At 38.0% G+C, this 144179-nt stretch overlaps 5 protein-coding genes across 6 annotated transcripts in view; all 5 read right to left on the bottom strand.

Moving 5' to 3' along the window:
* The window catches only part of WWOX (WW domain containing oxidoreductase), a 509571-nt gene extending 491013 nt beyond the window's left edge, over positions 1-18558 (bottom strand). The window contains exons 1-4 of the mRNA XM_032195351.1: positions 18373-18558; positions 16249-16313; positions 14500-14557; positions 13206-13384 (exon numbers count right to left, since the gene is read on the bottom strand). Of these exons, the coding sequence (XP_032051242.1) occupies positions 13206-13384; positions 14500-14557; positions 16249-16313; positions 18373-18479 (409 nt within the window). The 5' untranslated portion in view covers positions 18480-18558. The remainder of the gene's footprint in view (positions 1-13205; positions 13385-14499; positions 14558-16248; positions 16314-18372) is intronic.
* A 13949-nt stretch (positions 18559-32507) lies between these two features.
* On the bottom strand, positions 32508-38650 carry CLEC3A (C-type lectin domain family 3 member A). The gene is made up of 3 exons (XM_032195651.1): positions 38481-38650; positions 36261-36341; positions 32508-33963 (listed from the first exon to the last, which is right to left on the bottom strand). Exons 1-3 carry the CDS (start codon positions 38593-38595, stop codon positions 33578-33580), a joined length of 582 nt encoding a protein of 193 aa, XP_032051542.1. The 5' UTR covers positions 38596-38650; the 3' UTR covers positions 32508-33577.
* Positions 38651-51274: 12624 nt separating this feature from the next.
* Positions 51275-105424, bottom strand: VAT1L (vesicle amine transport 1 like). Its single transcript, XM_032195905.1, has 9 exons — positions 105133-105424; positions 100169-100298; positions 96007-96222; positions 84178-84320; positions 83149-83252; positions 81844-81899; positions 80021-80215; positions 56364-56447; positions 51275-54328 (listed from the first exon to the last, which is right to left on the bottom strand). The coding sequence occupies exons 1-9, from the start codon at positions 105360-105362 to the stop codon at positions 54230-54232; spliced, it is 1257 nt and encodes a 418-aa protein (XP_032051796.1). The 5' UTR covers positions 105363-105424; the 3' UTR covers positions 51275-54229.
* A 17446-nt stretch (positions 105425-122870) lies between these two features.
* NUDT7 (nudix hydrolase 7) lies at positions 122871-128241 on the bottom strand. Of its 2 annotated transcripts, XM_032195746.1 has the most exons (5): positions 128185-128241; positions 127845-127998; positions 127470-127628; positions 126373-126444; positions 122871-124213 (listed from the first exon to the last, which is right to left on the bottom strand). In XM_032195746.1, the coding sequence occupies exons 1-5, from the start codon at positions 128220-128222 to the stop codon at positions 124076-124078; spliced, it is 561 nt and encodes a 186-aa protein (XP_032051637.1). In that variant the 5' UTR covers positions 128223-128241; the 3' UTR covers positions 122871-124075. The 2 variants fall into 2 exon arrangements, with proteins under 2 accessions (XP_032051637.1, XP_032051636.1); XM_032195745.1 differs by lacking the exon at positions 122871-124213 and having other exon boundaries at positions 125708-126444.
* A 1251-nt stretch (positions 128242-129492) lies between these two features.
* LOC116494089 (hypoxanthine-guanine phosphoribosyltransferase-like) lies at positions 129493-136058 on the bottom strand. Its single transcript, XM_032195791.1, has 9 exons — positions 136041-136058; positions 134655-134782; positions 134008-134191; positions 133037-133096; positions 132491-132508; positions 132176-132258; positions 131216-131262; positions 130482-130558; positions 129493-129558 (listed from the first exon to the last, which is right to left on the bottom strand). The coding sequence occupies exons 1-9, from the start codon at positions 136056-136058 to the stop codon at positions 129493-129495; spliced, it is 681 nt and encodes a 226-aa protein (XP_032051682.1).
* Between the last annotated feature and the right edge of the window lie 8121 nt (positions 136059-144179).

Genomic DNA, 144179 nt, shown 5'->3' with positions numbered 1-144179 from the left:
TCTGTACTGCTGAGCTGAGCCCTAATTAAACGTAACAAAAAAAAATTAGTTGCATGTTTTGAATCTCCTTTTGGCAAGTACAACAGTGCAATGTTAATGTAAGAAGTAAATTTAATAAAGAGAAATATTTCATCCAAGGCAGAATAATTAAAAGTCATACTGTGCTGTCAGCTAAAGTGCTAGATCCTCCAAGCTTTCTTTAATCTGTAAGCTATTTCATGACAAATACTCAGTTTTGTGTAAAGATACTGAAAAAGTACTGCAGCATAAATCAGACCAAACTTTTTCTTAAAACAAACTTGATATTTATTTAGATCAGTTGCACAAACAGTTTAAAATGTATACCAGACATTTTACAAATAAATAATAAGACAAGGTGCTGTCCTGAACAGCTCACAATTTAGGTTAAAAAAAAAGATGTCTTAGAAATTAAATATACATAGCTACATTCAGGCCTAAGGAGCTCACAGTCACGTTGTGGGAGAAGAAAAGGAAAAGATGAGTGGACTGACCATTAAAATACTGCTTGATTTCTGGCAGTCACTACCCACCTCTGTCCTCAGGGCACGTGAGGTAATACAATTTGCTCGGTTAAGCAACAGAGGAAGATTTTAATACAAGAGCCTTTCCAGGATCCCATGAAAAGAACAGAATATAGGAAGGATGCAGTTCATTGCTCTTTCTGGTACAAGCAAAGAAATAGCTAGCAAAGGGCAAAATAACAGACTTGTAGGTTTGGGAACACACAGTCCTGAGTTACCTCTGTAAAATCCTACTTTTTCTGGATTAGATGGTATTCAGAATGGGTACCAACCTCCCAAGGTTCAAAATTGGCAAACCTTTTGGGTGTGCTTTAAACTACGAAGGAAAGAGGGAGATGGGAAGCTGTTATGTAATTCAAATGATCCATCATGTGGTTCCGACATACAAAGTAAGGCAGGAGATGGAGTTCTGAAACAAAAGATGAAGAACAAGAAGAGTATTAACAAAAAGTGTCTATACACAAAAGCAAGAAGAATGGAAAACAAGCAAGAATTAGATGTCAATAAAATATAATGTAAGGCCATGGGCAAAAAAAAGTCCAAATCCTCTTTGCCCCAGTTTCAAGTAGGGCACAAAAGCATATCATGCATCTTCTCCCACCAAAGCTAGGGTGTATTTGTGTAGATGAACACATTTGAGGGACTGTTTGCTAACAGCTGGAACACTGGCAACCCACCCAAAATCTGAAGGATTTGTGACTCAATCTTCTCTAGTAAATGGCCTATTAAAGCCACATGTCTTACACCAAGATGGTTTTTCATCTTCCAAAAAAATTGACCTTGCCAGTTTGAGAAGGGGGATGTTAAATACCAAAATACATAACCCTACAAATCTACATCTGTAAAATACAAAGAATTACTGGGGGAAAAGCATAGAAAACATTTCAAACAACCTACTTACTGGTTTTGTGACAGTGATACTGTACCCTAAAATCGTTGAGACACTATTGAGACATTATTGTGAAGCAGATTAAAAAGCATTACTTCCATTGCTTTCCAGGATCAAGCTGAATAATTCACTCAAGATTACACAGAAACCAGGAATTGGGAAGCCAGGAAATTGTCCAATTCCTGATCTCATATTCAGTCTGCTTTGTCCTTGACAAGTTCCTCAGGTAAATGACTCAGTTTCTGTACATCAGAATCTATTAAGTGATATTTGTTCATCAAATTACATCGTACACCATTATGAAGTGTATTTCTGCCTTACATTCTTAATACATAAACACTGCTGAAAAACAAGTTAACAAATACAAAATCAATCATGAAGTCTAGGTCTCCTTGTCCTCCTTGGACTACATTAGACTGAGAAACACATACAGTTAAGATGCCTTCTCACAGATCCTAGTCTTCATTCACCTAGGATGCCAGAAGGATGCTGCCAAGTAGGTCATGAACAGTTTTTACATGCTCTTTACCACGTTTCAGTAAACCAAAAAATATTTCAAGTTTACCTTCAGAGTTAAAAATCCTTCAACAAGAATAAGATTTATACCTCTCAGCAACTGCTTGCAGCTGGATACAGACCCAAACAAATACTTTTCCAAAGAGCTTTCTTTACTCGTTTCTAGTTGCCATATTTTCTACTCAATATATCTTAATTACTCATTCTGCTAAAGAATTAGACTGGTTCTCAATGAAGTATACTTTCTATCCCATAACAAAACAATCTGATTTCCATTTCAAATTGGAATATGGACATTGACATAATCTGTAAACTTTGGTCAATTACTCTAGCCATAAATTGCTATATATGTAGAAACAAGATTAATCACATATATCCCAAACTCCTAAGTAGCACTCAATGTCTGTAGCAGAAACAAGAAACACTGCTCATGCTTGCCAGTGGCAGAGGTTTATAATCAAAACCTCTCAAGGTTCCTGGATCTCTGAACACACAATATAGTATTGTTCTCTAATTTGGCTGTGTTGGAAGGGAATTGCAGATACTCCTTGCAAGATTTTAAACAAAAAGTGAATTTTTGCCCAAAGGCAGCTTTCTAAATAACCATCACAAAAACAAAGTGTCCCACAAACTTTATGAACTCAAGTTTAGATATCAAAAATAAAGGAAATCCAATTAAAGAATATCTGTTAAAGCTACTTAAAGAATAAATAATGAGGAGGCAAAAGATATCAGCTACAACGATATTGTAACGTACACATTTTTTTCATTTTTTCCAAGCAACACTAATTTCTCTGAACCTCAAGTTACAGTGTATGCAAAAGAAGTAAAGATATCCAAAAGTGAACTGTGACGGTTGGTTGTTTGCACAGCTACTATTACTGCAAAGAAAGTAGGAAAAAAAATAAGAAAAAATCCAATCTTACTTTTTATTTTAGTATAAAGAAGACTTTAAGTATAGTAACTTACAGAGAGCATCCATAGTAGCTATGCTTAAATGGAGAATAAACGTACAGTGTATTACTATAAAACCATTCAGATTTCAAGAGTCAGTTTGTAGGGAGTTCTATAAAGCAACAGATAAAGTAGCAAAAGTCACTGTGCAGATAGAATATAGGAAGAAACCAAAGCCAGCTAGATGTTACAAACACAAGAAACGAGGCTACAGAGCTGAAAAGAAGGCTACAAAGATCTCACGTATTAAAGATAAAAGCCTATAGAAAACACGGGGGGGGGGGGGGGGGGGGGGGAGAAAAAAGGAAAAAAAGATCTTTCACTGAAGAGGGAAAAAAAAAGGAAAACAACAGGCAGGCATACGACTGTGCATGGCCAATAACAGAACCAAGAACTGCAATTATCATTAAACTAAAAAAAAAAGAAGATTAAACTGCTTTTGGCTTTGCCTTCTCTAAGAATCATTAAATACAGCCAATATCACATTCTTTAATTTTCTTAAGTCACATCTTGTCTTTTAGAAATGTTTTCATATTGCAGATATTAGGATGAATATAAGAACAGTTTCTCATAATACTGTTCTCTTCATATTCAATGATTTTGGCAAAATTCTGGCCTCATTAATTGTAATAGGAGCTTTCTACTGACTTCAGTGAGGTCAGGGTTTCATTCTTCATCTTCCCAAATTCTTACCTGCGTCTTTCACTTTCTTCTTGGTGGGGATTACTGTTTCAGACTTGAATTTCAAAACCTTTTAAGTCCTTGACACAATCAATCATGAGGAGCTTAAAAGGGATGCAAGATACTGCAAGCCTTACTTTTTGTGACCTTACTGCTTGGCGTAGGTACAGATACTAAGAATTTGTCACCTGATAAGCCAAGAACAACACATCAGTTAATGTACGTGTTAATACTGTAACTAGAGTTGACAATATCTAGAAAAGTTACTAGATGTTTGGGAATAGGCTGCCATTAGAAAACAGTACACATTTATAAATTTATTCTGTCCCCACCACCTACAAGCATTCCAGAAAGATAAAAATGTACATTTGAGATTACTTGAAAAAAAAAAACAACTCTTGCCATGCAATCAGCTTCAAAACATGATGACACAAGATGATGCAGAGATTAAGTTCTGTGTCAAAGACAGACAGACCAAACTATGCAAAAAGATCTTTTCATTTTTGGACTATGAAATATGCAGCATTATAACAAGAAAAACCTTTGTGAAACTAAATATTTCAAAAGACAGGAAAACGATCAAGTTATATTGCAGCACACTGAAAAGTCTTTAACTCTTAGACACGAAAATGAGCACCACATACAAAGGTTCCTGTTCTACAGATATGTTATTCCCCTGTAAAATGAATTCCAGAAAATATAAGCAAAGGCGTACAGTCCAATCCCATCCTTTGTGAAAAAGATTCTATTACAAGTAGTAATCATTATTGAACCTTTCCGCTCAGATGTAATTTCTTACATGTTACAACAAGTTTCACATGCATTGTGAATTTCAGCCAAGGTTGATGAAGTTCAATAACTTGGCTAACCAACCATGTGTACTACTCATTACAGAAGTAATAAATAGATTCATCAAAATGTTCATATTGCTTTTTCATGTCCATCTGACACCATTTTCAGCTTATTCAGTAAGAAAAATAAATTACGTAAGTCCAAGAGGACCTTTTAATATTTACAGTATGTAACGAGTAGACAGTAGCAGCCTTATGTAAAACAGAGCAATGCTAGTATTCCACAATATTAAGCCAGAGTAAAAACAGAGAGGTAGTACTCAAGAGAGACTCGATCACTATGACCTACCATAACTTTCAGAACACACACCGTAAATTAAAGTCACAAAACAAGAACCCTCTTCTGTTGAGATTACTCAAAGCCTAAAAAAATAGCTTTCAGTAGTTTAATTATTCAAAATACATCAGGACTAACCCCTGACTGACAGCTACTAACAACCATGAGGACTTAGAATGAGTTAGAATGTCCACAGGCACTTTCCCCTCCATAAACTGTGCTTTTCTATACCAATTACCCACATAATGTACTCTGGTTTAAAAATAACAATAATAATAATACACTGCCTACAGGATTCAGCCTCTCCTGGAGAAGATCTGTACTCCCATTCCCCCAAAAGCTTTTGTACAGCAAAATTCACACCTACTAAGTAAGTTTTGAACTTCCATGAAGAAAATACTTTAAAAAAAATAGTAAATTAAGCTTGGATTTTTAAGACATGTTTAAAAGAAGAAGAAAAAAAAATTCTCTACAGACATCTATAGTTTAGATAAAAGGTATTTATGTGGTTTAAGATAATCCATGCTTAGCTTGGTCCACACATGTGGATCACAGTACTTTAAAAGTAAGCCTCTGATTATTCTGAATTATTTTTCCCTGAATTCTTCAGTAAGCAAGCAGTTTTTCCTCATGAGAATGAGTAATCTGTAGATGCTACAGTAAGAACATGAAATCAAAAAGAACATATATATATATATTTGATACTGAACTGTATTAGGCTAAAGGATGACTTTTTCCTCGCCCTCCCCCCACCCCCTTGCCACATTTTAAAAGGGCTTAAAACCAAACTTTCAGTGATACTGGCAAAGGATGGTATGAATACAGTCCTAAAAAACACAACTGTGCTGGCAGAAGGTCCTGCTGTAAAAGTTACATCTGCAAAACTATGTTTTTTTCATGAGAAAAATTGGTTACCCAATAGAGGTTATTCTATTCTGCCAGTGCAAAGCACACATGCAACTGGCTGTACCCTGGCCAACAGTGCTTCTCTGTTAACATACTGTGCTGCTTGTGAAGCACGTGATATATGCAGCATAAGATTCACACACACACACACACACAAAAAAAGAACTACAATATACATCAAAGAACAACTCTATCATGCTTTCAAAAGCGCCAAACTATTTCATGAAAATAATCTCAGGGATAGCTAGGACTTGCCCAAGAAAAATAATCCAAGTTGATATATATTGGTCTGTCTGCCTCACAATAAGCTTTGAAACCAAACATTCATAAATAATACCCACTCCAGTTCGCCACATGTGAAACACTTCCAGCATGAAAACATACAACCATGCAAGGCTGTAATAGTTCATTCACCACAACAAGTCATGCCGGATAAGTGAGAACACAAGATACATCGCAGCAAAGCTCCAGTGCTTCTCTTCTCTCTGTACATCATGCTACAATAGAAATACATACACAAAGTCTTAATAAAAACAGGCAGAGGTTTCAACTTCTACAATCTACAGGAATTAATAAATTTGTCTTTGATTCAGACTCTTTTCATTAAATGGGGGGAAAGTTAGGAAAAGACCATTCATAGTACTGTCACAAGTCTGTTCCCCCATTCTGTACCCCGTTTTTCTGCTCCCAAGAGAAATAGGAATGCAAATAATAGTCAATTACTGGGGAAAAAAAAAATTATATATATATATATATATATATATATATATATATATATATATATTATTTATTCTACATTATGAAACATATCAAAAAGAGGTTTACGCCTAAAGAGATCTTTGAGCATAGTAAATAGAACTGAGAAAGATAACAATGCAGACCAACACCAGACAGATGTATTTTCTCTTAAAGATGACTTTGTCCATAACAAACTATCCACCAAATACGTGCTGATTTTTTTTTTTCCTGACTGGTAAAATTCAGGTACTACATCATAAGACAAATTCTAAAATGACACATGAAATCAATGTGTCACTGTCTAGCTGTTTCTCTGTAGAAGTTCTGCCAGTTGTATCATTTTAAAAACCATCTCATCTGAAAACAGAGGAGAGAAATTATAAAATAAACTGTGTGCTTTCAGAGAAAAACAAACATTTTTCAAGGAAAATTTGTGATCTAGTTCAAAAACCAGAGCTGAATAATTCCTCCCTGACAGATTCAGACAAAACATCTGCAAGCTTAGACCACCAAACTCCATGCAATATAGTTAAAGACAATGAACACACTTAACACAGTCAGACTAATACTATTAAAATGAGAGTCCTCACTGGTATTCGTAAGGGTCTGTTTTATTCCTCCCCTATGATCTGAATTTGACTCATTTGAGACCATTCACTGGTTTAATTAGGATTCAGCAAATGCTACCTTCTTTGAAAAGACTGATAAAGCAAGCCTCAGTAAAATGCTACATTGTCCACAAGTAATCTCTGCATGTTGTGCAACTAGAACAATTCCCCATATTCACAGAAATCTCTTCACTGTAGGTACTGGGCAATTTTTTACATCTTAAGAAATTCGTGTGTTCTTTTGCATAAGTACTTCTCATCTCTCTCCATTCTTGATAGATTTGGAGCATTTTGGCAAAAGCTAGCTCAGCATGCATTGTAGACTTAAAACGATCTTAACAAGAAGTTTAAGCTACTACACAAAAGGGGAGCAAAATTAAAGAGACATTACTTAATTGGCATAAGAAATGCAACAAAGACTGACCACACCTAAAACACCCTATACAAGGGAAGATTTCTGAATTAGGTGCAGGTGATGCATTGAAAGGCATGTGATAAAATTATATAGCTATGCAATTTGCATTTATCACACTATTCACCACCGTGGTTGAATAAAATCTAATAATTTACATGTTACCACAATGATTAATACTAAGTTAATTATCAATTTTCCTATTGTAAAAACATTACCTTCTACAGTTTCAGTGTTTGGCTATGCTTGTGTGCATATACAAACTCCCACTGCAATCAGCTATGACACTTGATACTTGGAATACAGCTCAATAAATAAATCTACAATGCATTTCAATTCTGTTCTGATATTTGAGCTCAAAAAGAGAGTTTTACGTGTAATTCTCTTAACACAGTAACACATACCCTATCTTCAAGTATCGCTTACATTTGTTTAAGGGGATGCAAGGGATGCAGCCTCAATCGGTTTTAAAGGACAATGAAAGAATGTAGCTGCTAACTGTATTTTAGACCTTAACAAAAAGGAGAGGTTGCTTTGCATTTCCTTTCTTTGTAAAAATACACTTTATTACAACATGGCATCTTCTGCTAAAAATTTACTAATAATTTTAGCTGTAATTTAAATGTCTAGGGTTGGAAAAACTAAATGGTATGCTACAAGCTAACTTGCACATATTTTTAATTATTAACTCTGTTAACCTACCTTTCCACATGAAATATAATACACTAGTCACCAATAGAAAAAAGCTATGGGAGATGAATAGAACAGGAAAATGTTTGTTTATCATTTATAAATTAGAGGGCTGGTTAGCTGAAACAGTTTGATAAGTCATAAAGCAGATGTTTAATTTTGATAAATTATAAGCACATCTCCCAACCTTTGGCATCAGTAAAAAAAAAAAATAATAATAATAATAAAAAAAATTAAGCTAACTTCTCACACCAGAAGTATATGGAGACTGAAAACTCACTGGAGCAGAGACTCACCTTTTAAGTACTGATTAATAGTACCCATTACACAACTTTTCTCCTGGCTAAGGGAGAGCATTTCACAGCAATAAAAGTGCCAGATAAGAGACAATTCCATTTAACCAAACATTAACTGACAATTATTTTGAAGAAATAATCTAACAGATTTCAATTATTATAAAATTACAGGGTCTCTAGTAAAGCATGATCAAGAAAAACAATGTAGTAAATAACATAAGTGAAGCTTCTGGATTTTCTTCAGCATTTTAAAAATTCAAGCTGCTCAAAGCCAAAAATATTTTTCGTTTTCTTCAGACAATCTGTGCTTGACCTGGGCATCACTTAGAAAAAAAATGATTAACAAATTTCTTTTGACCTTCACTTAACAAAAGAACAAAATTAGACTTGAAGTTTGCTTGTAGTAACACAGTTCTGTGACAGAAGTCTTGGAAAAGTATTAAAAAGAGTAACTTGTGGAATGTGTCCAACTGCACAGAACATACATATTTTGCCCTTTCATAATATACCACAATATTACTTACATTTTGCCACTGTTGCCACATTTTGCCGTACTCTAACAGTCACAAGACCTTAAATACAACTGCACCCGGTACAGAAAATAAAACAATTTCAGGGTCACGTTGCCATATGAATCTTAAAAACAAACAGCAATATAGAAGACACAGAAAAATACATTAGTTACACTACTGTCTGAGATTAAAATCAAATATTCTTTAAAAAATTTAGTTAGCAACATTGCTAACACATAGTTGAAAATACCAAATCTTTCTACAAAATAAAATCTACAGGAGTAGCTGACATGCTGTTTAAAATTTTGAATTCTAGCCCCATAGTTAAGAATATATAAACAACGAAATTTCAGGAGCATTTACTAAAATGAAGAAAAAGCACCAGTTCGCTTTTGTTTAACATTTTCAAAGAGCAACAGAGCCCTCTAGTGGAAAACGTAGAAAGTACGGAAGTGACGGGCTAGAGAAGTATTCTCTATAACCTGATGCTGAGACCTTTAAAACAAAACAAAAACACACATTAAAAGCACGTGCTGTCTTTAATTGTTCACACTGAAGTATGTCTTACTGACTTTAAGAGAACAAACTGCTAGCTTACAGTACTCAAGTTTAAAGGTACATGCAACAAGAAACTTTTAAATCCAGAAGGACTGTAACACTGGACTATTTGGTGAAAGTCTTATTTTGTTTTACTACACCAGGTTTCTTGTGAATAATGTTATCTTAATTTTCAATGTGATACTCAGGCTAAATTGGATTTAGCTTAAAGAGAAAGATGGAAGCACATTTATACTGCGCTGTCAGAAGAAAAAAATTAAAAAAAAAAAAAAAACTTTTCACTAATAACTCTCAATCTCCTTGTATTGTTAGAAAAAAAATAAATTAATTAACATTTCCCAAGTTGCTAATGAAAACTAATGAATCGGTAATTATTTATTATTCTAATTTTTTTTTAGTATACTGCTTTTCTACCACTTTTTTCAGCAATTTGAAGAACTAGGTTAAGAAAGTGGGTATGTGATCTAAGATTCTTACAGACTATATACCTATTCAGTAACGAAAGGAAGTTGCCAGCACATCAGAAGCGGAAAATTAAAAACGACTTAAGTGGGAAGAAAATAACAGATGAAGAAGTATAGAAAGCACCACTTTGTTTCTGTATACAGAACACTGTATACAGTTACTCTAGAACAGCCTGCCTGAATAATTTTGTATTAGCATGAAGTAACAGAACTTTGTAAAGAACTACAAACATTTTCTGATGTGACCTGAAGAAGCACAGACCAGAGGGAGTCCTCCAGTTTTCCAGGCACACTAGGAAATGTAAATGCAATGTCTTTGGAGTATGGGGCAATTTTTCAACTCCTCAGAGGGGAAAAAAGTCTTGGCAAGCTACATTAGATTCCTAGTATCAGACTGACAAAATCAATTACAATATCATTCTATAGTTTGCTATATTTTTAAAGTTTCCTATCTTAAAGCAGTGTATATGGATGAAAGAAAAAAATAATTTGTTTATCCATCTTGCATCAGATCCTCAGCATTTTCCAAATGATCTTGAGCATCCAGCAGCGCAATAATTCAAAATGCATTTTTCTCCATTTTCTACCCCCTTACACCTTGATCTTTGTTCTACCCATTTTGAAATTTAAAATTTCTTAACAGTTACAGCTCCCATAAAGTTATTTTCAAATATATCAATTAAACTAATTTTGACAATAATAAAAATGATGAGGGTTTTTGGATATTAAGTACAAATGTACAGGTGAGGTATTTTCTTTCAGTCACTTTCTACATCATAGACAGTAATATTTCCTTGGAAATATTCATGCTTCTCTCCTTCCCTCTTAAAAAAAAAAAAAAAAAAAGAAAAGCATGCTAGTGTTGTAAAAACACAGTAATTGCCTATTCCTTCAAATACTGGGGGAAATAATAAGTCCAAAATAAACAAAGAGTTTAAACAGAATATCTACAACACAAAAGGGAGCACAGAACTGAAATCCTCAGCTAACTGGGAGTAAGCTCTAAAATCAGTTAAGGCTCTGTTCAAGCTAGCAATTAGTATTTCCTTAAAAAACAGTGCAGACACACTAAAGCTCGCAGGAACTGCTGCATCAGAATCCATTACACAATACAGACATGTTCAAAGTGGTTTGCTAAGAGTCCCATAGTTACATAAGAAACTTAAACCCCAGAACTGCTTTCTTCTTAATCCTTGCCCCATAGCAAATGGTAAATAATGTCTAATAGAAAGCCCAAAACTACAGCAATATTAAATGTATCATGATATGCAAGTTATATAGGCCATAATATCATCTTAATCACTTGCATTCCCTATGTCAGCTTCATAGTTTTGGATTCCTTATGTCCTAGCCTCATACAGAAGTACATGCTCAAGGCTTATTTCACTAATGCTTCGGCTGTCCTTGGTACGTCACTGTCAAGGGACACAAAACAATAAAACAAAGAAATGTGTATAGTTTATAGTAAGTATGTGTAATACAGGTCAACTGCATGTGCGTGTAAATACACCAACAGAGCTGAACCATAGTAAACATATTTCTGTGTAAATGTGCTTACACACATTAACATTAATTAGAAAAAAGAACAGGACAAAACCATAGCATGCATACTACCCAGGCAGCTAATGAGTTTACTCAAAAGATACCAATAAACAGCAATTCTTTATTATTTCAGATGCTCTTCACATGTTACTACTTGTTCTTATAGTCAATAGCCACAGGCAAAAAAGATGCAAGAATATACTTGTTTACTTGTGATCACTCCAGGTTATGAACTAAGGGAGAAAGAGTGGAAAAAAGATCTTGACAAAAGCATCATACACCTTGGATTAATCTTTTGACATATATGAAACACTTCCAGCTCACTCAGCAAGTCTGAGCAGTAGCGCTTCTCGTGCTGAAGCCCAGGTAATTCTTAAGTGTTCTGAGACTGCACAGTTGCATACAAAGCAAATTCTGCTGCTGGACACAATCTAAAGACATGCTGTACTAAAAATGTGGAATGTAAAACTTACTGAAAAACACAAATTTCTCACTAAGCACAGCACTTGCTGCACTAACTGCAGTGCCAAGGTATAGTATCATATCTTACAATGACTGCAGGATGTATGCTGGTTGGTAATGCATAAATTGTAAGCTACAGTAAAGCTTTACGTTCTTCATCTGCTTCTTGTGGGATAACACTCTGCTATTCCAGTGTCCTCCCAAATGCACTGAGTCAAGATCACGCTCTAAAAAGATATCAAATGTTTGCATAAGAGTTTTCAATATTCATGTAGTACCACCATGAAGAAAAATGCAAACCACAAGAGAGGAACAAAAAGATGACCAGTTATCTAGGATTTAGGTGGATCCCATCATTTACCACTGAGATGCAGGATGTGACACTAACCCACAATAGCATTTTAAGATTTGTGGCTCCTCCACAAATTTAAGCCATGAACATAACATATCCTGTGCAGGTAGCTGAGTAAAACTTCAAACAGCCTAGCAAATTAAGTTGGAGAAGAAATCTTGTCTTCTCAGAAGAAAGAGAAAGGCCCCAAGCACCACAACTTTATTTTAAATATTAAACAAAAGCAGCTAATAAAAATCTCTCAAATACTCACCAGCTATAGAAATAATATTATATAACCAATACCTAGGCTAAATGAACCTCTAATAGTATTTATAAACCAGCTTGAACAAGCTAGAAAATGGAACTAAGAGGGATTTTGGAAGGACAAACATCATTTTTTACCCCAACAGAGCACCCACTATGGCATTCCAATACAAGTTCATGATTGAATTGAAAATACCTTCAGATGTAAGCAGCCTCCTTAGAAAAATCTTTACCTGAGCTTACTTGTTGCCATTACAAAGTTGTTCTGAATATTTTATCTTAACTCCCTTGCAGCAATACAAACTTTATACTCCTTGTTCTCGCCACTGAGACTACAGAAACTATTTAATTCCCCTTAACAGCCACCCTTACTAATAAGATGTGAAATGCTTCCATCAGTACTTTCTAGACCAGAATCAGTTGTCATTCCTGTGGCTCTTCTCTAAGCTTTAGACTCCCTACACTTTTTTAAAAAAAAAAAACAGTATACAAACCTGGACAAAATTTGCTGTGTTAGAGGGTTTATATGAATATAATGCAAAGTAAGTTCAAATACCACATAGTATACTATGTATATCATAGTATACATAGTATATGCACTATGTCCTTGTATATATAGTGTATAGATACAAGGATACAACTGATTACTTCAAAGTAGCCCGTAAGATAAAGCTTCTTATATTTTACTGTATGTATAATGTCAACCTACCTATTCCTGAGTTTGCTCCTGTGATTATAACCACTTTTTCACTCAAATCACGTCCCTGAAGTATTTCCATTGCAGTACTGTTTCCATCATACTTTTGTCTAGTAGGTGGCTTTACCGGATTATCTTCAACGGTAAAGGCCAATCTTGGGTCAAGATAGGTAGTTCTTTTGTTTATGTGGCTGTAAAAGAACACACAAAATAAACTGCTTTGACCCTTCTGTACTATGGATTTGGATTTTAAATGTATTTCAACAATTTCAACTTATTATTTAATGGCCCAAAATAGTTTTTCCCAGTTTTGTTAAAAAAAAATAATTAGGATAAATTTAATCAACCATTTTCCTGATCATGACAGTGTCTGTTAAGAACGGTATACAGATACATTGCAATCCCATTCTGGACTTGATGCGAACCACTAATATATAAAGGAACATTTTGTTATGGGGAAAAATACATTATATTAGGGAAGATATCTTCTCTAAAGAGCTTTAAGAAAGGGGCCTGTACCACCAAGCAATATACCAACAAGAAATGTAGCTAAGTACTATTTTTTTTTCCTCCCTCAAATAACTGAAAAGTTCAAATCAGCTATGTAAATTGCATGATCTGGTCAGGTTCACCTCTCTATTACAAAGTTTTAGTTTTCATCAAACAAAGAGGCTACACTATATATATATACATATATATATAGTGTATATCCTTACTATATATATATATAGTAATATATATGCTATATATATTATAGTAATTATATATACTATATATATATATATAGTAAGGATATACACTATAAGAGGCCTGTGAATATTCTTCATTCTGTCAAAAGTCAGTTTAAGATAAATATTCCAGAAAGAAGACGTTCCAAGAAATCTCCTTCTGCTTCCATGAACTTCTCTCAGTCTTATAAAATTCTCAACTAGTTCGATTCTCTTCCTCTTTTTTTCCCATGCTTTACATTACAAGTGAGTCAGAGGCAGAGCAATTTTGTTTTCATCTTTTATCTTTAAAGCAATATTGCAATGTTATCAGCCATGAAGTTCTGGTTATGTTTTTTAAGTTATGTAGAATTTATTCATAAAGTTATGTAAACAAAACAAACTACATAAACATTGCCTGAAGATCAACTGACAATTTGAGTTGCAAGTCACTTCAATCTGCAACCCAAGCTAGTATTTCTATGTACATGAAAGAATTCAGCAAACCACAAATGGGTGTTTAGGCATAGCTAAATCTGTAATATTTACATACTGATTCTGAAGTTTTATTTACAAATGTCTTACTCTTACATACTTACTCTACAAAATAAACCTGTCCACTTTCATCAGTCTCTTGCTCCCATCCATATGGCAGACCTAGGAAAAACATAGGACATTACATTTTTATAGGCATTAGAGTACAATGAGATTTGAAGTTTATATGATTTCTCAAACAGATGCTGGTAAAGTTTGCATTAATTCTGTACGTAATGCAGCCACCTGCCGCACTTGAATATTGGAACTTGAAACAAGGACTGCTTCATTAACCACACACATATGATGCTCTCTAACACAAGTACAGCCTACGGGAGATCTGGTACAACTCTCATGGCCAGCACTTTAAGTATAATCTGGAAATTCAGTATACAGATTACTTCATGTTATAGCACAAACCTGCAAAATGTTACCATGCTTCCTAGTGTGTACATATACAAATGCACACATTTTTTATTATCCATCCCTGATTAAGTAAATCACCAAAATACTCAACTAATGTAGGAAAATTGTATATAGCACATACCAAAAATTGGAGGGTAAGAATCCTGAAATGGGTATAGGATATATTAAATCAAATTTGGAAGGACAGATAAAAGAACAAAACTGATAGATCTTTAGAAAGTAAGTCCTTCTGAAAAATACTGTACAGAAGTACTGAATGGACAGTATCCGCAGGATTTCTAATCCTGGCTGAAAGTATTCAATTATAATTCAATAAGCCTAAAATCTGTTGAGAACATTTGAGTTATAGTCACATTACCAAGAGAAATATGGCTTGTCAACAGAATAGTCTTTCCTCAGGGGCTTTAATTCTTCACCAGAATAAAGCAAACAAAGCATAAATCAAAAAACCTCAACTGAGTAATAATAGAGTATCACCTGGCATATCCTTTTACAATGGCCACTTTCCCTTTTCATTACCCAAACTAAGCATAACAGGGACATTTATACTGTTAACTACATAGTATCGCCGCATAGTATCACCATACTCAAAGTGTTGCAGCCCTGCACCATTTATCCATCTACACAAAACACTTTAAATGGAAAAGCTTTGTCTGCATCAGTATTTTTTAACATTTAGTTAAGCTTTTCCACAAATATCCAGTCATTCAACCTATCTAAAAATCATATCAACCAAGACAAAGCCTTATTTTCTCCAAAACCACACTCCAACTCAAATTAGGTAGGGCAGCCTAAGTTTTTCAGGCTTTAATTTCCAACCTTTCAGAAGCATCCCTAAGTACACAATACAGAAACTTCTGGGAAGATCTGATTTAAGGCACTGATCCAATGTCCTTAAGAAGTCATATGCTTTTGGAGGAGTCCTGCAAGAGAGGCTAACTTTTTTTCTGACACAAAAGTTCAACAGGGTCACGGAAAATGAGTAAAAGTGGAAACTAATGGGACTTCCCTCTGTGTCAGAGATATTCTTTGATAGGCAGTTACAAATATAATCTAACCATAAACGATATCTAATAGACACTGGGCCATCAGAATCCAACCTCAATATCCCAGCCTGTAATGCATCACAGTAAAAGAATCTCTTTATCCTGGAATTAGTACTTGGGCTTTATTGAGCAATACAAGAAAGCCATATATCTGCAAAGCAATCAGTCTACACAGACACAATCACAGAAGTTAAACTCCATTGAAATCAGATGTATTTTTCAAGCTCAGCTTGCCTAGGTGATTAGTATCAACTAGAAGATCAATATGAAACCTAGTTCCTGCATAAACTCCAACTAATGTTTGTGATGTAATTCACTTCATTACAAAAGCTTAACACAAACCTCCTGCAACACGTTTCCTCTTCCCAGACTTAGGATGTTCCCACTGTGTTTTTTCTTCCAGGTGACTGTAGGAGAAAAAAAAAAAGTTTAAGATTAAAAAATTGCCTAATAATGCTTTTTCTGGTAAAATCCAATTTTTAATAAGCAGAGCTTTTTTAATACCCATTTTTTTTTCTAAAAGAATTTATCAGAAACTAGTGGAAGTACTAGGAACTTTTTAAATAACAAAAGCACCTTTCTCAAATGTTTGTCTAATAATAAGCATTTGCAAGTTGTAATGTAAGTAAGCCCTGATTTCTACACAAGCAATCATAGCTTCAGACAAGAAAGTTTATTCATATGCTCTGAGTAACAGACTATTTACTTAAAAAAGACAATAATGCCATCATGTCATAATTCAGAGATCTTTTGTTCAATTAAATAACTGCAAGAACCAATATAAAGTAACTATGCCGTAAGACTTTCTGCACCATACACTAACAAGCAAAGTAATGTGCACTGGAACATGACTCACAGTGCTGAAGTCATCCTGCCTATTAAAATCCTCTTTTAATTTTTTTTTTATTTTTTTACATTGAGTATCAGGGACTATTTGTAAGAGTGTCCCAAAACTGACAGCTGCCCACATCTGAAATGCAAACTAACAGTGTTATTGATGAATAAGCAATAATAGGCAATATAAGCAATGAATAGGCAATATAAGTGTTATATGAATAAGCAATAGACTACAGATCAAGTACAAACAGCAGTTTATACACAACATATGAAACTTTTCCTTCAGATAACAATCATGCTGTTCACCCCCACAGTAAGCTGTGTACAGCATATTCTACTATGGGAAGCACTGGTGGGGGTCTGAGATTCCCTAAGCGTATCTCTGTGACCTGCAGCAGCACCTGAACTTCAGGACACTTGTATACTACAGATACGATCCCAAGTTCCTCCTGTCTGATGTGCAATATATAACCAAATTATCACAGCTTATCAAACAAATGTATGCCCACTGAGCTTTGTTAACTGGCCATGCACACAGCTGACTCATCACAAAGAGCTTTAAAGGTCTTAAATCAAAGTAATCCTAGCTAGGTTTAAAGTTCATATTGTCGATGAGGCTTAAAAACACATTTTCGTACTATGCTGAGTTAACACAAAGCTTATACGGAAGGCAACAGCAGTACAACACTTTTTCATTTCACCTATTTTAGACACACTGGGAAAGGTTCTCAGCTACGAAAGACCCAGTGCCATTAAGCTGAATAGAGTTAGTTCATCTTCACAACAGATGACAACTGGACCTACAGAATTAACCGTGTAAAAACTACACATTGCAAGAAGCAGTGTCTTATTACTTTGTAGGTTTGTCACTTTCACGGTGACTTGTTTATGAAAGAGCTTTTTCAGTCAAAAGAAACTTACAGGAACTTGACCTCAGACAAACAAACATCTAGATGCAATTTGCAGTGTTTAAACACCAGAAACTGAAAAGTGCGTTGCCCACTGTGAATCAGAACATGGAAGGAAGACATGAACCCGCCACGGGTGAGACGGCAATGTACTTCTCCATCTTTGTACAGGAGTAAACCTTACAGCTTTAAACAGACTGCAAGATCAGCATGGATATAGAAACCACAAGAGAGAAAATACTTTTATATATTACCCACTACGCTAGCTAACCCTGAAACACATCCCCTTCTGTAACTGGTGAGGATGCAATAAGTTCCAGTGGCATTGCTGACAGTGTCAAAGCTGCAGCCCATTGAAGAGCCAAGGGAGAGCACTTGTCACGTTTCGCTTCCATTGCGCGCCTTCCTTCTGTACTCCTGCAAGAGTAGAGACTAACTAAGAAAACAATTCTTTCTAAGGCCCCGCTGCCCGTGTGGATAAGTACTGATGCCAGAAGTGCGCTGCAGCAGCCACGACTGCCTCACGGCACTCCGTGCCTTTGCCCAGGCCGGGGCTCTCCTGAGGCGGGCGGCGGCCACCAAACGGCGGCCCCAGCCCCGGTCCCGAGCTGAGGGGATGCGGGGAGCGGGGTGGGCGTGATGTTGCTCCGCTCCCCTCCTCACGGAGCCTGCCCCCGGGCACAGGGCTCCAGGCGTGCTCGGCCTCCGCCCCGGCCCTTACTTGGCGTAGTAAACCCAGCCGTCCCTGGTGGTGCGCTCCTCCCAGCCCGGCGGCAGCTCCTCCTCGCTGTCCGTGTCCTCCAGCCCCGCGTACTTCAGTGCCGCCATTGGGCAGGGGGCAGCCCCGCAGCCCCGCACGGCTCTGCCCGCCCGCCCTCCTGGCAGCGGGCGCCCGGCGAACGCCCCATTCCGGCCGGCCCCGCCAATGGCGCGGCGCAGCGGCCCGCGAGTACCATGGGAGATGTAGTCCGGGGGCGCCGGGCTGTGACTGGGGTGGCGGGAGCCCCCCCTCAGCCCCGCGCCGCCATCTCCATGTCGCGACTGCGGAGGGGACCGCGGCTGAGCAGCGGCTTCACCCTCGGTCCTGAGGGTGTTTTGTGGGTCACGGCTCGTCCGTGCCCTCGGGGACCCGGGTCTGAGTTGAAATCTCCACACGAAGCTGAGGTGTTGGGGCTGTGAAGCATTTCTAGCCATCTGTTCAGAGAGGCCACAGAACTGTGCCACAACGAAGCCTCAGAAAGCAATGAAAAGTGAACCATTCCTGAAACTTTTTGCTTTTAGTGGTGCTTAGGTGAAGTTGTAAGCCACGGGGCAAGCTGCTGCCTGGCACCTGCTGCTCCTGAGCGCTTGTCCCCACACCCGGGCTGGCTGCCATGGCTGTGGGGTACCACAGAGCCTTGTCACCCCTGCTTTTGGGGTCAACGTCCTCAGTCCTCACTGTGATAATCAGGGCACCTCCATGCTGCCCCACTTGGCAAGGAAGGCCTGGCTTGTCCATGCTTCTGAAGAACTACCTCACCTTGATTAACAGCCAGGCTAGCTCATCCGCCTTGCTGTGCAGGCCCCTCCATCGAACCAGAGTCATTTGGGGGCACCGATGTGGCAAGCTGCAAAGGCTGCAGCACCGCAGGTTAGTGTGTTGGCAGACACTTATGGGATCTTCTGGCAGTCAAAGACAGGCCCCCTGTGTGGCTGTGACAGGTGAGGCAGTACCTCATCCACTGCCATTACCAGCTGAGGTGGAGTGCGCCCACTGACCTACCTCCGTGCTTTAGATCCCGCACTCATATGCTGACAGGTTTGCATAGATTTGTAAAACCAAACCCAGCTGTGAGCATCTGTAACGGCATCTTCCCAGTGTAGTCCTTTGGCAGGTGTTCTAAGAAAATAAAATATATACATGTATATCTGGTATTGGACAGAGACTGTAATCACATGAGGCTGCAGCAGGTGGCAGTGCAACCACACCAACGCACTGCAGCGCTTGGACGCCTTTGGGTAATATTCTGATGCACTCCTTCAGATACTGACCTGTGTGGCTCACTCCCTCCCCACTAACAGCCTGCATGTCCAGCTAGAAAAAGCAGCTTGAACATTCTTCTGTCCTGCTGCTCCCATCACTCTGCCTGTTCCTCTGAGAAATTACGCCTTCTAAATCATCTCTTGCTAGGGATAAAATGTCATGCATCATCAAGAGCCAATTTTCATGCAGGTATTACTGGGAGTATTAAAATTCTCTTAAGCAAATATATTATCATAGGTAAATATATTTGGAGGGAAACTTCAGTGACGTGATCACTTCTGGTCCAGGAAGCTGCTGAAATACTCCATAGGTGACTGATGGGAGGGATCTGCCATGCTCAAGAAAATAGTAAATATTTGAAATACAAAAATAGTATTCATCTAGAAGCAGTATGGTAGGAAAAGCTAGTTGTTCGTTTTCTTGCTGTGGCAGTCTCTTAGTATTTAGTGTAAGCATTCCATGAATCATGCTCAGTGGGAATGTGGAAATCATTTGTCAGACAGTCATCCTATCCTAACCATCTGTATTGCATAAAGTATGCATTATGTCCTAAAGATAAACAACAGCACTGCAGTACTTCAGTTCTAAGAGTGTATAATGTACTCTAGATTAGAAAGAAAAATGGAATCTTAAAAGTAGGCGTGTATTTGTATATGTGTATATATGCATTAAATTAAGCCACTGCCTTTCATGTAAAAATATTTATGCTGCGAATGAAAAAGCAAAGGCTTTGTTTGACAGAGCAACATGGATATTAACAAAATGTCTTGAAGTCCCTACTACATGAGTAATATCATACCACATAATCCTATGGGTTTATATTGTTCTCAGTGCAATTTCGCTTTCTATGAAAACATTTGAGAAACTACTACACACTTCCCTTTAGGATACAGATTGAGGCCTGTAACATTTTTACTACAAGTGAAGGTTCTTCTTCTGATCTTAAATTATAGAGGTAACACAGCCTTCTTTCTTGTCACTTCCCATCAACTCTGTAGGAAAGCATGAAATTGCATATAAATTGGGCAAGTGGGCAATCTTTCCTTTGAGTTATACTGTGTGTGCGTTGTTATGGTTTTTGTTTCTTGTAATAGCAGTTCTATGAAGTTACTATCCATTTTTTGCACTGCAGAAAAAGAATGGATCTGCATATTATTACAGTGATCTCAGTCATCATGTTCATTCAGGCAGAGTAGTAAGTAATCCATTTTGCTTAAAATCTTCTGTCATATGCTTTAAGAGTCATATTTTAGCAAACAGTACTTCAAAGATGCCATTCAGATCCATTGCTGCAGCAATCCTGTAAATTAATTCTTCTGATGATTCTAAGCCTCACAGACCAAAATTAATTCCACAGCCTGCCAGAAAGTGGATAAATTAAAACAAGAAGACATTTAGAAATGGTTGTTGATTTCACAATAACATAACCATCAATTAGAATCTTAATCTCATTTTCTGTTAGCTGTACTTTAAACCATCAAAATCAAATGTGTTTGTCTTGTTTCTCCATGAGAAACATGGACATAAATTTGGTCACACTGGCAGCAAAAAATTAACATTTCTTTAATGTTAATCACAGTTAATGTTATATGCTTTGTGGAATCCTGACTGTTGTCTGTCAGAGGTCGGAGTACTGATCAATCTGACAAGGATTTAAGCACTGAGAGTCATCCGGAGATGAGAACAATAATAATGACATTGCAAAAGCATCCAGGTGACACAGCATCTTTAATAGCTGATGTGTCTATTTGTTAGAAATCATAGTTTAGGAATATGACAATTCTGAACAGCTTTCAGACCATGTTTTTTCAGCAGCTGCTAAAACATGTTTGCATGGGCTGAAGCTGTTTCTTTTCAGATGAAAATTCAGCCTCCATGACTCACACCTTTCTTACCTCAGCATTAGGTTAAAGCAGTATGGTCTGCATAAGGCCATGGATTTAATCCACTGGGACACGATAAATGAATTTTTGCATTGCTGCCTAGTGTGCATGTGCCATATCCTTCAAGTGAACAAATTAATATTTATCTTCTTGGTGCAGGTAAACTCAGCTCTCCATTGAATAAATAAGTAAATAAATAATGTTTAAAGGGTCACTTTACTGTCCAAATTATGAAAACTGTTTAAACTTTTGAAATAGCTAAGTTTTTATTCAAGATAATTTTTAGAAATTTGAAGAATATTATCCTTCTTAGTTACAAATCATATAATTTTCAATATAATTTCAAAGTTTGTAGGGTTCACATAAACTTTCTTCTTGACGGTCTTCTAATTTCCTCTGAAAACAACTTAAAGGGCATTTTACTTATGGAGTCTCTCTATGACACGTATGCGGAAACTGCAGAGTTGGAATCCCAGTCATACAACCTTCTGTGTCCATAAAGTTCTTATACCCCAGTGCCACACTGTTATTCACTCTTGGTTTTGCAATCTCTCTCCCTGAGTTCAGGAGTACTAGTCACACATCTAAAGTTAACCTTGGAAATTTTTGCTGCATCAAACCTGGAGAGTATAGGAGAACATCTGGTTCGTTTTCATTATTGGTCCAGCTCCCACCTGAAGCAACAGTGACAAAGCAAGAATATGCAAGCGAAACATTACTGTAAATTGGAGAACAAGGGGAATTGCTGGTGTATTTCAAATGGAAGATGAACATTGATATTTGACCACAGACATTAAGAGATTGAGTGTTCATTGTGAGAGATTTAAAAGTATTCAAATGTTTTGTGTGCAACTATTCAGAAGAAATCAAAGAGATGGAGCAGAAGCTTTACTAAAATAAAATAGAATGATAACTGTAACTGTTTATAAATATTAATCACCAGTACCCTTTCTGAATCAATTAATCCTGATTAATTTCATCTTTAATGAACTTCCTCACACTTTTAACAATGGATGCAGTCTATGGACAATGAATGCATTTCAAACAGTTGTTTAGATTAAACTCTAGCATTTTACATTTTAGTTTGAAAAACTCTTCTCTCCTGAAAACTGTTCTCTTCTAAGACTCCTTCAACACAACAGCTCATTATAACTAAATAACTGCATGCTTATTGCCTTGTTCTAGCAGGTTAACAACTAGGATTAGCTTATTTATAAAAGCAACACATTAGATTGAGTACTGAGCACTGATGATATGCAATCAGTTTACAGCACCACAAAGGATATTATTTAGACACAGGATCAAGATGATCAAATGGAAAAGTTTTTTTCTCTGCTAAACAAAACATTCTATTCCATGTCACACTGCTAGGAGAAAATAAAACTGTTTCACAGAAAACCATTTCTGATAAATATTACAAAAATATTTTAGTGAATGTGGTTGTTTTTTTTTTTTTTTTTTTTTTTCATAGGCTGACTGTTAGATTATGTCAAGGAAAAAAACAGGATTGAAAATCAGGATGTCAGAGATGTCAATGCAGTATGGACTACAGGCAACTTATTTTGGAAATACTCAGAAAAATCTCAAGCTGATTCTAATTTTGCTTGAACTGTTGATAACAGACATCATAACATGTTACCTGTGAGACATTTGTGTCCAGCTTTTATTTTAAAAGAACTTCAGGGTACAATGCATATGAATAAAGAAGTACCACCTCCCTCTCAGTTACCCTCAGCTAACTGTATGCTGTTTATTTGTTTAAAAGACTTGCTTTTGTTTCCTTCTTTCTCTGAATATCTTAGTGGTCATCCCAGTGAAAGCATGTCACATTTGGTTTGCAGTAGTAATGTCATTTCCATAACAAGACTGTGGGAATGCTTCCTCAATGCATATTACATACAACTGTGTAAGAGCACTTCAAGCCAACAGAACCTTTTTCTACAAACATTTCATCACATATTACAGGATATCCATATGCTTGGCATGACTGATACACGCCAAGCCTATGGATACACGCCTCTTAGAAAAACATCCACAAATGCAGAAGAAAGGGACCAACTATCTAAATTCAGCTGGCTCTTATTTGTATTACACATAACCTTCTGGAAAGAAAAATATCATGCACATCCTGATGGAAGGCCACCTGTAGCAACAAAATCATGGCAAAACAGTTCTTAGGAAACATGTGGATTATGATGGACTAGCCAGTAGGCTTAAACACAATAAAAAAGAGCTCCCATAGAAGGCTTACTGAAGCTGAGAGGGATTGAGAGAAACATGACAGCACAGACTAATGACAAACACCTTTTCTCCTTTCCTTTTCTTTTTTTTTTTTTTTTTTTTTGTAAAACATCTGGTCAGTCATTAGTTATGTTTCTTTGTTTGAAGTTAAATGGTCTACAGTCTTGCACAGCTGAAAATGTGTCCTATAGAGTCAGCCTTGTCATCTAAATAAAATAAATTAGTTTGAGACTTAATTCACATCCCTGAGGCATTTCACTGGGTACTTCTCCTCAGTGGACTATTATCTTCTGTTTATGGTCCTTCAGCCAATTTTCATTCTGCCTGAAAATCAATTTGAATTCAGAAGAATGCTAGCAGTACATTCATTTGCATTCCTGACATCTACTGATTCTGTAATTCAGTAACAAAAAAAGTAGTCACAGTTACTTAATCTACTAACTTACTGTTAAGATGATCTAATGAGAACAAAAGCATTTGTGGAAGTGCAAATTAACAGATACATTGAATTTAATTTCAAATGTTGCATAATGACCTGGAAAATGCAGTGCGTTTCACTGAATGGCATGTCTGTATCGGTCGAAAAATTTCAAATGGCTAAATTCTCATGTTGGCACCAAGTAGCTGGGTTTTCAAAAGGGCTTAAGCTATTGAGTGCTGAATGCTGTTGAACTTTGAGTCTTGAGTCTGAATGTACTCTTAAAAACCTGGTCATGAGTTCCCTTGAAATTCTAGCTTTTATTGTACAAGATGTTTGAATTAAGGTATTCACCTTTCCTTACTGAATGAGAATATATGTTCTGTGGTTTTGAAGAGGGACCAAGGGGAAAGTTACTTCCAAAAATAGTCTGTGCTTGTGCAGCCTTTAAAAATGAAAAATAGATCTTTAAAGAGTAATGGTTAACAATGTGCCCTCATTACTCATGTTTAAATTGCTTTTCTTGGCACAAAACATTTCTATGCTGGAACCTCTATTCCATAGTTGGAGAGAATCCAGCATTTTAAATCTCTGATCAAACTCACAAAACTCTTCACATTTACTCTATCATTGGTGGTAAAATGAAACCCTCAAAATGTGTTAATAAAAATCTTCAAACACACTCTTTTGTATCCCTAAGCCAGACACAAGACTCTAATGGGGGATTTTCTGCAACAAACAGCAAATGTTCTGAATAGTCAAACGTAACACATGACAGTGTTAAAAGGCAGATCTCTGGGCTAAAGATTATGTTCCTGCATGTTTTTCACATTATTCATTAGCTTCTAATAACAAGTGTGATTTCTTTGGGAGCAGAACTTGATAGTATATTATTTTTCTTTCTCCTCAATAAAAGTCAATTTTTGTTGTTTCAGAAGAATGTGAGGAACATTCCCAGCTCCTGACAAAAGAACAGAGATGCCCATGGAGTACACCATTGCTGAACAAGAAGGTATGTAAAAGCAAAGATAAGAGAATCAGAGGTTCATACCTTACCAAGATGTTTCAAGAAAAAGCTTACTGTCCCTGCGGAAAGCTATATTATGAAAGAAAGATAGCATAAAATCACCTGTTAATACTGACATGGCATCTAAGGAAGATATATGAATGAGTCACAGATCATGGCAGTTGGTGTGCTCTCACTTTCTCAGGATTAAGTCCAAAGACAAAAGGTGCATCTTTAGCATGAGGCAGGAAGTTGTCCTCAGCAGTTTGTTAGCTCAGGCGTAGCGCCACGCTGAGTGACTACATAGATTCCAAAAAGCAAAATCAGGTCTATCTGCCTCAGGGCATGCAACATAGAACATTTGATACCACAGACATGTTATATTCATTTTGGCCTGATGAATATCTGTTCTCATCAGCTGTTATGGTAAGGACAGCTTGTACAGTGCCTACCAGGCAGAAATTTTTTGGCTCTTTTCTCCCTCTCTTCATTGCACCCAATCTCTCTTTCTTCTTTTCTCCAAGGAGGAAAAAAAAAAAAAAAAGAAAAAAAAAAAAGTTTTCTGCTTAGTTTGATCATTTTTCCCCTCCTGCTTTTTTAGTTTGACCACAAAACCAGGCAACCCATTATTCACCCAGCTCTACTAATGAGCTCCTTTCTCAGAGTCTTTGTACACTGCATAATGAAGAACATCTGCATCTTGCATAAAGCTTGACATTTCCCTGCCTATTCACCAATAGCCTTTTTCTCTTTTCTTTCAATGACTGAATGGATTAACACTGCAATACTACTAATGCAATGCATGGGAAAGGAAACTGGCAGAGTCTCCAGAACATTCTATTCTTATCACCTTCCCTTAATATTTCAGTAGAATTACCAAATTCATATGGTAATCATTTCCTTCTAATCAACGTTTCATATGTAACCTAGCTTATTTACTCCTACTTATTCCTACTTGCCAAGAAAGCTGAATGAGACTATTGGGGGTATCTGTCTTTCATGATATTTCATGATTAATAATGCTTACAGCATGCTAACAAAAAGATGTTTTTCATTAATTAACACTTATAAATAATTTGTTAAAGGTTACAGAGTGATTAATGTATGACTTAATAAACGGCTATTACATGGACCAGCCAACCAATAAATTGCTTATGACTACAAAAGCTCTTTTGATGTGCATAGAGTACTTCTAACCTTTCTAAAAACAAAGGGCCACCTACTATCCTGGAAAAAAAATAAAATAAAATAAAATAAAAATAAATAAATAAATAAATGAATAAGGGTTTGACTGCCTAGCCCTTTAGAAATGGATTATTTTGTGTATCACTGCCAAAATGTTTCATATTAATGTAATATATTTTATGATTCACATATTCACGTTAACATATTCCATTTTCTTTTTTTAATGGTTTGGTCATGTGCATAGGATTGCTTATGAGATTGTTTTTTGGAAGGCAGAGAGAATGTTTTGCAAGTTACCTTGTGATGTCTGGCAAGGCATCAGTGCTCCAGGTCTCCACCTGTGATACTGTGGATATATTGTACTGCTCATGTAAGGTGCTATTAACGGTTTCTTTATTAACACTTGCTAGAAGCATGCTTTTGGACTTAGATTCCAGTCTTTGACAGCAATGAACATTTCTGTACACACACACATGCAGATACAGTTTATATTCCCTAAGAAATTATCTGGTTTTAACTTAATACTAGTAGAATATAGAGTTTCAGTAGGGCATCTAATGAAGATTGAAAAAATATGTATTTAAAAAATCTGAAAAAAGGCAGAAAGGCTTTCCTTCTGGTGGGTAAGGACTTCATTAAGTCTCCTAGTGTCTCTGCTATGCCAGCAAGATACAGTGGATGTTACTTAATTGCCACATATTGGCAAAAATATTGTAAAAAACAATACAATGATGTGCAAACCAAAGTTTAGAAAGATTCAAATGCTTATAAAATCCATAAAATCCCATCCACTTCCGTTTATCATGGTGTCTCTAGGGCAGAGGATAGTATATAAGAGAAAGCCAAAGCTGTTTTCTTTATTATCTCTGATCTCAAAAGCTGCCTTTGCTCCTTGTGCATTACAGGATTTCACAATGTAATCTGGGATGAATCCAAGAACTGAACTGGATTCTCCACAAGATCTATATACTGCCACATGGGTGTTTTGTTTTGTTTTTGTTGTTTTTGCTGTTTTTTCCAGCCACAAGATAAGTGCTTCCTTACAAAATCATCTAAAACCTAATTTTAAAAGGATATTCATATGGTCTTTTTTACATGTGCTAGGGAAAATGCATAAAATAATTCAATTTTTTTATAATGTATATACCAGCAAAACAACCTGTGAAAATGTAGTCCTATCTCTGTAAAAGTCATTAGGAATAAGTTACAAGAAAACATGAGCAAAAATGTTACACTTTGTTTAAAAGATTCCATGTCCAGACTAAACACTCAAGCCAATTCTTTAGAAAGATCTTGAAGTGTTGCAGCAGTGATTTTTAGTAAGTAATATTCTCAGCAAATGCTGTGTTTTAATCAGCAAAAGAGCATATAAGATGGTTGCAGATAATATGTATGATGATACCACGTGTATTAGTTTTCAGTGTTTATTGTTCTAGTGCACCTGAAATCGATACACGTATGTTGTTGGACTATTAAAAACAGCTTTAATAGAAGAGTTATATAAGAAAGCAGATGTGGAGACTTCTGATAAAATACTAGAAATGTCTATGCTGGTAAGCAGTGTTTGTTTTTTTTATGTAAAACTGAAAGGATTCAAAATAATCTTAACAGTTCAGCATTTTACAATGTTATGAAATAAAATAATAGTTACGCAATTTTGAAAGCCGTATGTACACACTAGTGTGAAAGAAATGGCAGTGAAAACATGGTAATTTCCCCCAGTCTTCAGGCTCACTCCTTAGCTGGTATAAATCAGTACAGTTCCAGTGGGGTCAGTCAGATCATAACCTTATAAAGCACAAACTTCAGACAGCTTTACAGATTCAACACATAAAAATGAAATTAAGAAGATAATGTGTCAAGGTCTGTCCTTAGTATATATTGAGAATCTCTCACACTACAGCAGGAAAAGATATACTGACAGATATATTCAGAGGGTATATTCAATTCCTTTCTTATTTCTGTTTTCAATCAATTGTAATTTCATAGATATACTTTTGCACCACATCTTTTTTTCACTGGAACCTGCTAATTCCTTTCATAATTCTTACTTCTTTTAGTGCAGAACAGCCTTATAGAGATGACCAGATTTTACAAATTTGCAATTTGCAAGGTTACATGATTGGTATGGAATATACCAAGGACAGGTTGCTTCCAAGAATTCCCAGACTTTATTGCAGCAACAGACTAGGGGGTTAGCAGGATGAACGGGCTGAAACTTTCCTAGAAACATCTCATCTGTATCATAAACATCCTACAGCAGCACTCTTAACTCATAGAGGGTAAATGATGGGTTTGACGGCCTTTCCTCTGTTCTTGGATTACTTACCAGCAAGTGGTCTATGTATTGCTCTTGAGGCCAGTGGGGCAACTTGTGCTCATACCCTTCAAAAAGGTTTATCTGCTCAGAGACTTCTAGGAAAAAAACGGAAAAACTCTCTGATATTTTTCCAAACAAGTAATACCAGCATCACCAAAACATTTTATAGTTGTTTTTTTTTTTTGTTTGTTTGTTTGTTTGAAAAAAAAAGATATGAAGGCTCAAAAAAATTACTGGCAATACCAGTTTGTCTTCAACGGTTTACTCTATTGCTCTGGCATATATTTAATCAGCTAGGTCTGATGTGACTTTAACTTGGTTCTAACTTCTAATCAGGTGGGATAAAAGTAGCAGAGAAATCTATTTACTTAACTCCTGTCATTTACTAACTGAAAATTAATGATACCTACCACTGCTAAAGCTCAAAATTGATCTATTTGCATTTTTAACTATAATAACAAAAGTGGGCTGATAATGTCAATAACCCCAAAGCCAAGATAAATTTAGGTAAGAGTAAACATCTCTGAAGATAATATTTGAACCTCTGACCTTGGTGCTCAGAATAGAGGGAGCTGTTTCTCATCTACTCTATCCACATAATTATGCCTATCAGTCTGAAAACTTTGCAGTAGCTATGTTCTTATATGAAATAGTTTAACTTTGTGTAGCATGTATGAAATATATATTTGCAGTAGGAACAGAAGTTGTTTTCTTTCCATTTTTCTAATCAATTAAAATTATAACATAAATATACACTGTACAATGCATTTGAACTAAGACAAATATCTCAGTCTTCAACAGACTACAAGGAAATTAACTGAAATAGTGCCTTGTCAAATTTGGATGGCTTTTCTAGAATAAACTCACATGCACTATCCATGCTTCTACTTCATTATATTACTCCACTACTTCATTATATTATTCCTTGCTTAATTAGATACTAGCCACAGTTTGTTTTGTGCTTTTAATCTTGGTATATTTTACATTGCTTTAGCTAGCTCAGACTGAGTGCTCAGCTAAGTATGGAAGATGATAATTTGTTTAACAGTGTGTTAGATTCATAGAGCAGTTCAACAGAAACCCATTCACTGCACTAATCTCATAGCTCACACTCATATAATTACTCTAGATGTACTGGAATAAATATGCAATATAGTGCTTGTCAGTTGGATGCTGGGTATAGCATTCTCTGACCCAAGAGTCCCAAATGAAGTTGACTTGATGTGGGCTTTTTCATAGGAGGGAAATTCAGGGTCTCTGTCAGAAGACAGGGGAGCTCTGGAAGGAGCCGTCTTTGCCCTCCTCACTCTCAGCTGCTGTCTTTGTAGTCTGGCACCTGGATCCTTCAGCCCAGCCCCCTCCACCACTCCCACACATGCACACTCAACCGCTGCACTCAGGACAGGGGTACACATGTGTCATAATTCTTTTCCTCCACTGGATCTGGTTCTTGGGGAAGGAAGATAGCCTAATGGCCAAGATACTGGCTGCAGAAGGTTTCATTTTCTGTTCCTTGCTCAGCAATGCTTTATTTCAATCCTTTACTTTTTAATGCTTCATCTTTCCCTATGAAAAATGGGGATTATAATCTTCCTTCTGACTATCTAGACTGTAAATCTAGGTGGTAACCCCAAATCCACTGTATTTCAAACATGAGAAACCAGCACTGCACAGGACTCGCAATCCTCCCTGAGGGGCTGGAGAGCAGAGACTCCAGAGGGAGTCCAGCTTCCCTGCTCCCAGAGGAGCTCGGGACAGATCTCCGCGGATCCTCTGTCTTGAGAATCCCTCTTTAGGGAGAGCCCTGGGACAGCCAGCGGCGAGAGGCGCTGCCTAGTGCCCGCTGCCCGGCCCCGCTACTGCTTCAGCACCGGCTGCGGGCGGACAGCGGCCGGGAGGGCCCGGGGGGGGGGCTTAGAGCAGTGTCCCAGCTTTGGCTGCATTTGGGGCACGAAGGTTGGAGTGAAACTTCCCTTGGGGTGAGATAGAGGAGCAGGGAAATCCACAGGCAGATAAGGTGAAGTCTATGAGGGCAAATGTATGCGCAAAATAAGTGGGGAGAAAAATCACATAATATTTAGCTTGTCATGATGATGCAGTTCTAGGGATGGTTTTAGGATTTTATTTTTTTTAATTTTTGTATAGTCAGGGCCCAATTCCTGAGGGTTTTTTGTTTGTTTGTGTGTTTTTGTATCACAATGACTGCTTGAAGAGAGAATCCATGAAATACTTTGAGTTAAATATATATATATATATATATATTTTTTTTTTCTGCCTAAAATGAATGTTTGCTAATACTTGTCATCAAACACAGAAATAATGTTATGTTTTGCTGCTGAATATTAAGCACTTCAGAAAATTAGCATGAAGGCTTTCAAAAATGTATAGTTTTCTTGCTAACATACTAGTATGTGCTTGGACAAGTTACACTGCACTTTACCTTTAGGAAATAGTAGGAACTAGAAGCAACATTTTCTACGGTAACAGCACTTAAATAACACTTCAAACTTTGTAGGGTCTTCATTCTGCTCTTGTACCACTAGGTGGGAGTGTTGGAGTTTTTTCCGTGGTTGGTTTGCCTAAAAAGTTGCTGTCGTGTCCTGCTGAATTCCCGACCACCCAAGTAATCCCCAACTGAATGGTGATGACAGCCCAGTACGGAAATGGGGAATCACTACGTGACCGCCCCCGCCCTCATGCTGTCCCCATCCGCAGGGCAGAGTAACAATACTGCACGAAGTAAAGACCGTCAGCTAATGAAGGCTGTCAGGAATCGGGAGCAGGACTTGTGGCTCTTAATTCCCTTTGGCCAGCTGTGCATGCCTGTAATGGGGACCAGGGTGCAGCCTTTGCAGGGGTGAGGAACCCAGGGCTGGAATTTGCAGTGAAAACATCACCAAGAGACCTGAGAGGATTTCAGAAACTAATTGCAGGAGACCAGGTAGATAATCTAATAATTTAATGATCTGCTTGGAATGGAAAAGGCAGGCAATGCCCTACATTATCACGAGAGAGGAAAATAATTGATAAATGTTCACCAATAACATCTATAACTGTTTTCATCTCCTGCCTGCAATTTTAGAAACTTGGCTCTACTTTGAATTAGATTGAAGAAAATAGGACATAAATTTTATAGACTCATTGCAGTTTGATAGTGGTTTATTGTAAATCGGTTCTTGAATTTGCAGTGAATTGTTAATTTGACTGTAGCTGTAGGGATATGCTCAGATACTGACCTATTTCAGACAACCCAAACTCTTAATTGTGTTAAAATGTAGGTAAAGAGGGTATTGCTTCCCAAACTCAGTAAAGATTGGTAGATTTTGAGAGAAAAATTGGAATATCCGGGGACTTCTTGCTCCTTTGACTCAGAAGCCAAGTAAAAGAAGTCAGAATTAGACCTATTTTACAAATTAATAAAGTGCTGGAAAAGTGAATTAATTACAACACATATTACAGGGGTGCATAGAGTGTTTGCATCTCATACAGCACTTATGCATATAGGGACCTAAATTTTGTTGGTACATGAGTAAAGAAAAGCTGCAGTATAATTTGCCAAAAGATCTTTTGAATCCTCAAGAAAGTACTAGGAAGAATGGCCTTTGAGTGGATGCTTAAGCTTTCAAAAATACTACTACATTTAAATACCAGTAACTGCACATTTATTGCACAAATTAAGAAAATCTGCACAATTAAAAGAGAAAAAGTAGAAAATAGCCTTCAAGCAACAATATATTTAAATCATTAACTGAAATTCCCTTACACAACAGAGAAACTGCAGTTTGTAACATGAAGGCAAATCTATATTGTGATGTTAAGAACAGCAAAAGAACAACCAGCACATTTTACTTCATTTTCAAATGTTGGGTGTTAAACTGAAGAATTTACGTGTGGCCAAATGAGTGATGGTTTGGCCCCATTCCTTTGTGCCAGTCAGGCATGCTACCTGCAATGTGGAGAGAGGGGGACTCTCCCCTCTGTTCATGCATTCACACAGTGTTACTGTCTGAATTATAAAGCCTCCTTCTGATCCTGCAGGAGAGGCTTTTGCACATCTAACTAAGGACATCTAACATCTAACATTTTGCACATCTAACCATCCTAGAGGTATGATCTAGTCCCAGATTGCTTTCTTCTACGGGAATCTTCTAAATAACATCTAATATTTAGCCATAATTGAGACATTTAAAAGCAAACATATTTAGAGTAACTGATGTTTAGAACAGCTATTTCCCCGTTTAATAGCAGTGTATCACTTTTTACTCCATGTAGTTTAAAAACTAACATCAGGTTTTCATTACGTTTAGCTTTCTTAGCCCAAGGTAAAACTTGGTCACAGATCTTTCCTGTTAAACTCCATAAGGATGAAGGCCATTTTTCACAGGAGCTTACATTACACCAGAGTCCTCCTTACACTCTTGGGCTAAGATGACCCCTACATCTTCCATTAGCACATGGCCCCATGAGGCAAGCTTCTGTAAATTTCCAATAAATTCATTAGAGATCTGAGACAAAGCAAATACCTTCCTACATGGAGATACAGAGTTCAGAAACAGCTGAGTTCCAGCAACCCGAACATCAGGCTGAAATAATATGGCAAAAGATGATGCAGTATAGATCAAAACATACTATATATTCCTGTACATGATGAGAGCACTCACTAAATATAACATTTTAAGCATCTGAATAGAAAATAAATTAATAAAGGAAGACTCTGTTTCAGGAAAGAGTGACTACAAGGCAGGAGACAGATACTTTTAATTCACCACTGTCTAAGTGGGAGGGGCTACTAACAAGCAAAACTGCTTGTTAATAACCCAAAACATGGTCATGGTCATTTGTGTATGGAATTATGGGATCAAAAACTCACAGATATATCTTTTGGCAGTACGGCAGACTTCATCCACCCACTTGCCTTGTGATGAAAAAAAGACACAATTTTCACGCTTCCCCCCATTTGGTTGGGCACGATCCCAGTTGAAGTACTGTAGAGCCATGCCATTGACATCAACAAACTTCCCTTCATTTACCATGTCATTGACACCCAGCCAAAACTCAGACACTCTAGGCATGCTTTTCTTGCCGTAGTCTTGAAGAGTATTTGTTTCATCACTATTCCTTGGGATAGCCAGAGTCCCTCCCTTGGCTATGCAGTCTTCATTGGCTTCATGAAAATGCTTGGTGCCTTCTGATATGAGGTAGCACTTCTTATGGGCCTTTGTCCCACGAAGACAGACTGTGAACAGATATTGGTTTGCAACTTCAGTAAAAAGTAAAAGCTTTGAATGATGTTTTCTAAAATGATCATTTTCTAAAGATCTATCCCTTCAAAATCTAAATTGAAATGAGGTAAAGTGGCTTAAATCTATAAAACCTTTTTGAAAAGCTAGAGCACCCTCACCACTGAGCTTGCGTGACAATCTGAACAAAGTAATATAAACATTTGCATTTATAAATCTGTTTGGCTTTAGTTCTACTGGAACATACAAGGGAAGTCTTGCTGTAAACTACAAGTATACTAGAACATGACTTTGGCATCTGCTCTGTGACTGAAATTGCCTTGCAGAACCATTGTCAGAGTTCTTCCAGCCTGAGATGTGTCTGGGCAGGCTTGCAGGAGTCAATCCTTAACCTTCACTCTCCAGCTCTCCTAATGCAGGTATGTGACAAATATGACTCTCGCAAGAAAAATTACAAGAGAACTGTCCTCAGAGGAGTGTTGCTTCTGAGTTGAGGAAAGTAGCAAAGGGCTTGAATAAAATAGTGCAATAGTTATTTTTAGAATCTGCATCTGACTACTTCCATCCCATTTCATTTATTGCTTAAACTCATCTTGTACTTATGATAGAAATGTCATGAAACAAGATGAACATCTTCTGCCCTGATGTTTTCTATAGTCTGTTTCTAATTCCTGTCATCTGTTCTAGTTAAAACATAATAATAATAAAATAAATTAAAAGGTAATTATGTATCTGATCAATGGAATATTGAAATCCACTTTGGACCATATCCTATATCTCATTTTTTTTTAGTAATTTTAGTTGCAGTTGTCATTGCATTCCTTAGCTGCATTTTCTAGATAACCTCTTTATATTAGTGCTTACCCTTCAGACTTTGTCCTTTCCAAGTGCTAAGCTAGACAATGAGCAAAGAAAAGTAATGAAGATATTTGCTAAATTTTTAATTCTTTAACAAATTTATATTCATAGGAAAGATCAGAGAGACCTTATCTACTTCAACAAGGATGCAGTAATGATGGAGACCAGCCCTCTTTAGGGAGGAAGTATGTGCTGCTAAATGGCAAGTGGCAACATTTCACCATATGCAGACAGGAGAACTAGGAAATTCAAGCAAAAGAAGGAATCAGATTGTATTATTCCTTCAAAGTGCTTGCAAACTAAAAAATCTACTTTCTGAAATATCTTAAAGGCATTAATGAATGCAGTCAGAGTTACAGGGGCCATAGGTCTCTTTTTGCCAAATTTGGAATCCAGTTGAACAGTGTGGGTTCTGAATTTAGAATACAGCCCAAAATAAGTTTTGAGGATAGCAAATCTCCTGGCTCTGGTTTCGTTTCTAAGCCACTGCATGCTTACTCTCAAGCTCCTTCTGGAAGCAATACAAGAACTACTTTTAAACAAGAACTACTTGTCTAGCATGGGTTTCCTCTTTGAAGAAATTTCTAAAGTCCTCTTATAAGAAATTTAAAAGAAAAATATTTAATAAAGCTCAAAAAACTCTGTGTAACCCAAAATGCAAAACAGGACATCCCAGATATTACCATCCCTAAGCAAAATATGTTCTATTTCATGTGAATGATGTCATTTCCTCTGTAGTGTCCTCCTGAACGTGTTTAAATGCCAAGTTTTGTGTCAACAGCTGTGAAAAAAGCAGAACTGTCTAGTAGGTGTGCAAGTATTTACCCTTCTTATTTTGTTTGGAAATTTCCATCTGACTATGAAATATTTAAAGGACTCTGCACATTGATACAGGATACTTCTGAACTCACAGTGAACGCTACTTAGAAATTGTAAGGCAACATTCACATTTGAATGTCGCAATCTACACACCTTAAGAAGACTCAGTCCTTTTTTCTTTTTTTTTTTTTTTTTTGAGATTCTCATCCTTTTCCATGGCCATTTTTGTCTTGGTCATTAGCCCATGTTTATTTCTGAGCTGGGGACCCAACTCGTTGACCATCTAAACTTTCAAACCCAGCAACCCTCATGCCCTTTTCTGGTTATGTCTAAAGTGCCCAAGAATCACAGCTAGGGCAAAGGCAGTCCTTGCTCCAGAATGATTATTGCTCTTAGTGAAGAGCCACCACTTGTACACCATTAATTCATACTTGATTTTCCCCAAATACTTCCTTCAACACTTGTTTCACCATTATAGCAGTGTCATGCTATGGCTCTAAGGAGATGTATTTCTCAGTCACAAATCCCCTTAAAGAGACAGATGAGAGTAAAGAGTGTGAGAGAATGAAGGCAATGATAACTTCTGGAAACCACTGACCAGTGTAAGCTGCTTTACCTGTTTGAAGTGCCTGCATTTCTTTGAGAGCATTTACTTCTCGCCACAATTTGTCAATCTGAGTCTTTAGGTCATCTTTTTCTTAAATAAAAAAAATATAGAGAAATAAGCAGATATACAAGGAAAAGAAAAAAAAATCACATTATTTTTTAAATGAACAGCTGTTGGGTTTCTGCATTGCTAAGGTATATTTTGTCTTTTTTAAGAGTTTTCCTTAATGAAAGGTTTTCTGTAGGGTTAGTATATATATGTATATATTAAAAAAAAAAAAAAGTACCATCATATTTTAATCTTATTTTCAGTTGGACCATATCCTGGTAACTAGTTCAAAACCATCAACTGTTGCTGCTAATCACCATTTAGTTTGCTGGTATCTAATTTATAGCAAAATTTGCCTATTTACTTTTGCACCTGTACAGTGTGGTGTGTGGATATACATGTATGTATACATAGATATATACATATATGTATCTGCTATAAAAATAACAGCAGAACATAAGTTGTGATTATTCAAAGAAATGTTATTTCTGTGAGCATAAAATTTATACACAAATCTTGTTTTAATACAGTAAAGGATGTTGACATAATCTAAGCTCATTGCCTGAATGCATGCAGACAGGCTTGCTGAGCTGCAGTCTCACGTACCCTCATGGAAGGAGGAGCCTTCCATCAGTACAGAGAAGGCCTGGTAACTTAAGTCACTCACATTCAGCCTAAATCACCATTTTGTGACACTTAGAAAAGTACCAACAAGATGGTGAGACAAAAAAAAAAAAGACATGAATTTGCACACAATAACTCCATTTCCATGTCTTTTCCGTTTTTCCCCTTAATCGTTACACTAGCCCACCACAATCAAACAACTAGCAGACACGTTTCCATTGCACAAGATTACAATTTGATTGCAGCAGTAACCAGACCTTCCAGAAGCCACAGTAAAGAGCGTGAGGAATAAATAAGCTCTTTCACAAGCAGCAGAACTAACAAACCCACAGTTCCTACAGATTCATGTTACATCACCTAATCCTCCAGCTGCACCCCAGAAAGCTTGTCCCTTCTGCACATTCCCTCCAGTCAGAGGGAGAGACCTTGGCTGTCCTTCGTGACTCCCTGGCTCCCCAGGGCAGAACTCCCAGTCCATGCTTGCTCCTCCCTACAATTCCCATTTCCAGTTCATAGCGACATCTCCATGTTCCCTGTCTGAGGCAAAAAGCAGAACAGCTGAGTTCCTGGTACAACCTTTTCATAGTGGCACACAATGCAGATTTTTTTTGCACCCACATTCTGAATTTCACAATATCAGGCAACTTATCTTTAGTACCTCCATTATTCTGCCAAATTAGTTCAAATGCAAAAGTTATTAGGAGAAAGCTGACAGACAAATGTGCTGGCAGCACTAATCTATAAGCAGCATTTCCTTAGGACATCAAGCAAAAAACTAAAGAGATTCAAAGGGAGAAATAAATATATATGACTTTATAGCTCCAAAGCAGCATAATCATGTTGTAAAATGGCTTTGTCAAAGCTGTATTTTTTTCCCACTGACTAGGAGTTTAAATATTTGCCATTAGTGTAACCTCCATCATACACTTTTATTAGAAATAAGCCTTTAAATTAAATACACAGACTTTTCCAAACACTGGTCAATGGTTTTTTATTTGCTTTGTAAGCTTTGCTCTGGGAATTTATTCTTTTTCTGCTAATTCCTTTTTATTAGTTTGACTTGCCATTTCGTCATACTTCTCACACAAGTAAAGTAATATCCCACAAATATTACACAGGCGTTCTGTTAAAATTAGGAAATGGACAAAAATTTGAACAATACCCTTGAAGCTTTAATATTTTATTCTGTTCTTTTCCATCATGTGTACACGAATTTCTGATCTTAGCCAATATAACTGTGTAACTAGGAATGATTGGCCAGAGTCCTCCCTCAGCTGTACCTGTGAGCCCTAAATAATGTCAACAGAGATGAACAGGCATAACCGAGCAAGGTATTTATACCTGCTATACAGCTCTATTTCTATAAATCATTCCCGCACATTATTCTTGGCTTTACTGACACAAAAGTATTTTAAAGGCAAACATAAGATACGATCAACTATCATTTGTTAATAAACATTTGCATAATGCTACTTTCTGATTCATGCAATGTTAAGTACAAAGTAAACTTGGATAGTCTATAAGCCTCTATCCCTCCTCCCAGTTAAAACCCAGTACCTTTCACTCTACGTTTGTTGTGCTTCCTGGCTTTGAATTTGGAAGCCTGGCTGATGGTCTGATCCAGCAGTAAAATACTTATGAGTAGAAAAATCCTAAGCCCGGTTTGTGCCATCTCTTTTCTTAAGAACTTAAAAAGAAGCTTCAAGAAATTCTCTTCAGCGGCTGCAAGAGCAAGTCACATAGACACATCTCACCAGGGACTGACTGAGGTCAGTTTTATAAAAGCGTAGTGATAGGGTTGGCTGCACTCCTTGCTTACGAAATGTGTTTAATACTTAAGCTGGCTGTAGCATAAGGTACCCCCTTGTTCTCACATCTTGTCTGAAATTCCTGTTTCCTTTTTGGGTTCAGCTGGGACAGGTTGCTTTTAAGGGCACTGAACAGTGCATGGATTGCCACAAATGAATGCCATTTCTTCAGAGATTAACTTTTATTTTTGAAGCTAAAGGTATGTATAAGCAGATGGATGCTCAAAAACGCCTAGTGCAATGTCAGCCTCAGGAAGGAGGGGGTAGCCAAAAGGTTTCTACAAACCTAACAGGCTCACCCAAGGTGGCTCTGACCCAAGCTGGTTAAGTTTAGACAAAAGCCATGATCTTATTTACATTCAAACAACAACAAAAAGTCACCCATGAGTGCGTATTGCAGATATACATGAAAACACAGACATATATACATATATAATATATATACACTATGATCACATTGTTAGGAGTGCAGTCCTTATTTAATGAAGAGCTCATAAGCACCTACTAGATATTGCTGCATTTCTGATAATGAACAGGATTTGCTACCAGCAGAGTATAGCTCAGAGAGCAAAATATTGTGACACTCTTCCAAAGGTTCCCAAGTCCCAACTACATGGCTGGAGGAAGAGATATGGCTCTCAGTAAAACACAAAATACTGGAAGCAGGACAGTGGCTGTCTAGACTCTAGCTGTCTAGTCTTTATTAAATGAATATAGTTATGACAGGGTCCTATCCACCCAGGACTGTCTAACAAACCGCTCACTGAATGCAAGCTGCCCATTTCAGTGCACAGGTAAAAGTGGAAAAGGCTGTCATTCCTGCTAGCACACCAGAAACCAAAACGTGAGCTGTCAGAGAGAAAAATAGAAATCTTTGCAAGGGTCTAGTTCAAGATTTAGCCTGTCATTTAGAACTAACCCTAAGTTCAGGGTTGATCCATATTTTATCCGGAGATATTAGGGCATTAATGGAAGTTAATTAAAGGCAAACAGCTGAATCAATAACCTCCAGTTAGATTTTCACTTGGTCCCTTCTCAGAGGCTGTGGAATCGCAAATGACATGGATCCTGAACCTTTGCAGCTTGTTGCCTGACACACTGAACTCGTGCTGATTTTGTGTTACCTCAGTGAGGGAGCTGGAATCCCAGGAGGTGTTTCAGGTGGAGCTCAGCTGTCCCAGCTGCAGGGCCAGCAGGTCCAGAGAGACGCAGGAGCAGCACCTGGGGTCAGTAGGCACTTTAGTGTGTCTTTAAAGACATAGCACTATAATGAACTTGTTTCTTCTCCTTGACTTTGCTAACACAATTTTCATCTGTGAAATGAGTCTGAAAGAAAGAGTTGTACTCTAGTGAGGTAAGCTCAGAACTCACTAGAAATGAAGGAATAAAGAAAACCCAGATTTGGTATTCTGAGAGTCCTTGGCAAAGAGCCCAAGTGAAAGCCTGTGCTTTTTGGAGTATGCCATGTTATGTCCTTTTAAGAACAGACTGAAACTCTGTTTTGAAAGCTTTATCCACCTTGTTTCAGTAGTCTCTTTGAGCATTTTACAAGCTTAGTTGGGCTTTACTCCTAAAACCCGAATTGTAATGCTGTCTTTGAAGCTGCTGTGAGAAGCCACAGGGTTATAGGGGATTGTTGGTCTAGAATCTGTCTAGAGCATCTGAAAAATAGGTTTCACACTTGTGACTAATCTATAGCAACAGAGAAAGTGAGTTTAACTTCTTGTATACAGTGTGTGGGTAGGAGAGTCAGAGAAAAGTCAAAATATGTTGCTGAGAACATGCAAACTCCCAGTGCTACTGTGAGGAAGCAGAAAATGCCTCCACATAGGAGGCCTAGAGCCTTGCCAAAGTAAATACCAGCCTGTGTATGGTCTAGAAACCAGCATTACAATGTCATTTAGAGTTGTAATTTTTCTTTTACAAGCAGTTATAGTGATACAACATAGCCCAGAGAGCAAACAAAGTTATGCATATATAGAAGTAATTTTTCTTGGGACAAATTATTCCACTTTCCCTATCAGAATGTGCTATATAAATATAATAGCTTCATACCTTTAGAGCTGCATCCAGACTAGGATGGGATTATACTTTTTTATTCACACCAGTATAATAGAGCTTCTTCATATAGACAAAACTGTATTTTCTCTTGAAGTGTTCAGCTGGAAAAGAAACATCTTGCAGAAGCCATGGCTGCTGTATGGCGCAGGCACCTGGGTGGTTTTATGGCTCACGCCTCCCCACCTCATTCCATTTGCTTTCAAACAACTGAGCCATTCAGAGCATAAGCATCCTTTGGTGAAAAGTTCATTTCAGTTTCTTCACTGAAGCTCTTCAAGGTAAAAAGTCTATTCCCCTCAGAGACAGTTCCACCTTTATATGCTTCTGTCAACTGGCTCAGAAAAACTCTTTATGCAGCTGTTTTTTCCTCTCCATTCTCAGCCATCTCTGGGTTTGTGGAAAGAACATGCAATTGGGCAAAGAGAATGAGAAGTCAGTGTAAGATGAGGACTGGATGCTGGACTGAGATCCTGAAACAGGTCTGGCTGCAGAAGTCATTTCCTGTTATGTGGAATAAGATCTATGTAGGGGGATCACGTCCTTTGTTATCCCCTGAGGTAGTAGAGCTACGAATAAAACACTACTTGTAAAATATTTTAAAGAAAGTTACTGCTTCAGTCTCAGAAAAGCAAACTACTCCCATATTGCTATTAGGATGTATGTGTTTTCCTGAGGTCTGCAGTCCCCTCCAGGTTTCAGAGCTAATTGCGTTGTGACATGTCTAACCAAAGGAGAAACTGGGGATTTCTATCTGCTGCTGGAATCAGAGCAAGTTTTTCAGCAGCTTTTCAGTTACAGAAAACTCAGATCATCATAGGATTTGGGGGAAAGAGCTTGTATGTGTGTAATTATTTGCCTGTTTACTCAGAGTGTAAAGAAGAAAAAAAAACTGATCAGAGCTGTTACCAGGCTAAGGAATTTCAAGTGGGGCAAACCCAAGAGCCAACATAGCCAACTGAATTAGGTAACACAAAGGTTAGTAAAGGGTTTAGCACCCCCCAGCATTAGTTTTTACAACTGACTTGGGTGGTAGATGGGATCCACTGGCTGATTTTTCATTTGTTTCATTTAAATGTAACCAATGTTGCAGATTCTGCCAATCATGGAGTATGTCATGCTTGGAAAATTACTGTGTGCTTGGTTTCTTTGGCCTTAAAAAGACTTACAAAGTCTTTCTTAAGGATTTGATCCCAGTCCAACCAGGTATGAAGCAGGATTATGGCTGACATCCCAACACCAAAGTTATTTTGGGGAAATTTGTACAAACAAGCTGTGTGTTTGGAAGAGGGAAGGGCAAACCTTATGGTATGTGAGGTTCTGTGAAAATTCTAGATTATATTTTGGGGTTGTGCAATCAGTTCAGGTTTTTTCCTGTCATACTAATTTGCTCTTTTGAAAGGCAATTTTCAAGCTTTGAGGGTTCTGCTGTGTCTCTTAGAATAAAAGGAGATTACAGATTTATTGCGAGCCCAGGCTGCCCACCAGTGACTTGTGCAGAAGGTCACTGAGTGTTGAAATGAGGGCATTCAGGATACATAGGTGTGTAAAGCTTCTGTTCCAAATGCATCCTCATCAGGCACCGTGTAACTGATAATAGGGTCAATCAATAAATAGGCTTCTCTAGTTTTATTTCTAGTTTCAGGACAGCATTTTGAGCTTCCTGAGTGAGTGTTTTTTGTGTCTTCTGTTTGGTGTCTTTGCCACAACAGCATCTCACAGCTGGGCCTGAGCAAGCAAAGAGGATGGTAAAGAATATGCAAGAAGCCACACAAGGACTTATGTCTATCACACATGTATTTAGGGCAAATTTCTTTTTCTGGGCTCTGTGACCAAACTGTCTTGTCTGTGCTCTTTTCATTCTCTTGCAAAGGCAGTGAATAGAGGTTAAGGGTTGTAAAGCTGTAAAAGTAATGCTGATAAATTCAGAAAAGATTCAGAATTCAGAAGGGATTCACCAGATCTGCTCTCTTTGGTTACCCATCCAATGCCACTGTGCACTGATAAGGTCGCCTTCTTACAGGGTTCAGACATCTGAAAGAAGTAGCACAATTGCCAAATATTTTCTGTTACTTCAGGGCTTTAGCAGCAAAAAGAAGTGGTGCTGAGCATTTTGTTCACTGCCATTGCCTATTTCTTTGGGCAGGAAGGACCCCAAGGAAATGGTTCCTTGTCTGGAGTTAAATGCTTTGAGGTTATGTGTAATGTGCAAAGAGAGCAAAACGAAATCACCCCCAAACCAGAGACTGTTTTTACAGATCAGGTGACTCCGTGTCATCTCTGAAGATAAGGGAATTCAGGGGAAAATCTAAAGCTTTGGTTTCTTTGCAATCCAGGTGCAAATAAAAGAGTTGAATGGGGTCTTTTGAAATGCTATTCCTGCGGACTTGGCAAGGTTTCCATGTTGGGAATTACTGGCGGCAGCTCAGCTTGTTTAGCCCTCGGGGTGCGTGTGAGAACGTGTCTCTTTCTCTTTTGTAAACATAAAATACGTGTTGTGCTTATTTTTCTCCTGCAATGTGTGCTGCCTTTTTTCCTTCCAGGAAATGATCTAAAAACATCCTGAGCATTTAATTTCTCCCCTTAAATATTTTATTTTTGATCACCATGTCTCTCTAACCTGAGGTTTTCCAGCTTTACGTTAACATGGTCTTAACAGGTTCTGCTCATCCATACATGTGCCAGACAAAGCAATTTGGACAAAGCTTGGATTTAGCCACTGTGGCGCTCACAAGACACTCTGAATTGCACACTCACAGGTTCATAGCAGGTTACTAACAGTGCAGCTTTGCTTGAAGCCAGTAGGACTCGCCAGAGTAAGGATTACATTTTGGCTTGTGTAGACATTTGTAGGATTTTCCTATACCAGATGGAAAACCAGACATTCTCAGGAGTGTGATCACATCTCCCTTCAGTGGCTGCACTTCACAGAGGACTCAGATTCTCTGCTTGAGGGCTGAGGAGGGGGCTTTGGCCACCCACAAACTTGAGTTCCCACCTCATGTATGTCCATATGGCCGCTGAGGCCCCTGTCTCTGGCACTAGAGCTCCCGCAGTGCTGCTGCTGCACAGCCTGGTGTGGCTGCCTGCTGACAGGACACTGACTGGGGGCTGCCAGCCCGGCCGCAGCAAGGAGCCAAGCCGCAGGGCTGTCACACGATGTGCAAACAGCTGACCCTGCTTTACTGTGCCTTAGAAGCAGCACTGCTCCCATGCACAAGCATAATCAGCTCACGCACCAGTCCCTGGGGCTGGAAAACATGTGATGTGGTCCAAGTAAAAGACTTTTATTTTAAAATATAAAGGAGTTTTTTAGCTGCCTGGTTAGGAAAGAAAAATAGCGCCTAAATATAAATGTTGGGGTGATGTCTGCTTGTCTACAGACAACTCAGCCTCCTTGCTGGAGGCTGGGAAAGGGGCAGTGACAAATAGTAAAGCAGGCCCCAGCACCATGCACCACACTCACATCTCCGTGCTCCCATCATGGGACAAAAATGCAAATCACACATCACTTGCTGGGAGATGCTCACACAGGGAGGCTGAGTGAGGGTGGAAAAGAGAAATAACCTGTATCTGTGCTTTTTTTTTTTTTTTCCTAACAACCCAGTATGTCTATTGAGAAATAACTTCAATTTTGGGGAATGCTGGAAAATATGAAACTGCTCTGCAGAGGTGGGGATGCCCTAAGACCCCATGAGCCAGGTACCACCAGGAAACCTGAGCTGTGGGGTTCCAGTGTCAGATCAAGCAGCTAGAGGTGTGCAAGGGTAAGGTCATATACCCAGACAAAGTATACAATATTCTGGGAAACTCTTTAAAAAGGACTTGCTGTCGCACCGTGATTTGTAAGCAAGACAGTGAGGGGGAGAAGGGAGATTTGTATTATCCCTTGTATCCAACTGCAAAGGCAGCTGATGCTTACATCCATCCAGAGCCTGAAACCTGGCCTCTTTCTAATTGTGCTTTAGTGTTATAGTGTCTTCCTAGCCCATGGTGCTACATCTTGTGCATGTGAGCCTGCTGCACAGCCTTACACATCAGGGAAGTGCAAGTTCAAAACTGCGTTCAGACTTGAAGATTTTCAACGCTGAAAATTGCTTCCTCAGTGGCAACTAGAATAGCAGGAATAAACAGGCTATTTATTAAAATATTTTCACGTAACAGTTTCAAATTGAAATGGTTCTGGCATTTGCTGAGTAATTTAGATGTTATGTAAATGTGAACAGCACAGGGTTTTTCATTGTTACGTTATTCATTGTCATGTGCCTCCTCCCTGCAGTTTATTCCTATTTCCAGCAGATGTCTTAAGCGCCCTAGGAATGATTAGAATAGGTCCGATTTTGTGTTGCTTATCCATCACAGCAAAAGAGAAAAGACCAGGTTTTCCTCTCTCTGCTAAATACTCAGGGTAAATCCATTGTGTTGCAAGGCTTTACACCAGTGTCACCCAGCAGAGGCTCAGACTCAGACTTGTGAGGTTGCAGCTGTGTGCCATCGTTCCTTCCCTCTCACACATGTGGGGAAATCAAGAAGCGGTGAGAGCTGCTGTTTTATGGCTTTACCAAAGCCCATGCTCTCCCTTGCTCAACAGACTTGCATGTTCCTGTGGGGTGACCCCTTTCTGGTAACAGGGAAGTTCTAATGAGCTAAATCCACACTTAAGGCAACAGTTTTGCTGGATTAAGGCCAACAGCCCTTGTTCTTTCTCTGATAATTAATGGCAAAATAGTCAGGGATCATCTCTCCACACAGTGGCAAAGTGATGCCAGGTCACCAAACCTGGAAATGTGTAAGTGAGTCTGGGAACAGAAAAAAAGGCAGCAATATTTGTGAAGCTCTAGATCTGAGCTAGTCTGACCACAGCTGTAAGTGCAGAGGAGTGGCTGTATTCTCTGGGCAGGGATTTTTCATTTTGTACTTCATGCTTGTTCCAGAAGCTCCATAAAACCAGTATGAACCAGTACTGTGTCCTCAAGATCATTGGGTTGGCAATGCATATAGTGTATTTTAATATGGAGAATCGAGTAAGGATGAAAAAAAGATTTTTTCCCCCCACACCAAATAAGTTACTACATGGAAATAAATATTACTCCCTGAATTTTTAATACTGCAGCTACAACTAGGTTCATTTAGAGGACCAATCAGCTTGATGATGTCCCTATCAAAGCCAGTTGTAAAACTCCTATGAGATTCCAGTTTGAGCTGAATTTACCATCTTAATGGGAATAAGGAAGGAAGCTTGCAATAATTATCCTTTTATTACCCTGTTTTGCTTGATGATTAGCAAACAGAACACTGTGTAATAACTTTATACATTGCTGTCATGCTGAACAAAATGCAGATCAAAAATCTCATATGAATTGTATTATGTGTGCTTTATTAAATTAACCTACAATGCCAGGGAATGTGCTGCAAGCGAGACAATATTGAAATGAAGCTAACATTTAATATGTGAACTGTAAGAATTGTTTAGAGCAGTATCATTCAGCACAGCCAGCAGCATCTAGTATGTGTAGGTGAGCAGTTGCAGATTAATCATCCAGGCGAGACCTTAAAGATGGTTCCTTCTGTACTTCTGTTGCATGCCTGTGGGACAGACCAATCTGACAGTCTCAGAGTACAGCTTCTCTCTAGTGACACACCACATAAACACACCGTTGATGTAAGGGTCCAACATCACTTGGCAGTCAGACTTTATTATGGCATTAACTTTTACAGCCCCATATGCAACATCATTTCCCATCTGATCCTCAGATGGAGTAATAGCAGTTTCATCCAGGAGGTAAGGATGAGACAGAAGGGCTGGATCTGCAGTCTTGTATGAAACAGGGCACTGCTTGTCAGAAAAACCTGGGTTCAGGGATTCGGGTTGCTCCTTTTCCCTGTAATGTCCTACCAGAGGTGGTTATTCGGATATATGTAGAGAGAATAATCAGGAAAACAGTAGAAAATGTTTATAATGGTCAATGTTTATAGCTGATTCATGTTCTGAACTATCCTATTTGTTGAGAAAGAGCAAGGAAAATTTAGATTATTGTCTCTCAACTGCTTATATTTCTATGGGGCTTTGCTGGCAGGGTCTCAGCTGAGGGTATGCAGTGTAATTCTGTGCATCTCCTTTGCCTTGGTATGATTTGAGACAGAGCTTTTAACCATGGAGGCAAAACTTCCATCTCAGCTGCTACGTTTAACCAAGATTCCTTCAGTAAATGGAGAAATAAATCCTGGAGAATGATAAGTCTTTAAACCAAATAGCAGTAATATAGCATTGGACAAGTCATTTAATTTCATTTTTCCTGTCTACAATAGAAATGGCCCAGGAACTCAAATGTACTGCTGACAGGATGCTTTTATAAGACCAGTGAGGTACTTGATGAGTCACCAGACACTTGGTTTGATTTCTCTGTTTTTTTCTCCTTTTTTTTTTTTTTTTTTACAGAAGGAAAAAAAACGTCCTAATATAAAATGCAGCCAATAGAAAGAAAAAACAGCAGCAGAGAAACACAGAAATAATTTGCCAAAGCAAACTGACATAGAAAGGAAAAACACTTCACTTATCTCTGTTCTGTGCTAGCAACAAAAGGAATGTTTTCTCCTAGTGGCCTCTGGAAAACAACACAGATCCAATACGTCCTTCAGGCCACACACTGCCTGTATCATCAGTAGACACCCCAGTCACCATTCAGCTAGCTTCAGCCACCAGCCTTTATAAATATTTTTTGATTATTAGATCATCTCCTGGACAGCCTAAAGGTCAGCCAGTTCAGGGAAAGTACAAAAAGCCTTACTATAAATAATGCACCTGGCATTATCTGCAGTCTCACTCTGTTCTTCCCGGGCAGCTAAGATGCTGCACCATTTACCGCCACACGATACAGCGAAACACATCTCGCCATGTGGGAGATGTATTTACAAAGATTACCCAGCAGAAGAGCACAAAATGATTTGTACTGGAACCTGCAGCTTATCATGAAAATGATGTTTGGCAGGGACTCAGCTAGTGTCTGGCAGAACATAGCCCATCTCCAGTTCTGGCCCCTACAGAGGCAGAGCTGCCTCCAGCAGGGCCGTAGGAGTGGGAGCTGCTTGATTGCAGCCGTCCTTGGGCCCAGGAGCAGCACAGAGCCCTGGACCAATAGGCATGGGAGCGTAGGGGAGATGAGGGCATGGGGGGTGTGCTTCACAGGTGCAGCTCTAAAAGCAAATCCGCACACACCCCCCACCATCACCTCCTGTTTCCCAACCCCTCAGCCTTCACAGGAGAACAGTTTTTCCTCTGCTCTCTCTCCTAGCTCTGTTATTCTTTCAGGCTAATTGTAGCATCTCAGCGTGGACACTAAGCAAGAAGAAAAAGCTCCTCCAGACAGGTTAAAGCCCTCCTAATCTCTGAAGGAAGGCAAGCAGGCCCCCACCCCTGCAGGCTCCCACTCAGCCACACCACAACACTCTCCCCCTTCTTACAGCTTCCTAAACTAACAAGTGCCGGTGGCATCTCTTAGCCTACACGTTTAATCCCAGGGTGCTCAGGCAGCAATTTTGTGGGGCTGCAGGGAGATGAGTGATGTCTGCACTTGGTGTTAAAACATCACGGGTGCTCACAAACTGCAGGATTAAAGACTCTTCCTTTGCCTTTTCACGTTCTGTTTTCTTTCAATCAGTTTTCAGGATTTTACCAACAACTGTGAAGACTGTACCTTTCTATATGAAAGCTGATTTCCCATGTTGGCAGGTGTTTGAGTTTTTAAGAGAAATGCCAATCACTATGAAAGCTGGGGAGGCTTGTTTCTGGCCTTCTTTCCTCATCTTGCCCAGAGTGCCTGGGGGAAGAGAAGAAAGGTTCCTGTAGGTAAAGGGTTAATTACCCCTGTTAAGTCCACTAGGATTTTGTCTGTCACTCCGTGGGGGTGACACAGTGTTCTTCAGGAAGTAAAAAATTACTTTTCCTGAGGCACTACCTCAAGAACAACTGTCGAGTGGTGCAGGGCCTCCAGAAGCTTCACAGAGAAGGCTGGGACCTCCCATGAAAACACAGGTACAAGGCAGGGGCTGTTAGAGCAGCTTCAAGGAGGACAGGGACTTAAGTAACAGCAGCGTTGTTGGCAGGCAGCTCTTTACATGGTAAAAACCAGCAGCTTTTGTGCCTTCCCCTTTTCAGCTTTGTGCAGGCGGTAGTGCAACAGCCCAGCTTACCTCCCTTCCCTTGCCTGTGCTGATGGCAAACCTGTGTGTCTTTATACAATGGCAGGAGCTAAACTGAGCTCTGACCACTTTAAGGTGGTACCAATTCTTTCTCAGCCCTCTCTCCTTAACCAGGGATGCAAAGTAGCTACTGGAATATAAAGTTACTCTTACCAGAGGGAAGTCTGAACTGCTTAGCAGGCTGTTAGGTTTCCTGAAAAATGTTTTTGATGAATGAAAGAGGGCAGGAATCAGACTGGATGAAGAAAGTGTTCATTTTTATAACCCTGGGAACTAGTGGAGAAAGTGGAGAAACAGCTTCTTCTTCATCATCCTTAGATAATATGGATGTGGTCTTTAAACACTGCTGAAGGAGTTTAAGCATCCTTAGAAGAGAAATATAATCACCACAAATATATATTAATCACATCAGGCATATGGTTAATAGATGTAAAACATACAAATAAATCAACAGATAGTATTCTGCAAATTCTACTCATTTGTTACTCCTGAGCAGAGCTGTACATGATTAATTCTCTTCCTACATTTATCCTCTAATTGTGTATTATCTGCACTGTGTTCACACCTTCCAGTTACTGAACAGTATCCTGGTGGTGAGGTGACCAATCACAGCATTGTTAGAAATGGCAGTGACTGAGCCAGAGTTCAGAAAACCGTGCCATTTGCTGCATAAGTGTTTGACAGAGAGAGCCCAGGTAGACACAAAAGGAATGGTTTAGTTAGGATCAGCTGAAGGCAATCAATCAGCGCGACAGCTCCGTCTGAGGAGATAAAGCTACATTTGCATTTATTTTCTAACCTGTTCTCTCAAAGGAAAACATTAAGATGTCTGCCTAGGTGTTAAAAATTGCTTGGAAAAGAGATGCCTTGATGCAGATATCAGTTACAGGGTGTTGATTGTTTCAGCTCTTCTTGTAGTGAAACAAAACACTTGCTCACACCAAGGGACTCAGGGGTGGCAGAGGGACACTCCCACATGGTTCTGTAGGAGCCCAAGCTGTTGTGCTGTGTGTGCTGGAAGTCACATCCATACTAGGGGAATATGTTTTGGCAAAACCCACCAGGATTAATGACTAAGCTCACAGAAAATGAGCGAAGCACGAAAAGAGGGAATGAGGTGAGGACCTGGGATACTCAGCATACTAAGATGATTTTTTGTATTTTCTCTGGCCAGATGCCATGCAAAGTCTGCATCCCTGCTGGCCTGGTAGCAGCCTCTGTGTGTATGACAATCTTGTATAGACAGCCCAGAGGAAAAGCTGGTAAAAGGCAGAGCTTTGTTAGTAATCACAGAGAGTTTGCAAAAGGCTGTTTGCTTTCAGCTTTATTCTGATGCTATGATTAGGGATGCACTGATCATTATTTGCTTATTAAGGCTGGAAAACAGAGGGCAGAAATTTATTCTGCTCCTCTTCTCAATCAGCATCTTTTCATGCATGCTTTTAGATTTAGAAATGCCTTTTTTATAGGGCAGATCCAGTAACAACTGAAGTGAGATTTTCCAGGGATATAGGCTTTAGAACAAGTCTGGCATGACAGGAATTAGCCAAAGCTAACATTTTCTCTTTGTTCAGATATTAAACTGAAGTTCATTGAACCATTTCTTCCTTTCATGCAGGGAGATCTCTAAAGACGTACTCAAGTATAAGCTTCAGATTACCTGTAAGGTATGGTAACCATAACCAGTTCTCTGAAAGAAACAGTGTAAGAACTGTCTTCAGGAGAGGTAATATTAGATCCCATGTGAATTGAACCACCTCCTTGCAGCCCTGAGTTAAGTAAGTTCAATACCCAGGGATAGCAGGATTTTAGATTCATGTCCTTGTGCTTTCTATCAGCTCATTTGGTGGAGGCTGTCTGGATCTGGTGTTTAAGATTATTTCCTTAGGGAACCTTGACTTCTACAAGGAACTTTCACTCTGAGAATAACTTGTGTATTCCAGCCTTATCCCAGTGCAATCTGAGTGTAAAAATTCTGGATATTAGTTTTTACCCTTATCAAAATAATACTCTTCACTGAACACTTCATGAATGGTGCCTATATAATGTTTTGAAGTTTTTAGATTGTAACATTTAACATTTTGTACTAAATTGTTAATGTTCTGTAAAGTAGCACACTCAGCCATTTTAATAACCTTGATGTACACTGTAATAAAGAAAAATAAATCTCTGTTTATCCCTCAGTGACCAAAACAGAAAATGAGACCTCAGATTTTCCTCTTAACCAATTCCAAGTCAGTTCCCTAATGTGAACACTGTATTATAATAAAACATGTAAGCCATGGATAATGCTATGCTCAATATTTTATTTATATTTTTATGTAAACATAATTTGCTTTGTAGGCACAATATAACAAAAGCTCTAAAGCAACAAATACAGTTAAACAGTGTTTCAGTTCACTTCAATCAGGCTTAAGTTAAAGAGAAGCTTTCACAGTTCCTTTAAGGCAAATTGAGAAATACTTTGTTTCACTTGAAGAAACTATCCAATTGTCTTAGAATTTTTTAACAGTGTTAGTAGTAAACACGAACCTTCATTTCTCTTGCAATAAGACTCGTTCAGTAACAACAGTCTCACCATCATTTTGTATAGCATGCCCTCTACCACTTCAAACCTGTTTGTGGTATTCTAGTATTTAGGGCTCATGGGCCAAATTCTGCTAGCTTCCAGAACAAGTACCTGAAAACTTTCCATTCATTTCAGTAGTAACATTCATATACACCCTATTAACACCAGGAAAACACAGAGTAGAGTTTAGCTTAGTGATTGCAATACTAATCTGTGTAGTGCTTAGGTAGATCTCAAAGTACTCCTTTGTACTCACTGCAATTACCTGACATTCTGCTGATCAGAAAATGGCCCTAAAATTGGTATGAATTAGCATGAAGAGTATTTTTGCCTTGCTAACAAAACCAGAAAGAAATAGCCAAAATGATTCCATTTGATTGTTGTCCCTATGATGTCTGTGGCCATGACCACCCATCTCTATATATCTTGAAGGGAAATTTAACTGTAGAGCCAACCATACTGTGGTTTATAACAGAAGAATGGATTTGCTATTCTGCTTGCCCTACTAATTTAAGGCCTTGAGAATGCCACTTTACTGCCAGCTCAAAGGTCACCAGCAATATTGCTCACTTTGGCGTCAAATCAAAGCTCCTAGTTATGTTAAGGTTTGTTGCAGGACAACATCATTACACTAACTACAAAACAAAATTGGGCATGTTTCCTACTGTTGTCAGCTTATGAATTGTGAAAACTTAATGGCCTTTCTTAAAAGCTCAATTGGCAATCCCAAAACATGGAAAACTCTCACTGAATATATATATTTTCTGTGTGTAGAGTTCCTGTTTGGGTCTGATATGGCACTGGAAGTGTAGATAAGTCTAACATGAAAAGAAAATCAACTATAATGAAGTTTTGCATCAACATCTATAGAAATCCCTTTGTTGTTGTTTTTAACTAATATCTCAACAAAAGCTTTTTTGACATTTTTCTCCACAGTTATTTCTTCTTGTTATTTTTGAATTTGTTTAACTCAAGGGAAACTTATTCAGAATGACCGTTCTGCACAATTATCTAGTATTAGAACAGCAACTTCATGAGCACAGTGTAAGGAGATGGACATTAATACTCAGGCAGCAAATATTAAACAAACAAAAAACAAAACAGAACCAGAGAGAGTCCCCTAAAACCACATATAAAAGTCATCCAGACTCACAATTCCTGTCACATTGAGAAACGTCTGAGAAGCTCTCCAACTTCTCTTTTCTATATTATTTTTAAACTTCTATCACTATTAGATACTTGTAGATTTAGGTGAACAACTAGCCATGCCTGGAGAAATACTTAGTTTTGCTAAAAATACATTAATTCAAAGATACATGGAATTATACAAGGTCTCTGGTATTCGTTTAGCATTTCTACTAAAGGTGGTTGCAGTCATTTTAAAATAATTATTTTAACAAGACCATTGAGGACCTGAGTAGCTGCTGCTTAGATAGGTGAAAGACAAAGAAAAATATTTACTTTTGTCATGTATAGACATAGTTTCCACTAGTGGGAGGTAGATAGACTAGCTGGTCTTTGAACACTTGATCCTTCAAATAATCACAAACATAACTGTACATATGGAGCAGAGCTTTTAATGGAATTATTCACCTAGATAAAGTTACCCTGTGTGTAATTTCTGATGGAATTAAGGTGTACAAGTAATTTTTTAAAGGGTTAATTGCTGTAAGAGTTCAGCTCTAGCTCGACAGTTGATCAATACATACTGATTTCAGAGTAATAAACTCTGCCAATAAATTTCTTCCCACATACTGAAGAGTGATCCTTACTGATAGGATTTAGAAATGTAATTTAAAAATATTCTGGATTTTAAACACAGATGAGTCAATGTGTCCTAAGCAGAAGATGTTGTTGAACTGTCAGTAACAATGCTAATTGTTCAGGGTCTAAAAAGAGCGGTTCCCTGACCTTTCTTTGCCTAGAACATATGGGGCGATAACTCAGGAGATCAACAGAAAAGCAAGGTAGCTGGCACTTTGAATGAAGTGTTTACTGCTGCTGACGATTAGCATAATTATACAATACTAATTAAAGTCTCTCAATTAATGATTTCTTGCACGATTTCAGATTCCACAATTCTAAATGAGGTATTTTTGAAAATGAAGATCAGATTGCTTATAAGATGAGGAAGCATGACAAAGGAAAATAACCTCATCTTTTTTTTTTTTTTTTTGCAACTTTTATCTGTGGTTCATAAAAGGAAAACTATTTTAACACTGAAAATCCACAAACTTAAAATCCTCTCTCCATTTAGAAGAATTTTCCAGACAGCAAATGGGGGATTTCTGTTGTTACTGTGGTTGTTAACTGGCAAAAAAAAAAAACACCCGCCCCCTTCAAATAACTTTATGCAAAGTGTTGGAATCTGCATGAGAAAGATGCCCATCTAAAATTACACAGTAAATTAATGAGGCTTTTAAACTGAAACAAAATTTCATGGGACTCCTACAGGGAAAGTGGGTATTACACAGGAATGTTATAATACTGCACTGGATGAGAATGGCACTTGAGTTCAAAACAACAATGATCAACAGCTCATAGCTCAGCTGACTGCAGACAAATACAACACACACTGTACTACAGCATTTGTTCACTGATGCACAGAATAGATTTCCCAGTCTTGTTCCCTTCCACTTAAACAATCTTTCTGCTTCCATCACCTCTGGCTGCTACTGGATGAATGGCATGCGCTCTTTATTCTCATTGTCCCCTTCATGGTCTTCTTCCTCTTCTCCAGCCTCACTCGTCTCTGTGCTGTCATTGGCCATCTGAAGGATGAAAGATGAAGAAAATCAGAGCATCTATCACATTACTTTATCTAGTCTTATTTCAGTTTGATTCACCTGAAAAGGTGACTTTAAAAATGAAAGCAGACAGGGATGCAACAATAAAACAAACTTTCTGTTTGGGAAAACTTTTTTTTGCACTATATTGCTTTCAGCTAAAATGTTAAACTGTTACCTCATGGATTACAGCTATATTATGTAACCAAAGCTGGTTTTTAGGACAATTGCAGAAGTGAACTTTGATCTGCATACTTGTAGCAAAATAGTATTAAGGCTTTCAGAAAGAATATTCTACTGTGTAGGAAGTCCACAAAATGCATGGAACCCCTGTTTTGCAAATTCTTCTGCATTTGCTCTTCCAGAAGTAGGTAATATGGTTCTTTAATGAAGCTCATGGATAGGATCCAGTCCCACATGAGGCATGGTGTCATGAAAACTAAGAGAGAGACTGCTTAATACAAAAAATAATGACAAACTTTAAGGCAAAGGATATGCCTTAAAATGGGAGAATATACCAATCTACTGACAGAGCGCATAGCTTGGATACATGAGTGAGGAGAAACTGCATTTCCTTATTTGATTGAAGATGCCTGTACAAATGGTAGACAACTGCAGAAATTAGTAGTTCATGACAGCACTTACGGAGAACATCATATTTTTTATATGAGAGTATCTATTAAAAGCTGTAAAGGTGCAAGACTCTCTTGTACTTCACCTCATCAGTTTGACTTTTATCTGGTGGTACAAGAAGAGTCTGGTTTACTGGAGAGGTGATGGTTATACACTGACATTATCTCTTAGGACACAAGAAGATTCTTGTATTACCCTACAACTATTTCACAACCATTAAATTTATTTTTTAATGAGAAATGCAGTCAAATTGTACCTTCCCTGTTTCAGTACTACTAGCCTTTGCTGGAAATAAAAATAGAAATCTCAAAGACAACCTGATTTTAATAGAAAAAAAAAAGCAATGCTCTGAACTTACCCATATCTTTAATTAACACCCTTTCATGGGAGTGTAACAGATTTGTTCTCACCTTCTAGCCAATGGCTATTGTGAATGTACAATAATAAGAGAACAGATGGAATGAATGTATTAATGTTGTGTTAGGGATTATCTTTACAGTTTTAAGATGCAACTCAGCCACAAAATAATGCCTAACTTCCATATGTGAGGTCCCCAAAGCCTCCCTTTTCCTTGCAGGGATCTTGTAGGGGATTTGGGGCCAATTTCAGAGTAAAAGTGAGCAAGAGCTTAACTGTAACTCCAGGTTCTTTTCTGTTCTTTCAAAACAGGAGATATTTCAGGTCTGAAAGCAAACTTCATACTTCAGTGTCCATTTGAAGACAATTTTTCATTACCTTTTTTACTGTTTTTTTTCCACATCATGAGCCAAGACTTAGGCGTGGGCATGTCTTTCCTTCACAATAGCTCTCTGTAATATTTCACTAACATGTCAAACGCTCCAAAAGCAGTGGAACAGAGCTCCATCACAACTATCCCACTTCAGAACACTTCCAAAAGAAAGTGTTTAGATATTATACTTCATAGATTGTCAGAGAAGTAAAAGAAATTCCTACCAAAGGTATTGCCTGACTTTTGTATGGTAATCAGAAAGCACTTCTATGTTTATACACCAAAGTAATATTGATCGTGTCTTTTTCTGTTCCATCCACTTTTTAAGACAGGAATTTTGTATTTCATGAAATGTGTATTTGTTTTCTGTCACAGGGACAAAAATAGATGTGGCAGTTTTATCCTGATTTAAGACTTGCAGACACTTTTTCAGTGAGGCAGACAGCCATACTGCATAGAAAATTAACAGCTGGGACTGGAAGAATTACGACTGTGTTTTATCTTGAGTTAAAAATATAAATTATTATTATTGGTTCTATTTAGAACTTAGAAGAAAACATTACACAAAAAAAAATCGTGAAGGGTATTTCTCCAAAGGTCATTACCACACTTCACCTGGTGTGACTGTATGCCATGTAAGTAGTGCTTTGCACTCACCAGGGGAGTGGGTGCTTTCTCCACGTCCAGAATTAGTTTTCCTATATTACCTCGGTCATGGATTCTCTGCATAGCCTCCTTCACCTGAAAGAAAGATAAGCTATTGATAATTTACAGGCACACATTGATCGAAAAGACTGAATTCTGTTCTTCCAAAAAGAGAATGTTTAAGGCACGTAATGAGCAATGCCACTCAATCAGCTGCTTTAACAAAATTAATATACAGTTTTTAATGAATTTTTAAAGCTTGATTTCTGTATTGTGTTTGCCAATATGGGATGCAGGTCTTAATGGTAGTTCCTGAATAATGTAGTGTGAGCACAATGGTATTGTAATACAAAAGCTGAGGTACACAGAAATAGAAGCTCAGGGAGTTAATCTTTACAGGGTTTGGTTAGATTCATTTGTTTTTTCTTTGCATAATATTTGTGAAGAAATTTTACTTTCACTGAAAATATAAAATGTTTTTTCTAATTGACCTGGGATGGCCAATTAGTATCTTCTGTCTTCCTATAGAGAGAATGGCATGTCCAGGCAGCGGCTGTGATTAATGAAATACTTTGGTTATAATTGCATTAAGTCTGTATTTCTTACCTTTTTTTTCTGCCCACTATTTTTTTTTTTAAAAAAAAAGTAGTGTCTTACCAATACCACTAGACATTTAACAGCTGGCAGCAATTAGCACATGCAAGAAAGGAACAAAAACTTCTTTTTACTAATGCTCTGGAGAGGAACCTATTTTTACATGGGAAGTTTTAGAACTCATGGGGGCTCAGTGTTGATGAACTGAAATTGTGTGTGTGTTTCTCACTATCATGGTGGGAAACCTCAGGAATTGAAAATGTACACATAAAGGCTTGTTTCATATCCTCATCACATAATTTTTTGCTGGCATAACAGGGTATGTTGAGACAAGAAAGAGTTTTATGTTAATAGGATCTGCCATCTGTGACATAGTTTTATTGAATATTTTAAGAATAATGGCATAAAAGTTTGAAAAACATGCTGACTTGGGAACATGTGGGTCTCACAATATATTTAAAAGCTTGAACTGGGGTCCAGGCACCCAAAATCATTATCAAATGTCCAATACAGAAAGTGGTATGAGATGTTTAAAGATACTAAGCAAATATGGCTTTCAAGTTTCAATTAAATTTAATGGATGCTGGGCACAAAATGTCTTTACCATCTGTCAGCCTTATTTTAAAAGCTGGCTGCAGTGAACTCAATATTATAACCTTAATTTTGCCAAGTGGTTCACTCAATTAGTAAATAGCAGACTTAAAAAGATCTGCTAGAACAAAAGAAAAATTGCGCTAAAAAAAAAAAAAAGACTTTCTGACTTAGGCAATAATTGCAAATTAACCTGAGAGAACCCCGTCCTATGAATCCTACTGGATAGAAGGTTGACCTCTGAATGTATACCACAACAATAACTTTTATTAAGTTATGTTACCACATAAACAATTCCTAATTATCCTACTATCCTATAAGAATTGTTCTGCAATATGGACAATATTCTTTCAAGAATATCCAAAAGAAACTCTGAAGCTATATATATATATATATATATATATATATAAAACAAATCTTATTAGCCAAATCAAGCTTTTAGGAGTGTACAGCATGGCACAAATAACCCTCACAGATGAGACAAAACTGGAGAAATCGGCAAATACATTTGCCCATCTTTGAAATTTATTACCATGACATCATGTAGAAAGCAAAGCATGCAACGTTATTTTAATCTCTACCATATCACAGTTAGCAAGGCAAATCTCAGAAAATGTGCTTTCCCTGCATTTTTCACATGCACAGTATCAAGTTTAAGACTCTGGAGAAAGGTTCAGTTGTTTCCAGAACACTCGTAAGTAGCTTGCAAATGCAAACAGAAGGCAGAGGAAAAGGGAACAATAAGATTTTTAACCATAATAGTGACTATAAGATCCAGATGAAACTATTAAAATATTTAAAAGGTTGAAGAGCTGATACAACATCTGTATACTTTAGCATCATTTGCAACTCTCTTACCCTGTTAGTCAAATTTTGTACTAGTGCAACACCATGAGCTATTTCATAAATGAGTCATTTTTCTGTTTTAAAGATTATGGCTGCTAACAGTCCACTTATTCAACCAAGATTTTAAGTACTTGTTTCCCCAATGTGCCTGAATATTAAAACCATTCCCTCTTCCACTATAGAGAAGAGAGAACATAAAAAAACCTTCTTTACTAAGCAAGTATGGTTAAGGTTTAAGTTGTTCTACTTAGACTATAAAATCATTTGCTTTTCCATGTGAACATTTAAGAGCTCAGTATAGTCTGCCTTTCCTGGAGTGTGGTACGAAGCTTGGGCTAAGTCTGTGTCTGAGTGTTTGTCCGTTACCCATGAGGAAGGTGGATCACCCCTGCACTTAGGAAAATACTCCGGGTTTAATCAGTAGCACAGTGAGGCATGTGGTAGCCCTGAAATTTAATGGAAATTCACTAAAGTGACTGAGGTTTACTTCAAAAAAGGTATCCCTTCCAGTAGCAAGGATCAAAAAGGCTTCCTTCTTCTTAAAAAAGTGTGTCAGTGTGTCCCTACATTACTTTTCACCAATTGTTCTATATTGGTTGATATTTACATTTGTCTGTTCAAATCAAAGTAAATGAATCAGACTTTTTCTAAATCACAGAATCACAGAATGGTTGAGGTTTGAAGGGACTGGATGAGTTAATTCAATTTCTTCTTATGCAGTATCATCAGCAGAGGACTCAGATTGGAAATAGTGCAAGGGAATGCTTACAAATTTAAAGAGTATCCATTGGAATAAAGGACAAAAATTCTATTGTCCAATGAGTGTAACTCAGTCCTTATAGCGTTTGTGTCTAAACTAATGCTGAACTACAGATTTAAGACTTGAGAGGCACCAACTACACACAATATATATCATAGAGCTCTGCACTGAAATCAGAACTGTTTTTACACATTAGTGGACAATTGGAAAATGCCTCCAACTTTGTGTTATTTATGTATGTAAAGAAAGTTGGCAAACCTATCACTGAAAAACAAAAAAAAAAACATAATGCTGCACAGCCATATACTGTTCCATGAATCAAACATGAACCCTCCTAGGCAGTAGTAGAGGAAAATGATTAATAGCAAAGGAGAAGTAAAAGGAATCCCAAGTTTGCCTTTTCCCTCAAATGCACTTTTGCATCAATACTACTTTAGGTTGACATATTGTTTTTTTAAACATTCTCTAGAGCAGAATTAGCTTTCACTATCTGTTCAGTCTAATGGAAAATAATAATAAACACAGGAATAGGAATTTTCTAACCCAGTTGGAAATAATTTGCATTTGCTTTAGGGAATATCCTTTTATAATTGAAGAAACAATTTTGAAAAAGTGTGTTTCTCCCATCCCTTTCAGCTAAACAAATGGCATGGCCATGGATATGTTATTATATAACCTCATTCGGGTATTTTTCAGCAATGACGATAAATCTGGAAATTAAGACCTACGCAATAGTGAGGTCATCTGTAATACAAAAAAAAAACAGCCTAGACAGACTAAACTAATGTACCTCGAGGTCCTTTGCAAGACATGCTTACCATGTCCTGTAAGAAAATTCAAAATTCCCATTTGCCATTAAACTCCTCATGTGCTGCATGCTTTCTGAGTTCTATGAACCATCCTTCTGCTCCTTACTCATACGATTCTGCTGGACCCAGTATATACAGAATATACAGTATATAGAGCTTAACTGGGAATGTACAGAACCATTGCATTGTGTTAGCATTATAGGCAATTGAGCAGCTTTCCCATTTCTTAGAAAATTTTAATCTATTAACACATACCTGCACGTTTAAAGAGATGTTATGCTACCAATGCCCAAACCGAATTCTTCAGAGAAGTCTTGATACAAACACAGGATAAAAATGACAAAGCTGGCAAAGATAGCCTGCTGTGACAAAGCCAATTCATGTATATTTTCCTGAGGGGATATTATGGCTGGGATCTCAGAGCTTCTCTTGGATTAGAGCCATTTCTGTCCAACTGTATTGTGTACCACACTGAGAAGAGCAACAATTACTGCCAACAGACCTTGGTAGAAGAGGAAGGGCAGAAATGCCTTCATGTGACTGCTCAGAGAATGTTCTACATACAATCCATTTGCAAATTTGGCTCTATCCAGCTCTGTAGTATAAATTCTATCAACATTTTTAGTGAAGTTATACATTTATTTTAGGAAAACAAAATTGAGAATTGAAAGACACTGAAGTAGAAGAATGGATATTCTTTTAACTCCTTGAGGTTTAGCCCAGTTTATTGCTCAAACTGCCATCTACAGGATCACAGTTTCATCTTTGCAGGCTTCTTCCTTAACCTTTCACTCCAGCATGTTAGAAGGATCGTGGCAGAGGATTGTGTACCTTATTTTCTTGGGCCTCTCTACTGACAGAAGGTTTCCCTGAAATATATGACATGATTTCTACTTACAATAAATAAATCCTTCTTTCCTCCTTTTGGTAGATTAGGCCATAGTATGGATGGGTAAAGAATCTTATGCCAAAGGTACAAATTTCATCCATGCCACAACAGTAGTTCAATCATCTCAATGTAATCTACCCTGCTCACCAATCGTTCTACCCTCTATATCACCATATGTTGTAAACAAGGTGACCAGTACCCAAACAAAGGGGTACCCAAACAAACATCCCTCACTTCCAGATGGGCACAGCATCGATTTAGTCTATGATCTACAACTGTAATTTTTCCTTCTCATTAGTTCCACACCTCTAGGTTCAATATCACTATTTATTTCCACACACCACCTCAAAGAACCACCTTTTGTCCTCCGTTTATGTATTGAAAACGTCCAAGCCTTCCAGCATGTCATGACTGTTCCACTCTAGCCCTGAAATAGTGCCCTCATCCATTGAAATCCATTACTTTAACTGCCCACATATTTTTTTTCCTGTACTGTGTTTTGTGTAAATGCAGGAGATTGTCCAAAAAAGACATCTCCAAAGCGGCTGCTTTAGTGATTCTGAATAGTAATCCCCAAATTGGCAGTGTCACTACACCCCTCAAACTCTTCCTAAGTCTCTTTTGGTGGGCATATAAGAGGCTGAAACCAGCTGATGATTTGAAAAGCAGGTCACAGATGCCACAGTCATTTGTTACCGCAAGATCCCACACTCCCTGGCTCTTGGACAGCTTCTGAAGGAGGGACTGTGTCTTCTTAGGGGTGTGCACCTCATGTCCACGGAGCCCTCACCTGCCCATAGCCCAGCCTGCCAATCACAGCTGTACTACACAGCAATAGGGACAGCACTGTATAACCATTTGGCATTGTACAGCCAATTTCACAGATAAAGAAAAGAGGTGGCACAAACTATTTTGCAAAAGCAAAATATCCTTATTCAGGGGCTCTCTTAATTCTGGTCTCCAAAGAACATCGCAAGAAAGGAGGGATCACAGATATTGCCTACTTAATCATCGGAAACAGAATCACATCTTTTCTCTGAAGTTTGTCTGGTTTTGGTTTTGTTTGTCTATTTAAAAAAACAAACAACCTCTATTGTCAACTTTCAAGTTCAGAACAGAAATAAAGAGCAATAACGTAGGGCCCAAATAAAAGAAATGCAGGAAATAACGAAGAGATTTAGATAATTGTCTGAACATACAGACATATACTAGAATTTAAAATGAGAAGCCTTGGTTCAGAAGTAAGTTGGCTGTACATCCAGGAAAAGATAACAGATATTAGATTATCTCAAGGAAACTTTCTAACATTCATCAGTCCTTAATTTGGTGATGTTCTGCAGAATAGGTCCAAAATATACTTTGGAGTGCTACTGTGAGGTCTGGTAAATGCTGGAAAGGAAAGCAGACAATGGCAGCTAGTTTTTGAGGAAAATTTGGAATATTCTGTCTATGGGAACAAATTTCATTCCTTGTCCCATTGGTGTATTTTCCCTGACATCTCTAGGTTGCACGTGCACGAGGAGGGCAGGTATTGGGAGAGGCTGAAAGTCTCAGCTGATATAAGAATATTACCAATGTTCAACAGGCTTCAATTCCCTGAACACACATTCTGTAAATGAGTATTATCCTTTAAACACGTTTTTTGCATGGATCAGTACTTTGTGACCACTCCTCTGATCTCAGCAGAGCATGAACTTGCTGTTAAGAGAATTCAGAATTCCCTTTGTGAAAGCCAAGAGAGCTTCCTCTTAGTGCTCTCACCCTACTCTCTTATATGCAGCTAAAACAATAGGAAATTTAGCTTCTGCGGTACATCTGTGCAGGCTTGCTCTCTGACAGGGAGAAGAGCTGCCTGCAAAAGCATTCCTTACCCCTAATTAATTCCTCTCTATATCACTGTCGCGTGTCTGAGGAGCCTGCAACTGCATCATGTCTGCAAAATCACATGGACGGGATCTCCATGGTGATAGTGTCACGCGGTGTGCAAACATCAGCTGGCTAGTCAAGGTTACTTTGGCAACCCAAGTGTCACAGGTAATGATCCAAATCTTGTTCAGATTTATGAAAGAATAATCTGAATTAAAAATGTGCCCATTTTTCATTTTAAGACTGGTTCTGTTCTGTTGCTGTTCATAAGAGCCACTATTTCAGTGAGCCCAGAGCTATCTCCATTAGAATTACAAACACCAATATCAATAATATTTAAGCATCATTTGTATGCAGTAATGAAGAAAAAGATGCATGCTGCAGTCTGTTCTAGCTGAGCTACCCCATAAGCAAAGCTTTAATACTACATCTTTCATTAGAGCCATAAGGCAAGATCATTTTTATTAGACTTACTGCTGTGGTCTATTATAAAGCTATGCTCTCTTTAATATGAACTGTGAGCTGCATTATAATTGCAGAAACTCTTCTCAGACCAGAAGAGTTTGCTTTCATGTCATTGGCATATAGGGCATTTTTTCCTGAACACAGCAGTCCATCCAAAGAAAAACTGTATGTAGTTTGTGTCTTCTGGATTATGTTTGTTTAGCTTTAGTCTGTGGAAGGGAGGAAACCTAAGCAGCTAAGGACAATAGTTTTTTAGCTTGCTAGCTGCTCTTAGGGAAGTGAACTGGTTGGTATACTACTCCATGCAGATTTTACCAGTGCGTTAGGGCACAGAGTGCACAGAGGAAAAAAGTAAACCTCCCTTTTAGGCTGCACTTGCCACAGCCCTGGTAACTGGCTCGGGCTAAACCAAGGGCAGAACAGGCTCCCTGGATGCCCCCCAGGGATGCACACATGGTGAGCAGTCACTGGGCTCCTCTGCAGTAATCACTGTGTCTGCCTACTCCTCAAAGTGACATCTGTCAAAATTTAGTCCTATTGTTTTGCTGGTGTATTTCCTCCTCCTCACTAATCTCAAAATGTCTCTCTCATGTTTATGCAACATGATAAAATAGTATTTCACTGGGAAAAATGCTGACCTTTTTAAGCTTCATTTTTTTCTGTATTGGTTTGCAATACTTTCTCAGGCTAAGTCTTCTCTACAAGCTTTTGAAGAAAAACTGTTTGGGTGCAATTACTGACAATTGCTCTGAGTTATTCAGACAAAAACATCCATTTGCAGGGAGAAATTATTTTATTTGGGGGTGAGTGGAATAACCTGTACAGACCACAACACATTTTCACAGGAACAATCTGTATTCATGATAGGAATATTCTGCTTGCACCATAAGTCACAGAATCATAGAATCATTCAGGTTTGAAAAGACCTCTCAGATCATCTATCCCAACCTTTAACCTAGTACTAAAGCCCACCACCACACCATGCTGCTAAGCTCTACATCTAGATGGGCAGCAGAACAGCCAGGAGAAAAGTGCTTCTAGTGCTCAGCTAACCTAACTGCTGTGACAAAATCCTCTTGGAAACTTTGTGCTAATTATCCATTTGCATGGGAGTTAGGTACATGGAGGGCTGGAAAACCCACATCTGCAATTGGCCTGGACTGTCTTCTTTCCTGGGCAGATTCTCCTCTGTTACTAATTCTAATACTAGCACTAATTCTAAAGAGACCTCTCAAATCCTTTTTGTTCTGCCTGGTGCTTGAGGGTATGCAGCATCTTGCAAGACTGTTACAAAAAAAAAAAAAAAAAAAAAAAAAGTAATATTTACAGGATTTTGAATAGGCACCATTCCTGCCCATAGTGAACACAGACAGTTTTTAACATGGAAATTGAGGACTGACCACACTCAGAAAGACACATTGACCTTAAGGTATTTGGGGCCCAATTCACATTGAAAAAACATGGGGAAAACAGAGATATAACCAAACGTGTAAGAAGTTAGTATAGTTAGCAATGCTGCTGACCTGGTAAGACAATAGACACAGGAGGAAGATAACCCGGGCTGTTTCCTTGCAACAAAGCTAACAAGTCACAATCATCCTGCTAGCATCCATCTGAAACCAAAATCATTTTCATGACTCACCTGATTTTTGCTGTTACACTGAACTTTTGCACCAATGGTTTTGCCTGTATACATGCAAATAGAAAGCCATTTTTTAATCCCTTTCATTCCTCCATTGCTATTCACAGCTGTACAGAGCAGCTCTGGCCTCTTCTCCCTTCTGCTGCCTGTCAGCATGGAGAGACCTTTTCTCTGGAATACCTTTTAGCCTCACTGTATGTTGCCATGGCAGCAAGACTAAAACCAGACCCAAGATGAGAAAAATGTCAGAGGAATAAAAACTGATGCTACAGGCAAATTCTGACTCTTCAAGTCCTCCCTCGGCTACTGAAGATTTCTATAACATTATACATTTTTTAGATGGAGAGCTACAGCTGCAGAACCGTACTGTTTTCAGTCTTTCCTTATTCCTATAAGCTCCTGCTGACGTCAATGAGTATTTGTTTTTGCCTCAGTGAAATTCAAAGAAAAAGAAATTTCAAGTCTTGTAATTACAAAATAACTGAGCCAAATCTTTCCAGCTTTTACTTATGAAGTCAACAGGAATCAAGCAGAAAATAGACAGAACCAACATCAAATTAAATATTTAGAACTACTAAACAGGGTCTAGATTATCAGCTTGGTGGGAGTTTTCTTACACAGTAAACAAGGAGTAAAGACCTTGAAATTTGATCCCCAAACACAGAGAATTCCTGCTATTTAGGACACCTCAGGGGGTATTCAGGACTTGAAGAGTTAAACACTACCCTTTTGGTTAAAAGCGTAGTACTATAGAAAGGACATCTCTATAAGACTATGTGAAAAAGTAGTTTTATAAAAGACTATAGAAAAGCCCGCGGAATGAGAAGGCAAGCAAACATTGGTTTGAACTAACCCAGTGCAGCTTCTTTCATTATCACTTGTTATTAAGATCTGCTTGAAGAAGGAAATCTTTTTGCAATGGCAATTAATAGAGTAAAAAATTACCTTATTACTTTCAAATTCAAGGGTGCCTTCTGAAGGGTAGTGATTTGGTGAAAAAATCTCCAGAACACACTCTAGAAGAAAAGCCACATCTTGTGAATCAAGATGAAGCTTTTGGGATCCAACAGTAGAATTTCTTTTGGAGCAGCAATAAAGCCAGAACTCCTGAACCCAAATCTTCTGCAAGAGTCCATCTAGTCGATAGCAAAATACAGTCACATCAGCTCCAGGGTGAGACAAGCCACTCTGAAGATGAGCACAGTGTTGTGTGGAAGGGACACAGAACTATTGTGATAAAGTTTTAAAGCTCCCCATACCCACGCACTACATTACACTTTTGGTTGCTGCTATATACATGTGAGACTCCCAGCTGCTGCCTGAATATTAGGGATTGCTGGCAGAAATTCAGGCAGGATGGTCCCAAATTTTACTAGGGAGATGGCTTTAAGCACATCAAAGCCCCACATATAGGATTTTAGAACTGGTCAGCTTTATGGTCCCTTTCTCCATTCTGAGCACACTTTATACTAAGCTACAAACAACTGTGCATACAGGGATGCCCAAGCCACTCCTGAACTCTGGGATATTCAAAAGTGAAGCGGTTCATATTCTACTCCAGCAAGAGTCTGGTTTGGTTTGCAGCAGCAGCAGCTCTTACACTAGAAAAGTCCTTTTGCTTCAAAGGAGCTTTGGCAGCTGCAGGCAAAAGAAACAAACCCTTTGTATTTGGTTAAGATACAGCAGTCCTATGCCTAAACAGAATTCATGGATCTAGTTCAGTTTGGTGTATTCCTGTATTCCATCACAACATTTTCACAATTTATGACAGGAAATAATTTATGACATTAATTGCTAAGCAATTAAAGGTAGATATGTTATTATTGATTATCAAGCTCTATCACATCAGTTTTTAAACCCTTGCCTAAACCACGTAGCCTTGTGATCTCTGAAAAAATATTTGGAGGAAAACTGCACCAACCCACAAATATGCCTCATTTTTTCGCTTTCACATAAGCATGTTCTAAGAGTTAGAGAGTCATTAAACTCTCTCCCTCCACCACTCTCAGAAAATGCACCCTTAATTATAAGCATACTGCTTTGTGTATTGTCGTCTTTCTAATTATAATGCCTAGACTGCAGAAGGTGAATGTTGTTGATTTCCTCTGCACAGCCTTGCAGCAGCAATCCCGTCTGCTTACTTCTCTGTGGGAATCTGGCAAACAGAGATCTCTCTTCACACACAAGTGAAAGATCAGAGACGGGCTTTCTGGAATTATATTGTTTCATAGCCATATGAGAACTCCAAGTCTGAAATATTTCCAGAACCACAGCATTTCACATAGCCTGTCTAGACATCTGCAGAACACTCTCCAGAGACCAAAGAATCTTTTTCACCATATTATGCATTGCCTCTGACAACGAACTAGCTGTAAGGTGTTCCAAGTCAATGCATGTCTTACTCTGCCTCTGGACAAATGGACACAAACATTGCCACTTTGGGAAAAAAAAAAAAAAAATCAGCTTGCAAAACATTATGTGATTCTTGAACATGTGCTGATCAAGAAACAATGCTAATTCTATCACTTTTGTGCATGTACAGTTACACCAAAATATAACTGAAATAAGAAGGACTAAGTTCTTTGCTGCAGAGACTTTCTGAGCAACACTTAGGACTGTCTCTTTTTGTCCTGCAGTAATTAAGGATTGTTGACTACACATTGCTTTCTTCTACTTCTTGAACCTTGTACTAAGATACTGTCTCATGAAAACATATGCTGCTTCTCCTACTCTTCCCGAATGGCGGACAATTCTCACTGGGAGTCAAACGCAAAACCAGTTACCTGCATCACTTTTCATCATATTTTATAAATATTTCAAGGGATTTCTGTATGTTTACTCCTGAAGACCTTAATCCTCAGACCTTTCCTTTCTAATGCTGAGCTTATTTCACAACATGGGATGGTTAAAAAAAAAAAATTAAAAAAATATATATTGAAATTTCTGTAGTACCTCTGTCTGCTTATCCAGAGAAAGTTTGATTATTTGTTTATTACTGCTATAGAGAAGAAATCGTGGTCTATTCCAGAACTATGGTATCAAATATTCCAACACTTGAGAACTAAACTTACTGGTTATAAAATACAGCAGACATTCAGTCTTCTAGACAATAAAGATGTAATCACAAAATGCCTTGACACTATCATTTCCAAAGTCTGGGAAGCTTCATACACAAATCCACCAAGTAGGATCAGATTACAAGAGCACGTTAATTCTGTGTCAAAAAACAACTCTGCTCTTTCACAACAATGGATTCTCTCCAATAAAATCCATCCCCAGTCAGTAAGCCAATTATGTAGGTTCTTGAATCTCATCAAGGTAAATACCAAAGGTCTCTGAAGATCCAAATGAGAAAATATTTCTCCTTTGTTTTCTTGTTTAAATTTTTTTGGTTTCAGAAAGTAGTACCATGAGAATTGCAAATCTAATTACTCATAAGTCATTGTCATATTTTTCCATTATTCAAGGAGCTCTCTAAGCCAGATCTGACCACTGTGTGCTGCTCCATATCTTCATTAAAATTCTACTTAAGTAAAACCAAAAACCACAGATACATTAAATTGTAATACAGTTGTAATGTTAGACAGTATGACTCATGCTTATTCTCAGTTTGAGCTATATCAGTTTACAGTAAGATTGAAGTCATTCATCTAGGTAAGATGAAAGGTATTTATTTTGTTTACCAGTTGAGTTTTACAATGTATTTTTCAGTCTTATTTGCTTTATTAGTTAATATTTCTTTTGGCACAGTTAAAAATGTCTCATTTGGAGTCTATATTAAAGGTAACTCTGCGTAAGTATTGTACATGTTTGATATAAAAATTGATTTAGCTTACAAGTTTAATGCCAATGTGTGAATGCTCATTCAGCTTGGCATTACATTGACTGAAATCAAAATGCTATGTAATTCATAGCAAGGAAGCCAAAGCAGAAGTGTTCATGTGATGCCACTGGTTCAGCTGAGACAGTTCCTAATCTAATTTAATTAAACTTGCACGTGTAGATGCACCCCCCCCCAAAATAAATAAATAAATAAATAAATAAATAAATAAATAAATAAATAAATCTATATATCTATATATATATTTATATATAAAAGGCATGTGTTTTAGCTACAGTTCAGGAAAATAGGCAAGAACTTCAATAACACACATTTTGCTAGCTGTAGTATAGTATAGCCTTAACTGTGGGAACTCTTATAGTTATCCTGGATGCTACCCGAATTGAAAAAAAATATTTTTTATTAATATTATTATTTTTTACTTCCACTAAAGAACTGAAAGGTTATGCCCATTCTCCTCAGGAAAGTTTAAGATCTTTAGGATATTTTACCCAGGTTATAACCATAACATATAGTAAAATTCATATTCTTTAGTGGGTTTTTGGTGTTGGTAGGGAATAAACTTTATCATACTAAGCTGTACTTTATTATAATAAACCAAATGGACATAAACAAAGATTTGGAGTTGCCTGTGATGAGCTGAGGCCTAATTTCTTACACATATGGTCTACATTTTCAAATGCATGCACTTTAATGCCACTTTCAGAAACTGAACATTGATTTTCAATCCAGCATATTCAGTAAAATCAGAACAGCTGAAAGTCAGTTGCTCAGTTGATGATCTTATACTATGCTGCTTCCTTTTAGCATGATTTTCTTTAAGCCAGTGAGCATAACGTATGGGTTTGCCCTACAAAATATCTTTGCGTTCAATCACTCACAGCAAGCTATTTATATGGAAACCTTTTAGTATCAACAATACATGTGCTTTGCTCCCTTGGTGTTAATTTATATCATTATCTGTCGTGAGCAAGAATATCATTATGAAACTGCAATACCAAATAAAACTCTCAATTATAACATCAGCATTGGATTATATTATTCTAAGAGATGTCTTTAAGCCCAAGAGTAATGTTGCTTTTAAAATTTGTCCTTGTTTAAAATGACTGAAAAGCATTTATGAGCCATTTTCATTAGGTGAGAATGTTCATCTTGATTAATGATTGTTGTTCACTAACAAAGTTATTTAAAAATTTTGTTTTGCTGATGGAAATAATTTTTCTTTAGCTACTACTACACAGAGACACTAATAAACTGATCCTAGAAGAAAAGCTAGAATGTTCTCTTTAGAAAGACATTTCTAAAACCAAAAATGCCTATTTCTATTACCAACATTTTTTATGTCTACTGACAGCTAAACATCCTCTACTACAGCTAAAAGCTTATGTTTACCTTATCTTTTCATAGGCCAAGCATCCAAATAATAAGAATAATAAAAAAGAACAAAATCAGAAAAATGTGAGCTAAAATGTACTGAAATGCAGAAAGCATATTATCTACTGATGTTTCTTACCATAGTAATTTTGCAGGCTCACAAATCGTTTCAATCTCTTCTGCTCTATTTATCTTTCTGGTCACTATCAGCCATGGAAAATGGCCACAGGGACCACTGCTGGCAACATAGTATCTTTCAGACAAAGTGGACTAGTACATTTAAATAAAAAGAGGTACTTTTATTCTCATCTCCCACTCCCTATTGAGTCTTTTTTATCTGTCCTTGGATAGCTTTCTAGGCATTCTTTAATCAATGAAGCATTAGACTCATAGATTATAGGGAAAAAAAAAAAAAAACTAGTCAGATCTATTGCAAATCAGAGGCCCAAACCTCACAAGAAATCATCAGGGATTCTCTTCCTAGTCTGAAAACGGGAAGCTTTGAAAGGCAAGGAGAGACTGAATTATTTGTACTTTACGTTGTGCCACGCTAACAAAGGCGACATCTCTCAGCTCTCTCAACATCACCAACTGGACGACTTCAGTATTTCTAACTCATTTTTTGCTTTGTTTTTAAAAAAATCCTCATCACCTGGGAAAACAGACTTTTCAAAAATTTGAACAGAGACCTAAAAGTTTCCAAGAGAATGAAAACAATCACTAATAAACCTTCACACAAACATCAGATTGCTCCTTCATGATACTCTGGGAGAAAAGCTGAATTTCTCACAGTAGCAGTCCATGCCAGTTCAGCTTCAACAACTGAGAACTTGCTTTCTGAACTAATTAACAAAGAAGTGTGAGTGGAATTTTGTGACACAGAAAAATCCTAGATTCCATTCATAGGCTTTGCGGCTTAAACTAAGCACACTAACAGTGTACAACACAAGAATGACATAGCATCTGAATGTGCCTTTGAAAAGTGTCTAATATTTTTCCCTCTGGTACCTGCTTTTTACTTAGTTTTTCATCCATGGCATCCAACAGTCAGTTCTCTGAGTGACAGAAAACACTCACTGAGTTGGTGTTACCAACTCTACAGAGCAGAAGATAAAGGAAACTTTCTATGAGATTCCATTTAAAATTATTTCTACTGGTGGATGTAATGTATTGGCATATATTTAATCAACCTTTTTGTAAGAGAAGGCAGGCAGATGTTTCATTGCCACTATTCAGTAGAAATAAAAGGAAATAGATTGCAGCACATGTTTAGATCAGGGTATAAAACATGCAGCTTTTGTTCTCTAATACTTCATAAATTAAAAATTCCAGAAATTGTTTTCAAATAGGAAAAAGCCTCCATGAAACCCTGTTTTCTTGACTCTTGAGAATGGCTTAAATTGTATGACACAGACAGTAAAAGTGAATTGTAAAGCAAACATGTTTGAGTCAAACACTCAAGATAAATACAGAAGAAATAATACTCTTATCTCTCATAGTTCTGTCCTTGATGTCTAAATATATCCACTCTGCTTTGGTAAAGCTCTCCTCAGCTAGGACTCATTATTTCCTTGCAAGGGTACAGTATGTCAGTTTAACACACAGGGAATGTGTGCCAATTTATTACTTTAAAGCCAGCTAATGTATTTCAGTAAGCAGACTACTCTTGTAAAATATTGCTTCTTCACAATAATTAATCAGCAGCTTGCTCCATTTAACAGGTTCATTCTTATTTTCTCAAAGAAGTGACAAACTAGTTTAACCCATATACAATCTCCTGTTACTAATTTAATTAACTGGAAGCATGTGACTAGTTTATCTTTAATAGTGCACATTTTCTTCAGCGGAATCTATCAATGCTTCCTATGTTATTTTCCTCTGAGTGCTTTTTTTTCCCTCCCTCACATTATCCATCAGGAACTGAGTCTACATGTTGTTTTCCTTCGGCCTGCAGTTACAGCAAGCTATTATCTCTGTGGCACACAAGGGCAAATAAAAATGACAATCTGTCCTGACCCAAAAACACGTATCATGACTCACCACTGTACTTTCAATTTCCAGTGTCTCATGGCTTCTAGAAAAGTATTTTCGGCCTCTGTATCTCCATAAGTAATTAATTCTTAGCACAGCACTTACAAAGTAGATTAGAAAAGTGCTGTAGCTGTGGGCTGTGTTTATGTTAATTGAATGTGTTTTAGTCTCACACTAGTCTCATTCGGTGTTCAAATATTGCTGTTACAAAGGTTAGAACCTACGTTCATCAGAAATATTACCAAAATACTTTTCCATGTCTGTTACTTCATTCCAAAACATTAAGATCTGGTTTCCCTGCAATGAAACAGCTGACTGAGATTTGGTAGAATTCTGAGACTGGAGCCCCAACAAATGCTTTGAATCACAAAGGCTCTAAGGGATGCCAGGACACAGCCCAGGGGCTTGGTTGTTAAAGGACAGAACTGGAAATTAGAGAATTCAAGGTGATCCATGATCTTTCCACTACCATGCTACATGACATCAGAGAAATGAAGATATGCACCATATGTCTTTTGTTATCTATCTATTTAAAGGATAGTCTAGTATGAATATTCTCTGCATGCATAAAGCAACATTTTGAAGACTCTAAAAGGCAAAATTGCTTGTTTAGACACACAGGTATTCAACTAGCAGGCTAGACAATGCAAACAATTTCAGAAGCTGTGAAGAAAAGAAAAAAAAAAAGAAAGCAATGAACTGAAATAAATTACTTGTTTAATTAGATTCCATTCATGTAGCTTGAATTTCATGCAGTTTATGAATAATATATAGCAATTGAAAATAATTGACTTCTGCTTACATATTTAACTGACTTGACAAGTGAAGTATGGGTTTGCTAAAACAGCTCATTTACCCAACCTGATTTTGTGCTAATCACAGCTAATGTCACGTATCTGAAGCATTATTATGGACCCATATCTAAGTCTTGTCTTGCTTCTTCCTATCTCACTCTTCTAATAAAATCATAGTCATGTTACATTGCTATCAACAGCATATAAAGCCAAAGAGAATACTGAGTTATGTCGTCACTTAGTGATAAAAGCTAGGAAGGGCAGAATAAATTATGAATTGATATGAAGTTCTATTAAACAGCACTAAGTGGGGAAAAAATATAAATGAAAGGTTATAGGCATTTGGTAAGAACTTAATAATTCACATAAAAGCAGCAAGAATTCCATGATCATGGAATGATCATGTATACACAACGTTTTAGAGGAAAAGGAAAAATAAAAAAAAACAGTACCTTATTAATCCCCAGTACTTTCAAGGTGTATATTTTCCTCCAAGGTATATTTTACTCCTCTATGCATATTGCACTGAAATTACTTGGAGTTTTAATTAATATTTACTTTAGATAGACATCTTGGAAAAAAAATTATTTGCAGAGTCTTTATTAAAAATCACCTTTTTCATGGTTTCCTTTTCACTCATTTAGAACTTGTGCTCATTACACTTAATGCTACCGAAGTAAACTTCAAATGCAATAGCTTTCCCTTAACTTTTAAAATTTGGTCATTAATTCAGTTATGAACACAGAAGCAAGCTGCCCTTGGTAATTCACATTTTTCTTCTCAGTATGCTTTTCTCTCATTTATATTTTGAAACCTACTGCAACAGTATAACATAGCTGCTTGCAAGATCTGGTATGTGCATAAAGCCTGTATTAAACTTGTTGTGTTGGATTTGTTTGTACACAGAGAAGCAATGGTGATGTACAGATAAATCACCTACCTTTACTTTGATTTATGGATGTTTACTTTATATAGTCAAAGGGAACAGAATCTCACACACAGGAAGAACAACGATCTGTGGCAGTATCACAGGACACTATACATGCACAGCTGATACCTGTACACCAGGAAAGCAGTTCATGAAAAACTGCAGTTGAAGTACTGTCAAAGAAATATCTGTGGTATCAGAACAAGCAGAATTTGTGCTTTCTAATGTTAGAGTAGCAATCACAGAAAAGGGGACATTGATATGTTTGCAGGAGTTTTCACAGAATTATTTTTTCTCTTTCTCTGATATAATACTGCAAAATAAGTTGTTTTATGCTTATGGAAGAATGATCCTTTTGTTTATTTTGTGGTGTGTTAATGCTTTGGTTATTAATGAACTTTCACTTTTATCATATTACTCTAGATTACTTTGCATAACTTGAAGAAAAAATGCAGGATGTAAATGCTATATTTGTAAATGCTGTTGGCAGAACAGAAGGTGTAGTTTCTTCAGGTGAAGAATTTGTTTTCATCTAGCATATAAAAAGGAAGAAAAAAAAAAAAAGCCTGCACAAGCCACTATTATACTGTCACTACAAAAAAAGACAAGCATGAGATTCCATTTAGTATCTATAACAAGGTGCCAGCCTGATCTGATATTATCAGATTATCCTCTTAATATGTTAAAAGTAACTAATGGGTCAGTTTTCTCTCTGTCTTACTACACTGATGCATGAAAGGCATGACTAGCTTTTGATTAAATTACAGACTCTGGTTTTGAGAAGGTGAAGGGTATCACTCTTTCTGCTAGCATGAACAGATTTCTTTTTTTGTCCTAGATGTTGCTACCTAAAAGCATGCATTGTAATTTATGCCAGAGGATGTGTTCAGTAGTAAAAGAGATTTACAATACCTGAATCCTTTGAAGCCAGAGGGCAGTGCTAAAAACAGACATATTGTGGTAGCTCTGTGCCCCCCCCTTTAAACATAGTATGAATTCTGCATGAAAGTGTTCTTTTGTCCTCTTTCTCACCTCACAACTTGGTAAAACTGTGATATTTGATGTAAGGTTTCTACTGTTTTCCTTTGCATGCTAGTAACATTGAAAGCTAATGTGAGAATGGAAAGTATGTGAAAACAGAAACATATGAGAAAAATTATTCTTTTAAAGGAAAATGTGGTATCAGCAGGTATTCTGTAATGATACTACAATGTGATCAGCTGCGTTGCATTCCCTTCAGGTTTAGGTTCTTAAACACAGCTTGATCTTGTCTTAGTAATTTACTACAGAGAAAAGCTCTGGCTTCAAGGCAAAGGAACCTCACTTATATATAAATATACATATATTTACAGCTAGCTAGACCTTATAACGATTCAGGATAAAAAAAAGTGAGACTGATGGTGCAGTGATCCTTACAAACTAAATTAACGTACCCCCTTCCACTCAAAAACGTTCTGTGCAGTGACCATGAGGTACAGAAATTAGAGTCTGTGGATGCTGATCCATAAATGCATGCAGTACCTTGATTCCAATGATTTCAATCACAGCTGAGTGCCAAAGCATACCCCTAGACCTGAGCTACGGTTGTTGCATTACTATTTTCTACATAAGGAGTTACTGAAGACATTAGTACATTACCACTACAAACCAATGACACGGAGTAACATTCAGTGCCTTCTGCCAGGTACCAGCCTGATCTAGTAATATAATCAGAGTATTCTTTTTTTTTTTATTTTATAAAGACTAAGTAATCACCCCAATCCATAGGTTTCAGGCTTATCATCATTCTTACTGACCCTAAAGCCATGCAAGTCTTTGATAGCTTTATTACTGTATAAACAGCACACTCCTTTAAATCATTTCAGACAGGAGAATGCATTGAATCCTTTGGTACACAAAACCAGTCTGTAACAAAGATGTGTTTCCATAAGCTCGCTGTTCACCCATATGCACCAAAATAGCTCAGATATGAAGACTTTCTGATACACTGAAAGAGTTGTTTTTCAAGCAGGTAGCCCAGTGTGAGGGAAAGGGGCCTATAGTAGGGAAGTAGGATAGTAGGAAAACATGGTGCCTATTTTGCACTGTCAATTTCATGACTTGCGGTTCATGTGCAAGAATTCGTGGCAGTTTTGTTTTACATATTATCAGTGCTACTTTTAAATGCTCTAAGTCACCTAGATGAAGTGCTTATACCTTCTATCTTTACAACCTGTTTTACCTTGAGTATGTATTTTCTTTTACAACCACAAAAACCAAACAAACAAAAAAACAACAACTGAGAAAACAGAATTTTAACAGAAAAGTGCAACACGTACATAGTTACTCAATATAACAGTTTTTATAAGAACCTTCTGTTTCCATTCTGCTTAATAATCTGGAATAATCTACTGCATAGAGCTGAAGACTCACAGACCCTCAGGAGAATGCTAATTCACAAATACACACTACAGTTTGATCAGAACAAAGAGGACTGACTAACTGCAAATTAAAGGCTAGATATGTAGTTACTGATAAAGAAACAACCGCAGATCTCAACAAGTATGCACTGAATACTAACTGTTTTAAACTCTGCTATTTCTAATGAAATGCAATCTTACCAGACAATCAACGTTTTACTACACAACAGTATTTTAAGTATGCACCATCTATAAATTATCAAGTCTTTAAACACTTGACCTTATAAAGAAATAGCTGCAAAACAGTAAGACTTCTCCACAGCAGCAGGTTTATTGTATGACTTTGTTCATCTCATGATGAGTAATTCCTGTTAGACTTCCATTAGAAAACATCAGTGGATTTTGTCACTGATTTTCTTAGATCTTTCTTGCATTAACATCATAAAATGGACCTAGTGGCCTAATTAACACTTTTCTTCATAGGGTTTCTGGATGTAAGTTTGAGATAAAAAAAAAATTAACCTTTCTAGTCCAACACCAATAGTACAAATAGTGCAAATAGTTTTACTCCACAGGAGTAATCAGTACTCTAGAACCTGATCTCCCCTGCATCAGCAATAATCTGAAGCACAGAAGAATATTAACTCATCTCCCATTCCATCCAGAATGAGTTCTGTCCCACACTCCCTTCAGTCAATTGCTAAATTTATTTAAGCAGACTACACTGAAAAGGCATGGTAATCCTCATCCTGAAAAAAAAGGCCAGTGAAAGTAGGAGTCCTTTGATTGACCTGCATAGCTTTTGGATAGGGCCCTAAAACAGAAACACTGGAAGGGATCATATCCTAATTAGAATGATCCCACTGAACAACAATTTGCCTTCGTCAATGGCAGCAGTATCAAGCTAAATCTCAAACACCAACTTGAATATTAATTGGCAATCACCTAGTCATCACTTCGTGTACTCTACAACTTGATAGAGAAATGGGAATCTAATAACTTTCTCTGTATATTTGTCTCTCTATATATTTATCTATATATAGTAACTTTCTCTATATATTACTGCCACTTGAAACACATTAAAATGCAAAATCTCAATGCAATTACAATATTCTATAATCAGCACAATCTTATAAACTTAAATTGTGTAATCCTGCAGAAAGTATGTAGAAATAGATGCTGTTCAAGAAATTATACCAGGCCTTTACAGCAGTGAAATCTTTTTTCACCATTCATGGGGACCTATTAAAACAGTTGCAAACCTTCCTCTGACCGTTTTCATAAGGCCTAGAACATAAGGCTCTGAATTTTGGGCTTATCATACAGCAAGTTGTCCTGTGGCAACCAGCCTTAAGCAGCAAAGAGGAACACCGCTCCACATGTATCATCCTCTTCTAAAGACTGCAAAGATGCTTTTCAGCACTCATACACAGATGACCATTGCAACTGATACAGGACTGAAAAGATAGATGTTTGTATTGTAATATAGTTTTGAACAGAAAGCAGGTGTCTTCCATGTTGGCTTTAGAGAATCTGCATTCATTTGTGAATTTGCAGAAAGAAGGAATACATGAGAACAAACATGGATGCAGAATGAATAAAGAAGGTAACGAGGCATGACAGAGATATGTCTTTCATATATAGATCGAAACTTTTAAGTATGTGAGGACATAAATAGGTAATTAATATTAAGTATTTGGAAAGGTGTCCCATGGTTAAGTCTCCTCTGAGATTTTTCCTTTAAATATTTTCATTTTTTATGTCACTTAAAGGATTCAAGCTTAACTCTGGGAGACAGTTTCTAGTCAGAGGACAAATGACTCTCCTGTGAGCCTTTGAAGATAGTGACATTCTGCCACAGAAAAATACTCAAATCATTCCTTTTCAAATGCCATGCAGGGAGTACACATTTCTGCCACTCTCTAGTCAAGCACAATTATTCTCAATGCTTGTGAGGGTCAGGAAATTTCCTCAGGAAACAGCAGTGGTAAAAATTGGTCATATTGATTTACTGTCTAATGAACAAGCCTGAAAGCGGTCAAATAAAAGTGGACAGTTCAAGAAAATCAGGCTTATTCAACAGGAAAAGAGAAACAACCAAATATCAAACTGAAGGGTAGGATGATATACAGCTATGGAGTTAAATAATACATAAATAAACAAACAGATCTTTCAAAACAGAACAAAAATATATACCAACCTTTCCTAAGTCTGGTTCCATTTAGTCCTCAGCTATGATAGCACATTTGTCTGTGCATCATATTATCTTTATTTTGATAGTTTGACCTAAGTTACTTCCATAGCACAAAAATATATCCCCAATATGATAATGCCCGGAATGAATAATAATTCAGTAATACTTTGCAATCAGTTGAGGACACCTCTGGCACTGTTACATCCCTGAAGATACTAGCCAGTAATTTCCTTTGTAAATTGCCAGACAGCTCATGAAAAATGAGCGGGCGTGATAAATGAGTTGTAGTTTTGTAGACCGCACTCTTTAACAGATGTATTTACACATTTTGCAATCTAATGGTAGGAATGGTGCATGTTACTGCCAAATGTTAGATGAAATGTTATCAAACAAAAGTCTCCCAGAAAATTCCCATCGTGTTGACAATTAAGATTGGCCTGCCTCATATAATTTTTCACGTTTGAGCCCAAAATATCTTGATCAAGGACACCATTACTATTTTAATGATCTTTTTCTTACTAATTCCTGGAAAGTACCTGAACAAAAAAATAGTAGAATACCTATCTTCAGTATTGTGCCATTTAAACTTTTAGAACTCTTTGTAAGGATACCTAATATGTAAATAAAAGAACACATATAAAAAAAAAATACATGTGACCACAGATCTATTTTATACTACTCTTCAAAGTGCTTTCCCTTTGACAGGGACAGAGCAACTTTGTCCGGCTGAGCTCTGAGCCAGCTGCTCTTCATCACAATATCTGATTTCTCTTAAGTAGTTAGACTTGCATTTGGTGATAATTACCAAACAGCTGAATGCCACTCCCATGCCATGGGCTGGTAAGGCCAAGGTGTTATTTACTTGCCATTAGCGACAGTGCAGACTCAAGCAGGCATTTTAGAGAAACAAGAGATTCCTTGAGGAAGACACAGATAAAGGCTTCCTGGTGAAAGTATCATTCCTTTCCACTTTGCTGGAGAGGAACAGAGCCCACATAGTGCTGGACCACCTGCATCTCCTGTACCACATGGAGATCCACGTTGGAGTACACCAGGGGCAGATGTAGTGATAGGATCAAGTTACTTATGGTTCCTTCACCAGCATGACCTGAGGCAGCATGCACCTTCCTGCTGTAAAACCTGGCCTACGCATCTAGAAGCCCCAGTGAACCCTGGAATGCATCCTGCTCAAAGAACTGTCACAGGCTGTGGAGTCCCACCACACAGCCCAGGTATCTTACCTGCGTCCATCACAGCGGTGGTTCTTTAGTGACACTTGAATAAGCAACAAGTTGGCCTCCAAACCCTGACCACAGGCCATTCAGAACTATAATACATTAACAATACTGTATTTTGTTAAATCTGATGATTACTGTTTCCTCATGGATGCATGCTAATACAAGCTGATGTGTTCAGTCAGACGCGGCCACTAGTTAGTCACAAGTTTCATGTACTTAGGAAACAGGAACAATTTTCTAAGATTGAAAAAAATAATAATAATTTATTTTTTTTTAGTATTTTCAAGAATGTAACACAGAATACTTGAAACTCCAGAAATGTGTGAATAACTTTTTAGAACTAATTTTACATCTAAAAATGTGTATATTCAAGAAAATCAACATGGGGAAAGAAATTTTTGCTCCTACCTCTTCCAAAGCCCATAACGAATCAACCACAGGCTTGATCTTCTTATTGTTATATAGATTTAGGAGTTTGTCCATTACCCCCTTGATGAGGCCACCTCGATTCTGTTTGAAAAGTAGATTCAGCAGAGAAAATCCAGCAATGACTTTGTTCTCCTCGTACAGCTTGATAGGATTTACCTTCTCAACCTGCCACCACTGGAAAGAAATAAACAGCAGCAGGTTTAGAAAAACACTCTTCAAGAACTGTACTAAAAAGTTGACAAAGAAAACAGTCTATGCAGATATGATACATGACTCATCTGTCAGTTCTGAAGTAACAGCCAAGAGAAACAGTGAGGATTTATTTAACAGGCAAAAAAGCAGACAGCTGCTGACTGACATGCAGAAATAAAACACATTTTTGTTGTCAGGTTGTAGGACTTGGTGCTGGAAATCAAGGATCTGGAACTTCCTTCTTAGATCTCCTGTCCTCCTTTGTTATTTCACGAGAGCCAAGCTAGTTTCCCTAACCTTTGCAAGCAGCTGTTGACTATTCTCAAAAGTAAGCCATGCACTGCTAGCTTCCATTTGCTTTTTATCCATTATCACGTTTGCCATTTTTAAGCATAATAGATAAGAAAATAATTTTATCTCATTTAAGCCCAAGAGCCTGGTATTCTGTTTTCTAGCAAAGTTGGTGCATTTGAATGCATCAAATTTGATTACTGTTTCAATATAATTTTGATGAGTTAGTTTTGTCGTACTAATTATATAAATATAGAAACTACTTATACTCTATACAAAATGTTATGTATATGAAATTCATTTTACTGACATTTATTTACTCAATAAATACCATTACTACCTGAAAATTTCAGCTGAAATCTATTTCCTTGGGCCAAGCTACCCTACAAATTATACACATCTGGATATGTTTATATAAATAATAAAAAGGCTGAGTAGTGAAGATTATCTTGATTTCATTCTCAAAGGTGTGACAATAACAAAGATTGTGCCACTGTAACTATTAAGAAAATGCAGGAAGCAAAAAATATACACACTTTTTCTAGAGTCTTTGATTTATCTTGTTTTCAATTACATAGACACTTTTGAAGTTAATTTCTCCTGGGAGGGGGCTGTTGCTGGAAGCTGTAAATGAGCTCTTGGCAGAAAGATTATATGATAGATATTCAGCAAAGACGTCTCCCTCTGATTTTCTAACCTGAAGGAATTTCTTTCGTACCTGGTTATTTCTCTCTACCAGTTTATTTGATATATTTGTCACTGTTAACAGTTTCTAGAATTTCTGAGCAGATTTTTTTTCAATAAGCTGAAGAACAATTCTTTGAAATTTGTGTTTGTTGACATCGTCAGCTAGAAAACAAGTGTAACATCACCATCTCTTTGATGTCACTTGAACAAGGAGAACTGAAAATTGCATTTCTTTATAGAACTAACTTTTGAAAAGTTGGAAATGACTGGCAAGCCCAGTCGTAAGAGATATATCTCCTTTAATTCACTGCAGTGTTTTCAGAAACGAGGAACATGCAGGGTACAGTTGTCCATATCCATGGATATGATATTCTGCCGTAAGTGAAAAAACAATGCAGTCTAGCTAAGCTTAGCTGTGATAGGAGATACGTCTGATAGCTAACAATTTAAATCTGCACTGCACACAGCTCCAATTCCTGTCTAGCTGTCATATCAGAATAAAACATGTCAGACCACATTGCAGTCATAAAACTTTTTAGCAATATCAGAAGTAACAACTTAATGGAGATGAAGTTCAGAAAAGACTGAAGTCAGAGGAAAGTAGAGCAGAATCACAGCACTAGAACACTTACTGATTTTGCAAAACTGAAGAAGCTTTTTGTCTCCCCAGTAACCATGTTAGATGAACCTGTAAAAGATGAGTACATAGACACACAAGTTAATACATGCTGACAAGCAGACCATTTATTATAGGTAGAATTGTTTCTATTCCAAGAAACTGTTTCCATTTGCAAGAAAAAAAAAATTCTCCCCAGGTTGACAAGGGATTAGTAGATGTCCTTTTAATAAGTAACAAAGAGGCCAAGGGACAGAACCCTGCAAGTTAATAGATATTGTGGGATGAGAAAAACATAAACTATTAAATCTTTCAAAAGCAAGAACCGTTTCAGTGCTACTAGGCATTCTGACACCAAATCTCTTCTATAGCTATCCATTTATTTCCAGTAAAATGCCATTAGTCTCAGACAAATATATAGCACTGGTCACCATACAGATGTCCTGTCTTTCATCAACAGATACAGTTATCTATCAAAGGCCTGACTACCATGTGTGAATATACATACATCGTACATTTTAACCTGCTAACAAATACAATGGCAATTCACTGGCAGGGATTTCATTATAAACAGGCAGCTTGTACAGTCCAAGCAGATATTTGAGTCACAACATATTCTTTGTTACTGCCACTAGACAGAAGTCCAGGGAAGCAGGTATGCTTATCAGTGATGCTATTGCATTTTCCACTACAATACGGATGTGTTCTTCATTTGCAGAACTGAGTGATCCCTTCAGCTGTCTCCTACATACAGAAGCTTGGCTGACTGCGGTTCCATCAACAAACAACATGGCAACCTGGCAGAACTGCAGGGACAACACGTTTACTGGGTATGTGGAGCACTCAATGTACATGGTTAGAAATTTGTGAACAGAAACCTGGGCTTGAATTCCTCAAAGTCATGTTGAATAGAAACAATAGGTTTCATCCTGAAAGCTTCCACTAAGTTCTCCTCCCACAAAGAAGAATGTTAAGAGTTTCTTTGGCCACAGAGCGATTCCTATGATGTGAGGAATGAGAGATCCAAGTTTGTTCCTACATTTCTCTTGCATAATCTAACATTTAACAATATGAAACATACATTCATTTTCATTTGTTGGATTTGTATTTTTATAGACTTTCTTTGTATTAGCTGTTGTTTCTCAATAATTTAGTCCATGCTTATCTTCACTAAAATCCTTTATTGGAAATGACTGAATTGATAAATTATCACATGGTAGCCACCCAGATACACATCCAGTTTTGGAAGGGGTGATTTTAAGAGATTTTAAGCACAACAAAGTTTTAGTTTTGAAATATGTACCTGGCTGTTTCCACTCACCATATAAAATGTAAGTCCCAAGTGGTTTAAGAAGACTGAGGCCTTTCCCAGTATTTTCTCCACACAGACAATCCAAAACGATATCTACTCCTTCTGTTGAGATTCTAAAAAGCAAGAAAGAAATCTCACTTTGCAATAGGAGACATTGCCATCATTCTGAGGAATGAAGAAGTTTGACAGGAAGTCTGTGAACTCTACTACCTTGGGGTGCCCCTTTGAAAAATTTCTTTGTTATGCCCAGTTAGATAACCCAGTATTTTGACAGATACAAGATGCAGGGAAAAACATTCTCTTTAAGCTATCTGACAAGCAAAACAAAAAAGACATTTTTTTTCCTAAGATCTTCTTATTAATTCCAATGTTTGGTACCTTTATCAACATCAGTATCTAAAAGACAGACTTGAAAACAAAGTATCTGAAAGCATGTAAATGGAAACAGAAGCACTCAGGACTTCAGAAGGCAACAGGATGATTCTAATCTGAATGCAAACAAACAAAATCTAAGGATGTGAAATCAAAACAGACATCACATGCTGTGATATCAGTCCCTGGCAGAAGGCAAAAACACAAGCAGATGGAATCATACCAGAGAATTCCCCTAAAACCTGGATAACTTACAGATCTGCTGAAAACTTCTTACTCTGAATTGAGTACTCTTCTTATCCTGAATAGAGTACTGAATCTGAGCTACTACACATGCAGTTTAGATGCAGTGAAGTAGTCTTCTGTTAGCATATGTATTCTTTTTTACTGTATTTAGTTTGCTGACAGCAGACATCCAAGCATGAACATGGACAAACAAAGTTTATGTTGCTTATAAAGAAATACGAAGATGCTTGCTATTTTGTCTCCTGTAGTGCAGATCTAGACAGTTTTATAGTATCTTTATTTTACTTCAGCTCCTGAACTCAAAAATGTGATCTCTTCCCAAAAATATGATTGACCCAGTGTTTTTCATAGTATTATGCCAGTTGCTATGGGGAATATATATTTTGCCAGATACTACTTGCGGGGGGAGGGAGAGATTACCTTTTTATTTCTTGCACATAGTCTGCATTTCTGTCAAACAGGTGAGTTACTGAGTCTTTGATTGCTTCATGTTTGAAAGATGAAGCTGTTCCGAAAACAGTAACGTTGGGAATAGTCGAGCAGAGCTGAGCAACAGCTTGACCCTGCAAGCACATCAGTATGTTAGTTCACTGACATGGAAATTGGTTGACAGACTTTGCAGTTACCAATTCACTCGTGACACAGCAAAATCCATCACCAAATATGTTCAAGCATTTCCCAAACTAATTTCTTACCAGTGCAAAGCAATTCAGTCATAGGAAAAATACACTTAAATCAAAAGGATATGCTGAAGACAAAGTAAGTGCAGGGATAAAATTAAATTAATCTATCAAAATTGCATTAGAAAAGAGTTCTCCTTGTTCTTTTAACAAAAGCAGCATAATTCAAGGGAAATGATATTAATTTACAAGGAACACCAAAAATGATAACTGAAAGAGCACATCAGAAATATTTCTCGCTTTCTCCTTTGCATTTTCCCCAAGGACTCATCAGTAACATCAGCACCTCATACCTCAGCTGCTTCCACATGCAATTCTAACCTCCTCTGTTCACAGGAAGGCCTCACAGCACCTTATTCCAGAACAAAATTTCTGGCAGATAATGTAAAAAGTACTTGATTCTGCTGGTATTTAGATACAGCTTTTATTGTTTGGGTTTTTGTGGTCATAATACAGCAGGTCTAGTCGAGTCAGTCCCAGTGCACCATATACCGTTTCTCAGTGATCACATTTTCTTATAGTTGCAGTAGGAGAGAGCAATTTGGTGTGACAAATACTGCATAGTAAAGCAAATCTGTTTTACCTCGTATTAATAACAAAAATTACTACTGATGATTCAGAATGCAGGAATAGCCATGAGTCACACTAACAGGTTCATTTAGGCCAATGCCCCATCTTCAAAAGTAATCCATTAGTGAAGGGGAGCAAATGGCCTAAAGCATGAACAGGGAAGTAGTTCTAGTACATATGCTCTCAGCTTCACCAGCGTCCACATTGTGAGCCTGTTCTTTTCTATCCTGAGCTTGTAATAAGTTCCTGCAGTATATAACATGTACATTTCATGTCATGTTTTTAATTTCTGGGCTTTGAAACAGAACTGTTCCTTTCTAATGCCAAGAAGAAAATTACAATACTGAAAAAGAGAAGTCTTCTTGCTCCATGACAGGCAGGCCTGACTTCCTCCCATCTACACAAACATATATGCATCCATTGACACACACTGGTATCACATTGCTATAACTACCCCTAAATTAGAGCAACTGGAACAAGAGCAGAAGCTTGTCAGGCTAGAAAAGGAAGCACACAAAGTATTTGTATCAATGCTAGCTTTTGCTCTGCTTCATACAGGTGTTCTCCCAAACTCATGCAGGTGTCCCTTAGAATTCCAACTGATGTGGGTCAAATTCTGATGAAAGCATATTTGCAGGGCTAGGCACGGAGTCAGAGAAAGGATTCTGTCTTCATGGCACACTCTTCCAGCCTGTGGTTTTCACAAGAGACAGATAACGCTGAGATGCCTCTCTCTTCCTCAAAGCAAAAGTCCATTATCAATTGTAATCTTGCAAGCCCTCTGCATGCAGAGAGATATCTGATGGAACCCAACAAGGGCAGTGTGCTCCTGTGAGCTTGCTGGATCCAGGCTGCTCAAGACCCTTCACAGATTGCCACGTGGCCTCTGCGGCAACCTCCCAAAAGATGGAAGACTGCGTCTGGGCAAAAATCCAGCAAGGTCAATCAGATGCCATGTCAGTGTCTAAAAAGTATTTGGGGCACTGCAGGATTTATGCCTTCAAATGTCTGTAGTTGGCCTCTCCAGCTTCAGTCCCCAGAAAAATTTAACTTCTAAATTATAACCTGTAACTTCACGAGGCTGAGAGAATGGAAGTGCTGCTTTAAACACTGAGTCATCTGGATTTCAAAAAAGATCCTAACAGGTCATATCTTCCACCTTTTTTATTATTATTATTATTTTACTCTTAGTACACTAACAAACAGAATATAGACCTCTGGTAGCCAAATTCTGCCTCTCATTGCAACCACATTATTCCACTGGAGCTACAGTTTACATGGATATGCTCAGAAGCAAGAAATGGCACAGTGATTCTGAAAATCATGTCTGACTAAATTTAGCAGATTCTTACTTATATTTACAGCTAAAAGATTGCCATTTGTAAACTGTATGCATGACCAGTAAAATCATCCATGGATAAACACATTTCAGTTCATTCCAACCAGAAACCCTGATTATTAGTATGTAAATACCAGTAATCAGTGCTTGGCTTTCATTTACAGTAGAATAATTGGATAATCCTGCATACCCTGGGGGTCTTGGCATCTTCCCATATAATGCTGAATGTAATTGCTAGTGACAGTCATCTAAGTTGAACATCTCAAGAGGACAGCAGTATTATTTTTATATGGTGGCATCCAGGAGTTTCAAATTGTTTTCCTACTGGGTTAGTCAGTAAACAGCTGAACAGCAAGGCACAGTTCTGGGATCTTGGGCAGGTACCAAGAGACAAAGAGAAGGGAGCAAGAGAAGGGATGCGCTGTAATTCTTCCTTTACAAGTGAGAAATGGAAATAGCACAGCAAATTGAACAACATGTCCAGTAGCTCAGAGAAACTTACAGCAGGACCCAGATCTGAATGTTGATTTGTAGCACGATAATCCAATACCAAACATAAATGACCTTTTCTTTTTAAAATCATCCACTATTTTCTTGGATTGGAATCCTTAATCTATTAGAAATCATAGGCAAATCTCTTCCTGAGGGGCCTCATCTCGCAAGATATAATATCTTCTAGGAGCAGAAAAGGTTTCACTCTTCTCATGCTTCATTTCTCTATTACTTATCGTCTTAGTCTAAAGCCTCCAAAAATATTGTAACATAAAATTGCAAGAAAAAATAATCTGACTTTTGTATCTATCCTTTTCTCAGCCATTTTCACTAGCAATCCCCTTCTCATTTTCTGTCTCTTCCAGAAAACCACTACCCACAGTAATTTAGATAAATCAGTATTTTATAATGTATGCTAGTGGAGTGAAATTCTGACATTATTGATCTATTCTCTAATTAGTTTTCTGCATTTTCAATCTAACTCAGGAAGACAAGGGATAATGAATGTATCCTGAATCAAAAACAGTTCATGTTTAAAAGGTCAAATATTAGAGCAGAAAACGTGTTGTTTTTCATCCTGCAGAAGATGATTAACATTTAACTAAATGACTGTCAAATAAATAGGAGAAATGCACAAAAAAAAACAACACCTATTTTCTTCTTGACTCAAACTGGCTAGTTCACCCCCCACAGAGACAAGATTATCTAAAACCCCAGGTCAGAATACTTTCTGTGGATATTTAAAGCCTAAAACTGATTCATATGACCAGTATTTTTATAATTGGATGAACAAGATCACTGAAGTATTTTGAGGCAATTCCATGAAACATTCTTCTACAGCTTTCTGAAGATCTTAACCTGACACTGGTTTGTACTTATTTTAGTGCAAAGTGGTCCTAATATTTGTATTTCAAAAATCTAGGAATAAAGGCTGGTATTGGGCTTAGAATGCCTTCCTCCCCAAAGCAGGAGAACTGAACTCACCCTATGAACTCAAACGTTTCACTAATTTCCGTGGAATTCGACTAAGCTCCAAAAAAGCACTGTGGCTATGCAAGTCGCTCTTAAATCTCTTTTCTAATCCCTCAAGTCATTTAGCTACTTTTGGATTAGTACCTTTTGTTTAAAGGGCTATACACATTAGTTGTAAGTACGTAGGGTCCCAGTGCTCACAGTGCCCATGGTTCACAAATGAAATATGCACACGGAGTTCTGCAGCTGGAAGGAGGAACAGTCCTTTCCCAGGGCCATGGAGGAGCAGGTGAGATCTCCATGCTGACTCCAGGCCCGCTGCACACTCTCACCCTGACCTCAGGGACACACAAGTACTGTCCTCTTCTTTGGATTCCTAAAAACTGCTTTGTGGTAGAAAAATAAAAGAAGGTTTTCTGTCTCCTCCCTGCCCCAACAAAACCACATCATCTCTGTTACCCTTCAGCTTTCACCCAGACAGAGAAGCAGGCACCATGCTATCAGAAATAGTATATGAATTCCAAAACCTTCTGAGTGGGTGTCTAAATAGACAGGCATTGTTTAAAACACAAAAAATAAAGCTTTTCACACATCTGATTTTTTACACATGATGTAAATTTCCACATATAAATACTACCTAGATGCTTCCTGCACCTGGGAAAATTCATAAATGGAAAAAAAAATTCTCACTTGAACACTTAACTTTACTTTTAATAGGATTTAACAGTCTTTGAATAAACCGATTGATTGCTTCACTGAAGTGATAGACATGGTTACAAAATATTTCCTTAAAATTGAATTAATCTGCTTTAACATCTATCTGTACACACACAGACACACACACACTTATGCTGCATATCTTGCAGAACTCCACACAGTGTGTCCTCAAAGAGATGCATAACTTGGATTGCAGCGTTCTGTGGAAATGAAGCATGTCTCCTAACATTGGATTTGACACGGGAGTCTTGCATCTCTCTAGCTTCAAAGTCTGTTTGATTGATTCCTTTTCAAGGGATCCTGTCTCTTTATAAAGCCAGTATGTTTAACCTAATCCAAACATGTAATTATTATAGAATCTATTATAAATGGATACACTGCTATCTGTTTTAGTTCCAATAGAAAGATTGAAATTTCTTTGCATTCCTTTGCTATAAAACACAACTTTAAACCTGCAGGATTGGAAACTTCTCATACTGAGATAATCACATAAAAGAAGGGAAAAATAGATTAAAAAAAAAATAAAAATTAAACATTGTGTTCTGTTTACTTAAACAATTCAAAAGTAAAAACTACCCGTCATGGACATTGAAAAGTCAACATGAAAAGCATGAACAGAAGAAAACATACTAATATAATCATCTTATTAATACTAACTTAACACTGGTTGAAGTATAAATAAAACTGTAAGTTACTGACTTTTGGAAAGGGTCTGACCTAAAGGCACAGCCCAGACGTAGGTCTGGTGGCCCAGCTGCATACTGCACTCACAGTTCAGTATTCTTTCATGAAAGCACCCTTTCTGCTTATTATATTTTGCTGTTATAAACACTGAGCTCAACCTCATAGCAGAAGAGAACAAACCATCTAAAAGATACCACCCAGCAAAACGGCATCTGTGAGAACCAATAGCATCACTAAGAAATGATTGTTTCCAGGTGTATTTGTGCAGCCCAGAGGTGCTACAGTATTTTCAAAAATAATTCATACTTATTCTTGCACAAGAAACCTGTCTGGTACTGAATGTGAGCAGAATGCATGCTTCCAAAGTGCTTTGATGCCACATAACCGTATTTGAAGGTGGTACAAAGTACACAAGCATAGTAAGAAAACTGCAAGAGAAGACATCTACTGGCATCAAGGAAAATGTTTCTGTGGTGTTTGGAAAAGTCAGCTGCACTTCCTGAAGGTGTTATTTTTCCAATTATAGCAGAGGAAATTGGAAACCAAACACTCAGGTGAACATTGCAGAGTGGACAAGCTGAACAAGCATTAGGGCAGCATCTGTTACACTCAGTGCACCACAGTAAGTTTTGGAGGAGAGGGAATGGGAAAGAGTCACCGTGAAATAACGACCTCTTTTTACTCTCAAACTCTCTTATTTTCTGCAACTATCACCAGGGGATGTTTTTTCCTCCCTCCCTTGAAAAATGTGAAGTTGGGGTGCAACCAAGCCTCGCAGCTGGATCTTCATCTGGTATAAACCCGCTGCACTTAAGGGGAGCTACGAGAGCGTACGGCAGCCAAGATTCTTGCCCAGAGCACATAAACTCTATCCTAAAAGCTGAACAGCCAAGGAAGAGTTAAGCACTGCCTGTGTGTGACATGACTCAGCAGGGGACTCAGGGAAAGGACATGTCCTCTGGGGAGTGCAGGGCTGTGAGAGGCAAAAAGAAAGGCCTTCAGGGACTGCAGGCTGCTTTGGTCAGGGAAATTGCTTTTTGTGTATGACTCACCAAGCTTTTGTGTTTGATTAACAGATTATGCTCTGAGGCAGTGTCTGGAAATAGACTCAGGCATGGCACTGGGACTTTCCCGGGATGCTGAGGGAGCACATCCATGCTTTAGAGGCATTCACATGGCACAGTGCAGCACAATGTAGAGGTGCCCTGTCTGGCTTTAAACGAGATAGCTTGGATACTGAATGCAGCCTAGCCTTGGTTACACACAGCTCTGTGTGAGCTGATTTATTCTCTTTCTTGTCTGAAGGAGATGAAATAGGAGAAAAGCACTTACGGTGTATTCATCAAATGCAGAGTGGCTATGAACTGCTAATATGAAAATAGCAAGTGCAGTCCTGGGAAGTACTGGGTAAAGGTTTTAGCAGATCGGAAAGTGGTAATGCCATTGTACAGTATGCTGGCCAGGACCATCAGAAGAGTGGAGTAAATCCCAATTATGCACATTCAAGAAGAACTGACTCAAATACAAGTCATGAGTGCTACTTAATGTACTCCTACCTGCTATGTGCAGACAGACCTAAGTTCAATCAGCCCATACAATGTTTAAAAGGATCAGGGATGCTGAGAGACCTATTTTAGAAGACAAGACTGGCTTTCATACTGGCCTACTGCTGCTTTGCAGCCAACCAGCTCAAAGCCCAGGAAATAAGTATGCATCTGCATGGACCAGCGTATGTAGGATGACCAACGAAACAGACATTGTAGCTTTTGGAAAAGGAATATGAACAAGCAAGGCTGCTTTCAACCTGAAAAATATCAGCCAAGGAAATATTTAATTCTGAGCATCTTTCTAACCACGTACAAATATACATACTACCAAAGAGATCTGAAGGAACTGTCCCAAGATGAGAGAAAAGCTAATTAAAAAAAAAGGGGACAACAGAAGATAACACAGATACATTAGCTGGCTACAAATCAAGTCTGGAAATTGAGAAAGACTTATCCACAAGCAAGACAGAGGAGAAACAATTTGAAGGGATAAATGCAGAGCTATTTTTTTAAAGAAGAAATCTAATAATTCTTTTGAAGGGGTTCCTGTGATAGCATGTGACCAGATTTACTAAGGAGTGCCAGTTCTTTGTCAGATAAATATCACTACTTTGGTGATTCAGTTTGGAACACATCCTCAAATATTTGCAATTTATGCAGGGTAGAAGCAATAAAAATGAGGGTTCCTGCCAAGCAGTAACCAATCCTGCCAGGATGACCTAAATCTGTTGCCAAGTCAGATTTATTCTTCAAATTCAAACATGAGAGCTTTAATCTGTAACTTACTCGCACCTCCTCTGCTGCTGAGCATGAAAGGGAAGGTCAGATCAGAGCTTCAGGACAGCAGTCAATGCTTCTGTCTTTAACGCAGCTTAGTTCTAGTGAGACTGAAATGCTAAAGAATTGGCTAATAATTCTGCCTTGCATCTGAGAAGTTAAGTGATGAGATTGAGGTGTTCACACGGTTTTGATAAATGACCAAAGTTTTGTGTTCCAGATAGCCAGAATAAGCAGTATATAAAAAACAAACAAATAAGCAAATGGGCATAATGGCAGTCTCTAACAGATCTAAATCCCTGAAAGAATTCACTTTCCAGGTAGATGTCATAGATTGTATTTATTATAGCTAGAAGATCATAAGGGTGTTGTTTTTTTTTTGCTTCATTTTGATTTTTAATACATCAGTCCTGTATTTATACTAATTCAATTAATCCAGGATGCAGTTCACAAGTTTATGTAGTTGTTCTTAAAATTACTAATGTAATCTCATACAAGCCTGTGCTATGGCTTGCTCTGACTTACACAGTCTTCATTTTAGAGAACTAATTGCTTCATATAGCAGATCAGTCCCAGTGGGGTGCATGCTAATGCTCAGTTTTCTCAGCCTATTTCTCAGCCTATTTTCCTCAGATGCCACTTGGCTTCACTCTAAAAAAAGACAATTGAGTGTATTTGTGAAGGGAGCTATTCTACTATAGTCTGATGGCCATTTCAAACATTAATTACAGAGTTTTACAGTTAAGATAAGCTAGTTTCTCAACTGGATGTATACAAGAACATATAGGTTACTGTAGAAAAAACTCATATTTTTGAGTATTAATTTTTATGTGAGTATAACAGGAAGTTTTTGAAGTTCAGTGTTAGCTGACCTTCTCCATATTTTAGCAATCAGTTCAGAAGGGCACTTACACTAGCTTTAAGCATTTAAATTCTATACATACAATACAATTATATCTCTTGTTAATTATCGAATTTCCCTACTAATCAATATAATGGTCTGCTTAAACAGAAGTGTTAAGTGTCCTGCCAGGCAGAGGCCTGAAAGACACCATATGACCAGCCTTGTCCTTGTTAGATCTTGATCTGTAATATTAGAGCAATGATAACAGAATGATTTGCAAGATTTCTCATTTACATCTGATCAGACATGAGCCTATACCACACTTTCCCAGAAGGCCCCTAAAATTTCTACTTCACTGTCCTGGCTGGCAGCTGAGAGTCAGCCTCTCTTAACCTCCCCTACCTCAAGAGGGAAAAAGAGGAAAAACAAACAAACCCCCCAAAGCAGCCCCCATTGCAAACAATCAAAGTCAACAAACTGACCCTAGGAAACAAAAGCAAACACAATCTCTCCTTTCAAGCCCCCTTTCTAAGCACTGCAGCGGGGGGTCTTTCTCTTTAGAGAAGTTACAGTGGATGGCTACATCATGCATTGCCAGAGGCAGAGCTTGTGACTGTCCACATTTCTTCTCCTAGTTCACAGAGGCAAGGTTCTTCCCTGCAACTATACAAGTTTCCTGCCATGAGCAGAGAAGATCATATGATGCCCTGACCTTTTAGATGAGCAGGAGGCAGGGAGGGTATTGATCTGGTATATGGAACAGGATTCAAGTCTCTGTAACTGAAAAAAAGAGGCATGTGCAAGTTGTTTTTTTTTTTCAGTATCAGTTATCTTGGTGTGTTTTGTTTTGTTTTTTTCTCTGCATCATCTTCTGATGTCCCCTGGAACATCTGGAAATAGGTACACTGCCTTATTGAAAGCATCCTGTCAGATATTAAATGATACCATCCCATACAAAACATACCCCAGGCACAGATGTGAAGGCAATTGCTTTAGTTTCCTCACTACATCTACATCCAGAAATACATTTACAACCAGAAATATGGCACATAAATAAACTGAGGCAATACATAAGTAAAGGTTGTTGAGAATTTTCCCTGATTCAGTTTTTTTTTTTTAAAATCGCTGCAGAATTCTCCTAAAGAGGACTGGAGAGCCAGAACAAAGAAGCTCACAAATATTTTTGAAGCAACAAGTTCTTTTTTGTAAACTGCATGAAATGGCTAAAATAATGATCTTGTATAACGAGAAGGAACAATTACAAACTTCTAGTCCCACAGGGAGCCTATTGTCTCATTAAAGTATTCTGGAATTTCTATGGCATTTAGAAACAAACTGGACAGGTTTTCCACTTGCTGAAAATGTTAATGGGCCTTGTATCTATTAAAGCAACAGCACAAAAAAATCTCTTCACATAGTGAAGTTTGTGTTGAAAACTGAATTGCAGGTTTTCTGTTTTATTAGCAAAACACTTTGTGAAAATAATTTGTTCAATCGAGGTTGTTACATTTTTCAAGGGATTAATGGACAGAGTATTAGAGAGGTTTAAGGAGGAATACAGACGTGTCCTCTGAAATCTTTGTCTAGTTAGTACAAGAGGGAAAAAAATAATCTCCAGAGTGAGAGCTTACCTGTAAGACCTATCAAGCACTGGGAAAAGCATTTCCTTTCTAGTTCCAGTAACACCTGCTCCCTTACAAAGAACAGACTTACAAAGAACACCCTTACAAAGAACAGACTGCACAAGGTACTCTTCCCCCATGCCACAGGGATCAGCGCCCTGTCTTGTAGGCTAGTCAGCCCCAGCTCCATCTTACGTGCAGTCCTCCCCAGGTCACACACAGACCTACACCAGCTATTGCCCAGTTTCTTCCCAGATCGCTGGACTTTCCTCTGGAAACACTGTTTTATTTAATTACTTAACAGGGAAAAGATATGTTTTTCCCTGTTCTGCTGGCAGCCAGACACAACCTGTCCCTCCTTCAGCTGCTCTGAGAGGAGGCAGCCACAGCAGAGGACTAGTGGAAAGATGCCGTTGGGTGTCTGACAGCGAGGGAGGCAGCAGTACCTTACAGAACAGCCCAGCAGAGGGTTTGGACACTAGTGAGGAAGACTGTGTGAGTTCATAGTGTTAACAGTGCTTAAATAAGAGGAGAAGGAAATAATTAAAGGTGAGCAATGTTTAAAAAAAGGGAGAGAAAGGAAGAAAAAGGAAGAAAGAAAGAAGGTAGCAAGAACATTTTATCCTCACAGGGACAAGGAGTTCATTTTCTCTGAAGACGTGCATATGCACAGGGTGTCTTGCTAACTCCATACACTCAGCCTGGGTCCATATAGTGTCAGCTGGGCTGACAACCCTTCAGGTAAACACAGAGTCTTAGAATATCCTGAATGTGTGGCCTCATGTTGCTTTAACAGTCCTGAATTCCACATGAAAAGATTTAATATTACAGAACAATAAAGTCAGCCATAATGCTGTAGGTTGTACTGTGCCGAACCATAATAAGATTATAAATTCCATTCAGTTACAGAAGTATTCCAAGAGGACCATTTACTGCAAGTAGGATTATTGTTAGCTAAAAACATTTCATGTAGGGAACTGGTGAATTTTTTTCTTTGCTAACAGCTTTCATTTATATGAGAACCTGAAAGAAGGTCAAAGGGCACAGAATTAGGCTAAGGTGTTTGGGGCTGCCTACCAGCTTTAAGTAGACAACAGAATATTAATTTAGCATACATAAGGCATAACAGGAAAACAGAAGAGGTGCTCCGATTTAGAAGGCTGAGATCTGCTAATGTTCTCGGTCATAAAATCGGTCTTATGGAAGAGGACTGTGCAATTTCAAGTGTAAACATACTCCCCTATTGGTATCTTAATATTTTGTACCAGCTTACTTATTTTCCAAAAGAGAGATTTTTTTCCCAAAGAGATAGTTCAAGCAACTGGTAACACTAAGTGCTCGCTTATGGTTTCCTTGTGTGGCCTGGTATTCCACCCAATTCATCCAGCTGTTGCTTCACCCATGCAATGCAACGCCTCTTTACTGATGATCCAACCCATGGCATGCAGCAGCCACCACTGACTCAAATTCTGTATTTGTATGCTATTTTCCTCAGCTTTGGGATGATAGTATTTTTCACTGCTTTCAATCCCTCCGCAACAAAGGAAAAAAAAATACAGTGCCATTTACAGGGAAAACATCACACGTGCACACAGCATCTGCAGGAGTATTCCAACAGGGCTATGTACTGCAAAGAGGATTATGGTAACCTATAAATACCTTATGCAGGGAGCTGATTTATTTAATCCTTTCATTATAGCCTTCTTTCACAAAGAACAAGTACAAGGTGCATAAACTTAGGGATACAAAGTTTGAAGTAACACTTACTTCTCAATCTTTAACTAACTTCTAAAGGGTTTTGGAGGTATTTTTATGTAGAGTCAATAGCCATAGCATTTTTATTTCACCAGAAGCTCCTGCCAACCATTTGCATCAGTGTTTTGATGGAGTTCCTGCTCATCACAACCCTTCATATAGGCATATCTGTTATCAAACCAAACCAAAAGCAGTATCTGGCTCTTTTCAGTCATGGGATGACAGGAAAATAAGAGAAATTCCAACTTACCACCCCACCTCCTGCAGAGTGAACCAGCACAGACATGCCTTCTCTTAGGTTAGCAACTTCAAAGAGCATCATATAGGCAGTTACAAAGTTCATGGGAAATGCAGCAGCTTCAGAAAAACTCATGTCATCTGGGATCTTGTAGACAAATTCTACCGGGGTACATACTACTTCAGCCCATGCATTGTAGTTTACAAAAGCCATGACTCTGTCTCCAATCTACAATCAAGAGAAAAAACAATGTTGAGGATATGTCTGCAACTTAAACCGTAAAAAGAAACTTGTAACATCTGCAACTTTCCTGTTCAAGCCATGACAGACTGTAATGGTGATCCACATCTTTGGCAACACAGCAGTTAAGCTGCTCAGCTTTGGGCTTTTACCATTTTTTAATTGTATTTAAAAACTTGAATTTAACAACAAAGATACCAAAATTAAGGCCACATCTTTTTTCCTACACTGCTTCTCTGATTGAGCAGTCTATCAGCATAATCAATACCAGCCATCTTTTGTCAGCAGTTCCTAAATAATGAATGGAGCTGTGAACAATCAAAACAGCATTCCCATTAATAACCAGCAAATTCTGTTTACAGGGAAAAAAAAAAAAGAGAAGAGAAGAGAAGAGAAGAGAAGAGAAGAGAAGAGAAGAGAAGAGAAGAGAAGAGAAGAGAAGAGAAGAGAAGAGAAGAGAAGAGAAGAGAAGAGAAGAGAAGAGAAGAGAAGAGAAGAGAAGAGAAGAGAAGAGAAGAGAAGAGAAGAGAAGAGAAGAGAAGAGAAGAGAAGAGAAGAGAAGAGAAGAGAAGAGAAGAGAAGAGAAGAGAAGAGAAGAGAAGAGAAGAGAAGAGAAGAGAAGAGAAGAGAAGAGAAGAGAAGAGAAGAGAAGAGAAGAGAAACATTCCAGTGAGATGCATGTTATAAACAATTACATCCGAGACAAATTTTCATTTTGCCTTCTCAGTCTTCACACTGATTTATACACACTTTTTTTCTCTGTGAATTGAGAAGGGGAGGACTTGTACTCTGCCAGACAGAGCACAACATGAAAGGGTTCAGAAACCACTGACTTATAACACTATTGATATCTACTCTCTAGCTTTATCATCTTAATAACCAATTCTACCTCTACATGTCCATAATGACTGCCATTTCTACAGCCATGTGGCAGAGCAGAATTGGATTGTGCGATTTCAAATATGCCTGCCACCTTAAACATCAAAAATATAGCTCTGGTTACTAAGGTAACTGAGGTGCATTCAGGGGTACAATCAGAGTTGGAAAGCAACACTTGAATGAAAGTAGAAACTGGTCCAGCGGGGCAATATGGGAGAGCCCCAGCAAGCAGCATTTGGCCAATACATGTTAAAGCCTTCACAGGCATGACTCTTACAAACTTAAGACAATGCCTTGCCCACAGCAGCTCCTACATGTATTTTATCTTACTTTTCAAACAAAAATATCATCCTTTTTCATGAGAGGAGCTCTTCACCTGAGCCACAGTTTAAGCAATAAGGCAGGAAGAGGACCAGACTTTAGGACTTGGTATTTTAATTGCAACTAATAGAAGCTCTCCCTCTAAAATGTGCTTGCTTATCTGCCTGATACTTTCTATCTTACTTTCTACTAATACCCACTAATTCTTTGGTGATACTACAGGTTGTTCTTGATCTACATAAGCTACATTTGACAGCAATGGAGTAAAGCATAACATTAGTACCTTCAGACAAATGTTTATAGCACAGGCACATGTTGGTCTCCCAAGCACTTGTCATCACTTTGGCTTTGGGATATTGTGGGTTTGCTAAATGTTAAGGTGCTGCTGACAGCTCTGAAGGGTTTGTCTCTTTTAGAATGAAGATGCTGAAACAGAACTGTCATTCCAATTTCACTGAATGCCGCCTTCGAACATTCAAATTAGCAATGCATCACTGGTAACCACTCTGTGGCTCCTTTTGATGTTAGTAAAGTTTATAAAATCTAAAGTCTGTTAAGATTAATTAGTGAATATGTTAGTATGTCCTATCCTTGCAAACAAACATAACCGATTTCCAAAAGAATGCAGAGAAGAGAGGTCTCTCCTGGTGATTCCCAAGGGACTTCTTAATAATAATAAAAATCATATTTTACTACAATCTTTATACAGAGCCTAGACATCACATCAGATTAGGCCTCAGATCCTGAGAACCATCCCAACAACTATAGATCAGACACGTTACATCTGAGCTCAGCGAAAATCAGTGTTTGCTTTTAATGGGAGAAAGAATAGGCTTTTACTCTTCCATTTCCTTAAAAAAAAAAAAAAAGGCTTTCTTTCAATATAAAACATGTTCTTACACATCTCCATCAAAATGGACGGCCATTCATCATGTCTTACAATGACGCAATTATAGCTAGTGAAGACAAGAAATGGCTGACAATATCTCGAGTGTAAGACAGCCCGCGTACAGACTAGGGGCCAATAGGACATGTTCTTATCAAATCCCCACAACTTGAACAGGATTTGAACTGGAAGGGATCTACAAAAGGAAAGAAGGTCAGAAGATATAGGGTGTAATCTTTGCCATTCCTGTCATCACTATGAACAGGGGTAACAGCATATGTCAACACGACGAGCACCTGACATCCTCTTATTCTGTGTAAAAAAAATATATATATTTATAAAGAAACTGAGAGAACATCATTGCATCATCCTCCTGGGACATACCCCTGCTGATGGGCTCGTACCTGTGCAGAGCCGCTATTTTGAGCATCAGATCTTCTAGATGACTCAAACACTACCTTGGCTATGCAGATTATATGTAAAAAGTAAAATACCATGATTTGTTTAAATTTCAGGAAGTACACTAATGCACAAACATGTTTTATAGTCAGAACAAAGCCGTAACTTTTAAAGAGACACAGTACATTCATTCAGGTGCAACATTACTCAAACAAGCACCATATGCTGTAGCCTTATGATGCCCTTTAAAAATAGCAGGAATGTTTAAACTAAGAATGCTGATGTAGAGCAGAAAACTTCCTATGCTCCTTTCATAGAATATTCTTCTGTATGGATTGTAACTACAAAACACAGAATACTAGAGCTGAACAATTGAAGCAGTTGAGTTTTTCAAATAGTAAATTTTTTGTTCAGTTATTGTTTATCACAAAAACATTGAAAGATTATGGTTTGTTGCAAGGCAGAGACAGGGCAGGAGAGGGAAGGTGGAGAAATGTCCTAAGAGCAGCTCGTTGCTGACACCCTACTGAAAAGTAAATTGGCCATTATCTTTACTCAACTGAGAAATTTTGAAGCTTTTCTAGAAAAGCAAAAACGTTACCTTTAAATACAGATATTTTAGGTAATTGCCTTCTTAAGATCAAGATACAATAAGAATTCAGAAAATGCAATTATACTTGATGACATGGCTGATTCAGCAAATAGCTAAGATAGGGTTGACACACATTTACTCAGTTCTTTCCTAGTATAGAATTTTTTGTATCTAGTGTAGGAAAAGTGTGAGATTGGAGGGAACAGAGATGTTTAATATCAATAATGGAATAGGAAGTAAAACAGAATGCTGTTTATATTTAATACAAGACACCAAAGAGTATATAATGCCAACCACTTCTGAAAGCTTTATTATATACATGAACTATTGTCATTTACCACTACTTTGTTGGGCTAAATAGATTCTGATCCCATAATCAGGGTCCCATTCTTATCTGTGCCAAATAAATGCACACAGTTGTAAGAAAGAATGCATATCATAGATGGGGTCTTGTTAATTCAAGATCTAAAGTTCGAACTAGAATCAGCAGTGTGTAGGCTTTGAGGAACTTCGCAACAATGACTACAAACATGGCAAAGAAAAGAAACTAAACAAGTTAACTCAATTTCTTTTACTTTCTTAAAGCATGTCAGTCATGCTTTCCAGTTCCTACACAGCCCTCCAGATATGCACACAGCACAAATGACTTTTCAGGAAGGATCTGAAGGCGGTCATATGGCTTCAGGAACTAATCAAAGCGGTCATTCTCATGGTTGGGAAGCAGAAAAGAAAAATTGCCCTTTCAGATCTCAACAGGGTAGTGAAGGCTCCTGTTGCTGGTGGTTTAGAATTAGGGGCAACATTCTCAGTGGAGTGATGATTATTTAGTCTTTCCCTGAAAGCAGAGAAAATATTACCTCAAATCCTTTCACGCTATCTCCAAGAGCTTCTACGATTCCAGAGCACTCAAAACCGGGAACAAGTGGTGTCTTAGGAGGGTTGTCAATATTCCCCTGTCGTACCATCAAGTCGATAAAATTCAAACCACTGTAAAATAAAGGAAAAAGTAAAATCAAGGCTACTGCCACACATTAAAGCAGAGGGGGAAAACTTGACCCAAGTGATGTGAAAGCCAGAACAGCTCAGGGCAACATTAAAAACCTGGGTTCTACAACATACAAGTGACCCAGCAGATGTTCACATTCTTCCCGTGTGGAACAAACCAACTTTACACCACTGTGGTACCAGTCTTGGGCAGAAGTACACATGCAAGGCAACCACGCTTGTTATAAGTATATCCCCAGAGCTTACTGACAGGTCAGGAGTCACATGTAGAAATTCAAGGGTCATTTACAATTCAGTACAAGGAAACATCATGATTTCCATTAAATTCTATTTAAGGAAAAAAAAAAATCACACATCATAGATGCTTTGGACTAAAAACAACCTGATGAAACTGTCCTAAACTCTGAAGTGACCCCAGGAATCTCATGTTCATCTCAGGCAGGCATCCAACCTTGACGAGAACTTAATAAGTTTCAGGTAGGCTATTTTATAACTCTTCCTCCTGGATCACCTTTTACAGTTTTACAATGGTTAATTTGGTCTTTGGGAGTCCTCAGTGTTGCTGCTCAGGAAGTTTACAGCTTTCCCTTGTAGTGTGAGTTTTAGAAAAGTCTTGAAGCATCTTTGCTTTGTCTTTTACATGCTATCCGTTTTTAGTTAGTAAGATGCTGTGGTTTTCTAGGCAGCCAACAAAAACAAATAAGCAAAATGGAAACACACAACTAAAAGGTACCATGTTTATGCACTTTGTGCACAAACACCATACACACAGTTAAAAATTCTAACTAGCCAAAATATGCTTCAGCATTAATCTATTCTTGTAAAACACAGCCCTGTATTTATTGTTAGCTGGAACTGCTGCATGCCAGCTCCCCCGAGTCCATGAAGCTATGCACTCAGCCCATCCTACTCATGTATATGATACCAGCAACTCCTCTGATACACAGTTACTGATGTGCATAAGTATTTATGAGATGGGGCTTTAGTCAGATACTAATCAAGATGCACACAGACTGAACAGAGCCAACAAACCAAAAGACAGAAGAGACACACAGCGCAACATGTAGACAACACAGCATTCATGAGATGTAGGTCACCGGGGGAGGGAAAAGAAAAAAAAAAAAGGAAATGTCACCAAACAAATATTTACAATTGTGATATAGGGTTTAAAATTGATCTGGACACATAATCTTTATCTTTAAAAGCAGAATTACTGATTATTTTTATAAAATTATTATACTCTTCCTAAAAACATTCATTCTTACAAAATAACTTTTCAGACAATATTTAGTTTTGCATCTAACTACATGGTACTAGCAATTCAGTTCTCTTCTAGTTCCATTTCTTTATCCTCAATGAAAGGAAGCAATATCACATAAAACAACAACAACAACAAAAAAGCAAGTTAATCTCTACAATGAATTTACAAGATTTAGTACTAAAACAGCTGTGATGTGAAGAGGGAAAAAAAGTATTATGTACCTTGTATAGTGTTTAAGTTGCATGTTTTTATTAATTTAATTACCAGCTTCTTCCTTCACTTCACCTTTAATCTCTTACAGGTCTGTGTGCTTTCACATCCCTGTTGCTCACGTATATCCTTTTGGTTTCGTTCCTCTGCACTTTCAAATAGAAATGGGTAGTTTTATTTTACCAGCCAGATCTCAACAAGATGTATCAACAACAGTAGACCTGAAAGCACAACTGGGTTGTGTGATAAAACCAACAAATTGTTTCTTTTTTCTTTGAGCAACCTGGAGGGCCCAAAAATGAATGACTAGTTTACCAATGATCTCCAAGAAACCGGACCTTATCAAATCCTTTACTGAGATTCAACCTATAGCAGACATGGGAAAAGGGAAGTTTGGCTGCACAGAGCATCACAAGCAAAAGTCTCATGACGAGTGGTGGTTCTAGACAACACAATTTATTCCTTGTATTAGTACAAACCAGCATAGTCTGCTGTGATGTGCAGTGCAACAAAGTGACTCCTGAACTTTAAGCAAGTGCGTATGCAGAGGGGGAAGTGTAAAATCAAAATGATCCACGGAGGAAAAGCACACAGCTTCCTGCAGTTGTGTGTTTTACATCCTAAAGCAAGAGCTGTGTGTAAATTGAGATAGGGGAGGATATAAATTACCAGTGTCAGCACATTGACACAGGGGTTCTGCAAGAGCCTTTCTGTGACAGAGCTGGGATACTGGCATAAACTACACAGACTGAATTATCTGTCCATCTCTGGAGGAAGAGTTTATCAAAATTGAATTATCTTTGAATCTGACTTGCTAAGTCTGCAATGCTTGGCCTTAATAGTTTTGAGGATCTTGAAGATTTTTTTTGATTCTTGTGGTTTAGCTTTGTTGCATTTTTTAAATGTGGAAAGTCCTGTGGGTACAATATTGTACCCTGGACTTCTTTCATTAGTAGATCAGCAATAGTGAGCTTGGATGCCCAGCACCTCCCACTGCAAAATACCAAACCAGAGCGTTGAGGATGGTCTGCAAGATTTGGACAGCAGTCACTTTTGGTCTTTCTTATTTCATTTTAAGATTCCACTGAAATTAATTACCAACGTCAATGAAATACAAAGAGAAAAGAAGAGTATTGAGTCCTACATTCTCAGAAGTAGCCTTCCTCTTGCCCCAGCAAGTAAATTGCCTGAAAATCTCATGCTTTTCATCCAGAAACAGCCACATGAACAAGGCTCCCTTTAAGAATGAAATTCATACACTGTCTGCTATTCTGCTATACTTAGGATTTTTTTTATTTGCTACCAATTTTTTTAAGTGCTGCTGTCTCACAACCACCAAGTCAGAAGAGTCACTTCTGCTTTGTTCCTCATGACGCACATGTATAGCAGCAGAAGGAAGAAATAATTATAACAGAGCAAAGAAAAATAAAGGGAGGTAATTACAGGACACCACTCCCTACTCACACATCCTATCTGAAATATCTGTTTGGGTTTGTTCTAGCTATTTGTCTCATCTTCTAAACAGTATGTATGCTAGCATTTTGTAGGCTGCAGATTACGATACAAACAAATACAGCAATTTCAACTGCTCTGTCACTATCAATCAAAAATTATTTCAGGGAGTATGCAGAAGCTGTGACTCAGCTTGGACATCGATGGCTGTTCCATTTCTTAGTCACAGAATGAGGCTAACACATGACTCATCACAACCGAGACATTTTCAATTGGATCATTGATATACCAGACCTTCAAAAGAATTAGTCAACTGGCTTAGTGCTAATAGCAACATATCCTCCATCACCTCTATTTACAGCACCATACTATAAAATGTATACATATCATTTAACTGGCTTTACTGATGTATTTTATCATGCATACACACGTTCTTCTTAAAATAAAAGTTAATTTTCTCTACAAGTCAACTTGTATGAGTCAACTACAAAACTGATTCAACTAAGAACTGTTCGACTGAGCATTATTTGGCATCAATAATGACTTAAAAGGAGCTCATCTCTGACACCTTCTGCACTGTGTGCATTAACAGGTGGATACCGTGCTGCACTGCTGACAGACATTTCTCTCACGCAGTCTCCCGGACTGGACCACAAGTCCATCATCATCCTGATCAATCTTCTGTATTTACAGACTTAGGTCAAGAAGATCGGCAAATTGATTTTGGTTTGTTTGGAAGCAAACTTTGGTGACCCGACTACCTTTCAGCCCTACAGACATTTCCAGCTAGGACTGACGAGCAGACCACGCAGCCTACAGGCTCCTGGGGTGTGGATGAAAGCTTCAGAAACGTACACAGTGCTGTGCAGACTGGCAGTAACTGTGAAGTAGCTGAGTGGATCTACTGATGCTATAAACAGCACGCATGCAACTCACACAGCACCCTAATGATGATATTACCCTGGGAAGCAACTGTAGCTGTAACAGAGCGGAATATTTCTATTTTACAGCCAAGTGTTTTTTCACAGCTAACTTGCTATTCGTGATACATGCATGCGTACCACTTTGCTGAACATGCAGTTCATACAGGTACTGGTATGAACTGGAGTTCACACAGGTAGTGGGCTGTCTAAAAAGGCTGACACACTCCACTGTGTCCCAAGGCTCCAAGACCTGAGGCACATCGTTGTTACAACCCATGGCTCAAACTCGCTGCCCTGTGACAGCATCACTTTTAGGGCACGCTGCTCAAAACAAACCACTCAGCCTTCACTTGGCCTTTGTGCTCTGGCAGCATCATGTTTTCATGCAACAGAAGGGGACAACAGACAAGAAACCTCTGTCTTAGGTAAAATTAATTTGGTCTCTGTTACACGTCAAGTTGTGTAACAAGGCCCCAAAGTTATCTTCTGCCACTTGGAAAAAAAAAATACCCTGTTTTCATAAGGAACATGTGCACTGTGAAACGTGTGTGTATCGAGGAAGAACAGCCTGCTCCAATTGTTAGGGGGAAGAAAAAAAAAAAAAGCCTTCTAGGAAAGCTCCGCTCAGGATCCCAGCAGCCTGCTAACCACGTATCGGCTGAGTGACGAATTAAACCCCGTAAGTTGTCCTCAACACCAGCTCCGCTGTTGCACAAGCTCCGAATTAAAACTATGGTAACAGAGGCGGGATTCCCGGGAGGAAAACAAGGGGCAGCATCAACCAAGGGGCAGCACCAAACAACCATGGGGCAGCACCGAACAGCCATGGGGCAGCACCAGACAAGGGAAAGCACCAAACAACCAAGGAGCAGCAGCAGCCGGGAGGGCACCAGGTGCTGAGCGCCGTCCTCCCTCCACCCACCCACCCAAACACACACACACACAGACGCCGGAGGAGATGATACTGGACCAGGCTTTCACGCGGATCTTCAGCTCCCCTTCCTGCGGCTCCGGCATGGCTTTCTTGGACACGCGGAGCTTGTTGAGCCCCCCGAAGGCGGACAGCACCACGGCTCTCATCTCCTTGGTGTCCGCTGCCCGCAGGCTGCCGGCGGCGCTGCCCTCGGCGGCTTCCTTGCCGCCCTCCTTCTCGATCATCTGCTCCGTCTCCTCCGCTCGCTGCGCTCCCTCCTTGGCCATGGCGGGGCTGCGCCGCCGGCTGCTGCCTCTGCCGCCTCTGCCGCTGCTTCGCGGGGCGCGGTGCCGCCGTGTGGAATGGCCGCGGGTCCGCCCGCCCTCCGCAATGCACCGCCCGGCTGCGCAGCGCCCTCCGCCGCCTCGCCTCGGCGGCAGGGGGGGGCCCGCGGCGCCCCCACCCGCCCCGCGCCTCCGCCCCGCCGGGCCCGCGGCGTGAGGGAGCTCGCCCGCCACCCCTCAGCCCGCGCCAGGAGGGACGCTGAGGCGGCAGGGGAGCCGCGGGTGGTGTCGTCCCCTCCCCGAGTCAAAGCCCCCCCGGTGGTCTCGGATCAGGCCTGGGCCTAGCCCCGACCCACCGAAAGTGTGGTGTGTGAGCCCCAAGGCAGGGGGCTCTGCCTAATCGGGCTGGGAGTTGTGCCCACCGAGGTGCTTGTAGGTGGCGTGCCACCCGTGTGTTGTTCTCCTCTGGAAACAGCACGAAGCCATCCCCTCATCACTTCACACACCAGCACCGCCATGGGTTCTCAAGCATGGCAAGGACCAGAGCCCCATATGATCAGGATGCCCTCACGGGGACACCCAGGTCCCCTCTGTGCCCCTTGCTCACCCAACGGCAGCACCGCTCTGATCGCTAATTAAGGTGCCTGATGCTCAAACTCAAAGTCATTCTGAAAACCGCATCACCTTCACAGCTGCCCTCTAGTCACTGAGGAATTGGGCATGCAAAGTCATTCTTTACCAATTCCTCGTCCTTTGGCAGTTTTGGGGGCCAACCGAGTGGATGCGCTTAGCACCAGAAAGAACAGCTCAGTGGACGGTTGCCTTATGACTGACACATTGCCTGTAAGCGAGCGACTCAAGTTTGAGATTCTGCTGTGATGAATATTTAAGCCCTTACACAACAGGTCTTGCAGTGGTGATCGATGCTGTCTGCTGGGCCGCAGGTGGTTGCTGGATTCTATGGGGAGCTTAATCCTTTAATGCGAGCACAGGATGTGCCGTAAAGACACCTCCAGCAGCTGGAGCTTCCTGGGACTCGCCTGGTTTCCAGGCCTTAACGAGGCTCCGCCATCAATCACTTCGCCCTGTGTTAATGAGGGTGGGTGCCCGCAGCATGACGTGACAGCTGAAGGTGCATTTGGAGGATCTCTAGTCGTGGGTTCATAGGTAGCTAAATTTTATTTATCAAGGTCTGCATTAGATGCCTGCATCATTTTGTTGATGGCCCCTCAGCCTGAATAAATCCACTGCTTACGTGCCTAAAATTATGCATGTATTTATCAAGTTTCAAAATGCCATGCAGCATGCCACATCTACAGCAAACATTCTTACGGATCTGGGTAGGGACAAAGTTCTGCCAGCCCCCCTGCAGCAACTCACTTCTCTAAGAAATTTCAGGGACCTTTCTGACTTGTGACAGGGATTATCTCTTTAGCCTGTAGATTTGTTGTAAAACAGAGTTCATCTATATTCCTTAATTTCAGTATGCATTTATTTCATCTCAGGTTATGGATTTACATTGTGTTTAGAGGAAGCAAAAACCTTGGAAATGTCTTAGCTATAACTATAATGAGTAGTGGGGTAAAACACTTTCCCATTAACAAACAGAGAAACATATTTTTCTTATTTCTTTCTACTTGGTATATCACATTTCTGGGTTTTCTGTCTGGCCTTCAGGAAGTTTGCAGGTATAATATTTTTTAAACCCTGTTTCTGAGAATTTTTCATCCAAGTGTGTTATAAATGAAGCAGTAAACAAATACATCTTAGGAGCAAAGGAGAATGAATACTAGCCACAGGGGAGCTTCACTAGCTTCATTACCTCAAGAAGTTCAAACAGATTTTATCAAAAGTGAAGTCTGGTGCCTTAAATGATGCTTACATTTTCCTTAAGATATGTTTTGGAGAAGGATTCAAAACCAGCTCATTAACACAATCGAGAATTTTCTGTGTGACATGTTAGAATGATGCCATCCACTTCATTCTAAACAGCAGCTTGTGGAGGCATCTAGCTGCTTTAAAGGTCAGGAAGCTTTTTTTCTTTCCTTGCTCCCCTGTTAATACCATGAATATTCACCTTCCTGTTTGCTACACGTGGCTAATTCAGTGCTGTAAAAAGGAATACAAAGTTCTGTCACTTCAGATCTGGCTATTTGAATGCATGACCAGGCGAGCAGCAGCTGAATAAAGAATAACATGCATTTGATTCCAGATGATTCACTCAGCTGGCATCTTATTACAGTTCCAACTTGAATGGTAAAGTGCAGTAGGAAGGTAAGGCAGGTAGCGTATGTCAACCAAATGACATCCCGAATAATGAAGAGGCCATGGGGCTGCTCACTTGCATCACTCCAGTGGTCTGAAACATCCAGAAGAAGTGGATCTGGACATTGTGTGGCAGTTATTTGCAGTGGTTTGTCTGCTAGTGCAGTTCTATTTCACGTTGAGGACTTGGGATAGAGACTAGTAATGATTTAAAACTGTCTCTATTCCTCTTTGGTCCTGAACCATAAGGAATTTATCCCAAGTGGTTTAACCCTATCCTGTCAGTCAAAATGCCTGAAGGATGGCCATTTCATAGAATCGTGACATCTTGCTTATGATGGAACCAGTACTTGCCCTTCTCACTTGTGGCAACTGAGGGAACATATACCACATATTTTTGCATAATCCTGATTCCATTATTTTGATTTAATCCGTAAATACTTCTTTAAGAATATTGGATGATGCAGTACAGAAGTTTACACTAAATGTAATACACTGATGTAAAGCCAGGATTTATTCTGACAGCTGACTATAAATTTTACCACTCTAGAAATAGGCTGTGGAATGGCCATTTGTATCACTTAAGACTTACAGTAACAACACACTGCATTGTAATGATGGCTTTGCATTGACTTCAGTGGCTGCTGGATTAGACTGAAAAAGTGAAAATGTAGGACCTGATTTGATGGGTGATGTCAAGTAGTGACCGTATTAATGAATGTGCTACAAGAAGCTGAACAAAAAGGAATTAAGAGTTCTTTGATCTCTGTCTTTATCTGCTGGTCAAGTGCTGTCATTCTTTGCAATAATGATATTTTAAAATGGTATCTGGAAAACATGGGAAAATGGAATGGCATACTTGTGGATGAATGCTGGCAGTTACAGCCACCATTTCTCATTGACTCAGATCCTTTATTTTCAGAACATAATCATCCATTCAGCAAAAGAACCTATGTGTATCAGGGACACATCAGTCTTCATCACAGATACTCTTCTTCATGCCTCAGTTTCATGGAGGGGAGCAGCCCTTCGGGATAAATCTCACTGCAGCATATTACCATACTTCTGGAGTAAGATAAGTGAAGAAATAGAAGTTGTTGTTGGAAACAATGACCATTTGGAAGGTCGGTGAAAAGCTGAAATAGATGTGTTAAATTGCAAAGTTTGGTTCTATGTGGAGAGATAAAAACCAAACTAAACCAAACCAAAAAATTAAAATAAAAAAATCCCCTTGGACTTTTGTGGAAAAGAACCATTCTGTATTTGATACCTGTTCCATACTCTGTGTCAAATTTTTTGGAAGAAGAGCAAAGAGGTTTGTTTTCTTAGAAGAAACAACATTTGAGACCCTGAATAGTGGTTAATCATATTGCTCGAAGTAACATATACATGGCAATATCAAACCCTCAGAATGCATAATATTGCAGTTTTTATCTCAGTAGTTTTCAATAAGGCACAAATCAAATCACATTTTCTCTCAAACAATTAAGGATTAAGAATACTTTAAGCTAGTGATGCATTTACTTATAGTTATAAATAATAAATAGTAAAATAGCTTAAATAGCTTTTTTTTTTTTTCCTTTTTCTTTTTTTTCTGGCTGTTTTAATGCTTAAACAGGGCATGTTTTAATATAAAACACACAATATGTTGTGTTCTAAAATGTTGCTTTCTTTACAATCTTCTGTTAAAAAATTTTGTTTAGTGCAGGGATAGAAAACAAATCCTCACGACTCTCATAACTTTTCCATCTGATTCAACATCTTCTCCCTACAGCTTTGTGTGCTGTAAAACATCCATATTACTTGACAGAAGATGCATCTTATGTATTATGTTTTGACCACATGTTCAGAATACCTATTTCAGCTGCTGCTATAACCGTTAGTCTTCAACATCTCTTATCAATAGGAAAATGGTTTTATTGACTTTTTTTTCCCTGTATCTGTGCATAGAATGTAACAAGGAAATTTGCAAAGGAATCTCTAAGAATATAGCATGCTAGATTTATCTCTCTGGTTTTTGAAAACAAAGAAGATCTCTCATTCCTAATGTTAATTCACTTTGAGATAATTGTTTTATTTTATTTTATTTTATTTTAGCCAGGGGCTTATTCTTACTGGTGGAGCTATGTATGAATCATAGAAGCAAAGAAGCAATTCTGTTTTTATAGTCACTGAAAGGAACTGTACATTTCCCTTCAGCAGTGAGAAGCGGTTTAAAACTCCTCAGAGTCATCAGGAGTTGCATTTTAAATTTAAAAGGAAAAGAAATGAAAGCATTCACACAGGATTTGGCAAGGCCAAGATTTGCCAGTATGACTTATCCTGTCGACTGCTCAGTTATTTCTCCATACTTTATCACTTGTCTTGTACAGAAATTGTGCTCAGATAATTCAGTGATGGATACAATAGAAAAGAAATACATTGATCACATTATTGTTGATCAAGAAATAATACAATTTAAGAAAAATTAAACATTGTCAAATATTTGCATGATGTTAGTGATAGTTGTCAATAAAGACGGGCAGACCAAAATAACCTCTTTTAACAAAACTTCATTTATGTATTTACTTTTAGAACCACATTATCCATTTCTTTGATTAACTGAATAGTTAGTATAGTGAAAAAATTACCACTTAGTATCTTCACCTGTTGTCTGTACAATTAGAGAGAGACAAAGTTATAGGAGATGAGTACATTAGAAATGTCATTGCCTAAAAGCTACACTCAAAACATGAGCAGACTGGCTATACTGTCCTGACTGCACCATTTCAACTTTTTATTTCCCTGTTTATGAAGCTCAGGTGAATCATATTAACCTCATATAAACATAAGCCAGTAACACACATTTAGAGTACACTTGTAGCACTGTTCAAGTGCTAAGTACCCTTAGACATTTTTAGGATATTACAATGCCACCTGGGAATCCCAGACAGGTCCAAGACATTATTCAGACCTTGTTCTTTAAGGTAATTCACAGGGAAAGTAAAATATAATTGCAGGTGTTAAATCTCTTGAAAGTACTGTGGTCAGTAACTGGGCAGTTAGATATCTGGGGATGTGTACAATGCTTTATGTACTATTCATTTGGTGTTGCTCCAGGCATTCGGAAAGATTAATCACACTTGGCATTTTCACTCAATTTGGTTTCAGTAATTAAGGAACCTGAGTAACTTGTTAGAAGCTTGTGGAAAGCCATCTCTGACCTGTACAACACAGCTGAAGTGTGCAGAAGGATAGGAATTCAGCCAATAAGTTTGAAAAGAATATCCAGTTTTTATACTGAATATAAGTAGTTATCCTCGGTTATACTACAGTGCACAACATCATCAGGAGCATCTGTCTGTGAACGCTGTCTTACAGCTTGATTGCATCTAATGATGCGTTGTATTTTTGATCAAAGTTATCTTTGACAAACTACCAAGCTATTTTATGGGTTTGTGAACCATGTTTTTATCTCATTAAGTATCTATACATGTAATATAGGTAGCCCCTAAATCAGCTCCTCTGCTCAAAACATACATAATAATAATAATAATAATAATCAATCAAAAGCGAGCTTTTAGGTTTACTAAGCTGAGCACTGTTTCATTTATTTCTGAAGTTACAGTCCAGGAGCACACAACATACGGGTTGGTGCTCTGGAAGCAATGATGTTTCTAGCTTGAATTTAAACATGAAAGCATTATACTAATTTACAGCTTTTGTGAGTGCCCTGTCACAGCACAGAATTTCTACTGGGTTTACAATAGAAAAAACTCTCCTTCCCCCGCTTCCCCCCCCCCACAACTCTTGATGCAGCTTTCAGTGCTACTTTAATTGTGCCCTCTCTGATGGGTCTTTTGAAGAGAGGAACAGGATGGTCTTCAGCATAATTGTGCTTTCTTTGGAGTGTTTTATCATGCTAACTATAAATGACCTCTTTCCCTGAGTTCTGTAGCTGGTAACCACTTTCTAATTCATTGATTTTAGTAAACCAACTGAGCATGTCACTCCATTCTCTTCTATTCTCCATCAAGTGACACTGAAAAACAAAACAGATGGAAAAAAAAAAGAAAAAAGAAAAAAAAAAAGCACACACACCAGAAAACAGAACCCCCAGGTTATCAGGAGATTGTTTTGCTTTGAGCATTCTTGAGCAATGGAACTGTTTGTAACAAGTCTGCTGTGTTAGATCTCACTTGGGCTGGCAGAGACAGGGACTCTCTGTGAAAGCACGTGAGTTTGCAAGTCAGATTTAAAACCTGTACTAATTTTGACTGGGTTGGAATTAATTTTCTTCACAGCAGCTGGTATCGTGCTGTGTTTTGTTTTTGTGACCAAAACAGCATTGATAAGGTGTGGATGTTTCAGCTATTGCTGTGCAGTGCTTGCACAGTGTCAAGGTCTTTCTTGGTCCTTGGGCTGCCCAGCCAGCGAGCAGGCTGGGGATACACAAGAAGCTTGGGGGGACACAGCCAGGACAGCTGACCCAGACTGCCAAAAGAGATATCCCATAGCATATGATATGCTCAGCAATAAAAGCTTTGGGGAAGGAGGAAGCATGGGGGACATTTGGGGTTATGGCTGAAGCCTGCTTTCCATGAAAGTGGCTGAACATCTGCCTGCTGATGGGAAGTAGTGAATAAATTCCTTATTTTGCTTTGCTCATGTGCACAGCTTTGCTTCACTTATTAAACTGTCTTTATCTCAGCCCACAAGTTTTCTCAGTTTTGTCCTTCTGTTTTTCTCCCAATCCCACAGTGGGGGAGTGAGCAGGAGCTGTGGGACTTCACTGCCTGCCAGGGTTAACCCACAACACAACCAAAAAGCCAGATTTGAGCAAAAATGGCTTCTTTTTATAGTAATTTTAACAGAAAAAAAAAAAAAAAAAGGTAAGAAACAGGTCTGAAAAATTTTAATGCCTTTCCTACCTCAAGAAATGGTTCTTTAGCCTATAATTAAGCATACTAGTGATATACTTAAGGTGAGCTTATACTATTGATAACCACACTGTTCCCAGTATTTGTAATATCACACAATAAGCTGTCTAGTTTTATGACTTATTTACTGCATGGGTAGCTGTATTTCACAGTACAGGAAGATATTTGAAAAACAAGTATTCCAGTCTGAAGTGGGGCCAGTTTGCTGACACTGGTGTGTTTACTACAGAAGAGGACTGACTGTGCCATTCTATTTCCTAGGGGCTTTGAAGAAGTACTGGCTTTTCTGTTTCCTAGGAGCTCTGAAGTAGTGCTGGCTTAGTTTCCAATGTGCTTTTCTATATTAATCAGCTAAATGTTAGACAAAGGTGATTTTCTGGAGACAAAATTGATGTAAGCCTTGCATAGCAAACCTTCATACTTGTAACTGAGATAAATGATTCTTCAGTGCTCCAATATTGTGAAAATCAGATCTGGTCTGATAGGCTCCATGCTTTATAAGTAGATTTGGAAGTTCTGGGGAAAAAAGAAGTCAGGAGTCCACAGCCCATGCAGCTTTCTCAGTCATCTGTCACTGATAGAAACTCTGTGGTAAGAGACATCAGAGTAGTGGGGAAGGATGTGGTTAGGTAGAAAACACGCCTTAAAAAATAAATCACCATAAAGTAAACATTATTTTTTTTTCTCCTACTAGAAATTGTGTACATATATTCCAATGTTGGTAACTTGTGAACTGTCATGAATAAGAATTAGAATAAACAATTTAAACATAGATTTTAGAAGAACTTTGCCATAGTGGACATTGCAATTTGAAGTGCCAAATAAGGGATCAAAGTGGGGACTGCTTACTACCATGACCTGTTCATATGTTGTTATTGTGGTCACTGTGCATTTCAAAAATTTCTGTCCTGTGATATTGTTAAAGGGCTTGGAAGTCTTGATGAAATGATCTTTTTCATGGAAGCTTTAGCTCATAGCAGCTTCCTCACTGACCTAACACAATTAGATATCCATGTAAACAGTTATTTGCTTCATCTTTTCTCCAGTCTCAGAAAAGAATTGGGCATTCCTGATAAATCTTTTTCTTTCAAGGTAAAATGAAAGGGTCTCAACTACTTTCCAAGCATTTGGTTTTATCTTACATCATTTTGAGATCATTTTATATCTAAAGTCTAGCTGGTAGGAATAGCAGTTGCTTTAAATTAAAATTGTGAACTGTTTTATGCAAGACTGTGGAATGAAGCCAATGAGTCAGTTTATCTTTGTGATATCACAGGACAAAGTGGACCACACGAGTGCTGGCATTTGTCTCAGGCTTTAAAGCAATAATTCAAAATGCAGTCTACATCTAGCTAAAAAAATAAAAGTCAGGAATGGTTAATATGGAGAGTGCAGTTAAAACAAAGGAAATTGAGATTTCAAGGGAAATTAGTATTTTGTACTATCAAATATAAAAGTTCTTCCTTTTTTGTTGCATAAGAAAAATACACAAACTTCTCAGCTTAATATTTAAGCCATGAGCTAAGCAGTGTCCTTTCATGGCAAGTAACTAAGCATCATCCATCTTTAAATGTGGAGATGCTGAGCTGTATCTGGTAGAGAAGAAGGGGATTGTGTTACTAAATCAGATCCAAATATTAATATTTTCTTGGTTAATCTGCAGCATCAGAACTACCGCTGTGGAATGTCATCCAAGTTTCTTCCTAGTCCTTGAAATCATTGGGATTGGCAAGCACATGTAGTCCCAAAAGACCATGAAAAAATGGAGTTTTTCTAATAAGATGCCAGACCTTTAGTCACCTTGGAGTTACCTCCTTAGTAGGAGGCTGGAAGAGGCCTAAATTACTGTCAAGTTTATCCAGTTTAGAAAAGATAAAGCTGCTGTTGGCTTACTCAAAAGAGGGGCAAGAACATATACACAATTATTAGCTGGGTTCAGAAGAGAGCAACGCTGCTCCAGACAGTCAGTGCTGTAGGATTTTTCTATCATTGCCATAAATGTTAACTGGGCAATGGGGAGAGGAGTTTGAACTTGCTATATGAGTGGGAACATGAAGGAGCAAAGAGGTGGGAGGTGTCAAAACAATTGAACACAATACATTTTAGCAGACTTCAAAGACCACAACTATAATTTTTGTGACCAAAACCCTCTCCAAATAACAATGCAGAGCCAAGACTTGAGAAAAGACTGTCAGCTTCTGGAGGGAACTTTGAAGAATGTCAACAAAGATGAAAAATTTCTGATGAAAAATTACAGTGACCACAGCCCATGCTGGTAGTGAGCAACATCAGAACTGTCTTTTTAACTTCAGTTATCTGAAGTTAAAAGTGAAGAGATCATTTTAATATAAAATAAGAGGGAATTGATGTGTATGTCACCATATCCCAGTTAAAGTCCTCTTTATGTCAAGACCTGTAGCAGTGTATTAGACCCATCATATCGTATTGCTGCATGAGAGTTAGCCTGGCCCCACAAGGAATAGGTTCCTGCTAGGCTCTGTGTTTTTTGCTCTGTATCTCAGCTGGGAGCTGGGTTTCTTTGCCAGAGTGGAGAACAGGAGACTCCTTTCTCAGGAAAAAGGCATTCTGAGGGGGTCAGTCCAGCCTAATAACACCACATCCTTATCCTTAATTACACGTGCTCATTGACAGAATATGCAGATAAGCTTTGTGATGTATCCCAAGAGCAGCTCTCCTTTATCATTGCTCTCTCCTTTGACTAGTGCATACTAAGAAGGAAGTCCTTGTGCAGTAAGTAGGACTTGCAATACATTATCCAGTGTGTTTATGACCCCTGAATCACAACCTACACAGCATGCATATGCTGCTAATCAGTGGCAGAGCTTAAAACAGCCCATAAGTCACAACTTCCAGTTCTCTATTTATTGATTTATGTCTGTGATCAATATCATGCCTTGCTGAGTTACTTCCTATCCCCTGAGCTGCTGTGGCAGATTTTGCAAATCCACAGACCTCCCCATTTGTGAGGTAAATCCCTTTTTCAATTAGCCTAACACATTCTACCTCACAGCTGGATAGAAAGAGTACACGTATTAGTCTACAAAGAATTATGGCAGATTAGCTGTCAGGAACTGACTAACTATAAATCAAGCTGCAACTCCTGAAGACAAAGTCTCCAGCAGTTTAGGGTATTCCCACTCACCCTTTCCTCGGGTGCTTGTTGCTCATTCCCACCGCCTGCTGCAGGGTGTTGCCTCCTCAGCTGTGCTGGCCCAGCTGCTTATGTGGCCAAGCTGAAACCCACCAGGGACCTGTTGAGGCTTAAAACGCCCTAGAGTATCAGCCACACAAAAATAAATGTCTGTGCAGCAAGGATTTAGAGGAACAGTTTCCATACATTTTCACCCAGTGAACTCTTTCCCAGGCCTTTTCATTTCCCACGTGGCACTATAGCCCCTCTTCCCTAAAATATGTATCATCCACTGTGCCAAGCTGACCATGAGCAAAGGTGTGGGATTCCTGCTGTTAACTATTTCCCCCCCTTTTTGCTTCAGCTGAGGGAGGGAGGAAGCAGAGGGCTGTTACAGGGGCAGGGCAGGGCTGTTCCTCTGTCCTCTGGTACCTCGCTGTCACTCAAAATGAGGCCAGGTGCCCCAGCACAGCGCACTCCCAAAGGTAAGGGTACTCCGCATTGAAAATCACTCCTACAACTGGTGCTGCTTCACTGCAGAGCTTAACAAGAGGAGCAGTCCCACAAGTACCTGGTGTTGTATGTTCTCTAGCTCCCAACTTGAACTGCAGATATTCCAGCTGTGCCAAGGAACATGGATTTTAAGCTGTGAATACCTGCCAGATTGGGCTAAAACAGGGATATGCTACTTGTGCTGTGTTCTGTGATAAGCATCATCACAATGAATCGTAGCACCCTTTAAATGAAACAATATTCACTTATTGTGAAAAATTATATAGTTTTATCTTGACTCAAATTCAAACTGTTCTATACTTTCTTCTGTTTACAGTGCATTTAACCCTGAGCAGTCAGTCATATACATTAACTCAGAGTATATTATACATATACTCAGAGGTTCATCTGAGCATCATTGGTCTGTTAAGATTTGTTTTTGGGTTATTTTGTAGGTTTTAAATAGCTCCCTGTTTTTTTTCGCATTTTGTGTGTTACAAGATGAGCAAGAAGAATGCTACCAGCCTAAAGCTGTGGTGACCTACTGTTAAAAAGTAAGTTGGATTTGTTTGTGGTGGTGGTGGGTTTTCTTGTTTGTTTGGTTGTTTGGTGGAGGACCATTAAAACTACATTCTTCAACATTAGTCAAACCAGACCAAACAGGGTTTGCTGATTTTGTTGGAAAGTACAATGGCTGGTTTAGAGTCATCAGGTGCCAATGGCAATCTATACACTGTAGCTGTGTGTAGATGAAGTAGTTGTCATGACAACTCAATTAACTAAACAAACATATCTGTATGCAGCAGCAGCTCATGTCCTTTGCATCATCTTTACCTCAGCACAAAGCATTCTGAGTAGATGTACAAACAAACCTGTCCCCCACCCCACCCGTTTTCCCTGTGGTACCACACAGCACTGCCTGTTTCTCCTGAGCTCCTCAGCTGGACTCCTAGCAGGAGCGTTGCTGCTACTGGCAGTGCAGAAACCCAGGCCAAGTCATTGTCATCTTCCTTTTCTTTCCACTCCTCTCCACTGTCCCCACCAGGCTGGCTGATCAGGTCTCCTTTCCAGAATTGCCTTCTAGTTCTATCATAATTAAAGGAAAATAAGAGCAGTTTGCAGATAAACATACACTAAACTACCTGCTTGCCAATAAAAAATGTTTCTACATAAAGAGCTAGCACTATTAATTCTGATAGCCAGTCTGAGGTTGTCTTTAAATTAGCAGCTTTTGATAATGCAGGCACTTTTTGAAATATGCAGCATAGCAACTTAAGTTACTCAGAAACCTCCACTCACTAAAGACATGTGAACTCTGGAATAATTGACATATCTAAGTGAATGCTCAGGTCAAAACTAAGTTTTAATTGTCTTTACTACATAGGAATGTACTGTAAAGGAATAACTGTTCCAATACCTCCCCCAGAACACAAAGCACCAAAGAAAGGAATAGATAAAAACTGAGGGTTCCTTATTAGAAAGTTGTTAAGGCTACTGAAAGTTGACGTACTAAATGCAATATAAAGAACAGATAACATCCATCTGAAGTCATCCATCACCAATGGCTTTTTTTTTTTTTTTTTTTTTTTTTTTGGGTGTTTGAGGACATCTGTTTTCACGCTCTATCTTTTACCTATCAGAAAAGACTATTGTGAGGGACTTAACAATAGCAATAAACAGAGCCCAGGTGAGAAAGGCATAAAACAGAGGAAGATGGATGAGAAGTAACAAAGCAAAGCACAGAGGTACATGCCATAGTCTTAGCAAAGCACCAGACAGACTCTGCACCATCACTTTTTTTTTTTTTTTTCTTTTTTTTCCCCACCTGTCCCATTTTGGTAGTTCCCAGACTGATTTTTGATTCTGAAAGAAGCATCAAATGTATGGCAAAGTCTTATTTAGCCCAGGGAAATCCTCAGTGAAACTACAATTACACTACATTATAAAAATGAATTATAAAAAGAACCTTAAGTGACCCTTAATGTGGTTTGTGCAGAACAGATTACACAAATTTCACTGAAGTAAATTTTTTTCAGTATTGAGTCTGATGGGATACTGGAAATTTCAAATAATATAAGTTCTCTCTCAGAAAACATTTAAGCTACTTTTGTCCTTTTTTTTTTTTAATGGGATCTAGGTTCATTAAACACACTTTTTGATTGATTTATTTATTATTTTTTTTTGTGACTCAGCTCATTAGTGATTTAGCTAGTAAAGTTTTAAACAAGGTTGCTCTGTGATTTTACCTGGTATTGCTCTAATTGAATGTTCTTCTAATTAGAAAAGCAAATAATTCTACCTCTAATATTCTTTCTGCTTTAGAAACACAGAGAATGAGAGCAAACCCCTTCCCCAAAACCCCACCACCAACCACCTCCAAAAACCTACATAAAACTTAAATAGCATATTCTCAAAAGAGAATTTCAGTATCACATTTCTGGGCTGTCAGATTCAAGCAGAGAATGATGAGCCCTCACTTTAGGAGAACAGACATATGTTTTTTAAGGTGCGTCATCCCATTGTACTACTGTGAAAGCCTGAAGCCTAAGGATTCAGTCTGTAGCTCTCAGACACATACACCTGAAAGTCAATAGAAAGTGTCAAACTGAAGGAATTCAGGCCAGAGAAGGTTTCATTATGTAGAACAGAAATAAAAGACTGACAGCTATTCTGAAGAATTTCAGAAATGTTATGTGAAATTGTGAAAAGGATGAGTTTTTTTCTGCCCAGGCTGGTGTGAGGGAATTCAGTGTTCTTCTGCTTTCTCTGCCTTTGCAAGGTAGCCCAGGACTCTTAGTCCCTGGTCACTGAAAGACTGACTTCTGTTCAAGTGTAACAGGACTCATTCTGACAGGCACTTAGATTTGGATTAGCAATTTAGTAGGAGCTCTGGTCCTATGTATCTGATCAGTCTCATTGAAAGCAAGGAAAACTTCAAGCTGTTGAACAAAGCACATTTTTTTTGTACTGCATAAAGCTAGAATTTAGCATGACTACTTTATAATGGACAACTTCGCACAGTACACGAATCATGAGTATCTCAAACCGCAGTAATTTCCACCAGCTGCAGATCTGACTCACAGTGCCTGAATGTGACTGAAATGTCTTTATATCCTGAGCTCAGTACAGCTCCAGGAACCATATGATGGCCCCCCATATGAAATCGTGAACCATCTGTCTGTCCTGCTTAATGTTTAATAAGTAAATGAAATATTTAATATTTACAAAAAGCAGGCCGTAGGCTGCACAGTTGCCAAGTGCAAAATAGCCAACAGAATGTACACAGCTGCATTTTTGCCTCTGTGGATGTAGCTGAGGAACTCATCTGATGCCAGTTGCTTTCTGAAATTAACATTTCTTAATGAGTAAGCTTCAAGAACAAACACTTCTATGGTGTTCTGTCTCAACAGAAATGTGCTCATGTCTTAAGCAGGGCCTCCAAACACAGATGTAGGCCTTAAGAAGCTGCAATCATAGTGGAAGTTAAACTTCAGAAGGAGGGCTTGTAAACAGAATTTGATTTAGAGGTTGAAAAGTGGAACTGGTTGTGAAGTTTCTATAAAAGTTTATGCCATCAGTGTTTTATACCCTTAATAACCAAAATAAACAAAAGCTGAGAGAAAACAAGCTTGGAAATGAGGTGATTTTTTACAAAGTCATAGAAAAAGAAACAAATGTCATGTTTTAATGGCTGAATATACAAAACCTAACGAGAAAACAAATCAAATATATAATTATATGTATTTTGTTAAAAATAAGATAGATTCTTCTTGGTTTACAAGCTAACAAACAATGTTATTCAATAAAGTGTTACTAGAATGTTTGACTGATGCTTTTAATTTCAGAGCAATGTAGTACACAAACGAGTGTGGTGATCAGTTATCTTTAGTCAAAGCTAGAGCAAATACAAAAGCAAATTCAAATAATTGAAATCAGTATTATAGTTTCATGTAACAGGAATGTATTTGGAAGACAATTTTCAGGCCAAACATTTTTTTTTTTTCCCACTTTACATTTTTTTCTTAGTAGAGTGTTCTTTATTGTTCATTTCTAGGTCTTAGGAAAATCAATTATGTATTTCTGTGGGTTCACTAAACAGCCTTATAATGGAATAAAAAGACAGAATGAACGAGGTAGGCTATGGATATTAGAGATTTGCTATTCAGCCTGAAAGAAAAACATGAAACCAGGCTTATAGTGTATCTTCATGTTAGCTCAGCCATTGATGTGCAGTTAGTCTGCATTGGAAGAGTATTTTTATTTCTAGCATGTTAGAACAAATTCAGGGAAAATTATTCAGTAAATAGAGTTGACACTGCTCTACATGTCATAACGTGAGCCATGCAGAAAGGAAGTTGTGTGCTCAGTCTTGATGCTGAGGAGATAAACGAATGCAGTCCCATTCCAAATAGCTTCAAATCACATCGTTTCAGTACCTTTGTATCTGGCAGCCCCACAGGCCCCAAGAGCCAATCTAAGGCGATTTTTATGGCAGCTCCTAACCGAGGTTTACCTGTGCTGGCCGGAGGCTGAGCCAGGCTTGTTCTGCAGCACCTGGGAAGTGGCACCCTCTGGTGGTGGTATGCTGAGATGCTGGCGCTCATCCCTTTTCTCCAGAGACGCATCACTTTCCTACCATTAGCATCTTACGAATTCTTTGGACTTTTTCAGAAGGGAGGTCTAATCGTAGCTAGACTAGCCCCTTGCTGTTTCCTTTCACCGGATTGAAGTCACAGTCTCTTGGGCTTTTACCTCCAAATCATCTTTTTCTTCTTGGTCTTTTTGCAGCCTTCTAGAGCTTTGTCAGGTTACAAGGTTCTCACAGATACAAGGTCTCAATCGGTCTGATTTCCTGCCTTGTTAGCCCTTTCATGCCTGATGGTTGTAGAGAATGCATGCCACTACATGGACCTATTTTCTTTTCCTCAAGTAAGGAACAATTTGATACTAGGTGTTTAACATAACTTCATTTCTGTTAAACAGTGTTCCCAGTTTTCCAAGATGTGGCAAACCTGTATTTACATTTGTTATCAATTCATCAGTTACCGCATTTCTAATTTAATGGTTAGTAGCCAAAAGTCAAAAATAACGAATTCTGTATAACTTCCTTTTTTAGCAGTGAAGCCTGGCACTGAACTATAGCAATCCCATTTTATTCAGTTTGTTTCCCATAAACATCTGCGAATCAGTATACGATCTAAAAATATGGTGTTCTTGGACCTAGACTGGCACTCTAGTATTTTAAAAACTGTTTTAATGTATCCAAAACAAACAGGGTTATCTAAGACTAACTTATTATGTGGAATTGGTATGCCAATGTTAAGAAAGAAAATAATGAACTGAAAGTTACAAGATACTGTATATTATCCCAATTATATTTTATCAGTTAAAGCAGGTATGCTGTACAAACTAAAGCCTAAGAGCATGCAATTTGGTACAATTGCACTAAAGAAATTATTGTTATTTATGCCAACTACAGATCTGCAGTGATTAAAATACTAAAAATCCTTTCATTCACTCTCTTTAAATGGAAAATAAACTCAACACTATTTAAATGTCCTGCTTGTCAAGCCTACAGGTGTTTGGTTCAGTTACAAATCTGTTTGAATATACATTTACATCATTACATCCTTAAACCTTCAAACATATACAGAGCTCCCTGTCCAGGATTATTCATATTCGGTTCAATAACTGGGTATCAGACTTTTGCAGGGACTCTGGAGGAGCATTATGATCTCAAAGACAAATTTAGCTTTCCTCTGATGAACAGTTCCTGTGTTCGTTTGCGATTAGTTCTGGATTTTACTATAGACATAAAAGGGGGTGCCAACTCTTTATTAGGAACAGCTACACAAAGATTTTAAAGCAGCTGTGCTAGCAAACAAACACTGCAGCAGCTGTACGATGAATTGTTTGGGTATATCTTAAATACTGTGTGTCCAAATGTGGTTTACAATAGACTGGAAAGACATAGGTCAATAAACTTATGGCTGGACAGTCTAAAGTCATGACTGGAGAGTCTCAAGGATCACAGAATTCAGGATGAGAAGAGGTAAGTGTGTCCCCAAAAAATTAGTCAATCACTAGCCAGTTCTACTGCAGCAGGTTCTGACAAACAGGATGATTATTCTCCATTAGTGTTTCATTATCACATGCATATTTTCCTTCCTAGCACATTTTTCATTTTGAAAAGCAAACAAAACCCACCCTAAATCCAAAGTACAATGAAACAGGCAACCATACAGTACAGTAAGTCTAATTATCATAATAGAACATTCCTTTTACTATTTAGTTGTCAATTTTAGTCCATAAAATACAGAAACTTATGTTGAAACTCAGGATCTCATACACAAAGTGAACATTCTGGCTACAAAACTGTAGCTTCAGCAAGGAATCAGGAACAAATGTGATTTCCTTTTCTATCTTTCCCATTTCTTAGATTAGATTTTGGGAAGTAATAAAATTAGAGGGAATAAAGAATTACCTAATGACCCTTTTTACTATGATTTGTTTCTTTTTTTCCAACTGGAGATGGTTTAACATGTACTGTTGTGAAAGCTGCATTGCTATGGCAACCCACTAAAAAGAAGAAGCACTGTAGGTATCTCACATAGATATTGACACGTAAGCACTCACACGAGCTTTTATTGAAAAACAACCACTTCCAGATTTTCTGTTGTTTCTATTTATATAATTTAGGCATACACTGAATATAAGGAATCTTTCTTTAATAGTTACATTCGCATCTAAGTGTAACTGTCTTAACCAGGTATGAACTCCAGCAATGTAAATTACAGGCATTTTAATTAAACTGCATCTCAAACATTTTGTTTTTCTTCACACAGAAATAATGTAACCTAATATATGTATTTATCCCTTAAGTCATTTGGATTAGAAGTTCTTCATTATGGCTGTAATTGTTAAATACCAATTTACATATCAAGTATATATAAATCTTAACTGTTCACATAGAAGTCAAATATCAAAAGTCTGATTATTTGAGTACTCAAACTTATACAGAAATGTTAAATGCTGAATCACTGCATGTCAACTAAAAGAATGACTAACAACTCATTAAACTGTATCTATGTATTTTTATTTTTTCATCAGTAATTTTCTTGTTCTGATACAAGCCTTTGCACTCATTTTACTGTCATGCTAGCATTACTTATCCATAATTAGAACGTGTGCTCTGGAATATATTTTTAACATCTTTTTTTTTCAATTGAGCAATGACCTTAGTTATTTGCTTATGAGAATAAGCACAGAGAGTAAATATATACATATAAAACACCTTTTCAGATTGGAAGCTATATTAACATACCATACTTAAACAAGACAAATGCATTTGCAATCAGTAATTCAAAATAAGGAGTCCTTTAAACACTACATTCAAACTGGAAGTAGATACATATCTGTTTTAATAATTTTCAGCTATAATACAAGACCAATTAGGCAGAACAATGGGACACGGAGCTCTTGAAAAGTGCTTTATTACATGCTATAAAGGCAAATTTGAAAGGGAACTTAAGCATTCTAACACTGCAGCATTGAACTGCAAGGCTCTTGGTCCACAGGAAAATAAAGGCCCTGCTTTTCAAGGTGCTTAAAATTTTGTTTATAATACAATGGAGAATTAATTGCCCTGGGCTGTGAACTATTTCAAAGCAGAGTAGAGCATTTTCTACTAGGAAATTCTCAGAACAATGTACTTGCTAGATCTTTTCCCTTTTCAGTTTGTACATCTTTCCTGCAGCCCCAGGCCTCATGAAAGATTGATCTCCCCTGAGAATCTACCTTTTCATTAGTTTGATCTCACACTAAGCAGTCATACTCTCCTTTATAAACATTAGGTGCACAGTAGATGCAACAGCCCTTTAATGTGGTATTCAGCTACACTGAGCACTCAGCCAGGATGAGGTAGAGAGACATACTTTGTTTTCGTACTTGAGAGGTAGTATCTTGAGAAATGCCTGAATCACAGACTTTATGATGCTCAACTTGGGATGCTCTCCACTCCCCACCTCCTAAAGGAAAGAGGGTATGAATGGGACATGGATTAGTTACAAGGATTGCATAGTCACCCTCTTATTTCTGCTTCAAGAACCACGCCAGAATTTTATTTGGAGTACCCAAGGAAAAAATCTCCAATTAGAAGGGTGACTTGAGGAATTGCAATTGTAATAACCATCAGTTTAGCTTACTTTCTATTCTTTTTGTGAAGTTGTTTGGGCGCTCAATTGCCAGAGTGGCCTCTAAGGAGTCAATTTTATTTTTTAGTTAAGAACTTCCCAGATTTCAAAACTAATGTCAGTAAAATTATGTAGGCAGCAAAACAAAGCATGAGACCCCAGTGGCTTTCCTGCAAATCATTCAAGGATGTTTGGTTGTTTGGACCTCTACAAGCTCATTTTTCAATTAGCTCAAATGGTTGATCTGGTACCAAATATCAACAGGACTTCCATTTGCTGGAAGTCTGAACAGCTGTAACTGTTGTTCTTGCCCTTAGTTCCACACACTGTTTCATTAATGTTTCAGGGAAGAGAAAAAAATGAGGTCTGAATTCGTACGATTTGTACAATTTCTGTGCCAGGTTTCATTGGGAGATGAAATACAAAGTCTGCTGGGAACAGAGGAGGATGGTAATTTAGTAATTCTGTCTCTTGGTACCTGTTTTGTTTAATAATTAAAGGTCCGATTAGCTTGCTCCATTTTAATTAACAATGTTCTTATTTTAATTAGTTACTTTTCCTGCATATACTAGCAATGAGAAACCACTGAGGGTACAAATAACGATGAACTTTTTAAAAAAAAATGTTTAAAACAATTTCACAGCTGAAATTCACTATAGTGAGAAATAAAAGAAAAGTGTTCTTCCTAAGTGTGGCTACTACTTCTACAGGGATTTTACCCATTAGTCAAAGATCAGCATGTAATAAAGAATGGTAGCCCATTTATTTCCAAGCTACATCTCAAATCCAGCCAAAATCAATAATGCTTTTAAAAATTTAACACTTTGTCAACAGTATCATGACTACCATGAATAAGCCTCTAGGTCACTAGCAATGAGGAAACAAAGATTCACAATGCAAAACACACCACTCATCTGAAACTGCCAGGGTTACTGGTAAAGATTCAACTACAAATGTTAGTTCTGTTTTCATTTTAGTTTTCATGACTACTGAATGCCACTCTTTTCTTCTTAAGACAACTTCTTCTAGTAGCTGAGTGAGTGATGCTAACTGGTTGCTGTGGAAGAAAGTTCTGTACCATTGTCTGTACACCAAGCTTTTCATAGCCTAGAAAACTTCCTTGAGAAATACTGAGTTCATTAAATCTTTCTCCTTACCTCCACAACCCCAATCAAACCAAATAAATCATGAAAGTACCTGCCACCTTTTAAAGTTTTGTTACGCATTTTTAAGTGATACAAAATCACTTTCACTTACACTTACTTGTAAAGATACCAAACAAGACTGTATAAGTTATGTTACCCATATATAGTATATCACACAGCAACAGACACACACCAGAAAGTTTTTATTTGAATTCAAACAGAAATATTATAAAAAAGTGTTATCTCATTAAATAGAATGGTAAAACAGAAAGTCAGTCTTGGATCACAGGCAAAGGCAGTAATTAAACTAGACCTTCCAAATCCGTATGCTAAGTCCATTAAAAATACTGTGCGCATTTGACAATTCCAAAATAGATATAATTATATGAATCCAGTTAGGGTTTGACAACTTAAACTTTAGTATGTTCCCAATTCGGCATAAATGCAAATGTGAAATTCAATCACATAATTGCTACAAAGAGAATAAACCAAAGTCCTTTTCCTCCTTCAGTACAGATTAATTGCCACGCTAGTTCATCATAGATTACTTTTCTTCTTTTCATTTACAGATGCATATAAATTCATGAACTTACTCTCAGCAGATGAAATTAAGTTGTCAAGATCATAATCAACCTCAAAGGTAGGTTTTGTTCTAAAAACTACAAGAGCAAGAAATACAGCAAAATGTGCAGTAAGTCCCCATATTTTGAATGACTTATTGCGTTCATGGTCATGATATGTAAAGCAGTGCATCCAGGTTAAGTAACCAGATGAGGTTTTATAAGGCAAGGCCATGTAATTTAAGGGCCTGATGAAATACTCCAATGGCATGACAAAAACATCACTCACTTCATCTGGATTAGGAGTGGCCTGGAATGTATCCTCTATAAATCCTACAACTGGTGTTACCAAGTGATTCATCTGAAAGAACAACAACAACAAAAAACACACAACAGAAAACACACTCAGTATGTACCAAGCAAAAGTTCTTTATTTTAAAAAGTTTCAAATGTTACAAAATGAGCACAGGAAACTTTTGAAACATTTTTAACTGGAATGCAATTTAGTCCCTGAAGTTGCTAAATTGAAGCTACAAAGAGAAACTTACCTGAAGAACAAAAATGAAGTCTTTTGAAACAATATCCACTCTGCAGTACCAGAAAACTGGTTCCACCAACACTGAATATTGCTACTGCAATTGGCAACCCATTCATTTACAATGACTTATACTCCAATGACAACTGCAGAATACAAGTCTCCTTGCTAGATTTCCATACAATAGAGAATCACAGTCTACATAACCTGAAAAGGTCCCTTTCAGCCTAAATTAATCCTGCTTTGAAGAGGATGTTGAACCAGATAGTTTTGATGTTATATCAAGCTGCTTAGGGCCTTGTCTGGATGAGTTCTCCTAAGACATATCTCCTAAAACAGAGATTATAAAGCCTATCAGGGCAATCTGTTCCACTGTTCGGATAACCTCATGGTGAACAATGTTTCCTTTGCATCTAATTTAAATGTCATTTGTTGCTCCTTGTGCCCATTGCCTCAAGGCGACTCTAGGATCATCTTTGTAACTGTTAGAGACAGCAACTGCATTCTCCACCAACTTGAAGCTGAGCAAACCCACTTCTCTCAGCCTTTCTTCCTATTCTGTTTGCTCCAGCCCCTTCTAGCACCTCCACTGCTCTTTGCTATACTCTCACCAGTTTGCCAGTGTCTTTCTGGGATTCACGTTTGGAGTCCACACAGGAGCAAACATGACCTGACAAATGCCAGAGAGCAAAAATCTCTCCCCCTCCTCTGCTGGCTACAAAGGCTGTGTACTTTAAGCAGCAGCAGTTACTTAGTTACAGGTTTGAAAAGGTCATTATCAACCTTACAAAAGCAAAGTACCCTAAGCTTACTTTCCAATGATACGCTGACTTAAACAGCTTTTTGCTTACTTTATCGATTCCAGGCACAAGCCTACAGATGACTTCCACCTTCTCTGGCGGGAGTCCCACTTCTTCCTTGGCTTCTCGGAGAGCAGTATCAATTTCATCTTTATCGTTTTCTTCACTTTTACCTCCTGGAAAACACACTTCCCCTGGTGATCTTCTCAGCTAGAATTTAAAGGAATACGACTGTTAAATATAACCAGTTTGTTTCATCTAAGAACTGCTTACCATTCCGTTTTCTCTCTTAAGCCACAACAGACAGCATAACCCCGTCCTTTTCTGACCTGGAAGCCATCTGCTACCACTCCACCGACCGGGGCTGTCCCCAGGGCACCCATGGGTGCCTCCCACCTACATGGAGCGCAGAGCACGGACACGCACCTGCGGGGCCCGCAGGGTGAGCAGCAAGCACAGCCGCCCGGCCCGCACCACCAGCGGCAGCAGCACCGAGGCTTTGGGTAGTGGCAAGCGGGAGAACTTGTCGGCCACGTCCAGCTCCCTCAGGCGGCGCCTCGCCTCCTCCTTCGAGCATTCTCTGGAAGCAAACACACACACGCTGCGGCGCCCCGGGGCAAGCCCGGAGGTTGCGCCACCGCCTCGCAGCCGGCACCTTCCCTTCTCATCCGGCCCAGGGAGCCCCCCTCAGCCCGCGGCTCCCCTCCTTCCCTCCTTCGGGCTGCAGCATCCCCCGCGCCGGGGCCGGGCCGTGGAGGGCCGCTACCTCCCCTTTGCCTCCGCCTCCCGCTCCGCGGCCGCCATTTTGCCTGCCCCCCCGAGAGCGGCCTTTTCCCTTGCCTTCTCCCCGCCCTTACCCACTGACCGACGGCCACTCCCTCCAATCAGCGCGCGCGCCCGCCGGGCTCCTCCTTCTGATTGGTGGAGGGCGCGCCGAGCGGCAAATCGGGGATACCTCAGGGACAGGCGGCCATTTTGTGGCCTGAGGGGGGCGCTGATGGGAGGGCTCGGCCGGGCGGCTGCGGCCAAGGAGAGGGCCCCGGGCGGTCGACGACAACTTCCCAGCCTTGTACTGCCCCGGGCACAGGCAGCTGACACGCGTACGCTCCCGCTGGGAAAAGCAGAAAGCCGGGGAAGGCTCGGCGTCGTGGCCTGCCGGCCAGCGCCCCCGCCCTCCCTCAGAGGGGAAAAGGCGGTGCCGCCCCCACTCCTGCTTTGGGTAAGGGCGCTCGTTTCCTCCTCTGCCAGGTGTAAGGAGCTGGTAACGAAACACATGACGGCCCCTGGCCCCCAGGAAAGCACCACTGACACGTCAGCCTTCTTAGCTGTAGCCTAGGGCTGTGCTAAAAGCTGAGCGGCATCAGCAAAACTTCTTAAGCACAGACTGCTAGCTTAGTGCTTAGGTGCACAAAAGCAAAGAAATAAGGTCTCAAAGCCTGTTTTAATCGTTTACTGTAGGAAAGACACAATGAGGTGTCAGCATCTCAACGTTGTTACAGTGTCTGGGCCGTATAGTGGCCAGTTCTCATTAGGAGCAAACAGGTGGCTCGTTGAAGTATTTTCATGTGATAATGGTTTATCATCAGTCTTAACAGCTAATAATTTGTTTCTTGAATTTCAACTAAGGTCACAATAGTGTGAGGAACGTGAGACCTCTTCCCTCAGCAAACAATAAACACCACATAAAGTGACATGGAATGTTGAAGTACTAATCTCACTTTAATTACCTTGATGGTTATTTTTTTCCAGTGTTATCCAGGTGTATATATTTTAAGTAATGTAATTTTTTATACAATATACATGATGTGTTACTTATTATAGTAAATAAAAACCCAGACAGAGTTATATACACATGTGCAAGTCCTGGCAGTATCTCCTATGATTCCAGTAGAATATAATATCTATTTTATGGCCAACATTTTGTTAAGGTTTCACTGAAACTTAATCATTCGTGTTTCTTAAGCTGTTTCACATAACATTATAGGAAAAATATACAGAAGGGTATCCTTAGGAACATGCCGTTCTTCAGTGAAACAGGCATGAGTAGCAGGTTACCAAATTCATCCACACGCTGTTACTTCAGAAGTCTGACATTACTTTTATATTTCTCTTTGGCTCTCTCTTTCAGAATGCAGATGTGCTAAAAATAAAAAAAAAAAAAAAGTGTACAACTTCAATTAATCTGTACCTTCAAATAAACACGAGAATTATTTTCAGTTTTATTCATGGTTGTGTTCTAGTATTGGAACTAAGACATTATGCTTTGCGAGTAGGGTTGCAACTTTACTAGCTGTAAAATAGAAGTCTTACTATTGCTTCAAAGTTCATCTAATTCACAGAGAAGTTGTGTATTCTGGAAGAGGCCAGTTTTGTTCATTTATCATGCCCTTCTCCACACTGCTTTGTAATAATGCAGATTTGTTATGTGTCTTCTACAGAACTGTTTTTTCCTCAAAGACTTTCAAGTGAGACACTTCCACTTAGCCATATTTATGAAGATGCTTTTGAACAGTATGAAGGGGAAAAAAGATCAACTCTTTCTATCAGGGTCTGTTTACTACTCAGTGCAGCATAGGGAGACTATAATGGAACAAAGTAAAAAGGTCTTGAGGTGCATACTTTACAGTGTAGGAAACACCTTCATACAGAGTCCAGTTTACTACCATTCAAAATTTTTTACTAGTGAAATCTTATGCTGCTCTTTTCTAATACAAACATGAAATCAACACCAAATTACAAATTACTTTCTTTTCAGATGGGGCCAGCAGATTACATGCTGAAAAACATCTTGGAGGATTCAAAATACTGTACAGAAAGGTTGAGCCACAAGACTTGTAGAATAGATGCATAAAAAGGTAAGGCATGAACAAGTTATCATGCATTTACATTAAACTGCCATCTTGGCATATTAATAATGTTGTCACTCTTTTAATGGAGGCATCAAGTCAGATTAAAAGTTTTATTAATTGACCAGAATCTCCTAGTAGAAATTAATATTTTCTGCTAGTTGTCTGTGCTAACACTCACGTACATAACAGTCAAAGCACACTTCTGTGTACTTACATTGAGATCTCTGAAGTATTCGTTATAGTCAAGAGCATATCCAACCACAAGCTTATCTGGAATTTCAAAGCCTACGTCTGTAACAAAATGCAACTCTTTTTTATCCTTAGGTTGTGTAAATAGGTTTTAAACACACAGTTTGTATTCAACATGTGCTTCTGCTATTTTAGTGTAACACCTAAGAAATATTTCATCTTGCTTTCAAGAAACTTCACACACTTAACACTAAGAATCAAAACTGTAAATTGATGAGAAAGGTTAGACTCTATATCATCAGTTACTATGACTTTTAAAGATTTTTTTTTTTTCCTAAATTACATAATTTAAAACCTACTTAGGAGGCAATCCTTGGAGAAGAGACAATGAAGAAGATTTTACTTATGTAAAAATGGATGTACTGCAATTCATTTTTCACTTTGAAAACCAGTCAAGTTTGAACCAGAATCAAAACAAATGCCTTCTAGGGTCAAAGCCAAACAATTCAGAGTTAATGTTTGATTCTCTTCCTGGTATCTAGCAATGATTAACTAAAACTACATTCAAAACGAACACCAAAAAAGTTATCAAAAGGTTACAGCAGGGGACAGTTGGCTGTCAGCTTTAAGGCATTTATGTATTTTTTCTCCATTTCTTTTGGCCTTCCTGAAACATGCATGAATTTTCATTTATGAAAAGTGGCATGAAATGAAAAGATTAAGTCTTATTTTGGATAAGCAAAAAAATGCAATATTTACAGTCTGGTCTATAGCCTGGACTTCGGTATGTCCTTTTGATGAGCAAGCTGTAAGAAAGAGGAGAGAAGGTTATGGTTTTAAGATGTCTTATTCGAAACTGTATACTTCACTTCCTCCCACCCACCCCAATAAACATCTACAATTGTGCAGTTAAAAAAAAAAAATCATTATTTAACAGATTACAAGTTCCTTTCAGCCTTATAATGAAACAATAAATTAAGGCTCTGATCTAGGTTCATTCTTTCAAATTCTGTATTCTCTTTTTTTTTTTTTTTTTTGTAGCAATGTGTCAGCAAACTAGGATAGTACAGACAGATACGTTCAAGTGGTATGTAAAGATTTTAGTGGTGAGGGAAGGAAGCAAAAAGGCAAGCTCTCAGTTGACGCTATGACACTACAATTTCTGCCACAAAGTCATATTCATCCTTGATTTTCCTGGGCATTTCTGAAAATACTGTGAATCTACTGGACAGTTACTAGGAGGAGCATAAAACCCAAAAAGCATGTTTCCAAAGCATCATGATTACTTGTGAGAAGAATTATTTGGGAATTGTCTTTTTGGGAATTGTCTTTTAGACAATTGTCTTTTAGATACCTGCTCTAAACGCTCTAGAATGCTGGTTGAAGTCATTTTGCAACTGTTGACAAACACTTAGACTCTACAGACTCACACATCTAAGGATATCGAGGGGAAAAAAAAAAAAAAAAAGCTGTGAAGCCCTTGTTATTGGTTTTAACAATGAACAGATTAGTATACGTGTAAGCTTCCCAGTTTAATAAATGTTTTGTTTTTCACCAGCTGTTATAAGGATTGTTTCCTGCTTTTAGTACTACTTCCTGCAAATCATAAAAAAAAAAAAGGGGGGGAAAAAGGAAAACAAACCCACATACCAGCATACCCTGACAATTCACCTGAGTGACTTTTCTATATCTTATTAGTAAATGGATGTGTCATTATACCTTACAACTTTTACCATCTTTGGTTCATTGTCTTTTAGTTTTGAAAGTAGTGCCTTCATTGTTCTACCAGTCTTAATAATATCCTCAAAAAAAAAAAAAAAAAAAGTAATTTATCTTCCTAGTCTGAAAGAAAAAGCATACTATCAGTGGATTAATTTAAAACATAAAGAGCAGCAACACATTAATGTGATCTGCATACTTTAATTTACATATAATTAATTGTTTTATGTGCAGCAAGCATTAATTTGGAAAACAGGTTAAAAAAAAACAAATGTTACCGCATGCCACAAAAAAGACTTCGGGTTCTTTACTCACCTCTACTACTAACACATTCTAGATCAGGTAGAGAGAAAGAAAATGAAAAATAAAAGTGTTACATTGCATCATTTCAGTGAATTAAACAGCCAAAAAACATTTGCAACTTAGTTGTAACTGAAGCTGATAGTGCAATCAATTTTCAAAGGAACTTGTCACATAATAACTTAGATTTAGTGCTTCCTCACAAGTCTTTTGGAAAGTGTTTATAGAAACTTAAAATATTGTGAGAAAGCCACTTATACCAGGTTTTATATAATATTTATGTATAGCAATAACATTCTGAGAACATATCGCATGAGTCAGTTTAAGATGGTTCTTTTTTGGAGGTTGTGATATAAAACAGAACAGGATCTTTAGAAACATTCAGTACTAATCATGTTGTTTCCACTGAGATGGTGGGAGTTACTGTTTTATCAAGTGTAAAGTTTTAAACTATCTTGAAATGTCTGTAAATATGTAGTACCAACATCTTAAAAGTGGACTTCCTGAAAGATACATAAGAACTGTTCTTTCCTCTGAAAAGCTGAAGATCCTAGTTCATACCTTCCCATTTAGTGTAGACAGTTCTCCAACAATACTGATTTTTTCTGTAGGTGTATCCTTCTAGGAGAAAGGAGAGAGGAGAATTCACATAAAATATACTTAAATAATTACCTAGTATTTCTATGAATAGCTGCTATGCTATAGCATTTCTATGAAATGCTGCTCTGGCTCTTCACCTGACAAATGACACTTGCAACTACTATACACGGCACTGGCAGTCCTTCAGTAAAACAGCTTTTAAGTAGTTGAGAGCAAGACAAGGGTGTGAAGCATCAGTGCAGACATGTTTGCATGGAGCACTTCTGAACAAGATTACATCCATATTCCTGGAATAGACACCATTGCTTTCAGCTACTTTTGTTACCACAGATTTGTTTTAGAATTCCATGAAGTATTTATAGGATATTGTAAATTGTTGTATTTAGTATGTGATAAATTTTGATCAGTGCACAGCACTTGAGCCTTCAAAGAGGGAAGAAAATAAAACAGAAAATATACCACAAGTCATTGCTTTACTGTATTTGGCTCAGACAAAACATACCTCTTCCCCAACATTCAAATTACAAAAACAAATCTTTCCAACATCATCTGTAGGAACAGAAAGTAATAAAGATGGAGACAATAAGCAAGTCCCTGATGCTTATTCTCCCTTTCACCAAAGAGTGCCACGTTAAAGAGAATAGAACCTATGTGAAAACTTTAGGCTCGAGAAGAGGACATTGGTGACCCAACATTGACTTTTTCACATTAACATTCTTCTATATTTTAATTCCAGTGAATATACAATATCCCTCTGATCATTTGGGCAGATCAGTAAGTCAGTTTATTACATACTGAAAAGCAACTAAGTTGTTTTGAACAGGATACATGCGTAAACTCAATTTTCCTAGAATTTTCATGTAAACTACTAGTATTCAAGATGTTAATAGATGGGGAGAATCAATTTTCCAAGGAAAAAGAAGCTTGCTTACACAGTAGCTTTTTATTCTCACAAAATCCACAGTAATGGGGACGGATTTATCACCATTTTGATTTAGTGCTTTTATATGGTCCAGCAAATCAGCAAAGAATTTATAGCCTCCTTTAAGGACACAGAGTGCAACAATGTGGTGGTTTCCCATATCTTGCATGATATCTCTAGCCAAGCGTTCTGTCCTGGGGGGAAAAAAAAGACAACTCTTATAAAAATGTTCTGTTTATTTTTATTTGTCCATATATTAAATAATGGCCAAGTTAAAATTCTGATTTTTTTTTAATAGCCAGTAAACTGTGGCCAATTAAGACACTGAAAATTTAGTGAGAAACATGCAGTTAACAAGACGACCCCTACTCCATTTGACACACAATTGTTGATGTTGTTGATTCAAACTGTACATCTAAACAACAAAGAACATGAAAGCTTAAAGATATATGAGGTGATATGGAGACTTCACCAGGGTTGTAGAGGAATCCTCTCCATGAAATGGCTCTTATATTAAACTCCAGAGCAGAACTTCAGTGTTAGAACTTCAGGGTTTCCATGTTTCTCATGGGCAATGCAGAGTAGGTCAATGATCTCTTCATTTGGAGGGAAACTAATCGTTAGCATAACTATCACTGCTCTTTTTTACCCTCATACCTGTCCAGGATGAGTCCATGAGGAATGAAAACTCTTTCTAAGTCTTCTTCATAATGCTTAGGAATGCAAAATAGGTTTTTATTATAGCCACTCTCTTCATCTTTTATCTGCAAGTAAAAAGGAAATACCTAAGAGGAAAGACAGAGCCATACAGGAAAAAAAGCTTTTCCAGTCTCTGATAGCACAGACTGTTTACTTATTTAAGACAACTAGAATATATAAGCATCATTTTATTTGGAGTACAGAAAAAGGTTATTATAAGAATAATCTGTAACACAATAAGCAGTTTTAAAATGCTGCTTTCGCCCCTCACCCCCCAAGATTCCTGTCTCTATTGCATGCTGCATAACTGCAGCTTACATGCAAGGAGCACAGTACATGTGCTTTGAGCAACATCCCTGTATTCCCCAATCACAGCACTTTTCACCTTATTTAATGTGCTTCAGCCTTATAATTTGCTTCTGTAGTTTTAACTTGGGGTTCTGTTTGCACAGCAAGCTAAAGTTCAAACCCTGCTGCCAGTGTATTTGGCTTCGTAGTACAGTCGATGAGAAACATCGGAACTGGTTCAGCTCAAGTGAGGACTGAGCTTTCTCCATGCTAGTGTAACTATTGAACAAAACTAATCTTGAGGCATACAGGTATGCATAGTGATGGTTACTTGTATTTACCCCAACAGCACAGTTGAGTACCTTTTATTTAGTTAATAATTGTGCTCATTAAGACTACTTTGAGAAAATAAGAACTACTACATTAGTATCTTGTTTGCTGCTATGTGCAAAGATTTATTTAAAAAAACTACTACTGAAAAAACTACTGAAAGTTCATAAACAGAACGTTAAAGATTGCATCAGTGTGAGCACCACATCACCATAGCAACATGCTGCATATACCTTACAGGCTCATAAAAGCTTTTGTATTATGGCACATGCTAAATAATAATACAGCAACCCCTTATGATGATGTAGTCTACTCACCCATAACGAAGTAAATATAAATGTTTAAATCATGAGCTTACCATGGGAATTAGTTGTTTAAGTGGGATTCATTCTCATTTGCTGTTCAGTTACAGATATAGGTAGATTTCTTAGTTTTAAAGTGGGAAAAAAACAAACTACGGCAATTACATACAGTGAGATCTATAATCAAGTATTGTTTTATTAGCACAGAATGAAAGCATATTAATACATAATGTTATAAGTGCGTAAACAATTGAGATTATCTGTTCCTAAAGCCAGATTTTCTCATGAGCAAATACCAGAAACAAGGCATTTAATTAGTCAATATTTCCAAAGTTTTATTATTTTTGCTGAAACCAACCTCCCCCCCATTCCCAAAGCTCCCCTCCATTAGATAACCAGATATAAACACATTATGTTTTCTTACCTGCAGTACATGAGCCATAATCTTACTTGAAGCTATATTATCAGAAAATGAGTTAGTGTTATTATTGCAGCTTGTCTTACTTTATTTTTGACCTGCTTCTAAAAGGTCAGAATTGCTCTCCTTACTACAGGAAGCATTACTTCCTCTATTAATACACTGACATTGCAATCCCAGGCTCTTACTTAATTAGATTAACCAGAAATAAAATAGGCATTAGTCCTCTTGCAACCAATCAGATTAAAGATTGTGGAGAATGAGGGAGATGCAAAAAGGAAGCACATGAATTAAATTAGCTGGAAGGACTAGGTAGGATAGAATTTTTTAAATTGAGAACACAAATCTGAAAATTGCTGTAGCAGGTGGTAATTCAGTGGTATATATGTAGAAGGTAGTTTTGTATGCTGATTTCTTACACAACATTTGTATGTTGACTTGCCATCAAAAATCATTATTTGAATAAACAAAGCCACATTTTTAAAGATGACTTGAAGCAGACATCTGCAGCTGTTGAGACATAGTGAACTCAGGTCATCCTTCTGTAGAAAGAGAGGGCAGTAGTTCCACTACCATGCTCTACATCATTCAAGATCAAATGACATTGACATTCACTGTAATCTGATTATTTTTAATGTACCAAACTTCAGTATTATCTAGGATTAACATGAAAGTCTTAGATTTTAAAAAATTAATCCTACTAACAAAATGAGCTAAAGGCAGTTTGTGTACAACACGTTACAGAATGTTCTTACCAGATTGGGTACATTTTATTAATTCAACTAGTTCAGTGTTTTCTTGGCAGGGAGTGGTGAGGAAGGGCTTGTTAACAAAAGAAGATTTTTCTCTGTGTCTTTGTAACCTTACAGAAGCTCTTCAGATCATGGATGATAAAACTTGAGATGATGCAGGAATGCTCTTTGAAATGGATTAACAGGTATATCCACATTTGTTATTGATACATTAATTAGCAGTACTATTTGGGAATAATTAATGCCTTGAGACTATTTGCCTCCCCCCTCCCCTTTTTTTTTTTTTTTTTTACGCAATTAGCATTACCTTCCTTTTATGAATTCTGTATTGTTTTTCCTACCTTATACAAGTGAACTCCCTATGTTGTGAAAAGACATGCTGTTCTAATTCCTAGCATTAGACACTCCTTTCTAACAGGTAGCAAATCAGATTCAAAAATCTGGAGACTCTCCTCAACAAACTGCTTCTTTGAAAAGAAATGAACAAAACCCATACATGCAAACAGTAATACAGTTTGAGCATAGACACACTCCTTTACTTAGTCACAGGTGACAAAATGAAGGTAAACAGCAGCACTGCTGAGGAACTCTTACAAACATATATTACCTTTATAAGCTTTTGTGGAGAAAGAAAAAAAAAAAAAAAAAAAAAAAAAAGGAGGGGGGGAAGGCTCTCAGGCTTGTTTGTATGTTTCCTTGTGCTCACTTAGCCCTCTCCTGGGCTTTTGAACACAGTGTAGTTTAGCTGTCCTGAAAGCATTTTGGTGCTCTAGAGAGCCCTGTCAGGATGATGCCACAACAGAACACTTTGTGCTGCAATATCACCCTTACTGATTCCCCGCATATCAGTCCTACAGCTTTATATGACTGGTTCTAAGAATTAAAATCATTTAAAAAAAATTACCCCCCAAAAATACACTTAGTGTAGTTTTGCTAAAATCAACAGTATGGGTGAGATTATTTGTTTTAAACCTCTTTGGAGGGCCTAGTTATTGGTAGTATCATCATTTGCAAGTTCCAGCAGTCTAATGGAGTTTGGAGCACAGTTACTGAAATTACACTGAAGAAATAAATATTGTGCATATCAGATGTAATCTATAACACCCAATTTTGAACAGTTTCTCTGCCTTTTAATTAAATGTTCTGTTATTCCTTATACTATGGCATTTTTGGCATACTTAATCTGTATATAGGGTAATTTTGGAACACATAGCACATTCTAGGTGGCCTCCTGTCTGAAGAAGACACCTAAAAATATCTTCAAGTGTAAAATGTATGCATTTCCATCTTTATTAAAAGACGATCTCTGTTACGTAAATTACTTTTATAAATCCTTGAAGTCATTAATTGACACAAATTTGATTCTGTGTTACTCACATTTTTATAAACCATCCATTGGACCCTGCAAATCCTTGTCTCCTTTAGGCACCATACCGTTTGATCTGTTTTGAACTAGACCCAGTTCTAAAGTCCCATTTAGTCTTGTTTCAGAAAAGGATTGCAGAAAATCCCTCCCACTGACTTTATTTCTGAGTTTTTACTGCATTGGGAATGTTGTCTGAGCTACAAATAAACAGTGACTTCATAGCTATAGTCCACGTTAAGGAAGGGCTGAAGAACGTCATTCATAAGGGCCATATGAATGTATATGCATGTGTTATATAGAGTTATATTGTTATTAACATTTCGTAACAAATACTGGCTTCTCTTTGGAGAAATTGACAGCAAAAGAGGCTATTGTTGTGATACTGCTTTGCGACGTGGACATCAGTTCAGCTGGAATGAGATTATTCTCATTAAACTGGGGAAATAGTTCTATTCTACTAAAACCCCCTAGATGGAAAATGCCAAATGGGCAACTGTGTAGCCTCCAAAATCTTCTGAAATAATTGATGAGGCATAGTCAGGTCAATAGCCCATAAGGGGGAAACAAAAGATCTTGGAAACTCTAGTAGACTTCGAATAGAAAAGTTTAGCACTGGGAAAAATATACACTGTCATTAGACTTTAAGGTGATTCAAGAATTTTCATCTAATTCTGAAATTCAGAAAACTTCTTCCCAGATCACATTTATATGAATAAATTTAAGATTCTCGATAAATTCTGTAAAGCCCTAACAGTAACCACATACCACTATCACCAGGCAATTACTTGAAAATCCAGTCAGTGTGTTAGTGGTCTCAATTAATGTTGTGCTGAAAGTTTGCATTATGAAAGTCACTGCTACAAAGGATGTTTTCATTGTCACATTCTGAAAAAAGAAAAATTTACAGGTGAAAGGTTCATACTAAGACAGCCCTTTGTTATTGCTGAGCAATGAAAATAGAACGTAGCCAGTTGTCATCCTAAGGTAGGCTCTCAGTTTTAAATAGTACGATCATCCTCCCACAGAAAAGAATAGTTTAAGTACATATATATATATATATATATTTGTTCTATATAGGAACCCTGAGTTCAGCATTATAAAGTTAAATGTTTTGAGGAAACCCATGCACCAAGCAAACTGGGTATCAATATATAGCCCTTCTCTAAAAAGCAGGATACTGAAAGCGTCCTTAGATATAGCCTATATAAACAGCCTGCAGGTTAATTTGATCAGCACTAATAGTTTGGTAAAAAAGCACAACCAGTCAGTACAGAACAATACTGCTTTTGTAATTGTATTTATTCTCTGAACTATTGATTCAAAAAGTAGTTTTTCACGACATTATCTTGCAGTTTATGTACCTCTAAGATTGCTAAGCAGCTCTGCATTTTCTTACAGTTTGAAGTAACTGTTCTTAAGACTGCTCCAGTAATTTTAAAGGTCCTCAAGAAACAGAAAGTAGTTAAGCACTTTCAGGCATTTTTTTCTTAATTATTTTAAGCAAATACATGACTTTGGATGCGTTTTACAACTGTTACATTACTAAAACCTACAAATAAAACATCAGAGAAAGTGTCCACTAGAGGGAAGCCTCTACCACGGAAGACTACTTGCCAAAAGCGAAAAGAAAACATTTTATGAAAAAAACTTTCCAGACTAAGAATCTCCCTGTTCAATTAATACATACACAGATCTCCCATTGAAATACAAATACACTCAGGTAATTTCAAACAGCCCTTTAAAACATTTAGACCAGTTTCTGAACATGTATCATGGTGGATTACAGGCGAGCTGCTCTAATTGGCCCCACTCGACCCATGGACTGTGTGTTCTAAGCGGCTGATAATGCCTTAAGCAATGTTACTCAGTGACTGATGTGTTATTGGGAAATCTGATTAATATGCTGTGGAAATATCTCGACTTCAGTGATTTGGAGCCCATCCTAAACCTGTTTTTGTTGGACACTTGAAGTCATAGATAAGACCAGCTGCTAAACTGGTTTGCTAAAAAGCTGTTTGGAAAAAAACACACAATACATCTGTGACAATCAGTGCATGTTCACAATTAAAAAGAAGAAGCAATTTCACAATAATAAGTCTTTATTATACGTCTTGTAGTCTACTCCTGTAGATCCTATTGCTCCTTTACCTAAGAAGTTTCATAGGTATGAACCTCCTTCATACTTCCCTTGGCTATTTTCTGTTTGGTATGAAGATTTATTTTTTTTTTTTTAATTGAAGCATAAGTCATCTAGGTCTTGGTCAATATTGGATATCAACACATGTCATGCAAAACCTCTTCTGCTTTAACAGTTCTTCTAATATCCCAGCATTAGGCAAACACAGACTGATCAATGGCAAAACTTGAAGAAAACACCCCAGTAAAAAGTGGCTCAGATTTAAGTTTGAATATTTGTTGTAAACACCCCAATAGAATAGACAAATCACAGTTCTGAAGACTTAGACATTTTGATTGTTGACATGGAGGAATGATATTTATTAACAAAAACAACAAAATTATTAGCAGCCATGAAGTAAATGTTAGAGTGACTGTATGGAGTAAACCCTTATATACATTTTTGTTGAATTTATTTTGTAGGTAGGAAAAATGTTTCAGTCTCTCGGACAGTCCGTACCAGAAAGTCATTTCTAGAGAGAATCTGGTTAGGATTGGGTGAATAGAGCACAGAAACAAGGAGTCAGGACTCCTGGATTTTATTCACAGCTCTGACACACAGTTTATTTGCTGTATGACCCTGGCCAATTTATTTTCCTGACTGCTCCTGTTGTACCTCTGACCTTTCTATGTGCCTGCTTTTCCCCCGTTGTCTTCTGTAATGAACTGACCTTAGTTTTCTGAGACTTCCCTCCTGTGTGCTGTGCAGGTCATTGTTATTTTTGGGAAAGTGCCGGTTAAGAAACACTGTTGCTGTCATTAGCAAGTGGTCAAATTAATGATTTGAAAAAGATTGTTATCTTTTTACTTGAATGTTAAAACATAGTTGTTCTAGTTTAATATGTCAGTGAGCAAACATGAGTTTTTCCAGAGCTGCCATCGTGTCCAGTGCATCTCCCCCTTAAAAGCTGGCTGAATTGTTTTACCTAGGGAGCAATGGGTGGTCTAGGAAGAGCTCTGCGTTGCTCTTGGGGAGCAGGACTCATCCTCACTACAGAGATATTTAATAAAAATATTTGTTGAACAATGGCTTTAGCTGAGTATGTGATCACAGCTGTTTTATTTTAGCAATGTAACAGCAATAACAATTAAATCCATATTCCTCCTTGGATATTTTTCCTGAATTCATTCTTAGTGCAGTGAAAGAATTTAGTGTGAATTGTGAAGTTAAGATAGAACTGCATGTAGTTGATTTAGGATTACTTGTATTACCCTTGCATGATTATTCTACTGCTAAAGACCTTAAAATGCAGTATAAAAGTACATACCATAGAGATTCCACAGTTTAAAATATTCTAATATTCTTCTTTCTTTGAATCACTATTTTTAATTGTTAACAATATTCTGTTCCACAAAGCCACGCTCAGCTATGGAAAAGCTAAATGCCATCTTTCCATAACAGCGTGTAAGAAAAATGTGGACTATGCATTTTGGCAAAAAAATTAATAAAAAAGATCTTGTAAAATGCCATGCAATTACCATAGTCAAATAAAGATAGCTCATCTCAATCTTGATTTTATAAAACCAGCTATTTCACTGTTGCCAATGCTTTTTTGTGGAGACATTGCTTAATGAGATGAGACTTCTGTATGCTCTTTCTTAGAAAAATGTTACTGCTGCTACTTCTGTTTACTTATAGACAATTCCAGTGGTTGTCAACTTGCAGTGAAACCCATTGCTAGGCTACATTAGCTGTGCCGGCTTGACCTCAGTCTGAAATGGAAATTAAGTGATGGTCTTTCTTTAAAAACATGGTTTCATAACACAATGGAGGGAACGAAGAGAAAGCTTCAATTACCGATTCCCACATTCTCAATTCTTTCCTCCATCAATCTGATAGCATAGTTGACTTTGGAAGGTTTATGTTATTTTAAGTGTGGTTTTGTTAGGGGTGCTGCACTGTTGAAAAGTCGGTAAACCTTGGTAAATGTATTATATACCTTTTCCATACTACTGAAGGCTACCTTCTTCCATTTACAACACTCAGGTGTCGTGCCTTCACTCTTCTTGCAAGTCCCCTTGTATTCTACTAATGAGACAAGAACAGTCCTTGTCTTCATATCCTCTTTTTCAATGAACTCATTTCCACCTTGGAGCTCACAAACAGTATTATAGCTTTCGCATCATAAAAGCTTGCTCAAATCTCTCTCATCAGTTACCATCAGTCTGTTCCTTCCACCCCTTCTAATTTCTCTCCATTCACTGAGAGATCTCCACAGGCAAATGTCAAGGCTCTCATTCTTTCTACCCTCCCGGCAGCTTTTGACCCGGTTGCTGTCTTCCTCCTTGAACACTTGTCCTTGTTTTGCTTTTGATTTCATTATCTCCTTCCATTCAATGCGTTCCAAACTTTATTTTCTCGCATTTTCTGCTATGTGGGAAAACTATAACAAAAATAAGCAAGATCTACTTCCAACATTATTCACTTTTATCCCCATTATAGATAATAAAAAGTCCTTCTTTAATTGGAAGGCATGGATTATACCTTCAATGCACACCACACTGTTTAAAGAGCTTGTTATATTACTTTAATTTTTGATTTGTCGCTGCAATGAATGGGGTGAAATACAGCCTGTTGGAGTTACTGTACTCAGTTATTTCTAGTGGAGTCCTCTGTAAGCAAAAGCTTCCAGAGATTCTGAGTACAGAATCAACACATTTCTCTTCTGCACATGTACCCTAATCCAGGTAATTACTTTTTCCTTCAGCCTTACATAGCCTATATCACAAACTGGCAGATTTCCTATATATTTAATACATACATTTTGTCAGCCTAAAAATAAACATGGCTTGCTCATGGTACTTGACAGCTTTTATTGAAAAAAGACAAAGTTTGAAAGATGGTATTTGGGAGGCTCATGTTTAGGTTTGGAATTCTTTCAAGTAAATCCTGCAGTGTTAATAAATTAATTTAAATTTCTCACAGAGCATCCTAAGGCAATTTTTTTTTAAAGGCAGCAATTCTGAAAGAAAACAAGTTGTCAGCACTGATATTTCTGAAATTGACTTATTTGCCCTTTCAAAAACCTTTTGCTAGTGTTTAGAAAATATGCAAGAAAACAATCATCAGTGTAACAGGAGTGTCTTCAGCTCTGCTTTCCTTTTGCAGTCATCATTCTAACCCACTGCAAGGACAGGTCTTGCTTCTGTAATATGTAAAATATAGTACAGGTTAAGTCCTATCATACAAAATTGTACGTGAAATATTGATTTATTCTATGCAACACTAACATTTTGCGTAGGACAAAAACATATTTGCTAGAAGCCACCTCATCAAAATCAGTATTTTAAATAATTTAATCAAATGAGATATACAACTCAGCATCTCTACAGATTTTAACTTTGTACTGACAGCCAGCTTCTATTTCCAATTCATTATGTCTCAGATTTTCAGGCCTAGGTATTTAAATTACTTGCATGTCCTCTTTAATCTGACCAGAATTTGGAAAATGAGTGTGTAGCTTTGTGGTACACAGATAATAGCGGGATAAATAAAAGACTTTTAATGAAACACATTGTTTCAGAGATCTCTTATGCTATTATAATGACTTCAATCTGTGGGAAAAATAATAAAACTAGAATTCGAATTGTTGGAAATTAATGCAGTTCTACTGTAATTAATTTACATCTGCTGTATGATGTGTACACTGACAATTAAACCTGGAATTAATAATAATTTATAGTTAGTCTCAAATAATACTATTTAAAATGTAATAGTTAAAGGTTGTGCTTGTTTATGTCAAGTTGTTTTATTTGAAAGAGATCGACAACATCAAAATTGTTCGTGTATAACCAGTTCTATCTACGTATATTCATTGAGCTTTGATGCCAGGCTGGTATTGCTGTTATATG

This window comes from Aythya fuligula, chromosome 12, assembly GCF_009819795.1.
Source record: "Aythya fuligula isolate bAytFul2 chromosome 12, bAytFul2.pri, whole genome shotgun sequence".
NCBI lineage: Eukaryota > Metazoa > Chordata > Aves > Anseriformes > Anatidae > Aythya > Aythya fuligula.
The sequence above is the reverse complement of the archived record's forward strand: the minus strand, read 5'-3'. Positions and strand labels throughout refer to the sequence as shown.

Bases quoted from the DNA above. Each gene is read 5' to 3' on its own strand.
- NUDT7 (XM_032195745.1), bottom strand. From the start codon at position 128,222: ATGGCGGCCGCGGAGCGGGAGGCGGAGGCAAAGGGGAG. The intron at 127,999-128,184 runs GTAGCGGCCCTC...GTTTGCTTCCAG, and splicing joins GAGGCGGAGGCAAAGGGGAG to AGAATGCTCGAAGGAGGAGG. The intron at 126,445-127,469 runs GTAAGCAAAAAG...TTGTTCTTTCAG, and splicing joins TTGTGCCTGGAATCGATAAA to ATGAATCACTTGGTAACACC.
- CLEC3A (XM_032195651.1), bottom strand. From the start codon at position 38,595: ATGGCACAAACCGGGCTTAGGATTTTTCTACTCATAAGTATTTTACTG. The intron at 36,342-38,480 runs GTACTGGGTTTT...TTTTTATTTAAG, and splicing joins CAACAAACGTAGAGTGAAAG to AAAAAGATGACCTAAAGACT. The intron at 33,964-36,260 runs GTAAAGCAGCTT...ATCTGTTCACAG, and splicing joins AATGCAGGCACTTCAAACAG to TCTGTCTTCGTGGGACAAAG.
- LOC116494089 (XM_032195791.1), bottom strand. The intron at 134,192-134,654 runs GTATGAGGGTAA...TTTTCCCCCCAG, and splicing joins CATGGACTCATCCTGGACAG to GACAGAACGCTTGGCTAGAG. The intron at 130,559-131,215 runs GTAAATATTGCA...ATTTTGTTACAG, and splicing joins TCCAGGCTATAGACCAGACT to ACGTAGGCTTTGAAATTCCA.
- VAT1L (XM_032195905.1), bottom strand. From the start codon at position 105,362: ATGGCCAAGGAGGGAGCGCAGCGAGCGGAGGAGACGGAGCAGATGATC. The intron at 83,253-84,177 runs GTAATCTCTCCC...CTTGCTTTTTAG, and splicing joins TATGTGCAAGAAATAAAAAG to AATCTCAACAGAAGGAGTAG. The intron at 56,448-80,020 runs GTAGGAGCAAAA...TCTTTCTTTCAG, and splicing joins CGTTATGGGCTTTGGAAGAG to GTGAAGGAGGCTATGCAGAG.